The 144,179-nt window shown below is 45.3% G+C and overlaps 4 protein-coding genes across 11 annotated transcripts in view; 2 read left to right on the top strand and 2 right to left on the bottom strand.

Moving 5' to 3' along the window:
* LOC116956462 (uncharacterized) overlaps positions 1 to 5,921 on the bottom strand; it is a 22,525-nt gene extending 16,604 nt beyond the window's left edge. The window contains exons 1-2 of the mRNA XM_032978124.2: positions 5,421 to 5,921; positions 2,195 to 2,287 (exon numbers count right to left, since the gene is read on the bottom strand). Coding sequence (XP_032834015.2) covers positions 2,195 to 2,287; positions 5,421 to 5,423 — 96 coding nt within the window. The 5' untranslated portion in view covers positions 5,424 to 5,921. The remainder of the gene's footprint in view (positions 1 to 2,194; positions 2,288 to 5,420) is intronic.
* A 36,297-nt stretch (positions 5,922 to 42,218) lies between these two features.
* LOC116956433 (uncharacterized) lies at positions 42,219 to 112,478 on the top strand. Of its 5 annotated transcripts, XM_076054330.1 has the most exons (52): positions 42,221 to 42,370; positions 45,438 to 45,515; positions 53,781 to 54,021; positions 54,411 to 54,525; positions 54,719 to 54,803; positions 55,929 to 56,047; positions 56,876 to 57,110; positions 57,385 to 57,510; positions 57,924 to 58,041; positions 59,428 to 59,566; positions 60,453 to 60,563; positions 61,093 to 61,159; positions 61,570 to 61,707; positions 62,670 to 62,831; positions 63,781 to 63,875; positions 65,772 to 65,898; positions 66,875 to 67,157; positions 67,714 to 67,763; positions 68,693 to 68,796; positions 69,355 to 69,506; positions 70,435 to 70,573; positions 70,835 to 70,939; positions 72,247 to 72,423; positions 72,985 to 73,227; positions 73,454 to 73,610; positions 74,842 to 74,973; positions 76,128 to 76,269; positions 78,438 to 78,478; positions 80,440 to 85,115; positions 86,130 to 86,217; positions 89,235 to 89,491; positions 89,583 to 89,628; positions 90,695 to 90,835; positions 92,797 to 92,974; positions 94,567 to 94,745; positions 95,159 to 95,228; positions 96,863 to 96,984; positions 97,169 to 97,200; positions 98,610 to 98,772; positions 99,500 to 99,534; positions 99,941 to 100,063; positions 101,743 to 101,835; positions 102,714 to 102,842; positions 103,188 to 103,283; positions 103,767 to 103,895; positions 104,242 to 104,337; positions 105,400 to 105,528; positions 105,871 to 105,963; positions 107,098 to 107,229; positions 108,089 to 108,128; positions 109,949 to 110,072; positions 110,517 to 112,478. In XM_076054330.1, exons 1-52 carry the CDS (start codon positions 42,307 to 42,309, stop codon positions 110,791 to 110,793), a joined length of 11,193 nt encoding a protein of 3,730 aa, XP_075910445.1. In that variant the 5' UTR covers positions 42,221 to 42,306; the 3' UTR covers positions 110,794 to 112,478. The 5 variants fall into 5 exon arrangements, with proteins under 5 accessions (XP_075910447.1, XP_032833933.2, XP_075910446.1 ...); XM_032978033.2 differs by lacking the exons at positions 42,221 to 42,370; positions 45,438 to 45,515 and adding an exon at positions 46,866 to 47,183; XM_076054331.1 differs by lacking the exons at positions 103,188 to 103,283; positions 103,767 to 103,895 and having other exon boundaries at positions 42,220 to 42,370.
* A 4,361-nt stretch (positions 112,479 to 116,839) lies between these two features.
* LOC116956468 (tetraspanin-4-like) lies at positions 116,840 to 139,302 on the bottom strand. 2 transcript variants are annotated; one of them, XM_076054335.1, is made up of 9 exons: positions 139,195 to 139,276; positions 138,637 to 138,715; positions 130,288 to 130,392; positions 129,241 to 129,432; positions 128,325 to 128,399; positions 125,299 to 125,400; positions 124,617 to 124,748; positions 123,797 to 123,880; positions 116,840 to 123,149 (listed from the first exon to the last, which is right to left on the bottom strand). In XM_076054335.1, the coding sequence occupies exons 3-9, from the start codon at positions 130,348 to 130,350 to the stop codon at positions 123,081 to 123,083; spliced, it is 717 nt and encodes a 238-aa protein (XP_075910450.1). In that variant the 5' UTR covers positions 130,351 to 130,392; positions 138,637 to 138,715; positions 139,195 to 139,276; the 3' UTR covers positions 116,840 to 123,080. The 2 variants fall into 2 exon arrangements, with proteins under 2 accessions (XP_075910450.1, XP_032834022.1); XM_032978131.2 differs by lacking the exon at positions 138,637 to 138,715 and having other exon boundaries at positions 139,195 to 139,302.
* A 2,634-nt stretch (positions 139,303 to 141,936) lies between these two features.
* LOC116956449 (interferon regulatory factor 5-like) overlaps positions 141,937 to 144,179 on the top strand; it is a 19,343-nt gene continuing 17,100 nt past the window's right edge. The window contains exon 1 of one of the 3 annotated variants that reach the window (XM_032978093.2): positions 141,937 to 142,130. The gene's annotated coding sequence lies outside the window, so the exon portion shown is untranslated. Of the gene's footprint in view, positions 142,131 to 142,801; positions 144,037 to 144,179 lie in introns of those variants that run through there. The other 2 variants (XM_032978094.2, XM_076054334.1) reach the window with 2 other exon arrangements.

Consider the following 144,179-nt stretch of genomic DNA (forward strand, 5'->3'; position numbering starts at 1 on the left):
AGTTACTACTTCAGCCCACCGGTGTGTTGGAGAGTAAATTCACAACACTTACAATTTGAGTATGACGCTTCGCTGGTAATTACATCCAGCATCATCGGGCGATTTGCCAAAATAGTGAAGCAATCCACATGCTTACGGTCTTAAAAAGAGCAAGATGACGTTATCACTGGACCCATCAGGTGCAGGGAGCAGAGTTTCCTCTCTAAGGAAAAGAGTTGGAAGATGTATCTATATATATAAAAGGGAAATTTGTGAATATGTGTGTCTGTTCGAAATGTTTAGCATACTTCCCGATAGGCAACAAACTTGAAATTTGACATGTGGGTAGCTTCCAGACAGTACACAATGGAAAAAGTATAAAAATAGAAACAATAAAATAATAAAATATATATAAAACAATAAAATTCTCACAAACAGTGTTACAGTCGAAACGTCGTGAGAATTGTATTGTTTAATATATATTTTATTATTTTATTGTTTCCCTTCAACGTGACTTTACCGAAAGAACCAAGAATATGATTCAATGCAGTCACGAAAGCTTTAAATCAAAATTTATAAAAATAGACTTTTATATCTTTGGGGGGGGGGGGGGCGCAATAATGGATATATTTTGCACGGCAAATGAGTGGTGACGTCACATCTGTGATGTCACCCGCATGCGGAGGCGTCACGCAGTGTGCCTGCTGGCGTCACGCAGTGTGCCTGCTGACGTCACGCACCCCCCCCCAACCCTCCGCGTCGGTCGTGATGAACGCTGCACTTCCCATCGTTTTCATGCAGGGGGCGCGTAGGTTTGAACGACGGAGACGCACGGACAGACGATCTGCAGAACGAGGCGATTCGGTGTTGATTCGCAGAATCGATTACCAGATTTGACTTGGCCCCCACCGACACGACTTTGCCATTTGTTCTGCGATGATGACGACAATTTCCCATTCTCCCCGCATACACTGTCACTATCAACATGTCGCACGTTACAGACGTTCCATTACGTTGGTACGCGCACTACTTTATATACAACTCTATGACGAATCAACGGAGCATCGGGTGCTTGCGGGAATGCGTCGTTCGTGTGCGAATTTTGTGACTTTCCTGGCCGAAGGCGGCAAATGCTTTTGTGATGGTGCGCCGCAGGGCCCCCGTACAACGAGTTACTTAATAATACGTTTCCAGGAACGCACTAAGCCTGTAGCTGTCAGAGCGGTTACAATTCTTTGTATTTGTATCAATTTCAATAGATTCTCGAATTAGTCTCGGTCAGTAATAATTCCTTTTACACAACACTTCAACGTTATCAAAATCAATTGAGTGTCCTTGTTGGCAAGCATGTTCTGCAACTGCCCACAGTTCTTTTTTCTTCTTTTGGTTCTTTCGGTAAAGTCACGTAGAATGAGAATAAAATAATACAATAAAACAATAAAATTCTCACGACGTTTCGGCCACATCACAAGTGGCCTTCTTCAGGTGGTAGGAACAAACCTGTCGGGACGACAGAGCTACAATGATTACCGAAAGAACCAAAGAAGATGAATCCTTGCAGTCACGAAAGCTTTAAATCGAAATTTGCCCACAGTTGTGTTTGAGAGTATTTCATATTCGTTTGGTGTTCTGTTCAAGCACTTCCCCTGTTTTGCTTGTGACTGCCTCTTCCTACCTCAGCAATCCACCAATCCTTTGCCTCACCACCCATGAGCACCTTTGCTCCCCACATGTCACCGCCACTTTGAACAGCCCCATGAGAGGTGGGTTTTTTTACATGGATGCTTTAGTCTCTGGCCAATTCATCTCATCAGATCTCAGAAGCCAAGCACGTTTGAGCCTGGATAGTGCTCACGGTGGGTGGCCAGCAAGTTGTCATAAGTAGCTGTGAGGTTGTGTTAATTGATTAACTATTCGGCACTGCACAATGCAGCAAAATCCATTTTTACAGTCATACATCTATGGTCCCACGTACTCTGTGGTGTGCTCCACGCTTCGCAAACACGCGCTGACAAGCGTGGTGATGCATGGCCAAATAACCCTTGGGAGCGTGGGAGAGAGGCCCTCATCGAGCAGCGAACTGACAAGGTGCCGTACATGCACATATTTACAGAGACACCGCATGAACACAAATCCTAGTGTATTGTGTAACGCTGTATTCACAATCGACAACATTGGCGTGAGGGTCTGTCGGGCTGTTGAAACAGTTTCGCACCTTGGATCTCGTCTTGTCTTTGGCGGCTTTCTTCACGGGATCCCGTTCGCTCGGAAGAGGGCTGTCCCAGGGGCTACTGTCCTCTCCGCTGTCCTGTCGTGTGAGACCGCGTGTCCTTCATTATTTCAGCACGGCACCCACCTCTCAGATACTTCCAAGTTCAAGTTTACGGGTTTCCTTCGCTCTACGCAGGGGTTTGGTTTGTGCGATGTCGCGCTGTCTATGCGGTTAACATAATGTGACCCAGACAATTTGCTATATTATGCGGTTTAAATTCACCCAGAGGCAGCATTGTGTGTGTACTGTGTGCTCTACTCGTAGGGCAGCTGTCTTGTGCGGTGCATTGTGGGTTGGGTAACTGCAGCCGATGCAACGCGATTTCGCTTTGTGCGCCCTTTTTTTGGAACGCATCTACCGCATAAACCGAGGGAAACCTGCGCTTTGTTTCGGGTCACCAAGAAGACAAATCAAAACAAATACAGCGATGAGGTCAATAGAAATGAGAACGAAAACAATGACAGCACATGAGGGATCGAAAATATAAATACATGTTAAACCAAAGTTAAACAGTAGGTTGTTAAAATATTACTTTGCAATACCTGTAACCGCATGATGGAAACTGGTAAAAGCGGTTACCAGTTTGTTAAATGTATAGTAATGTCTAGAATAATAAACGTGCAACTTTGACAGTATTTAAAGGAGAAACGAAGGCAAGTGACATGGTGAAAATGGTAAGCAAACTGGACATTTGACCTAGACCTTGCCAGTTCGATGTTATCTCCTGTCGTGGCAGTAGCAGAAAAATAAATGTCAACAAATGTGACTGACAGCTCAAGTACGCGTTTACGATTGACATGAGACAGAAGGACCACAATTCACTTCTTCAGCAAATGCTGATTGTTTTTTTTTGCATATGCACCAAGGCTGTGTGCTTTTTTTTACACATTTTTGCCTGTTGGTTGCATAACATTTTCTAAGTCTATGAGTACGGCATAAATGTGATGATGGTGCTTTGAGTGACACCACGTGTTTAAGCAAAAATACAAATTAACCTGAACTTTAAACTTGCAGTGGCCATGGTACAGGAGTCTCCAGAAAACAATCAAGAAACGTATTGAGTGCGATGCAGCAAAACTATCACTAACTTTTTTTTTATAGCCAACATTACGAATTAGTTTTGACGCTTCGCTTTGAAACTGCAACACGCATCTTGAGGTCAGAGACCAGGAAGTTAGAATAACCATGGTAGCTGATCCCAGCAAAACTGTACAATTGTGTACATTATTCGGTGCTGTTGTATGGGTTATTAAATGACACACTTATCTTGCACTTGCCAACAGGAAAGCCACCATAATTTGCCTAACAGGCCACACTCAAATCACCCGAGCTAGCTCAGCAACTTTTGTTCCACCACCCGATTTCTTAACGTTCTGCTGAAAAGGCCGACGAATGCTTGCTGTGCACTTGTTTTATAACTTCATTTACATGGAGAGAAAATAAAACCCCATTCAATGATGCAATACGATGCACTAGTTTGTGGCATAATGAATACGATTGCCTGATAAGGGTAAATACTTTGTATGAGCGATTAATCATTTTAAGGAAAATTTTGACCGTCTAGGATACAAAGCCTGTGGTCATGTTTGTTTTATTTATTGACACTGATCCAGGGGCGAACTATTAACTTGCAGCACCAGTTACAAATTCAAAACAATCGGGGTCATTGTAGAGAATATAAATAACCAAACATAAAGGCAGACAGAATAAATCTCCTTCATAAATCTGTCCCTCCACATAATGTATGATTTCCCCGTCAATTACAAGGCCTTCTGCTACGTAATTTGAGCTACATTAGTTGGTTCATTGCACGCAAAACTCGGGATGAGTTTCGACGCACGGTGTCTCATCAGCAGTCAGGCTTGCTTGAACCAATAATTCTGGCCAACTTCCACTTAATCTTGATTTGAAGCTTTCGTGACTGCAGGAATCCATACTCTTTGGTCCTTTCGGTAAAGTCACGTAGTTAGAAATAAAATAAAACAAATCACGACGTTTCGATGGCAACAAAAGCGGTCGACATCATCATATTTGCCTGATGTCACGTAGGTATTTATTTTATTTTGTAACTACGTGACTTTACCGAAAGAACCAAAGAGTATGTAACTTCCACTTACAATTTGTATTCATTCCAGAGCATTGTCTCCAAAATTAATGTCCTTAAAAATAGCTATCCTTTGTAAAATGTAACAACGTTGCAGTTCTGCAATTACACGGAGTAAGGGCCTCTACCAGAGGGAGTCCTCCAAATGATATCTTGTTCAACTCGTTCACGATGGCCAGGCGTCTTTGGGCGTACCCACACTTTACCCCACCACACAGGACCTGCTTGCTGATCGACTGCGGTGGTGTACACAATTCTACTGCTGGCCAGCGTGGGAAGATACTCTCTTCTGCCAGCAGTGGCGTAAGCAAGCAGTTTCAGAGCTGCGCCTTTACAATATCACCTGTTAACGTCACCACGAGAGAACCCCAACCAGTGAATCGCCATCTGCTGCGCGAGGGACAGCTTTCACGTAGCTGAACGTCAACGACAGCGTGCGTACGTGCCAGTCAATTAACTTGGTTTGTATTTATAACGTTTGCAACAAGACAGAACGTGACCAAATAAACCCCCTGTGTATGCGCCAAGCAGAGTGCGAGACTGGATCGGGTGAACGCCAGTCACGAGCGACAGGTGTAGTGTAGGTGTTGTGGGGAGTGCAGCTAAATCCACTGCTGCCCTGTACCCACATCATCCCCGCACTGACCAGCGTGGTGAAGTATGGTCAATAATGATCGCGACTCGGGTCACGCACAGCGTGGGGGAAGGGCCCCTAGTCCAGCAGTGGTTGTGACAAGACAGACTTTACGGACAGTATGCACATGTAACAACATTACCTGACATTGTTCATTGTTAAAGGGTTACGTTACATACAGCGGTAAAGGGATTGTTAACGTTACGCTGCGCTAAATGTAAACCACGGGGCATTGCATTTCATAGCCAACACGCGCGCGAGCACGAAATCCCCTCAATTCTATTGGTCTGGACCCCATTTAAAGGACTTCGGCCGGCCAATCAGCGCGCGAGTAAGCGAGCGCCGCGCCAACGTGAACTGCGAAATCTAAAGTAACGGTCGCCAGAGGCTCGCGCGGTTCGATTTAAAACGAGAGTGTAAAATTCGCGTACCATTGGTGAGACAGCGACACTCGACGCAGCAGGCAAACACACACAAGAAGGGGGGTGGAATCTCTACCGCTCTGCGTAAATTTCACCCTTAAATCGCCCCCGGACTTTTGCGAATCAATTTAATAACTCCCCAAGGCGATGCTGGACTCCTCCAAGCCGTTACCACGGCGACGCCGGAGACGGCCGTGCGCGGTGACGTAGCGACTGAGGGGGGGCGGGAGGAAGTGCGTGCGCGATGACGTCGCGAGACGGGTTGGTGTCTGCGCGAGCTGTGCGTCGTGACGTCGCTCGCGGGCGGACGCGTCATCACGTTCGCGGCGAGGCCCAGAGTGAATTGTACTACAGTGGGGTCGATGGTGGTGCTTGCGACAATTTAAACTCAGCACGTTACGTTCGCCAATAACAGCACCGTGTGTCGTGGGCTTAAAGGAAAGACATGTACAATAGGCGACGTGTAGGGCAATGTCTCCCCATTCGTAGCAGATCCCTTGTGAACGTGACTGACGCTCTTCGGAGAAGGGCCATGACCCGAAACGTCGCCTATTATTTACCTTTCCTTCTACGACACGAGGGAATAGAAAGCTGCGGTAGCGATGCATTAGTTAATTATCACCATCGGTCATGGTCAATCCACTGCTGGATTAAGATGTTAACTACCTCGCCTGGTGTGCAGGAGGTCGTGGGTTCAATCCCGACCCTGACGCCTGTTGTATACTTGGAGTTTGAGTCTCTTTCATCATCATCATGATCACCGCGGTGGCTAGGAGATGTTAACTACCTCGCCTGGTATACAGGAGGTCGTGGGTTCAATCCCGACCCTGACGACGCCTGCTGCTGCTGCTGTATATTTGGAGTTGGCGTGTGTCTCTCATCATCACGGTGGCTATGAGATGTTAACTACCTCGCCTGGTACGCAGGAGGTCGTGGGTTCAATCCCGACCCTGACGACGCCTGCTGCTGCTGCTGTATATTTGGAGTTTGTGTGTCTCTCTCTCTCATCATCATCACGGTGGCTAGGAGATGTTAACTACCTCGCCTGGTCTACAGGAGGTCGTGGGTTCAATCCCGACCCTGACGACGCCTGCTGCTGCTGTATATTTGGAGTTGGCGTGTGTCTCTCTCCCCGTGGTCGCGTGGATTTTTTTTTATCTCCGGGTCCACTGGTTTTTACCTCCACATTTAGAATCAACATCACGCGTTTAGATTATTTGACTACTGATATAAATTTCCACACTGATGGTGATGATAAGCCCACTTCGTTAAGCTATCATTTGTGATAGCCAGGTCGCTTCTAAAAAAATAGAAACATAGTTCAGTGCGCCCTACCCCTCAAATATTTTCAAGGAACGAAACAGGAGGATTTCTCCACAAATCTGGCTGTCGCCTGATGAAGCTGGTTGTAATTTACTGGTGAAACGTCGTACTCAGATTTGAAATGTTGTGGCTTTGCTCTCCAACAAACCAGTGTAGTGCTGTACTCAATGAATTGGCCACGTTCTGTTTACGTGACAAGCCATACTAGTTGGCTGTGTCGGGGGATTTAACGACACATTTACGCGATCAAACCCCAAAAATTCCTCTTATGGATGCTATTGGTCGCGAAAGCCTACGTGTTAAACCAAAATAAAAAAAATATATAGTGAAGGGAGCCCAGGCCAGTTTGGATATCGCAGTTACAACTGGGGTGCGATTGGTCGGTTTATGATTTTATTTTGACCCATTATTCATGGAAACCCAAACATATCCTGCCTCCCGAAGGCGCGAAACCCCCCAAACAAGCCTAAGGTTTTGGTGGAGGCTTTCGTTCAGCAGTGAATAGATCATGGCTCATGATGAAATACTCTTGACGAACATGTAGGACTAAATTGTTTATGTCAACTGATAAAATGAGTCGCATATTAAGAAAGAATTGGGTTTCACCTGGTTCAGTCGAACATCTGTAAAACACGTTCCTTCGGAGTGGGCAGGTAGAAACTTTGTTGGACAGCGCATTCGTGCGATCCGTGTTGGAAATTAGTGCCGAAACTCTAATTATGCGGATGGAATTCCGGATATGCACGACAGACACACAGACAAATAATCCCTGGTGGGCAGTGTGGAACCTGTTGTTCCTACCTGTAATAAAAGAGCTTTATAGCTCCGGATTCCTCCAGTTTGAAGACACATTCAATTATGGACATTGCTATTAGCTCCGGACATCAAAATGGTTTGAACTAGCTGGCAGGCCAAACCATTAAGTGAGCCTTAAGTTTGTGTGACAGATACATGCATCCTAATATCAGCTTATAACAGCTGCATAATTTTTCTATTTCTTGGTTCTTTCGGTAAAGTTACGTAGGAGGGAAACAATAAAATAATAAAAATGTAAAACAATTAAATTCTCACGACGTTTCGACTGCAACACAAGCAATCATCATCAGGTGTGAAACCCACAGCAAGAAAATAAAAAAAGTTGAAAAATAACTTTTTTCAAAATTTATTTTTGTGGTTTTCACACCTGATGATGATTGCTTGTGTTGCAGTCGAAACATCGTGAGAATTTTATTGTTTTATATTATTATTATTTTATTGTTTCCCTTCTACGTGACTTTACCAAAAGAACCAAGAATATGAATCCTTGCAGTCACGAAAGCTTTAAATAAAAATTTAGCTGCATCATTGTCGCAATTTGACGCAACAATCTGTTTTGTCTATTACATTGTATATATTTAAAAAATAATCAGGAATTACCAAGGCAAAGTTGTGCTGCTCACAAACAATCAGGAAGGCACGAGTCCCATCCATATGCCTCGCGCGAATGTCAAGCAAACACCGCCCCAGTACAACATGGAAACACACCGTGTCAACAACCCATACAGTTTACCTGTATTCTTGTAGAGGGAAATTGAGTTTTCATACGGCGTGCATCCGTTTCAATACGGGCAACAACAAAAATCATACGGCCAAAAAAAATGTGTTTAACCCTTCATAATTTTCTGTGTTTATTGGTTTTACATTTACAACATGAGTGTGTGCATCCACATATCAAGCAAACAGCAGCATGAGCATGCAAGATCATAGAGAGCATGATAAGTCGCATCATTGACACCAATTGTTAAAATTAATACGTAAAACAGTTTTGTTTAGTAAAAATATTTTGTCTACCTGTTCGTGTTTCTCTCTTGCGATGGGACCTTGTAGGATGAACGTTAAGGGCACGGGGTGACCAATAAGGTCTGAATTAGTCTGTAATAAGGTAGGGCACTGGGGTTGATAGGTATGTGCAACGTTGGGCCAACCCTGGCATATTTTACTGGGACATTACCTGCACAATTATTCTCAGCCTCACCTGTACATGCCCATGCGGTGATCACATGACATTCATGCAAAGGATATGGATGGGAATCTGTGCCTTCCTACTGATTGCTGAGCAGCACACCTCTCTCTGTGTTGCTAAATTACTTAAATATATGTTTACAGTCTGCGGCGTATTTTCCAGTTACGTTGTTGGGGTTTCCCGTAATTTAAAGAACGTTTTGGATTGAAAGACAAACAAAACGTATTATGGTGGCAAACCTCAAACTTTTTTTTTGTTTACAGATGTAGGCACTGGCGCTGGTAATGTTTTTGGAAATATATTTAGAGATTGCTTTAGGGGTGGTTGTAGTCTTCATGAAAACGTCGGCCATTTCCTTGCACACACGTTGGGGCAGACTAATATTTACCAGACATAGTTTCCTGGCTCTCTTAAAAGCGGACTTTATACGACATGTCTCAAGCCTCAATGGCCTGTTGTCCGGCTGGTAAAGCCCATTTTCATTCAATCATGCATATGACACAGAAATAAGCCAAACATCTTTTCTTTAGAACTGCTTTATGTGTTTAGGTTGTTGTCCTCCCCCCACACCTCCGATTAGCACGGCTGTATGGTTGTATTTTGAACTTCTTTCGCACCGTACGTAGCCAACCGTGCTAACCGGAGGTGCGCGTTGGCTACGTACGGTGCGAAAGCAGTTCAACATACAAACGCAAGAAGCAGGGAATAGCGAAATTGCCACTCAAGAGTCAGCGCCAGTGAAGCTCCACAGAGGCTCGGCCCATCTTAGCTTATATAACTTTATGTAGCGCCTTATCCCGAGGCGCTTTATAACAATTAGAGATCTATACATAAGATGGTAGTATGAACAGTAGTGGTGTAGTTATGGTTACAGCAGAATAGCTGGGGGAGTTTAAGGAGGGGTAGGGATCGGGGTAGCGATTGGGGTTGGGATAAGCCCGGTTGGTCATAGCTCTTAAGTGCGGGCAGGAGTAGCAGTGGCAGGATGGGCTAGGGGAGACGAGATGGGGTTTCCGGAGAAACGGAAGCAGGCGAGTGAAGATGATTGTTTTCACGTGAATAAATCTTCGATTGTCTTCTTTACAGCAACAACAACAACCCGTTTTAAAACGATCAGTATCAAGCTTTGTCCGACAGCCACAGAATCGGAATTGTTCCGAACACACAAACACAGACACACATAGACAACAACAACAAGCGGTGATGTCACCACGACGCTTGTGCCAGGCCATGTGCACCTTGAGGCCACGTGAAGTGTCGAATGCCCGCTGGCAGGAGGTCACGGGGCAGACCCAGGTGCCAGGGGTCGACTGACTGAGATGACTGGCTGATGCATCACCTGTACCCCCTACTATGCCAACGCGAGAATGCAAGAAACGCACACAAGCCCTTCCTGGCGTCTTAAATATCTGCTCAACCGCCGGGTGTGTTCGTGCGTATCCACGCGCCTAGAGATTATCGCATTGCGTCATTGCCTTTTTTGTTCAAAAAGGCTTAGCGTACCGTGGACGCGTGATCTGCAGGGCTCAAACTACAGGGTACGGGATTGCGTTTCTTCTGCCAAGGGATATGACTCGCATCATGCGAATGGTCGGTGTCAAGAAATGTCACGCCCACGTGGACATATCTATATATATAAAAGGGACATTTGTGAATGTGTGCCTGTTCGAAATGTCTAGCATACTTCTCGACATGCAACAAACTTGAAATTTGGCATGTGGGTAGCTTCCAGACTGTACACAATGCAAAACGTATACAAATAGACGTTTATTTGGGGGGGGGGGGCGCAATAATGGATATATTTTGCACGCAAGTGAGCGGTGACGTCACATCTGTGATGTCACCCGCATGCGGCAGCGTCACGCAGTGTGCCTGCTGACGTCACGCATCCCCCCCCCCCCACCTTTCGTATTAATCCAAGACAAGAATCCTAGTCCCGGGCGAAGCTGGGTAGTAAAGCTCGTATATTTATACACCGACGATGGATTCGATGGCGCGCGCGACTTTAAAAGCTGGGGTGGTGGCAGCTACGCACGTGGCTGTCTGTAATTTAATTCAACGCTGTGGAAGCGGCAGCGAGGGTTGGTGGATTGTCGCACACAAAGGGTTTGCAAAACTCCCCGTCCCGTGGGCGTCGAGGAGGAGGAGGCCCCCGTCACCTGGTTCTGGCAGGAGAAGACGGCGTAGCAAACAATGTGGGGTCCACCCGCTCCTGTTTGTATGGGATAGAGTGTTTCCCCCTCGCATGTGTCATATTTTTCTGGGTGTTCCCATTTCCTCTCGTGAAAAATCGTGGATAATCGGTGAGTCTCTTGGCCATTTGATGCCCAGGGTGTTTACACGCCGTATTCCGAGTCTGAATTTCTCTCCCGTGGGCAAGGCGACATTAAAGTTGATACTGCTTCCTTTAAATACACAGCAGCGCACAAGCCGTAGTGGGCCCAGTACTGACTCAGTCGCCAGCAGTTGCGTAGATTTAAGATACAGTATGGCTGTAGGAGAACTCTTATCCATGAGAAATTCACGGATCCTGTCTGTAATCTAGTAGATAAAACTCAGTTGTAAACAGCGCCATTCACACAAGGCCTCACAGCGATTCACAACACAATTCCATTAAAAAAAAACACCTTAATGTTAAAACTGAGAGGCAAACAACCCTACACAAACGCATACCTGTCAACCCCTTATCAGTGCTTACTTAATTACAGATCAATTCAGACCTTATTGGTCACCCCTGCCCTTATAAAACTCAACATTCATCTTACAAAATCCCATCACAAGGGAGAAACACAAACAAATAGACAATCACCACGATTACACTCACCACTAGTACACTCACAACTACATGCCTGTCCACCCATTATCAGTGCCCTACCTTATTACAGATAAATTCAGACCTTATTGGTCACCCCATGCCCTTATAAATCTCAACGTTCATTCTACAAAGTCTCATCACATGGGAGAAACACAGATAGACAAAAATATGGTACATTTTTTGCCCGCATGGAAACGGCTGTACACCGTCTGGATTTCAAAACTAAATTTCCCTGGACAAGAATACGGGTGAACCGTATAGGTTGACAGCTACGCAGGCAGATATGCAAGACGAGCCCTAAAAACCTCGTTTGACGGTGCGCCCCGAACGGTCTGAGGCAAGACATTCGACTAGTGAGGCGCCTGACTACTGAACGCTCTGTTATCATCGATTGAACACAGATTTTATCCTTATGGCGGTACCCCGGGGTACCAAATTATACAGATTGGCCAAGGGAATTACATATTTTATTTCTGGGACACTATTTTTTCCAGGGGTGCACCTAACTCCGCGACTGGAGTACCAATCAATCCGAAATCAGTGCGACACTCCGCGATGTCGAAACGCCAAACAGCATAAAAAAACCCATGACCGAAAAATTATACTTTTAATAGCGCATCGTTTACAGCTCATCGAGATCAGTCGATTGCCGCATCGCCGACCATCAACAGATGAAAAATTACTGCATCATGGACATTATGCGAGAGCTGGGGTACTATGGTACCCCGGGGTACCGCCATAAGGGTCATTTGTCCTTGACAAACAATCAGGTGCCCAGATGTGGTGGACACTTAGCGCACACGCCGTTGAGTATATACGCGGGTGTGCCGGCAGGGCGGAGGAACTGAGGTAAGGGTCATGGTAGACCTCATGGGGAGGTCCCTAGAACCCTCTGGAGGGTTCTAGAAGGGAGGCGCGGCTAGGGCGGAGCCAAGCCGCGCCGAGGGGAATAAAAGGAGCAGAGAGCAAGAGCTCCGGGCTGCCGGTTCGTGGAGTGGACTCGTCTCGTCTCGTCACTCCCGTCGTCACCACCTTCGTCGCCACCGCCTTCGCCCAATCATTGCGCGGCCGGGCAGTTGTTGGCTGTCCCGGTCGACGCCATCGTTGCAACGCAGACAGGGTCGTGTCTGGGCCGGGTCGTGCGGCAATGTGGTAGTGAGAGAGAGGGGGCCAGAGTTGGTGGTGTGAATGTAACAACAATAAAAGGGGAGGACGGTGCCTCCTGCAACTACCTCGTCTCCGACTGAGTGTGTGTGCGACGCACGCCACCCGCACACACGCACAAGCCTCGAGCAGAAGGAAGAAGAAACCACTCGCTAGTGACAACGCTTTCTTGACCAATGTTATTATCGACACAAAATGAATACCTTCATCTGTATGATTCAAACACCTCTAGGGTACTTCCCGACAAGGTAGAAAGCTGAAATTTTGGTACATAGGTAGCTTTCACGAGACAAACAGGAAAAATCATAAAATCTGAAATTTGTCATTTTAAGGCCTCCAAATCTCGATTTTAAGTGCCCCATAAACATGTTTGTACCTGGTGTCATTTAGAAATCGTTCAAAATATATTGCGGGCTTTTTCGTTTGATAGAGCGTCAAACAGCAAATTAAATTAAAGCGAGATGCATTCTTCTATCTGTTATTGTTCTTGAGATAATTCGGATTTAAGCGGTTTTGAACGAAAAAAAATCTTTCTATGACGTTAAAATCTGAATAATTCGAAAGCAGTAAAAGATAGGAGAGCTTCCCCTCAGAGAGTATTAACTTAATTATTTTTTGTTCTTTCTAATAAAAAAGAGCGGAATCTTTACATTGAGTGGTTTCCGGTGGGTACGTCTTTAAATAAAAGAAGTTGAATCAAGTCGTCAACAATCGTCGTGTTTTCTTTGCAGAAAAATACACTTTTGGAGTAGTTGTTAGAGTCTGATCATAGATGCAAATTATATTTTTAAAAATCACATCAGGTTAATTATTACATTTATTAAAAACGTTTGCCTGGTGAAGACAGGCTTCGTGAACTAGTTCGTTATAAAGTTATTGGGTTTTATTTAGCTTAGAGCACAGCGAGGCTGTGTCGCCCTGCCAATGAGGGCCCAGGAAAAAAATGAATACACTGACTGAAGCTGATTGCGGCGCATGCCACTCACTGTTTTTCTTTTCGGTTGGGGCTATTTTTGCTTGAGTCGGAAATGCTGGAAGCACAAGTGTGAAAAGGTCAAAAGGCTTGGGACATGCCGACTGTGAGCTGCAACGTTTGTGTTGTTTATTTGTTGAGCTATCTCTATGAACGTGGAGGAACAGTGAGCGACTACTCATATGTCCGTACGTGTCTCTCCCCCAAAAGGAACTTTGCTTAGAACAGTTTCAGAAGTGGACGCGTGTGACATTCGGAAAATCTCTCCCGGATTGAGGACACGTAAAACACACACAAGGTGTGAAGCCGTTGATCTTTCCGTCGTGATTGAGACTATGGCCGAGGTTATGTTTGGGGTTGAGGTGATTCGTGGACTCACAATGCAATCCGCAGCAACTTCCCCAAGTGTAATTAATTGTTGACTTATCTCTCGCCGAGCTATCCACTTCGTTAGGCCATCCATGGTTCGACTAATCAACGACCCCATCCCACTGCTCGGCTGGTCGCATAACACGAAAATGGTTGAGAAAACGAAACGTCTCGCCTGCGTTCGCGCGTGTGCCGCTGGACGGGAGGTGACACGCGTGGCTTGGTGACGTCATCGGCATCATCGCCCGCGTCACGCTGGGGGTGGTGGCTTGTGAGGGGTTTCCCGCCTTCGCGGAGGTGGGGTGTGTGGTGAGCGGCCGCCGTGTTTGCATACCTCCTGGATTTGAGAATTTTATTTTTTAAACGTGATTGTCTATTTTTCCCCCAGCATTCTACTTCACGTATCGTCCCTTGTAATCCCCGTGTAACGTGCCACCATTGCCGCACCTCATGGACAGGTCGTCTTTGAAACAGAGCTGAGAGGCCACAATCCATGTATGTTGAACTTCTTTCGCACCGTACATAGCCAACCGTGCTAATCGGAGGTGCGGGTAAAGAATAACAAACTAAACACAAGAAGCACTTCGAATGCAATGAGTTTTCAATTCAGAATTAAAAGTGCGCTCCAGTGGCTTCGTAATATCGGAAGCAAGAGCGTTCCAGACGGCCGCAGAAGCGCATTTGCCATCTTTAAGTTTCCACGTGGCGGTAAGCCACTTCGTTGAGCTATCATTTGTGAGAGCTAGGTCTCTTCTGACAAAGAGCTACATAGCTCAGTGGGCCCTTTCCTGGTAAAAGAAAAAAATATAGTTTAGTTTTAATAGTTTTTAAACTATAGATAATATTGATTTGAAGCTTTCGTGACTGCAGGAATCCATACTCTTTGGTTCTTTGGGTAAAGTCACGTAGGTATAAAATAAAATAAATACCTACGTGACTTTACCGAAATAACCAAATAATATAGATAGTATATATGTTTCCCCATTGTATAGAATTGTCTATGTTTATGTTTGAGTATGAATGTGGCGATGATGGCGCATTTGTGGTATTAAGGTGGCACACGTGTTGAAACAATATTACAATTGACGAGACTATAATGCTTGTGTGACTGACAAGCCTGTGCATTACCGGTTGTAACAATTGCAGCGAGCAAATAGGTCTATGGCAAGTTTACATTGAGTGCACTTTAGTTGAAGAATCCTTAATCGCGTGAGTTATTTACTTACCTGCTTTCAACTCTGTGCAGCGCTTTGCGACCTCTGGGTGAAACGCACTTTATGAGTGGTGCGATTATTAAGGACATCTTTACGTCCACCAGAAGTGCAGCAAACCAAAACCAAAAGCCACAACAAAAATGCCGTGTACAATCATACATTTACGGGAAACGATAATCGTCATATTGTGAAATTTCATATTGTAAGAAGAATCATATTATGACAACCGGTTATCCGTATTGCTATCTGATGGCCCAGTGGTAGCACAAGTGGCTCTCAATCATAAAGGTTCCGAGTTCAAATTGTGGTTGGTGGATAACTAACTCCATCATCCCTTCCACGGTCGATAAAGAATCATTTTGTGGGGAAGTCAACAGTAATTGTCCTATGGATACACTCGCCCCCACCATAGGAATGTCCACCATCCACTCTGCAGGGCTCTGAATGGGTGATGACCGCTGATGCCTCAATGCACATTTGAGCAACAAATCGCTTTGTGACTTTTTATTTAACAATGTCGGCGAATGCTTGAGTTGAGGTACAGGTGACATGGGCGGTATTAGGGCAGCTTCCTTGACATGCGTCTATTCTCAAATGCTCGCTCTACTGGCACTGATGCAATGTAAATGATTTACTATCATCTGCCAAGTTTTTTTTTTATTCTGCTTCAAATTTTTATGAAGTGTTGGTGGTGGCTCTGCAACGTGGAAAGTACCTCACTGATAAACTACTTGGTGGTGCCGTTGCTGCTGCCGCTGCTGCTGCTTGCGTTGGCACTGGTGCGCAACAACATCTCAACACGTGCTCTGAAGAAGGGCCATTGTCTGAAACGTCGCCAATTACATTTTTTTTAAAACAACGTAGGCCAAAGTGTTGCTTACTCATGTGGTTGCCCACATTGACGGGCGTGCCTTATCAGCCGCATCTCCAATGCACACATACCGCAAACGCTTGGTGAAATTATTCACAATACCTTCCCTTCGGTTGCCCAACACTTGGCCAGCAGATGTCCATCAGTCAGCAGTCCGAGGTGGCATTGTCGAGATTTGCGATTTGGCATCAAAATTTGCATGGCATTGCTGCACGCGTCCTATGATCGGCGTGCACGTAGGAACACCCAGTGACCACAGGTTGACGGCTGTCGCAGGTGAGTGCGTCGCAGATAAGATTGCTTAACAAGTCCTTTTGTTGGGTCTGCTGCACCTTATATATTAAAAAGTGAATAATAATAAATACCGATTTAAAGCTTTCGTGACTGCAGGGATTCATCTTCTTGGTTCTTTCGGTAAAGTCACGTAGGCAGTCCCAGCGAATGGACTGCGGTCTGAAAGTCACCCTAAAATACAATCAATCAAGAACCGAAATGGTTTATCACGTCTTTCCAATGATTACTAAGCCATGATCCATCTTCTCGGTTGAAATTGTCTCTGTTTGTGTATATGTAGATGGCCTCATGAACGAATCTCTCATGGTAGCAGGATGGCTTCAAGAGAAACTCCGTCTTGGAGAAGTCAATGTCATGTGAGCCCACTGAATTATAACAGTGATCTGCCACGGCTGAGGTGCTCGTCCTACCGTGTTTCAAGTCTGCTTTATGTTCACGGATGCGGTCCGAGTATAGTTGTAACGCAACACAGGACAGAGCAGCGCATCGTGGCTGCTTCTCTCTCTCTCCCCCCTCCTCCGTTCCGAGCATAGATGAACTCGTCCGTCTGAACAAAGCTCGTCGCTTTCCGTGGTGCTAACGTTGAGGAAAAAAGAAACCGCCACTTTTTTCGGGATAGAATTGTAATGTATAATGACTTATTTTTAGTAGCTCAGCTGTATGGAGAGTATATTGAGTTTATTGATAATATTGATGTAGTTTATATATATTTATCAGTTTACTATATGGTATTCATTATATAGTGTAGTGTATACCCAGTTACTTTATGTTAATAGCTCAGCTTATTGGATAATATATTGAGTGCATTGATTATATTGATGTATCTTCTTTGGTTCTTTCGGTAAAGTCACGTAGAATGAGTATAAAATAAAAGCTCTGTCGTCCCGACAGTTCTGTTCTTTCACCTGAAGAAGGCTGCTTGTGTTGTGGCTGAAACGTCGTGAGAATTTTATTGTGTTATTTTATTTTATCATTTTATTATTTTATTCTCATTCTACGTGACTTTACCGAAAGAACCAAAGAAGATGAATCCTTGCAGTCACGAAAGCTTTAAATCGAAATATATTGATGTAGTTTATATTTAGTTATTTCACATCGGTTTATTGTATGATAGTTGGGTAGTTGCAGTTATTTAGCGTCAATATACTAAATGCCTCTGTTGATATGTAAACTCTGACTTAAACATAGCTACTTCCGTGACCAGTTACATGCTAATCCCTCACACTAACATCATGCTAATCCCCCAGTTACATTCTAATTTCTGACTTTAACACCCTGCTAATCTCTCACATTAACACAGCTACTTCAATGCTAAATTCTTCTGTTGATATGTAAACTCCTTTGTCAAGGCGCTCTGCTCCTCCCACCCAGCTTAAAATATGCTGCCACTCCAGCGCTGTCCTCCAGACAGTCACGTCCCTTCACCTGATGAAGGCCGCTTGTGTTGTGGCCGAAACGTCGTGATTTTTTGTTATTTTATTTTCACCTACGTGACTTTACTCAATAGAACCAAAGAGTATATGCTGCCAAGCTTGGCAATGTTCATTGGAGCGCTGTCTTTCCGACAGTTCTGTTTCTTCACCTGAGGAAGTCTACTTGTGTTGTGGCCGAAACGTCGTGAGAATTTTATTTTATTCTGTTTAATTTTTATTATTTTATTATTTCCCTTCTACGTGACTTTACCGAAAGAACCAAGAAGAAGAATAAATACATCGTCATTAAAACCAACAAAATCATTTCTGATTCAACCACATTAATTGATCAAACCAAACAGTTCTCGTTGAAACCTTCCACGGCCAGGCCACCAAGATTATATGGCCTTCCAAAGATACATAGAGAAGATACACCCCTTCGTCCCATTGTCTCTACTATCAACTCCCCCACCTACAAACTGGCTCGTTTTTTGTCTGAAATCCTGCGCCCTTTTACTGGAAAACCACCTCTGCGGTACTAAACTCTACTCACCTGGTATCGACAATCAAGGGTATTTCCCTGTCCCCAGACTACCTGCTTGTCAGTTTTTACGTGGTTTCATTATTCACCAAAGTTCCTGTACCTGACACCATCGCAATCATTGAAGACTTGGTTCATCAAGCCGGGGGCCCGCGTCCCCCACACCTACGTGACCCACCCCTCCACCCCTCCACCCATCACCCATCAACAACTCCGTTGAGTGTCGCGCACCAAGTTTCCCGCAACACGCGGCTGCTGCGTTTAGCATGCTCCTCATGGGGCAGCAGGATGGGGTAGCTTGAGTCGCGACACGTCCCGTACAACGAACGTCTCCCTTATTCGACACGTAGGAAAGGCTTTCGCGACCAATATCCATAATAATGTAGGGGTTTTTTTGGGTGGGATTAGATCGCGTTAAATATATAGATGTGTGTCGTTAAACCCGCCACCACGCGACACAGCCGATTCATAAGGTTTGTCACGTAAACAGAACATGCTAATTCGTCGCTAGTACAGCTGCCGGTGAGTTGGAGAGCAAATCCACAACGCTTAAAATCTGAGTAAATGTGGATTTGCTCTCCAACACACCGGCGTGCTGTACTAGTAATGAATTGGCACGTTCTGTTTACGTGACAGCCCTTACTAATTGGCTGTGTCGGATGGTGGCGGGTTTAACGACACATTTATATTCATGCGATCTAACTAAAAAAAACTGTATTATGATCTCCCTTATTGTCCACATGCCAGAGTAAGGGACGCCAACACCGCGCGAAGGGCATTTTATCGCTCACACCCTCCAAGTGAGTCGATGAATTGTCACGATTTCGGAGGTCGCAAAATTTAGATTCAACTGTTTCACATTTTTGTTGTTGTAATTGTAGTTTTTATTCACTGCTTCGTTTGTTATTGCTTCTCATGTGATCCTAAATGAGAAAATGTCCACCAAATTAATTACTGGAAATTCCACATTCCCGCGATGGAGCCGGTTTCCTCATTCGGGACAGCCACTGGCTGGTGCCATGGTCTGCCGAGGTGTGATAGTTCATATGTACGTACGCATGTACAGTATGTTGAACTTCTTTCACACCGTACGTAGCCAACTGTGCTAATCGGAGGCGTGCGATTCCGGCGGCCGACCTGGTTAATACCGCGGTGTGTCTATGAACCGCTGGAATCCTTCGCACCGCCGCCTCCTTCACAGTGCACGTTAAGGATCAGAACATTTATTTATACTCGAGGATTCCGATGAGCTGTGTCTACGGGGAGGTTTTAAGTTTGTTTTCTCTCTCTCTCTGTGTGTGTCTCTGTGTTGTCTCTCTCTGCTTGTGTGTCTGTCTGTGTGTGTGTCTCCCAGTCTGTGTTTTTGTCTTTCTCTTAAATTTAGTTCTACCTGATGACGACTGCTTGTGTTGCAATCGAAACGGCGTATTATATTATTTAATTCATTTTTTTCTACGCGACTTTACCGAAAGAAACAAAGAGTCATTCCTGCAGTCACGAAAGCTTCAAATCAAGTTTGTGAAGCTCTTTTTTCACAGATTTCCAGTCGAGCTACCGCGACGTCAACTGCCAGGGCAGTTCATGTTGTGTGCAGGCGGCAGGTTCTCCACGCTTACCAAACTGGAACACAAATGACACCGCAAATACCACCTCAGTTGGGATTTAAACACAACAACAACAACAACCGCCATTCGCCACAAAGCGGCGGTGAAGTCACCGCGGCGCTTGTGCCAGGTGATGTGCACGTTAAGGCCACACACACACAGACACACAGCAGCGATCATCGCCCCCAATCCTGGCAGACAGATCCTCCCAGGTAAGTCTCGCAGATGAGACTCATCCTGGTCTCTTGAGTTCCCCCCACCAGGGAAATGTGAAATTTCCAGTGATTCAATTGGTGTCGATTTAAAAAAAATAATTCTCTGAACAACAACAATCACAACAAAAATCAGCACAGAAGAGTCTAAGCTTCCAAATCATCATCATCATATATAGTCATCATCGCCACCCCGCACAATCTTGCAATCCAACATGCCACCAAGCTCCCGCACGCCATCTCGTGCCTCCCTCCTTTGGCTGCAACAGCGCCGCAAGTCTCGACCTATCCGTCATCGCCCCTTCCAGCAAACGCGTTCCTTGCCCAAGCCGACTTGCTTTCCCGAGCTATCGAAATCCAGCAAAACTCGTCCGCGCTCTAAAAACAACACGGCGTTCCTGCCACCGTCTCTCAATGCAAATCCACGCGTGCATGCCGATGATGATGTTGTTTCTGCCCCATGACGCACTGCAGGAAACTGTGCACGCGACTCAACGTAACAGTGATCATAGGAACTTTGACGGAATTTTCACAATAAACGACATAAACATGTAACACCAAGTCCTAGAGCCATAGCTGGCTGCATGAGTTACTCCACAACAACAGGAGCATCAGTCGGAGTATCAAATTTTTCAATGCACCTTTAAGATCAGCACGCTAAATCAAAATACAGATAATACTTTGCAGCGTCATCCGGAGCGAAACATTTTATTTTATTTTACGCCAATGAAGGCCGGCACGGCACACGAGGGGGTGGGTGGCCAGAACCACGCCCGACCGCCTTTGTCTCCCCAAGTGGCGATGTTTACACACCTCATCAGGTACTCATTTGAGGCCGAGTCGACCTAGGGAAGGCCCACGACCGGTTCAGATAAATCGTCACCGGTGTTAGGTGGCCGTGAGCGGGAATCCAACTCGGGTAGATGGGTTCGTAGTACAGCATAGCGCTCACCGCTGATCCGCACATGAACACTCTTGACGTGTCGCTGATCTGCACATGAACACTCTTGATGTGTGGCTGATCTGCACATGAACATTCTTGATGTGTCGCTGACCTGCACATGCACACTCTTGACGTGTCGCTGATTTGCACATGAACACTTGATGTGTCGCTGACCTGCACATGAACACTCTTGACGTGTCACTGATCTGCACATGAACACCCTTGACGTATCACTGATCTGCACATGAACACTCTTGACGTGTCACTGATCTGCACATGAACACTTGATGTGTCGCTGGCCTGCACATGAACACTCTTGATGTGTCGCTGATCTGCACATGAACACTCTTGATGTGCCGCCGATGCGCACATGAACACTTTTTGGCGTGTCACTGATCTACACATGAACACTCTTGATGTGTAGCTGACCTGCACATGAACACTCTTGATGTGTCGCTGATCTACACATGAACACTCTTGATGTGTCGCTGATCTACACATGAACACTCTTGATGTGTCGCTGACCTGCACATGAACACTCTTGACGTGTCACTGATCTGCACATGAACACTCTTGACGTGTCGCTGATCTGCACATGAACACTTGATGTGTCGCTGACCTGCACATGAACACTTGATGTGTCGCTGACCTGCACATGAACACTCTTGATGTGTCGCTGATCTACACATGAACACTCTTGATGTGTCGCTGATCTACACATGAACACTCTTGATGTGTCGCTGACCTGCACATGAACACTCTTGACGTGTCGCTGATCTGCACATGAACACTCTTGACGTGTCACTGATCTGCACATGAACACTCTTGATGTGTCGCTGGCCTGCATATGAACACTTGATGTGTCGCTGATCTGCACATTAACACCCTTGATGTGTCGCTGATGCGCACATGAACACTCTTGACGTGTCGCTGATCTGCACATGAACACTCTTGATGTGTCGTTGATGCGCACATGAACACTCTTGATGTGTCGCTGATCTGCACATGAACACCCTTGATGTGTTGCTGATCTGCACATGAACACTCTTGATGTGTCGCTGACCTGCACATGAACACTCTTGATATGTCGCTGACCTGCACATGAACACTCTTGACGTGTCGCTAATATGCACATGAACACTCGTGATGTGTCGCTGACCTGCACATGAACACTCTTGATGTGTCACTGACCTGCACATGCACACTCTTGATGTGTCACTGACCTGCACATGCACACTCTTGATGTGTCACTGACCTGCACATGCACACTGTTGATGTGTCGCTGACCTGCACATGAACACTCTTAATGTGTCGCTGATCTGCACATGAACACTCTTGACGTGCCGCTGATCTGCACATAAACACTCTTGATGTGTGGCTGATCTGCACATGAACACTCTTGATGTGTGGCCGATCTGCACATGAACACTCTTGATGTGTCGCTGATTTGCACATGAACACTCTTGATGTGTCGCTGACCTGCACATGAACACTCTTGACGTGTCACTGATCTGCACATGAACACTCTTGATGTGCCGCTGACCTGCACATGAACACTCTTGACGTGTCGCTGATCTGTACATGAACACTCTAGACGTGTCGCTGATCCGCACATGAACACTCTTGATGTGTCGCTGATCTGCACATGAACACTCTTGATGTGTCGCTGATCTGCACATGAACACTCATGACGTGTAGCTGATCTGCACATGAACACTCTTGACGTGTCGCTGATCTGCACATGAACACTCTTGATGTGTCGCTGATCCGCACATGAACACTCTTGATGTATCGCTGATTCGCACATAAACACTCTTGACGTGTCACTGATCTGCACATGGACACTCTTGATGTGTCGCTGATCTCCACATGCACACTCTTGATGTGTCGCTGACCTGCACATGGACATCTTGACGTGTCGCTGATCTGCACGTGCACACTCTTGACGTGTTGCTGATCTGCACATGAACACTCTTGATGTGTGGCTGATCTGCACATGAACACTCTTGACGTGTTGCTGATCTGCACATGAACACTCTTGACGTGTCGCTGATCTGCACATGAACACTTGATGTGTCGCTGACCTGCACATGAACACTTGATGTGTCGCTGGCCTGCACATGAACACTCTTGATGTGTCGCTGATCTACACATGAACACTCTTGATGTGTCGCTGATCTACACATGAACACTCTTGATGTGTCACTGACCTGCACATGAACACTCTTGACGTGTCACTGATCTGCACATGAACACTCTTGACGTGTCACTGATCTGCACATGAACACTCTTGATGTGTCGCTGGCCTGCATATGAACACTTGATGTGTCGCTGATCTGCACATTAACACCCTTGATGTGTCGCTGATGCGCACATAAACACTCTTGACGTGTCGCTGATCTGCACATGAACACTCTTGATGTGTCGTTGATGCGCACATGAACACTCTTGATGTGTCGCTGATCTGCACATGAACACCCTTGATGTGTTGCTGATCTGCACATGAACACTCTTGATGTGTCGCTGACCTGCACATGAACACTCTTGATATGTCGCTGACCTGCACATGAACACTCTTGACGTGTCGCTAATATGCACATGAACACTCTTGATGTGTCGCTGACCTGCACATGAACACTCTTGATGTGTCACTGACCTGCACATGCACACTCTTGATGTGTCACTGACCTGCACATGCACACTCTTGATGTGTCACTGACCTGCACATGCACACTGTTGATGTGTCGCTGACCTGCACATGAACACTCTTAATGTGTCGCTGATCTGCACATGAACACTCTTGACGTGTCGCTGATCTGCACATAAACACTCTTGATGTGTGGCTGATCTGCACATGAACACTCTTGATGTGTGGCCGATCTGCACATGAACACTCTTGATGTGTCGCTGATTTGCACATGAACACTCTTGATGTGTCGCTGACCTGCACATGAACACTCTTGACGTGTCACTGATCTGCACATGAACACTCTTGATGTGCCGCTGACCTGCACATAAACACTCTTGACGTGTCGCTGATCTGCACATGCACACTCTAGACGTGTCGCTGATCAGCACATGAACACTCTTGATGTGTCGCTGATCTGCACATGAACACTCTTGATGTGTCGCTGATCTGCACATGAACACTCTTGACGTGTAGCTGATCTGCACATGAACACTCTTGACGTGTCGCTGATCTGCACATGAACACTCTTGATGTGTCGCTGATCCGCACATGAACACTCTTGATGTATCGCTGATTCGCACATAAACACTCTTGACGTGTCACTGATCTGCACATGGACACTCTTGATGTGTCGCTGATCTCCACATGCACACTCTTGATGTGTCGCTGACCTGCACATGGACATCTTGACGTGTCGCGGATCTGCACATGCACACTCTTGACGTGTTGCTGATCTGCACATGAACACTCTTGATGTGTGGCTGATCTGCACATGAACACTCTTGACGTGTTGCTGATCTGCACATGAACACTCTCGATGTGTGGCTGATCTGCACATGAACACTCTTGACGTGTCGCTGATCTGCACATGAACACTCTTGACGTGTCGCTGATCTGCACATGAACACTCTTGATGTGTCGCTGATCTGCACATGAACACTCTTGATGTGTCGCTGACCTGCACATGAACACTCTTGACGTGTCGCTGATCTGCACATAAACACTCTTGACGTGTCGCTGATCTGCACATGAACACTCTTGATGTCTCTTCTCCAGTTCACTCCCCTCCGACAGGTACCTGACAGTTGTCTGGTGAACTTGTTGTCGTTATGTGACTTTCGTGATATATTTTTTATCGTAAATATCTTGAGCGCCTACTTTGCATATATCCGAGTATGATGGGCGCCCACATTGATGTTTGTCGTCGTCACTGATTTGCCAATAGCTACGGTCATATCATATACAAAATGTGGGCGCCACGGTGGCTAGGAGATGTTAACTACCTCGCCTGGTATATAGGAGGTCCTGGGATAGAACCCGACCCTAATGCCTGCTGCTGCTGCTGCTGTATATGTGGAGTCTGCGTGTCTCTCTCTCATCATCATCACGGTGGCTAGGAGATGTTAACTAACTCGCCTGGTCTACAGGAGGTCGTGGGATAAAACCCGACCCTAATGCCTGCTGCTACTGTATATGTGGAGTCTGCGTGTCTCTCTCTCATCATCATCACGGTGGCTAGGAGATGTTAACTAACTCGCCTGGTATACAGAAGGTCGTGGGATAGAACCCGACCCTGATGCCTGCTGCTGCTGTATATGTGGAGTCTGCGTCTCTCTCTCTCTCTCCCCCCATGGTCGCGTCGATTTTTATCTGGGCTTTCTGCATATTTCCCTTCATCTTGAGAAACATTCTTTTAGAGTATGTGGCTGATATAGATTTCCATACTACAAGCCACTTTGTTGAGCTATCATTTGTGGCCAGGTCACTTCTGAAAAAGAGCTGCTATATCGCTTAGTGGGTCTTACCTTGTAAAATAAAAAAAACACTTTAGGAGTTTTTATAGTCTGGCCCAAAAGTCAGGGCGCATAGGATTGTTATTTCTATTTTTTATTTTAACACATCATATAGGTTTGTTTAGTTTATTTTAAATGTGCAAACTGACGTCCATTAATATTAATTCAAATAAGAATTCTCTTTTGAAATTAATTTAGGACGGTTTTTTTCGTCTTAAGATTACAGGTGCAATTCTTTGAACGTTCGTCAATCATCTTTTGTCTCAATTCTTGCCGGGTTCTTCGTGGATTTTTGTGAAACGACGGATTTGAGGTGAAGAAGAAGAAAGAGAAGAAGAAGAAAAAGAAATATAAATAATGATAATAATAGCTACAATAATGACAATGGTTTGATGTCAGTGTTAAATTAAATGAAATAACCCCGCTTGTCCTGGACTTTTTGGGAGCACGGTACAACGGAGCGGTGCCACTGCCCGGGGTGGTGGCACGTGACCTCGCTTAACACACACGTGGGGGGGGGCGGGGGGTCGCGGTCCGAGCCCCCCGCTGGGGGTCGCGGTCCGAGCCCCCCGCTCGGAGTCGAGGTTTAAACCCCAGCGGCCGTCCGCCCTTAAAACTACTGCCAGTTTGCAATAACCGCACTGAAACTCCTCGGCTTCAACTCGCAGCAGCTCGACGTTAAAGATCGGTGGCTGACGTCATTGGCATGACCGAGGCCATCGTGTGCCCGGTGTGAAGAGTCTGAAAGTTTCCACTAAATTCATAGTTTGAGATTATATGTGCACACACACATAGCGGCACTCATTGTCCCCACTACTAGCAGACTGATGTCCCCAGGATCACTGTTCCAAATGAGACTTCTCTATCATGGTCTCTCAAGTGCTCACCGGCTTACACAAAATAAAAACTTGAAACAATGCACGCGCGTTATGAATGCTTTTTTTACTTCCTTCACGCCGTACGTAGCCAACCGTGGCTAAGCGAAGGTGCAGGGGAAGGACAACAAACTATATGGGTCTCTGTGTGAGTCTATGGGTCTCTGTGTGAGTCTATGGATTTCTGTGAGTCTATGGGTCTCTGTGCGAGTCTATGGGTCTCTGTGTGAGTCTATGGATTTCTGTGAGTCTATGGGTCTCTGTGCGAGTCTATGGGTCTCTGTGTGAGTCTGTGGGTCTCTGTGAGTCTACGGGTCTCTGTGCGAGTCTATGGGTCTCTGTGAGTCTACGGGTCTCTGTGTGAGTCTTTGGGTTTTTGTATGAGTCTATGGGTCTCTGTGTGAGTCTATGGGTCTTTGCGTGAGTCTATGGGTCTCTGTGTGAGTCTATGGGTCTCTGTGAGTCTACGGGTCTCTGTGTGAGTCTATGGGTCTCTGTGAGTCTACGGGTCTATGTGTGAGTCTATGTGTCTCTGTGTGAGTCTATAGGTCTCTGTGTGAGTCTATGTATATATGTAGAACTTCTTTCGCACCGAACGTAACCAACCGTGCTCATCGGAGGTGCGGGGGAAGGACAACTAACTGGACACAAACAGCAGTTATAAAGAAATTAGTTTTCAATGTAGATGATTTAAAAGTGCATACGCTACAGTGGTTTCCTAATGTCGGAAGGGGGGGGGGGGTTCCAGACGGCCGCAGAAGCGCATCTGAAAGCGCGCGACGCGGTGACCGTCTTTGTTGGGTAAACTGAAAGAGTAGCTATGCAGTCGAGTGAAATGCCTTTCAAATTGATTTCCCTTCCGTTGGCACGGTACTACCTCGGGCACAAACTGCGGTAGCACACCACAGGACATGCTTAACGCAAGGCGCACACTTTGCTCGAACTATATAATTGGGAAAGTTTAAACCGTGTGCGCTTCTAATTCGCTGTCACGAATGCCGTGGCGAATGAACAGTCGTACGCTGTTGTTTACAAAGTCAAAGGCAACAAGATTGATCGAGAAAAAAAACAGAAGGCAGTCATCACCGAAGTGTGGGCCGAGATCGAAAGTAAAGAGACAGGCAAGAACCGGTTGGGGGGAAGCGCTGTTGTGAAACTAAACTTGATGTAAGGGGCGCTGCGGTGCCTCGCCCGGTAAACAGGAGGTCGTGGGTTCGATCCCGATCCTGACGACGCCTGCTGTATATGTGGCGTCTGCGTGTCTCTCTCTCTCTCTCTCATCATCATCACGGTGGCCATGAGATATTAACTACCTCGCCTGGTATACAGGAGGTCGTGGGTTCGATCCAGACCCTGACGATGCCTGCTGCTGCTGTATATGTGGCGTCTGCGTGTCTCTCTCTCTCTCATCATCATCACGGTGGCTTGAGATGTTAACTACCTCGCCTGGTATACAGGAGGTCGTGGGTTCGATCCCGATCCTGACGACGCCTGCTGCATATGTGGCCTCTGCGTGTCTCTCTCTCTCTCTCATCATCATCACGGTGGCTATGAGATATTAACTACCTCGCCTGGTATACAGGAGGTCGTGGGTTCGATCCAGACCCTGACGATGCCTGCTGCTGCTGTATATGTGGCGTCTGCGTGTCTCTCTCTCTCTCATCATCATCACGGTGGCTATGAGATATTAACTACCTCGCCTGGTATACAGGAGGTCGTGGGTTCGATCCCGACCCTGACGACGCCTGCTGTATATGTGGCGTCTGCGTGTCTCTTTCTCTCATCATCATCATCATCACGGTGGCTATGAGATGTTAACTACCTCGCCTGGTGTCGTGGGTTTGATCCCGACCCTGACGCCTGCTAGTTGGAGTTTCCGTGTCTCTCTCTCTCCACGTGGTCCCGTGGATTTTTCTCCGGGTCCTCCGGCTTTTCCATCCGCAATTAGAAATATGTTTCGAGTATTTGGCTGCAATAAGCGTCTACATGATACACCACTTCGTTGGGTTATCATTTCTGATAGCCAGGTCGTTTCTGAAAAAAAGTTGTATAGCTCACTGGGCCTTACTTGGTAAAATAATTTTTTTGTGTATTTTGACTTAAATGTAGATTTATTTATTGTATTTATTTTCTATCTACGTGACTTTACCGAAAGAAGCAAGAATACATTTGCTCGTACATTTTTTTGTAAACATTGTAGGTATTTTTTTGCAATTAAAAGCAGCAATACCACTGTGCCGATAGATTCTATTCATGATGACAATGATGATGACAGCAGCAATGAGTTGTTGATGAACTGGATGGCAATGTTGAGGTACTAATGAGATGACGATGGCGCGTTGAGTGGCAGATTTGTGCCAGAAAGGCGTCACGAGTGGGTAAGCAAAACTAAAAACGTGCCTTGACTTTGACGTGCTGCTGGTCACGATAAACGTGGGCTTCGGCCAACCATGCTAACCTCCGTTGAGCACGGTTGGCTACGGGGGGTGGTGGGTGGACAGGCCGCAGACATGGCAACGTGGAACTTCCACCGCTGGCTCAGGCCCACGCGATGAAACGACACACACGTGTGTGTGTGCGTGTGTCTGCGTGTGTGTGCGTGTGTCTGCGTGTGTTGTGCGTGTGTCTGCGTGTGTTGTGCGTGTGTCTGCGTGTGTGTGCGTGTGTCTGCGTGTGTGTGCGCGCGGTGGTGTAGCGTTTAGCGCTACGCTGCGCAATGAACCTGGCTACCTGAGTTCAATTCCCACTCACGGCCAACAACACCCAGTGACGATTATTTGAACCGCTCCTGGGCCTCCCCCTAGGTCGGCTCAGTCTCAAATGAGTAGCTGGTGCGGTCTGCAGTAAACATCGTCACTCGGGCGTGTTGCTGGCCTCCCACCCCCTGGTGTGCCGTGCCGGCCTTCCTAGGTGCTCCTCGCTCACAGCACTTGCCCCAGCAGTCTGTTAAGGCCACACGGGGGATCTTTGACTTCGTGGTTTCGCAGCTCGCGTGAATATTCGCGACTCTTTCGGCTCTATTTGTTGTTTACTCAATCCCTTGTTTGCCCTTGCCAAAGGTGGACAATGCATCGGATGGTGTTGACGAGAGGATTGCCCCACACCACCCTCCCCCTGTTTGCGTGTCGCGCGCACTGCTATTCAGTGGCCTGAAATCAAATGTATCGCTCCGGATGACCGCTGCAAAGTATGATCTTGAGTTTTTGTTATAGTGTGCTGATCTTTAAAGGTGCATTGAAAAATGTTGATACTGCTACTGGTACTCCTGCTGTTATGGAGTGACTCGTGCAGCCAGCTATCTCTGCAAAGTTTGGTCATACATGTTATGTATATCGTTTATTGTTAAATTTGAATCACAGTTCCTATGATCACTGTTACATTGATTTTACAGCTTTATTTTGGTGATTTCGAAAACGTTTTGGTTAGCCATATTCGTTTGTTGTAGTACAGAGTTAGACTGATAACTTTAATCTACGTTGTCTTATGGTTGTTATTGTTTGACTTGCATCCCACTGGGATTTTTGCACACAGCGTTGATATTCGGTGCTTTCTCTGGAAGACGTTGCCGGTTTTTCTTGGATTTTTCTGTTTTTGCGCGTCGTCACTTTAAGATGTTTCTTGTTCACGTTCTTGTTTGTTGCGGTTGCACCCGATTCAAGAGCCGAATGGCTCACAGGGCTATACCAAATAAATGAACTGATCTGAACTTGGGGCACCCCCCCCCCCCAGACTCCTTGCACTACTCGCAAGAGACATCGAGGCTGGGCTGCCCCCCCCCCCCCATACGGCCTTTTGTCCGTCGACGATGAGCGAATGGGGGGGAGGATTTCGAAATCGCTCTGACTAAACTTGAACACACCAAAGCGACAGGAATCGACCCTGAAAGGCACCGATGGAAGGAATTGAGGAAGAGAACTAATTCTATTAAGTACACAAACACACCACACACACGCTATCTCTCTCTCTCTCTGTTATCCCCATTACGTTGAATTGTCCGGCGCAAACACGCGTTGCATTGTCAGGCGTAGCTACGTGTGAGTGGCAAGCCCGAACCCTGCTTGCTTTGGCACAGTCGGTTGGAATTATCAGAATGGCTTTTCTCAGTGCGGGGATGAACCTAGTGCACGGTCTGTAGCACATGTTGTTACAAAGGGGCCCAGCATAAAAATAAAAACACAAATATTAAACACACACATTTGTTTTACTTGCACAGTAAAGTAATTGTATTTTTTTCATTTGCTATACAGCCCAGATAAATACGACAAATCGCTAACCTTAAACACCCGGTCGTTCATGAAAGTTGAAGGCGGTATAGTACTATAGTAATAGAGCAAGTGGAGAGTCACCGAACCGGAATTGATAGCTTGAAAGCATTTAGCGCGGGGCCCTGAAAGTGCGGGGCCCGTAGCTACTACAACGCATGTAGTAGCTACTACTACACGTGTAGTAGTAGCTACTGCGTGTGTAGCTACTGCATGTGTAGTAGCTACCGCATGTGTAGATACTACATATGTAGATACTACTGGAAGACTTCGTAGTAGCTACTGCATATGCAGCTACTGCATATGTAGATACTGCATGTTTATTATGCAGTATCTACATAAATTATGTAGATACATACATATTATGTAGATACTGCATATTATGTAGATACTGCATATTATGTAGATACTGCATATGTAGCTGCTACGCGTGTTGTAGCTGATACGCGTGTAGTAGCTGCTACACATGTCTAGTAGCTACTACACATGTGTAGTAGCTACTATTGCTCCGAGGATAATTCGCCACTGGCTCTGTCCCACCTCTGTAAAGAGCCACCCCACTTCGATGCCTTTGGGCGCACGGCTGGTCTCGAATCGACGAACGCAAAGTGTGCAACGGGGGGGGGAGAGGGGGGGGGTGCGGTGGTTCGACTCATCGCATCAGCGTCATCCCAACTAACAATCCCCGCCTTGTCAATAATGAGCAACAACTCCGCGAAGAGCCGCCCATTGTCGAACGCAAGCTACGCTCCACCACACCGCAAACGCCGCGTGACGGATTGGACGCACGCGCCGCACTGCGTTAGGATGAACGCCCTCGCTGATCGTGACCCCCGTGGGGCACATCATGGGAGTACGCGTGTTCCTGGGGGTACGCGCGACATCTGCGGGGGGGGGGGGGGTGGGCAGAGGGGGGGGGGGGGTACGTGGTGGGCACATCGGGCACGGTCGAGCGAAGGTTGCTGAGTTCCAGCGCTACCCTGGGTGTGTGTCTGTGTGTGTCTGTGTGTGTGTGTGTCTGCGGTGTCAAGATCGGCCTCTGTGGAGGAGGCTCGTGAAGGATGCTACTGGGCAGTTGGAGGCAGTCGCCCTCCAACAACAACGGAGGGCGGAGGAGCGACGCTCACAACAACGAGCGGAGCGCCGGGTGGCTAAATCACAGCAAGTTGGCACAGTAGGGTGTACAGGTGGTGCATCGGCCACTCATCTCGGTCATCCCAGTCAGTCGACCCGTGGCACCTGCTGGGTCTGCCCCGTGACCTTCTGCCAGTAGGCGTTCGACACTTCACGTGGCCTCAACGTGCACCTAGCCTGGCACAAGCGTCGTTGTGACGTCACCGCCACTTAGTCGAGAATGGCGGTTGTTGTGTGTGCCTGTGTGTGTGCTCGCTAACAGCACTTGCCAATACAATCTGTTAAGGCTACACGGGGGATCTTCGTCTTTGTGTGTATGTGCACTCGAGCGCATTGCACTACGAACCCAGTGACCCGAGTTCGATTCTCGCTCACGGTCACCAACACCGGTTCAGGGGCCTCCCCTACGTCGACTCAGACTCAAATAAGTACCGGTGAGGTGTGTAAACATTGACGCGAGGGAGACAAAGGCGGCCGGGCGTGGTGCTGGCCACCCACTCCCTCGCGTGGCGTGCCGGCCTTAATAGGTGCTCGCTAACAGCACTTGCCCCAACGGTCTGTTCATGATTCCCCGGGGGATCTTTGTCTTTGTACATGCATGTGTGCGTGTACGTGTGGAGGGAAAACATTTGAAATTTGGTGGGGATCAGAAGTCACGGGGACCTGTCGAGTAGGTATGGGGTCTTGGAAGAATATTCATTCAATGGTTAGCGTCCTCACTTTAAAGTTCTCAAATTGACTTGCATGACATTGTCTATGTGTTCGATATGAACCTGTACCAAACGTGTGTGCATATCTATATCGCTTGCAGAAATGGGATAAATAAAAATTCGATATATTGCGATCAATTAACATTGTCTCGTGTAATTTTCGATAGAAATCATGCAAAGAATTTGAACTGCAAAATGTAGATTCCCAGCGACAATTTTACGGGCAGCAGGGTGGCGGAGTGGCTCACAGCAAAGTCGAGCCTGGGTTAGATTCCCGACTCAGACGCTTTGCTGTGTGGAGTGTGTGTGTTCTCTCGGCGTCGCGAGTTCGATTCCCGCTCTACGGCCAACGCCAGTTACGATTATCTGAAACGGTCCTGGGCCTCCCCCTAGGTCGACTAAGCCTCAAATGAGTACCTGGTGCAATGAGTAAACATCGCCACTAGGGAGACAAAGACGGCCGGGCGAGGTGTTGGCCACCCAACCCCCTCGTGTGCTGTACCGGCCTTCAATAGGTGCTCGCTAACAGCACTTGCCCCAACAGTCTATTAAGGCTACACGGCGGATCTTTGCCTCTCCACTCCCCACCCCCCTGTTCTGCAGTGTGTGAGCTGGTGATAATGTGCGTGAGTGAGATGGTGTGTGGAGTTTGAATATTCTGCGCCTTAATTTGCATGGCGTGTCCGCGTGTGCTCCGGTTTCCTTCCGGAGCAAAACAAATAATAATAATAAGAGAAAACTCCGTACCACGTAATTGCTATTGGACAAAACATTTCCCCCAATGCTGAAAGATTACACTGCAAATTCCTTAATTGGGATTGCACAACAGCGGCAATGGCAACTTGGCCCCCCTAATGCGAAACCTGACCCTCCTGAAAGAGAGTCTTCAGACTCAGCGAGGCTTGCAATGGTAAAATGCATCATCATCATCATTCTTCTTAATATTATTATTTCAAAGTGCATACACTAGAACACATGAAGGCAATGTCCCCTGTTGTACGTTAAATTAGCATAATTCCACTCTTTGTCAATCCATTATTGGATGAAGGCCTCCTCGAACTGTGTCGGTCATGCACACTGTTTTACCATTAAACTAAACTATTAAACTATATTTTATTTTACCAGGTAAGGCCCGCTGAGATGCGTAGCTCTTTTCCAGACGTGACCCGGCTATCACAAATGATAGCCCAACGAAGTGGCTTATCACGTGGAAATTTATAGCAGCCAAATAGGAATAAACACGTGATGTTGATTCTAAATGTGGAGGGAAAAACCGGAGGACCCGGAGAAAAATCCACGCAACCACGGATGGAGAGAGAGAGACACGCAAACAACAAATATACCGCAGCAGGCGTCAGGGTCGGGATCGAACCCACGACCTCCTGTATACCAGACGAGGTAGTTAACATCTCCTAGCCACCGTGATGATGATGATGAGAGATGCAAACTCCAAATATCCAGCAGGCGTCAGGGTCGGGATCGAACCCACGACATCCTGTATACCAGACGAGGTAGTTAACATCTCCTAGCCACCGTGATGATGATGAGAGATGCAAACTCCAAATATCCAGCAGGCGTCAGGGTCTGGATCGAACCCACGACCTCCTGCCTACCAGGCGAGGTCGCCAACATCTCACCACCGCGGTGCCCCACCATACTTCACCGCGCTGAAAATTGCGAGTCGGAGAAAACCGTCATCATTTACTTCCAGACCCCTTCCCGTCCCCGGAGCTGGACGTTTAACAAATCGGACTCTGCTCTTGATTGTCCTAAGTGGGAAAGTGGAGGAGGAGGGGGTGGTAGTTGCTAGCCTTGGGTTGTCACTGCTAGGTTCAAGCTGCGGGGTCACCGAGGTGCCAAGCGAGTTTTTGGATATCGCGATGCGCGCCCCACCCCCCTGTCTGCGGGTCAGAGGCTAACCACCAGAGTGTCCGGTGTCTCTCACCTAATCCGTGCCCTTGTGAACCACGCCGCATCGCTCGCTGGTTTTTAGAAGGGGGGCAGTTCGTGTTACATTTTCTTTGTCAACAATCTTCAAACCGTTTTTAAAACGATTATTATTTTTTACTTACCCAAAGCACCTTACTTAACCCGAGTTGGATATTCCACATTCCGATAGCGACAGCCTGAGCCTCTCTATCCCACAAGGCAACCAGTGGTTGGCACTCCCCCGCCCCCACAACGTGGTGCATACACTACTCGTTTTATTGACCCTGGATGGGGATAGGCTGAGTCACCTTGAGCAGTGATCTTACGATCGTGCAGTTGCAGTAACGAGTTCCTTCTCATGATTTGCATGTTGGCTACAAAAACAGCATGCCACGACCGCGGCTTAGCCCTGAGATGCGTCTCGGTGCCTGAGAAACAATAGATTGTGAAATTGATTCATGGCGAGCGGTGCTTACGCAACATAATCCGGCATCGTGACGGATGGAACGGATGTGAAATTCTGTTCCCTCGGGGCGTCGAGGATGGCATCGTAATCCTGGCTGACCAGGGTATGTCAGTGCAGCAAAGTGCGGACGAATATCACCTATCCCTTCTGTATGGAATAGAGCGTTGCCCCCTTGCATGCGCGGGGTTTCTCCGGGTGCTGCGTTTTCCTTCCACTTGAATAAACGATCATTATTAATTGGCCTGAAAACAACCTTCATATTTAGAGGACCGTGGAGCTGGACAATTTTTGGTAGCGCCGGTTCCTCGCCGCTTGGCTGCTGCTGCTGCTGCTGCTGCCTTACCGCTCGCTCGTCTCAGGTGCCTCCTGGCGCCTCTCAGTCGTCCTCTCTCTCTCTCGTGGAGAGGGAGCGAATATCGTAACAAGATGTTCAATGTTTTGTATATGTTTCATGCAAGAGCCTGGGGCATATATACCAGAGGCCTCCATCTGGGGCCGTCCGTACGGGAGGTGAGTGGAGGGAGTGTGTGTGCCCACCCCCCCCTCGACCCTTTCAAACTTAATCTAAGGTCTCAATCATTGCACGTAAAGTGCTCGCCACAAAAGAACCACGAAACCTCGCTGCTCATCTCGTCAAAGAGGATAAACCACTATCGCGCGACACTCGGCTCACCGCATCGGCGCGCGGCGCTTTCAGATGCGCTTCCGCGGCCCTCTGGAACTCTCTTCCTTCCGGTATTAGGAAGAAAATGGAGCATCTAGATTGAAAACTCATTTCTTAAAAAAAAGACCTGCTTTTTGTTGTAGTTTAGTTTATTGTCCTTCCGCCGCACCTCCGATCGGCACGGTTGGCTATGTACGGCGCGAAAGAAGTCCAACGTGCATACGCACATTTAGCGGAATGCGTTGTGTCACCCAGGGGTGGGGGTTGCTGAGAAATGTTTGCATCGTGAGTGGTCCGCGGGCCAAAAAAATGTTTGAGAAACCCCGGCCTGACGAGCTGTTCCAGTAACTCCGCGTTTCGACAAGGACGATTTATCCCGCACACGGGGAAATTATTTGTGCAATGTAGCCACATAATGCGGGTCAATGGTTATCATTCATCGCGATGTCATTGCATTGCAATTCACACCCGCGGTGGGCACATCGCAATGCGTTCTTTCGCGCCTACACGAGGTGGATTTTCAAGGCCCGGCGACTCGGCTGTAGAGCGAGCTCCCATCTCGATGGGTAAATACTAATCGGAATGAGAATTTGTATTTCGACTGCAGGAATCCGATGAGCTGCGACGCTCTTTTTCACAGATGTCCAATACAGGCGGGTCATCAAGTTACAACAACAACAACAAAAACGGTGGGAGTGCGAAATAGAGTAAACGGTAAGCAAGTCACTAAATATAAATAAGAAAGAAATATATTCATCGCATACGTCCTATTTATCAAGATTGGGGAAGGCATCAAAAACAGCACCACAACAAGTCCCAGACCACACCAAGATAACACCACACAGCAGTAGTCCCTCAATAAGACGGCCACATTAATGTGGGGGCAGGGGCGGAGCCACAGGGGGGGCTGGGGGGGCATAGCCCCCCCTGAAATTTTGGGAAGTCGGTAATCGGGATAACCGGATATCCAGCTGCTGCAAAATGCTTCAGGCTGCCACCTTGTGCTGCGCTGCAGGCTGCCACCTTGTGTGCTGCCCTGCAGGCTGCCACCTTGTGCTGCCACCCTGTGCTGCCCTGCTGGCTGCCACCCTGTGCTGCCCTGCTGGCTGCCACCTTGTGCTGCCCTGCAGGCTGCCACCTCGTGCTGCCCTGCAGGCTGCCACCTCGTGCTGCCCTGCAGGCTGCCACCTCGTGCTGCCCTGCAGGTTGCCACCTTGTGTGCTGCCCTGCTGGCTGCCACCTCGTGCTGCCCTGCTGGCTGCCACCTTGTGCTGCCCTGCAGGCTGCCACCTCGTGCTGCCCTGCAGGCTGCCACCTCGTGCTGCCCTGCAGGCTGCCACCTCGTGCTGCCCTGCAGGTTGCCACCTTGTGTGCTGCCCTGCAGGCTACCACCTCGTGCTGCCCTGCAGGCTACCACCTTGTGCTGCCCTGCAGGCTGCCACCTCGTGCTGCCCTGCAGGCTGCCACCTCGTGCTGCCCTGCAGGTTGCCACCTTGTGTGCTGCCCTGCAGGCTACCACCTCGTGCTGCCCTGCTGGCTGCCACCTTGTGTGCTGCCCTGCAGGCTGCCACCTCGTGCTGCCCTGCAGGCTGCCACCTTGTGTGCTGCCCTGCAGGCTGCCACCTCGTGCTGCCCTGCAGGCTGCCACCTCGTGCTGCCCTGCAGGCTGCCACCTTGTGCTGCTCTGCAGGTTGCCACCTTGTGTGATGCCCTGCAGGCTGCTTGAGCGGCAGCCTTTCGAACTTATCGAACTTATTAGCCACATCAGCGGCTCCGACCTATTAATAAACTCCGCGTTCAAATCCAATAAAATTTGTTTTCTACATTTGTGGCGCCCATTGGAAAACATAAACACACTGAGATATCTCAGAATATTGACGTCAGCCCCCCCAAAAGTCAAAATCCTGGCTCCGCCCCTGCGCGGGGGTAAGGATCAGAGTTGCAAACTCACATTTTGCAAATACGACTGCTGTATCCATCGCTAATTTTCCACTTCAGGATATATAATTGTGAGAGGAACTGTACAGGTGAGCACAGATTAAAGAACAACGCGATGCACTTCGCTTGCAGAGTTGGTCTTCGCAAACGCTAAGCAGCACATCAAACCCGATTAATCATCAGTAGAATGTTGTGACGTACACGCTCCGCCACCCAACACAGCCAATTAATAAAGTGGTCGCGTGAACAAACGTGCTAAAGTAGTGCTGCTTCAGCAGCATCGCCGCCGGTGCGCTGGGGAGAGCGATCCGCACGCGTTTAACGATGGGGTATGACGTTTCGCTGATAGTTACCGCCAGCATCATCAGGCAGTTCACCCGAATTGTGAAAGAAACATCCTCGTCGGGGGTCGACTCGGCCATCGTCTCACTGTGGACAATTAAAATGATCACCGCTAGGTGGGCAAGTCAACAGTGGTTGCCCTACGGATAGACTCGCCCCCGTCATAAGAATGCGGAATTTTGACCATTTTGGCTCTGCAGGGTTGTAAGCGTGAGATGAGCACCGGTGGCTCAATGCTCACTTGAGAAGCAAATCAAGGTGACCATGCGACAGCAAGCGAGATTAATTTACTACGTGGGCCTTCGCGACCAATGTTGCAATTCATAATTCGTTTATTTTGTGTTGGGTCGTGAAGGTATGAGCAATTGATGTATGTTAACTATAACCCTCCACCACCCAACAGAGCCAATCAAATCAAGTTGTCACGTCGTGAGAAAATGTGCCAAGTTATTTGTTTTTTTTTCGGCAAATCTAAACATTGAAGATAATTTTAATCAGTGTCAACAAATATAGTTTGCAAGCAAGATCATATGTCCCGGACCACCAGCTCGCTTCTGACGGGTAGCTCCGACGCTGCGGGCTGTTACAACACGTGCCATCCGAGTGTACGATGATGCATACTTTGACAGTGACGGTGACCAGATGTTATCTCCCTCGCCTGGTATACAGGAGGTCGTGGGTTCGATCCCAACCTTGACGCCTGCATGTATGTTTGGAGTTTGCATGTCTCTCGCGTGGATTTTTCTCTGGGTCCTCCGGTTTTCCCCTCCACATTAAGAATCAACGTCACATGCTTACAGTTTTTGGCTGCTATACATTTCCACGTGATGATAAGCCACTTCGTTGTTGAGCTACCATTTGTGATAGCCAGGACGCTTCTGAAAAAGAGCTACATAGCTCAGTGGTCCTTACCGGGTAAAAATAAAAAATAGTTTAGAGTTTAGTTTTAGTCAAAGTGTCAGTGGGCACGAACCTCATCATCATCTTCACCGACCCTTGCCTCCAGAGCGCTGAACCAAAGGTGCATACACAACCACTGCACCCACCCATCCATCCTCCTGTGTGCCGTGCCAGCCTCAGCAGATACCAGCTAAAGAATAATAGTGATCATTTAAAATTCTAAAGCGCCACCACACAAGTCCTCGCTCGTTCTCTGAGAGAAAGAGAGAGAGGAAGACTCAGAGGCGCGAGGATGGACGGCATATGAGCGGGAAAGGCAGCAGCCACATTGTGAGCTGGTGCAAAATCCCCCCACAAAGCTACGCGATCCTCTATATATTAACTATTTTCCATTCAGATGACGTAGTATACATAGGTGTACGCCAACAGGTTTTTTTCCATGATTACGTTCCGATTATGTACACGTACGTGACGTACACGTACGTCATTGGAACGGAATCAGACGAAAAATTAAAATAATATCACTTTATCTGTACATCTTCAGGTTGGAAGACGTACCGAGACTCCCATAAGGCCATGCGGGAGGGCGTGTGGCACAGTTTGGCGCCAGCTACCGTAGAGTGCGGTCTAGTTGCTACGGTTCTCTGTGGTGAGTAAAATGTCTTTAAAAATTGCGGTGCTACGCCTCTCTAATAAAATTTACAATCACCGCTTGCGGGTTCCGAGATTCAACGGTGAACGGGACCCACCCTGCAACTTGTTGGATGCATGGTCTTGGACGCGCATCCCATAAACTATTCAGGCTCAGACCTGCTTGGCTTCCGAGATCTGTAGAAATTTGGTCATTGGCTTAGGAAATAATCAAGGTCTCTAAGCATTAAATTAATTAAGAATCCATTCACAAACATACCTTACACATCAACGTGTCCCATACGCGATTAGCCAAGGTCTGCAAGGGTTTTGACTTTGGAGGAAGTTGGAGGAAGGCTACTTGTGTTGTGGCCGAAACGTCGTGAGAATTTGATTGTTATTATTATTTTTATTATTTTATCTCCATTCTACGTGACTTTACCGAAAGAACCCAGAAGATGAATCCCTGCAGTCACGAAAGCTTTAAATTAAAAATTATGTGTTTATTGTCGTTGCTAAACAGTTCTAACCCAGTAAACATGGATCCGATGGGACAACGTTGGTCCAACAGTTCCAACCACGTGCCAACATTGGCATATTTACTGAGAAAGGGCGAATATTTAAAGCAGTCGTCCAGCTGTCGCATCGGTAATAACAAGGGAGTTGAACCTAACTGAAAACCATAACCGATAATCAGAAAATAACCATTTGTTAAAGTGTTCGAACCGTCCACTCAAGATCCGAACTGAATTTAAATGTTATACCCAGAAACTAAAAACCATTCCACCAGATTTGGGTGAATAATTTTTCGAGGCATGCTTAGAGTCATGTCTCATCTGTCAACAGTTGTCTTATCAACTGTGGCCGCACATCATGCATGATCCTTTCCTCATCCGAATACCAGGAGTGCACTTTGCAGCAGTCGCTCAATGAAGAGCGCCTTTAACCTTTGGATGCACACAATAGTAGGAAAAACACAAAAGAAAGATGTGATTATTGTTCGCACTTCGACAAGCTAATGGCCTGCAATGAGCGGAATTGGGGACTGCACATATATGGTTTCCGGAGGCCACCTTACTTGCAGTGGGCATCGGTGACTATACCCAGCCGATGAGTCCTGATTTATTTGGGCCACTCGTTCCTGCGTTTTACCCATTTTTAGAAATCTCCCGCCACGAAGTTCGGGCCAGAGGTTGTTGAGGGTTGTCTTCCACTTCGGTGGGGGCGCGAGCTCGAGGAAATCACATCTCCTGGGAGCCGCCGCCGCCGCGGCAGCGGAAGCAGCAGGAGGAGGCCGACGTCGCTGGTGCAGACGTTGAGAAGCGGCTGAGCTCATCGTTTAGGACTCGGGGTGGGGGTGGTGGGATGAACCGACTTGGCCGCATAGGTTGGACCCCGCGTCCCGTGCTTGTTGAGTTTCGCCCGTCGTGGAGGCTCAGGATCTTCGCCAGCTTCAGCATCTGGCCTTGTAATCGCAGATGACACGTTGGTAAATACAGCGCCGGGCTTTAACAACCTTCTCTGGAATCCCAGCGTTGATGTTTTTTTTTTACTGTGATGGACAATACTTGATCGCAACGGGTGCTGTGTTGTATTGAGGCTTTGGGCACTGTAAACTACGCAACTAAACAACTTTCATTTTACCAGGTAAAGCCCACTGAGCTATATAGCTCTTTTTCAGAAGCGACCTGGCCACAAATGATAGCGTAATGAAGTGGCTTATCACGTGGAAATTTACATCAGCCAAATACTCTAAACGCGGATGTGGGTTCTAAATGGTGGAGGGAAAACCCGGAGGACCCAGAAAAAAATCCACTCGACCACGGTGAGAGAGAGAGAGAGACGCAAACTCCAAATATACAGCAGCAGGCGTCAGGGTTGGGATTGAACCCACGACCTCCTGTAAACCAGGCGACGTAGTTAACATCTCCTAGTCACCGTGATGATGAGAAAGACACGCAAACTCCAAATATACAGCAGCAGGCGTCAGTATCGGGATCGAACCCACGACCTCCTTCACACCAGGAGAGGGAGTTAACATCTCCTAGCCACCGTGGCGCCCCCTATTCGCTGGAGGGTTTGGCACTCGGGCAGTTTGAAGGCCGTACACAGCAGTGATGTCGGCCGGCGGCATTCCAGGGTCATGGCCTGGTTTCCCCAGTTTCGGTCGGGCAACAACGGCAGTGGCAGACAAGGAATGGGACGCATCCAAGAGCACGCACACTGAGAAGACGGAGCACTGAGATCATTTCATGTGCAGGTGCACATGGGTCGATGGTCACATCGCAGGATGAGAGGTAGTGTCGGCTTGGGGAAGCCTTCAGCCAGTGCCATCGCTGTTGCTGCTGATGTTGATGATTTCGTAGTGTATTGCCAGAACTGCGGCAAACCCTCGTGCTTTGCGAGAGGTGGCTGCCCGAATTAAACCGAGTGATGGCGAATGCAAATTCCGATGTGCTCAATATTCATGACACTGCAATAATGCTTCAATGAGGCAGGGCCGATCGCAAAATCCGGAATGTTCTTGCTCACCAGGTTTGCTCACGCACTGCTCATTCAGGAAGGATCAGGGGGTCCCAAAAAAAATCTCAAATTTCTCACCTTGGCCGTGCACACCCCCACCCCAAGGCCCCCACCACCTCCCACCGCGAGCTTTGCCACCCCCTCACCACCACCTCCACCCACTCCTTCCTCCTTACCCAAACCAACGCACCTTTTTACCTGCTGCGCAAAGACTGCGTTTTAACGAAGGTGCGTGGGTATAAATAGGGCACGCCTGGCACAGGGTTTATTCGCCTCTCCGGTGTTCAACATCGCTGGCGAAGCATGGCAGGTCACTCGATGCTGGCCCTTCTGTGGCTCAGCCAGTTTTACGTGTTCGCGTTGGTTGGTAAGTGTGCACATGCGTATGTGTATGTATATGTGTGTATGTGCGCACACGTGTGTGTGTGTGCACGTGTACACGTATGTGGAGGAGCGGTGACGCAGCGGTTAGCGCGCTACGAACCCGGCAATTCTCGCTCACGGTCAACACCAGTGACGATTATCTGATCCGGTTCTGGGCCTCCCCTAGGTCGGCTCAGCATCAAATTTGTACAGTATCCATTGGAGTGCGTAAACATCGCCACTTGGGAGACAAAGGCGGCCGGGCGTGGTGCTGGCCACCCACCCCCTCGTGTGCCGTGCCGGCCTTCATAGGTGCTCGCTAACAGCACTTGCCCCAACAGGCTGTTAAGGCTACACGGGGGATCTTTGTCTTTGTACATGCATGTGCGCATGTACGTGTGGAGGGAAAACATTTGAAGTTTGGTGGGGATCAGAAGTCACGGTGACCTGTCGAGTAGGTAAGGGGTCTTGGAAGAATATTCATTCAGGGGATAGCGTCCTCACTTTAAAGTTCTCAAATTAACTTGCATGACATTGTCTATGTGTTCAATATGAACCTGTACCAAATGTGTGTGCATATCTATATCGCTTGCAGAAATGGGATGAAATACAAATTAGATATACTGCGATCAATTAACCTTGTCTCGTGTAATTTTCGATACAAATCATGCAAAGAATTTGAACTGCAAAATGTAGATTCCCAGCGACAATTTAACAATCGAATTAAAGTGCGTATTTTAATTACATTTAAGTTATACTGCCCATCTCTCGTCACGTGGCAGACGTTATGCACAACAAAGCACATTTGATCAAATTCCACGTTGAATGGTGAATTGGAGCAAGGTCATACCTGGGGGAAATTTAAGACATTGGCGATTGAATACATGGGCCCTGCATTGTTACTGCGTTTGGTAGCCATCAGCTGAGCGATGATGATGGTGAAGATCGTGATAATGATGCTGATGATAAGGCGGTGAAGGCAAGGCGGTGAGGATAGGGTGGTGAAGGTAGGGTGGTGAGAGTTGGGCGGTGAGCGTTGGGGGGTGAGCGTTGAGGGGCGAGGGTAGGGCGGTGAGGGTAGGGCGGTGAGGGTAAGACGGTGAGGGTATGGCGTTGAGGGTAGGGCGGTGTGGGTTTGGGGTGAGGATAGGGTGGTGAGGGTAGGGCGGTGAGGGTATGGCGGTGAGGGTAAGGCGGTGAGGGTTGGGCGGTGAGGATAGGGCGGTGAGGGTATGGCGGTGAAGGCAGGGCGGTGAGGGTAAGGCGGTGAGGGTAAGGCGGTGAGGGTAAGGCGGTGAGGATAAGGCGGTGAGGATAGGGCGGTGAGGATAGAGCGGTGAGGATAGAGCGGTGAGGATAGAGCAGTGAGGGGAGCTCGTTCGCCACTAGTTTCAGAGGTTCACGATTCGAATCGAGTGGCCGCCTCGACTCATAGCGTATTAGCCGTAAAATTACTACGCCAGTCCACTTCGCTCATGGTGGACGTTAAAGATCCCCTGACGTCATTCACGGGAGTGGACCATTTTGTGCCACCGGTGTAAGTCATGGTCCACCTTCACCAAATTTTTAATATGACCAACAAATCACTGCATTGTAATTATTGCCCCTACTGTGAAACACTTGGCAGTCGAAAGAGTCGTAAGATTCAGCGGGCCTCTCCTGGGTAAATAAGCATATATACAAAAAACAATCATAGTAATATTATTTCAAGTGAACTTGACTCTGTTGATGAGACACTGGCTGTCAAGGCTTGTATTGAACTAATGCTGCTGATGATAAGGTCGTGCAGAGCAGATGGGTTGTGAAGAAAATACTTTTACTTTGTATGCGGGGAGACAAACATGGGAAGGAGGCATCATTTACGTTAACCATAATTACGCTCAATATTTTTTTGCCTAAAAAGAATAAATAACTTACAACCCTTTTCAATCTACTGATGGACGAGGGGCCTTCCCTGCGCTGTGTCAGTCATCAGGGATGTTTGACCATATTTCACCACGCTGGTAAGTGCGGGTTTGTGAAAATGGTACACAGGACTGGTTCGAATATCACTCGCCGCTGATGCTGGCCGTGGAGGAGAAAGTAATATTGTATGAGTGCGCGCGTGTTTTCTCCACAAAATTTGCAGGAATCACTATGTAATCGCTACCCCCCCCCCCCAAAAAAAAAACAATATTGCACCATCCAAAAGTTCCTAGCCCCGCAGTAGCAGAGGCGGTGGGGGTGGGGGGAGATGGAACTTAGTGCCGGGCACTGAATTGTCAACAGCTACTCAGCTACTCCAGCTGTGCATAAAACCGAGTTTTGGCGACACGGTGGTGTGATGTTGACTCCCTCGCCTGGTATGCAGGAAGTCGTGCGTTCGATCCTGACCCTGACGCCTGTATATTTTGAATCTGCGTGTGTCTCTCTCCCCGTGGTCACGTGGATTCTTTTCCCTCCTGGTCCTCCGGTTTTTCCCTCCACAATTAAAAACACGCATTTTGAGTATTGTGTCTGCTATAAATTTCCACATAGGCCACGAACCCGCAATTTTAACCTGTCAGTGACAACCCAAGGCTCGCAACTACCCCCCTCCACTTCCCACTTCGGAAAGTCAAGAGCAGAGTTCGATTTCTTAAATGTCCAGCTCCGGAGACGGGAAGGGGTGTGGAAGTAAATGATGACAGTTTTCCCCGACCCGCAATTTTCAGCGCGGTGAAGTATGGTGGGTGCCGCGGTAGCGAGATGTTGACTACCTCGCCTGGTACACAGGAGGTCGTGGGTTCGATCCCGACCCTGACGCCCCTGCTGTATATTTGGAGTTTGTGTGTCTCTCTCTCCATGGTCGCATGGTCCTCCGTTTTTTCCCTCCACAATTATAAACATGCCTTTTGAGTATTTGGCTGCTATACATTTCCACGTGATAAGCCACTTCGTTGAGCTCTCATTTGTTATAGCCCGGTCGCTTCTGAAAAAAAGCTACACAGCTCAGCGGGTCTTACGTGGTAAAATAAATAAAAACTGTTTATAGTTTATACATATATATCAATCGCTAACCACCCCCACTCCCCGCTTGTTCCACTGCTTAGGTGAAGCGTCTGTGATGGATGACCTGTACACGACCATTCAACCTTCAACCGGAATCTACGACGATTTCGACCATGGAGGTAAATGCAGTATGTGATAGTATTTGACAAAGGGTGGCAGTGTGGTGATGGTCACTAATGTAGGTGAATCCGGGACGCGACATTTCAGCAAACATGCCCAACCGTTGGCCCAATGTGGTTGTAGAAACGCGCGTTTAGAGTATGTGGCTGCTATACATTTCCGCACAATAGCAACTTCGTTGAGCTAGCATTTGTGGTCAGGTCGCTTCTGAAAAAGAGCGACTACATAGCTCAGCAGGCCTAACCTGGTAAAAGAAAAAATGAATAAACAGTCTGCCTCAGAGCATGTTTTCTCACCTGATGACGGACGCTTGTGTTGCGCCCGAAACGTCGTGATTTATTTTATTTTATACCTACGTGACTTTATCGAAAGAACCACATAGTATGGATTCCTGCAGTCACGAAAGCTTCAAATCAAGATAAAAAAAATGTAAATAGTTGACAACTTGACTTAAAGCTTTCGTGACTGCAGGAATTCATATTCTTGGGTCTTTCGGTAAAGTCACGTAGATAGGTTGTTATTTTCTTTGAGCCTATCTACGTGACTTTACCGAAAGACCCAAGAATATAGTTGACAACTGAAGGTAGCAACTGCCAACTCAACTTAATAATTGCAACTGCCAACTCATCTTGACAGTCGCAACTGCCACCTCAACGTGACAGTAGCAACTGCCACCTCAACGTGACAGTAGCAACTGCCACCTCAACGTGACAGTAGCAACTGCCACCTCAACGTGACAGTAGCAACTGCCACCTCAACGTAACAGTAGCAACTGCCACCTCAACATGACAGTAGCAACTGCCACCTCAACGTGACAGTCGCAACTGCCACCTCCACGTGACAGTAGCAACTGCCACCTCAACGTGACAGTAGCAACTGCCACCTCAACGTGACAGTAGCAACTGCCACCTCAACGTGACAGCAGCAACTGCCACCTCAACGTGACAGTAGCAACTGCCAACTCGACTTGACAGTCGCAACTGCCACCTCAACGTGACAGTCGCAACTGCCACCTCAACGTGACAGTCGCAACTGCCACCTCAACGTGACAGTAGCAACTGCCACCTCCACGTCACAGTAGCAACTGCCAACTCGACTTGACAGTAGCAACTGCCAACTCGACTTGACAGTCGCAACTGCCACCTCAACGTGACAGTCGCAACTGCCAACTCGACTTGACAGTCGCAACTGCCACCTCCACGTGACAGTCGCAACTGCCACCTCAACGTGACAGTCGCAACTGCCACCTCAACGTGACAGCCGCAACTGCCACTTCAACGTGACAGTCGCAACTGCCACCTCAACGTGACAGTAGCAACTGCCACCTCAACGTGACAGTAGCAACTGCCAACTCATCTTGACAGTAGCAACTGCCACCTCAACGTGACAGTAGCAACTGCCACCTCAACGTGACAGTAGCAACTGCCACCTCCACGTGACAGTCGCAACTGCCACCCTGTGTGGCGATGTCAGGAGGCGCCGCATCGACCCAGGTTGTTAAGCAAATCGCCACAGTCCCCACGGCGTGCGAGCCCGCGTCGTGTCTATAAGTAAATCGCCACAGTCCCCACGTCTCGCGGGCATCGTCTCGATATGTAAATGAGCCCTCAAGTCGGCGTCCCGCGCTTTAGTTTGCCTCAGGGAATTAATATTACAGTTAAGCTGAGGTAATTGCCTGCGTGCTATATGTATTAATGCAATGTTAATGTAATATATGCAATGCACATACGATTATACATATATCATTTGTAACGAATACAGCAGCTATGTTTTTTGCATGTTTACGTAAAGTGTGAACAAAATACTATGCAACATAATGTAACGCTGTGGTTGTCACGTAATAATACTGTAGGCAATGCCATGTATGTAATGCTGAGGTAAAATACCATCTAATGTAATATCAGTATGTTGTGTAATTTAGTGTATTGTTTTATATACGTACTAGTTCACGAAGCCTATCTTCCCCAGGCAAAAGTATTCAATACATATAATTAACCTGATATGCATTTTTTTTACATTTTTTATCTACGATCAGACACTAACTCAGGGGTGGGCAAATTTTTTGACTCGCAGGCCACAATGGGTTCTAAAATTTGACAGGGGCCGGGCCAGGAACAGATGGATGGAGTGTTTGTGTGAACTAAATATATGTGACGTGTAAAAAATCATTACATGAAAGGATTTGGCCTTTAACAGGTAGCAAAGCATTTATTTGCAAGGCAATTTAACAAATTGCACGAACATGAACAATACAAAAACATGTCGTAACGCGACTTATCAAAGATCATGGAAACATCTGAGGCCTGGCTTTGTTGGCGTTCATGACGCTGAATGTCTGCTCACACACATAAGTCGATCCAAACAAAGTCAGCATCTTCTGTGCAGTCCTCCGGAGGTTTGGAAAACGTGGCTCTGTTAAGTGAAGCATAAAAGTCATTCAGTTTAGCGGAGTTGAACTTCTACCTTTAGGACGGAGTCCAGACTGAAGATCTATCAGTTCCAACTGCAGCTCCTGTGGTGCTGTTTCAGAGTCTTGTGACAGGGGACAGGACACCAGCTGAAGTGACTGTTCAATGGTTGCAAAATCAGAGAACCTACGGGCAGAATTCTCCGTGCAGGTCCTAAAGTGATTTGCTGTATATATTTTTTTCGCGTTTTGCGGTGCCTCTTCCTGCATGGCAAGTGTGTGGGGGAAATGAGCGAAAGATCTGTTCGCAATTTTGTCTGGAGAGCAAAGTGACCTTGGATTTGAAAGCTTTCACATGTTTGTACGTGTCGTGAACAAACTGATCTTTTTTTCCTGCAGTTTCACATTCTGCTCATTCATGTGTGAAAATGTCCACAGCAAACGCAAAGTCGCTAAGCCAGTTCTTGTCGCTTAGCTCAGGGAATTCGTCAGATTTCCCCATCAACTCTAAAAATGCGATGATGTCCTCTTTCAGCTCCCACACTCGTTGTAACACTTTCCCCAAACTTAACCAGTGGACACGAGAGTGGTACAGCAAGTCCTGATGATCCGCATCAGTTTCCTCCAGGAACGTAATTAACTGACGGTGCTGAAGTCCCCTTGCTCGTATAAAGTTAACAAGTTTTTACGGCCGGATTCACGACATGGTTAAGCTGCAATACAGACTTACACAGGGATTCCTGATGGATGATGCAGTGAATTAAAATAAGATCCCGGTCAGGGTTTTCCTCTTTCACTTTATTCTGGATTCTTTTCAGCAGCCCAACATTTTTTTCCAGTTAAATTTGGCGATCCATCCGCTGTGACATTGACAAGTTTACTCCAAGGTAGCTTCATTCTTTCGATGACAGCAGACACCTGGTTATACAAGCCCTCTCCCCGCGTTGTTCCTTTCAGGGACTCCATGGTCAAAAACTCCTCTGTTATCGCAAAACTGTCGTCAATGCCTCGGATAAAAATGAGGAGCTGAGCAGTGTCTTTTACGTCCGTACTATCATCCAGTGCTAGTGAATGTAACTCAAAGGAATCAGACTTTTTGTTTAATTGGCTGGCTATATTTTCATCAATCAGTTCCACACGGCGAGTCACAGTCCTGCGTGATAAACTGACTTTTTCAAATTTGCTTTTGATCTCCGGACATAAGATGTCTGCTGTCTTTACCATGCATTCTTTTACAAACTCTCCTTCGGAGAAAGGCTTGCTAGCCTTTGCTATTTCGAATGCCACCAAAAAACTTGCCTTGGTAGTTGACCCTTGAATCGCAGTTTGTCGGTGAAAAAAATGTTGCTGAGTCTGTAAATTAGCCGCCAACCTCTGAGCCATAGCCGCCCGTTCTTGCGTTGTCTGCTTGCTAGCGTAGTTAGCATGCTTCGTAGCAAAGTGACGGCTGATGTTGTACTCCTTGAAAACTGCGACAGTTTCTCGGCATATCAGGCGTACAGCCTTCGATTGGACTTCAATAAAAAAGTATTTTGTTGTCCACTCCGTGTTAAACACTCGGCACTCATTATGAGACCTCCTTTGCCAGAAACAAGATATACGAATAGGTTTTACCCTTTTAACTGGCACAAAAACTGACACTTTTATTCAAGGCATCATGTTTGCAATAACCACAACACAAGCAGTCAAAATGCAAACAAAAAAGACAACTCTGATAATAATATGCACTGTCCTTGAATTTGATTGGTCCACACCCGAGACAGCTTTTCTTAGAGCCTAGTCTCCATTGGTGTTGGACCAGAAGACGCCAAAAGGCGTACAACTCAAAAACAGCGCACTATCAGAAGGACAGTGCATATTATTATCATAGTTGTCTTTTTTGTTTGCATTTTGACTGCTTGTGTTGTGGTTATTGCAAACATGATGCCTTGAATAAAGGTGTCAGTTTTTGTGCCAGTTAAAAGGGTAAAACCTATTCCTATATCTTGTTTCTGGCAAAAGAGGTCTCATAATGTAAATGCTCACCCCGAGCCCTCAATACTCTGATAGTGCGCTGTTTTTGAGTTGTACGCCTTTTGGCGTCTTCTGGTCCAACACCAATGGAGACTAGGCTCTAAGAAAAGCTGTCTCGGGTGTGGACCAATCAAATTCAAGGACAGTGCATATTATCAGAGTTGTCTTTTTTGTTTGCATTTTGACTGTGTTGTGGTTATTGCAAACATGATGCCTTGAATAAAGGTGTCAGTTTTTGTGCCAGTTAAAAGGGTAAAACCTATTCCTACACTCGGCACTCATTGTCCACTTTTCGTTTCCTTGATCCGCTCATTTTACAGAAGGGCTCACAGGGCAAAGCGAAAAAGTGAAGGGAGCACCGTATCTAACTCAGCAATGTAAACAAACCCTGAAAATGGCGCTGATGGCCCACAATGCATTGCGAGATCATGTGCCCTTTCGAGCCCTATACACCACACTCCCGGTCAAAGTGCGCCATCTAATGGGGAAATGGGGGCATTACATGAGAAATGTAAAATTTAATTTAATTATAATATTTGAACAAGTTCGGCGGGCCGGATTAAAAAGCTCCAATGGGCCGTATATGGCCCGGGGGCCGTACTTTGCCCATGTATGCACTAACTACAAAATTTGTATTCACAAAAAAAGACAAACATTTACTTGATTCTAGTTCTTACATTTAAATAAGTATCCATCGGAAACCGCTCAATTTAAATATTCCGTTTTTTTATTATAAAGAACAAACATTTATTAACTTAACACTCTATGAGGGGAAGCTCTCTTTATCGTTTACCGTTTATGAATTATTCATATTTGAACACCATAAAATACGTATTTTGTTTCGTTCACCCCGCTTGAATCCGAAATATCTCAAACTAAATATAGAAGAATGCTTCTCGCTTTAATTGTATTTGCTGTTTAACGCTCTATCCAATGAAAAAAACCCCGCAATATATATTTAAGATTCATACTCTTTGGTTTTATTCAGTAAAGTCACGTAGATAAAATCAAACAAAATAAAATAAAACAATTAAATCACGACGGTTTGGAGGCAACACAAGCTTCGTTCAGGTGGAATAGTCAACCCAGAATATCCGTGTCAGGAGCACAGTTCAGAGACGACTGGGATTATATACAGGTTAAGGCGGGGGGGGGGGAGTCAGTAAGGGGGCGTGGGTGGGTGGGAGGGCTGGGTTAAGCAGCCCTTTGATAGACTGCTGGGGCAACAACCACTTCGCACTGCACGAGAGTGGGTAAAACCCACCTTTTGTTATGCTGCGTGGGGGGTCGGGGGGAGGGAGAGATGTTGCATGTGTACATCTCCATTTTTTGAAAGCGGCGGCAAACGGCTGTTTAATTATAAGGTAGTTAAAGTTTGATATACAACTACTAAGAAAAGGAAATGGCTGTACCAAAAAATTGAAAGGCATCTAGCGTTTGACTTGATTTAAAACATCTTTCCAGTGATTGCTCAATTTGAAACCATCCTCTCGGTTGAAGTTGTGTGTGTTTGTAAATCTCTGATGGCCTCGTGGACAAATATCTGATAATAACCGGTAGGTTTGCAGAGCAGCTTGGTATCGGAGAAAACAATATCATGATCACCCACAGCGTTGTAACAATGATCAGCCATGGCAGAATAATTCGTTCTGCCGTGTTTCAAATCTAATTAGTGCTCGCGAATTCGGTCAGAGATATGTCGCTTCATCTCCCCGATATAACAGTCCCCGCAGGTACAACTCAATTTGTAAACACCGGGGTACTGTAAGTCAGGAATAACATCCTTTACTGACGGGATCAGATCACGGATTTTGTGCACTGTGTTGAACCGGACCTGGATCTTGTGTTTGTTTAGAATTTTGCAAATCGTTTTAGTAACGTCTGCTATGTATGGTAACGTGATGATTTTGATCAGAGTGTCTAGTGGTTGTTTCGGTATGGTGGGAGAAATAGCTTGGCGGATGGTAGGTCAGAATAACCGTTCGTCTTGAGGGCCAGATGTACATGTTTTAATTTACTGGTCAGGTGGTGTTTGTCAAAAACACCACCTGACCAGTTTGTCAAAAACACCACCTGACCAGTGACTGACATAACATGGAGAACATTCTTTCAGGAGTACATTTTAAAAAGGGCTTTACATTTTCCTATTCTTGGTTCTTTCGGTAAAGTCACGTAGAAGGGAAATAATAAAAATAAAACATAATACAATTATCACGACGTTTCGGCCACAACGCAAGCAGCCGTCAGGTGAAGGACAGAGCTGTAGGAAAGACAGCGTCCTAATGAACACTGGCTAAGCTTGGCAGCGTATTTTAAGCTGGGTGGGAGGAGGAGAGCGCCTTGACATTGTAATGTTTATATTACTGTCTGCTACTATCCATCGAAACAGCTTGAATTAGGCAAATATACTGACAATACTAGTTTTTTCTTAACGTAAATCCACTTAAAAATAACACGGAAACTATTTAAAGTAGATACCATCAAAATACCATAAGCGTTTTCACTCTTCCCCCCCCCCCCCCCCCCCGATAACTTGTTCTGCCAGTTGGTAATTGTATGAGTCTACGTTGCTATACAACTCGAGTATCTTTGCACAGAAAACACTTCCTCAAGGCTGCACACACGATGAGCTAGGGGGCTGCATGTGGGCATGCATTGATTGCCCTCTTGTGATGCGGAGTTTCGCAACAACAACCAAAAAATCCGCACCTTTTCCGCTGACCGCCTCTGTGAGCCATCAGTTACGCAAGCAGAAATATCTTGCTCTCCTAAACTAAACTTTTATTTTCCTAGGTAAAGCCGACTGAGCTATACGCTGGATACTTTTTAAAATTGTCTGAAAATGTAATAAACGTATATAGCAATATATGGCTAAATATATGTACAGCTATATACGTGATGGTTGTATGTATGTTGAACTTCTTTTGAACCGTACGTAGCCAACTGTGCTAATCGAAGGTTGCCCTCAGTTTAAGATTCCTTGCTGGGTTTTCCCCACTGTTCATGGGCACAATGTTTATGTTGAATGCAAATGTAACTTGAAACGGCTCCGATGGAAATGCTGATACCACTATCTTATTCGGAATCTTGACTAGCTTACACAGTCATTGCTTTACAAAGATCTAAAAATAGTTTTTAGAGCTTTCATTAAATCTCGCAATGCAAATAATTGATACATGGTTAAAATTCTCGCTGAGCAACAGTGAAATAACTGACTTTATTGGTGGCTCAGCGGTAGAGCGGAGTCCCTTGCAATCGGAAGGTTGTGGGTTGATTCAGCTCATCATCCCAACTCAAATCGATAAATAAAATGAAGTACCACTTTGTGGGGAAGTCATCAGTGGTTATCCTATGGATGGACTTTCCCTTGCCATAGGAATGTATAATTTCCACAACCGGATCTGTGCTGTAAACAGGAGATGAGCATAAACACATTGTAAACATTTATAACATTTCTCCTTAATGAGAGTGTGTAATGTTACCACATGCTTAGCATACGGTGGACTGATGCGTCCAAGGACACGGGTTCACCGATCACATCAGCATACCAGGTACGCTGCTAGTGCTGACCCTTCTGCCCCCTCTCACTGAGTCCAGCTTCTAGATGTATTTTTATATATTTTTCCGCAGAGAGTATTGTTGCTTGTTGCACCAAATTCCTTACATTCAGGATCGGAAATAAGTAGAATTAGGTCAAAATCCCGATTTAATTATGGTACTTGAGATTCCACTTTAATACGCGGTGACTGAAGCCCATATTCAAATCCAGGCACTGAGCAGTGCCGACTTAATGTCTGTGATACCCCGTTGTCAACACTTCTGGGTTTGGCCGTTTTACCCACAGATGGCACCACTATATGCAGCGTGTGGGGAACCAGCCACCTTCTCACATTCGACCATGCTTCCATGGACCTGCCGCTGTCCTCATGTGCTCTGAACCTGGTGTCCATCACCGATTCCCCGTCATTGTCCTTGAGCTTCCAGAGAAGCGCTTTGGACAGAATGAGTGTGGAGAATGTGGTGGTGACCATGGAGGGCATATCCTTGTCCCTGACGAGAGAGGGCCAAAGCATTAGCGGACAGAGGTAAGTGGTACTTATTTTGTTCTTCGTTGTTTTGCGTTCTTCCCCACGGGGTGATTCTGCCTGTGGCAGTCACAACAGTGATGGATCACAGTATATTTCCCAAACCCTCCTGCTTTCATTCACTGTTTTATTGGTGTTGCAATGCAGTCACATTTAGATGCTATATAAATCCAAATTATATTCTATAGAGACCCACAGACTCGCAAAGAGACCCGCAGATTCTCAGAGACCATCGACTCAATAAATATGCCCACTGTTTCTGTTCAACGTTTTGAGATCCAGTCCCATATAGACGCTATATATATCCAAATTGTATTGTCATGTAGATATTGCATTGTAACACTGACCGCCCATCTAAGACATATGGCCGTGTCACTTGTTTCTTCCAGGGTGCAGCTGCCATACAAAGACCACAGCATCCAGATTGAGATGGTGGGATCCTATATCAAGTGCTCCTCCATCATGGGCTTCTCTCTGCTGTGGGACCAGAACAATGCCATCACGGTGAGTAGCGTTGAGACTGAATCGTGTGGGGCGAGGGTATCCATCTTTGACTTGATGGCATGATGCCTCTCTTGATCAGAAGAGTTTCAAAAGGGTGTGACGCCAGTGCTAGGATTGTGATTTTCTTGGTAATTAAAATGTACCTTGCATGAATAATGTACGATTATTAAACTGTGTTTTTCTTTCTCTGTAGGTTAAACTTGACCCCAAATTCAACACCAAAACTACCGGGCTGTGTGGAGATTTTAACGGCATTGCAGATGATTTCTATTTGAATGGTGAGAGCCGGTGTCAAGTGAATTAAAATGTTTAGTTTTATATATAGTGTCCTATATGCTGGACATGTCATAATGCTGTACATCGCATCTCATGTCAATCATTTGAAAGGGGAACCCCACTGCCAGATTTGCCTCCCAGTAAATTCAATTGAGTAGTTTGTGGGTAATTTTCGAACTTAGCAAATTTGAACCATGATGCCGGTACACAACGGCCTAGTCTTGTGAATGACGACACGGGATGCTTAACGTCCATTGTGAATCCGATGTCGCATAGTATTTATATGATTAATGCACCCGCAGTCTTAATCAGGGCAGCTGCTGGATTATAACCGTGTACTTCTGCAGCAAGTGGTGAACACCTTACCGCTAAGTAATGTCAACCACCTCAGTTTTATTTTCTTCCTTTGACCTGTATTTGGGACACATTCACACTGGTAAAGACTTGCACGAGATAATTACATTTGAACCGTAATGATGTGGCTGTATTGCTAAGTGAGCTCAGAGTTCCGAGCAGTTAGCACTACAGTTATCCTGGGTTCAAATTTAGGTTTCATCCAGCCATGATTAAACGAGGTTCTGTAGTGAGTTGATCGTGTGAGCCCAGTATACATTGAACTATAAACTGTGATGGTTTAATTCGTTTTTTTTCAATCTATGTTGGATCATTCCAACTTTAACAATTAAACATCTTAGTTTTATTGACATGTGACGAGCCTACTCTGAGACTCCTTCCCTCCCTTGGCTGCTACACCTCTGTGATTCTTCACCACTGGACATCATTTCTAACGAGATGTCCTGTCCAAGCCAGTTACTTTTGTTAACAGACATTACCTTTTAACTTCTCTAATACATAACCTTTTCCTGTTTTTCAGTGTAATTCCAAGCATACAATGCATACATCTTCTTTGCACATTCTTCATTTTTTGTATTTTCTTTGTCAATGTTCATGTTTCTAATTCATCAGTTTAAGGGAGAATAAACGTTTTAATTTCGTGCGCTCCGTTGTTAAGTCTTTTATCGGAGTGGTTATGAGGAAATGTGTGATCACAAGTGTTTCTGATGGGGAATGCTACCCCTGGCTTCCAGTATCAGGTGCTAACTTTTACCGTTTGTGATGTGCTGCAGGTGTTCTGCGTTCAGAGAGTGATTACACGCTGATGAATAAGCTAAACAGCTTGGAAATGTGTTCCCAAGAGCCGCAGGAAACTAACTCATATTTGTCAAGCGAATACTGTCTGAACAAGGTATATGCTGAACTCTGTTTACCCAGGCTCTAGCGATTGACTCGCAGCCACAATAAGCAATGAGATCCTGCCTTCAAATCACAGCTACCCGTCCAAGATTAAACTTGAGTTTTGTACGAAGTGCGTTTTATGGTCTCAGACTTTCATTTGTAACATTCTAAGAGGGAGCTCTGCCACAGCACATAATCGAATACTTTGGATATTCAATAATTAATTTACAGCCCTCTGTCAATCTACTGCTGGATGAAGGCCATGTCTATCGTGGAGCATGTTTGACATTGCTTTACCACGCTGATCAGTACATGCTGGTAACGTGGTGAGGGCCCGAGGACCATTTCAAATAACATTTGGCAGTTATGTTGGCCATGGCTGGGAATCAAACTCAGCTTAGTTTATAGCGGAATAGATGATACACTGTTCTATCGCTCCACCCATAAACAAGTAAGAAAACGAATGTGCATTCATGGATTCTCTAACCCTTTCCAATTTGCGTTTGTCCTTGGAATGTTTTAATCAGTGATGATAGTATAATTTCAATCCACACAACGAGATAACATGTGTAATGTCATAAGATGATGTCACGTAATGAATCGTGGGGAACCGATGCGCGTGCATTGTGTGTGACATCACCTTGGCCGACAAGGCTTATTCATTTAGCACTGGTTTTTGTTGCCATGTTATTGTGAATTTTCCATTACCGATTGAGAGATGGACAGAGCTAAATCACGAACCCTTTAATCCTCAGTTGGAAATTGTTAAAATAATAGAAATAAGATTGCTAATCTAAACATTTAAGAAAATAACACGCCTCTCTTTCTCATGTTCCAGACACAACACATTGAGCACCTATTTGAAGACGAGCTTCTTTCCTGCGTCAGTGTCATGGACCATCAACTGAAGTCCTTGCTGGTTAATATTTTGTGGTCGGACATTTGCCGTTTGGACTGCAACGGCACTGCTGGGCTCTACCCTTGTGATGGTTGTGCGACGATCGCCGAGTTTTCTCGACGATGCACGCAGGCTAATGAATCGCCGGGCACGTGGCGTTCTCCAGAATTCTGCGGTGAGATGGGGAGAATGGTGCTGTGGTGTGGGGTTAAATGCTATTGTGGTGTACAGGTAAGATGGCAGAGAGCAGTGGTGCAGTACAGAGTAAGATCAGGAGAGAGCGGTGTTGCATTGTGCGGTCAGATCGGGTCGGGAGAGACCGGTGGTGTGGAGTGTGTTGGTGAGATGGGAGATAAAGGTGCTCGCTAACAGCTCTTGCAATTACGGTCTATAGGGCCACCCGGAGAATCTTTACCTTTTGTGCGTGTAACTGACTCCTTCTCACTCAGGTGTGACGTGCCCGAGAGGTCAGGTGCACAGGGAGTGTGGATCGGTGTGCAAAGACACCTGCTCAAACCCCTCCGCCTCTGTCAACTGCCCAAGCACCTGTGTGGATGGCTGCTTCTGCCCTGAAGGTATAAACAGTGAATCAATAGACGTAATTTTCTATTCTTTACCGAGCATTGAGGGTTCTATGTTGGGGGGCCTGCAGGGAACATGCCCCCGAAGGTACAGCAATGCATCCCATATTGTGTCCCCCTCTATTCAGAAGCAGCTCCTTGAGATGACTGAAGAGAGCATTCACGTTCATGTCAAAGAAGTCCTAACGGCCAGTGCCACTTCATATCTATTCTGAAAATTCCCCGCATATTACTCATCGTACTACTGGTAGACTAGTGCCCCAGGTCACTTGCAAATAAGACTATCTTGGTCCAAGTACAATCAACTTTAATATATTGATCTTCTATCTCTCGCTCTCCAACCTTTGCATATGGATAAACTAGATTTCTCTACTTACCATTTCTCTTGTGGTGTTTGGGAACTGCAGGGACGGTGTGGGACGATGTGAGTGGGTCGGGCTGCATCCCTCAAAGCAATTGTGGGTGCAACCAACTGGGCCAATCCTATGCCAGTGGAGAATCGCTCATCACAGGCTGCAAAAACTGGTGAGACACAATAGCTTAGTATCAGGGATGCTGCAATGTTATTTTTCATGATATGATTTGATGTCATTGTTAATGATTTGACGATTTATCATAGGATTCCCATATTGCAGCAACCCTACCTATTGGTACAGTGGTTCACAAAATGTGGTTCGCAAATTGTAGTTTGCAAGTCACATACCAAATATTCATAATACTTGTGTGTACTCTACACATAAATAAGTCTAAGTGTGTACTATATGTCATTGTTTGTACCCATGTATTATGCACCCATTTGGAGTCAGGCTGGCAGTAGATGCGTATGTGCATGTATCCATGTACCAATGTATCTACAGTATTTTGTATAGTGACTCTTCAGGTTTCTATTGATATGCCAATTTAAAAACTACAGCAAAAAATGTTATTTTCTACAGGTGTAAAGTGCAGTTTCAGACTCTTATCAACTCTATATCTATGGCCTCTCAACGTGCTATGTAGATGGGCCAATACCAAAACCTCACCTATTATATACATTTCCTTTTAACGCCATAATTTTATTGACAAATGTATTGAGTTTTTTAGTATTTGCAGTAGCATCACAATAATTATCTTAACCCGTGTATGTTTACCACAAAATTAAATACTCCCGAGTACAAACACACGTTGGGACGCACACCTATAGGCTGCAAAATGCAAGGCATCCGATCACGCAATAAAAACCACAAACTTGTCAAGCTCAGCTCAAGTGCGGTTGCATGCACTCTCTTAATCTCGTGGATAGGGAAGTCTGCGTGGAATCACAAGGCAGCAATGTCCAGGGGTGTCGCCTTCTTGAAATGAAGCAAGAATTGGTCAATAACGCCTATGGCCAAAGCACCCGGAACTCGCCCGATCTCATCAGATCTCGGAAGCTAAGCGGGGTTTAGCTTCGACGACCACCACGCACCACTGGCAACGCAGTCTCACCAAATAATTAGTTTAGTGTTTCTGTGTGCATTTTTTTTACGTATGAACTTTGTAATGCCGTTCAACACAAGTAGTTTTGGGGGCTTATATTAAAAATAAATGTATTTGTTATAGATCAGATTATACATTTCTTAAAATAGTTTTGGAACCACTGGATTATTAAGTGACACTTTCTCTAACCATGTGGCATAAAGGTGACTGCTGGTGCTATTTTACCAGATAACAGCACATAGGGTACCGCACTGTGGTTTTACCACATGCCCTGCTCGTGGTGATCTTGTGCTCTCTCACTGAGTCTGGCTTCGAGAGGTTTTATTGTCCAGGCCGTGTTTGAATGCAAGCTGGTGAATAGGTTTGAGGGGCGAAGCCCCATTTATCCCTCACCACCTGCCACATGTGGGTTTTGCATTTCTAATCATTGTGCCACCGGCTTTGCCGACTCAGCACTTGCGAGCAGGGTCAGTGGAATTGCGACAGCCGGCCCTGCTATGGGACGTGCAAGATCCTGGGCGGCTCCTATTTCTCGACCTTCGACAGCAAGACGTACAGATTCCACGGGGACTGCTTCTACACCCTCACAACGGTACCGAAACTGCATTTGTAATGCATTGGCGCATGTGGCAGCATAAGCTTGGGATGTAACGAATTTCACCCTCTTCTCCACGATCTAATGAATCATTATGATCCAGTGTCACAACTCGATCTGCAAATCCAATATCGCATATGCCATTGAGGTCATTGTATATTACCTGCTATGACACGGCTCAGAAAACATAACTTATGAAGAAAATATAACTAAAAAACTGCACAAAGATGCATGGAGAGGGTGCATTCTTGGAATTACATTTAGAGATTGAAACATTAACCACACGGTTTAGAGAACTTACGCAAGTTAGAGACGTAATTTTAACTGAAGAAAGGTAAGAGGGCAGGATACGTCACTAGAACGATGGCCAGTGTGGCCGAGACGAACAAAGGAGATAAATGATTCGGTGATGATACATTGGAAGTGGTGCAAAAGCACAATTAACAAAATAAAACTCAACACTGTGGCCTAATAACAAAAGGTGACATTTTGGGCAATGGCCCATGTGGGGAGAGGTGCTATGAAGAATGGGCATTGCCAGGAATGTAACTTCTTTTTATAAATGAGAGAGCACTCCCAACAGGATATCAACTGCGGAGAGATGGATCAATAAAATCTTCTCGTGTACAGGAGTTAAATGGATTATGTAGCAATACTAGGGATGGTGACAGCTTGGTTCCATATTGGTGCATATGCATATAAATGTTCATTACATTCCTATGAGTATATACAATGTTGTATAATTGTAATGTATTTTTTTTTCTAAAGATAGTTATTGAGAAAGAAAATGAGAGGCATAACATCATGGGCATCCGTCATATATGTACAGCTTTTCCAATTCAGTGACCTCTAAGCTTCTGCTCTGTGACCTCAATATTTTTAGGACTGCGCTGGCAACAAGTTCTCCGTACTGGGAGAGTTAACCAAGTGCGAGGGGCGAGATTCTAAGACGTGTCTGAATAGTGTTATCTTCTACATCGATGGCATAAGAACGGTGAGTGTGTGTGTACATGAACACCCAGATGCGCGTGATTGAGTGTGTGTGCGTTTGCATGCATTCTAAGAATACAAGCCGCCTTAATCCAAGGGGAGGGCATGAGCAGAGAGAGACAGTTTACGGCATAGATATCTTGAGCTAATGAGCAAATCTCTGGTTTCACTGATGACCAGTGACTGCACACACTTAAATATCATGGGAAACTTGTGTTTTCATTTGAACACTTTCCAGAGCATATAAAAATGATGTTCATAATCTGGATGAAGAGGCTTTTAAAAGGTGTTCAAACCTAGTTATGTGATGTAATCTTCCATGGCTGTTCTCTGACACAAGCAATGTAACTCAGAAGAAAAATAAAGACCCAAAAAGTGAAATAGAGAAATCACTGGGTTGAACACAGTGCATTTTGAATCAGTTTTAAAAGCAACGAATACATAATAAAATACTGTTGATTCCTATATTATTAGTGACAACCCTTATATAAACATTGCTTTTCAATAACTACAAGCGATTATTATTGTTTCAGGTTGTGTTCAAGGCATCAGGGGATGTCCTCGTGCATGAGAATAAGGTGCCTCTTCCATTCGTGTCGGGTAAGTCTTGTGATTGACAGTTTTTGCAATCCATTTTACACCTGCCCTCTTAAATCAACCATTTACCAGCCACAAAACTCAACACATTACAAATACTAAAAACATTGATATAAAAGTGTTTTGACAAGTATAAGTCGCTGCTTTGTGAATGTATATAAACTACGTCATATTAAGTATTTCTGCAATTACACAAATGAACTATTCCATGATAGTTAATCTACAATCATTGTTTAGATCATTTACTCAGGCAGCATGAATTTGTCTTTAAATATGTGTTAAATGCCTAAGCTTCATAACTAAACACTGATCATCACTGCTTGTTTTGCAGATGGTCCAGCTTATGATGTGAATGTTTGTGTGCATTCATGACAGCTTGGCATGCACTGTTGGTCTCACTGTCTTTCTTTCAGCATCCGTGACCATCGTGCAAGAGTCGTCCTTCTACCTCCGTGCGGAAACAAACTTTGGCTTGCGCCTGCGAGTTCAGCTAAAGCCCCTGATGCAGCTGTACATTACCGCGGCCACCGCGTATCACAACAAAACGTGTGGTATGTATGTCTCAAACTCCGTTCCTCCGTATGCTAATTTGATGTTTTCTTCAGTGTAAAAAAACATGTTCTCAGTATCAGTTTTTAGGAGATTCGGGTTGTAATGTCAAAGTGCGTTTTAGCGCCACTCTATAAATAATGATGACAACATTGTTTGTGATGATTGCTCATTCATCACATGATTGCCACGTGCTGCCCTTGGCTGCCCTCATTTGTGCCACCCCAACTCAGATTGGTTGCCGTTTCAGTTATTGTTCCAACACGTTCAACCTAGCGAATTAAGCTTGGCACTAACATTACAATTCCGTGACATCACTAAAAGTGAGGCCTAAGTAGCTGTTTCATCCCGTTACATTGAGTTGAGTGATCTAGTGTGAACCCACTGCAGGAATTACTATTTGGTTATTTCGGTAAAGTCACGTCGAAAGAATATCAAATAAATAATAGAATACAACGTTTTGATTGCAACACAAGCAACCATCATCAGGTATGAATGAATGAGAAAACAAACCTAGTAAACTTATACATGTAATGCAATGCACCACAGATAGTCGGCTAACACAACAGTTCACACTTTACCTGGTTGATTACGTTCTTCCAAAGATTGCTAAATTTAAAGTTAACCGTTGGACAAATGTGAGTTCACATCCCTGGTCAGGGTTCAATCAGCTCAACGTTATCCATATGGGGATGATGAAACCAAAAGCAGCACTGCACAGGAATGCAACTGTTGTCATATGGATGGAATGGCCCATGCCATAGAATTGTGGAATTACCAACCACAGGCTGAGGGCCAACAACAGTATGGCCCTGTGTTCATGAAAACGGTTTCATCACAGCTGGTACCCGCATTTGAACTTAAGACTTTGCAGTGTTGGCTTCGTGCTCCGACGCTCCGACACACGATCATTATGAAACCCCCCAAACCACCTCTTACATTACATCTTGTGACAATTTAACAGGGCTGTGCGGAAATTTCAACGAAGTAACCGGTGACGACTTCACGCATTCCGGCATCGTGGACGCGACAGCGGCGACCTTCTGTAACGTGTGGAAGGCTCAGGCGACGTGCCCGGACCGCGAAGAGGTCACCATGGACCCGTGCTCGGTGTACATCACCAACAGTGAGATGCCTCATGGCGACACAGCTCACGGCACATGTGTGACCGATCAATGCCACGCTGTCATATTCACTTCACTGCTGGATGCGGGCTTCCTCACGCCGTACGTATCATTGTGGGAGGTATTTGACTATTTTTAAACACACTGGTTAGTGGAAGTTGGAGGGATTTAGATGTGGGAGTATATAAGTATATTATGACAATGTATTTTGCTGTACTGCCCTCTGCTGCCCATTGCATAATCCCACAGCTTATTTCACGCCTTATGCATCGTAGTTGTTTATCCAAGCACTACCCAGACTCAACTCTGATCAACTTTCGAGATCTGTAGAAATCAGGCACATTCTTGGTGATTTGATCATTGGCTGTTCGCAAAATAAGAATGGATTTCAACATGGAGCTCTCAAAGAAAGGAGTCCATCACCCATCAAAGAGAAAAGCTTGTTTAATGTGACACAATTATTTCGAACATCACTTCAATTTCCTTTTATTCACATATGCATGTAAATACAACAAATATAGAAGTGTTCCCATAACTGTAAACATCTAACATTTTGGAAAAAGTTTTTACATTTTTTTATATAGTCATTGGCGACTGGGTTGAGTTCATTAACCTGCTGCATTTAAGAACCTGGCATATGGACGGCTGACTGAAGCCCTGATTTGAACTCAGTGACGCTGACTCAATGGCTCTCTCCCTAAACCACCTGGTTCCCTCACACACTTAGCAATTTCTAGAGGACAGCGCATAGCCTTGCACTTGCTATACTGCCATCTCCTGGCCACCTTGCAACTGAGCAAGTGTTTAAACTTCAATATGGGATTTCACCAGCTCTTGCCTCCATAGCTATGGATTGCACATGTGGACCTCCATGCCCAGTTAACGTTTCGGGCAGTGGCCCGACAGCTCAAAGGCTACACTGTCTGAGCTTGTGTGTTTCTTATCTTTCAGATGAATACGCCAAAGCACATTGTGGCCTTCTGATGGATAACGACGGTCCATTCTCTACCTGCCACAGTGTGGTTTCTGCAGATGAATATTACACGGTACGCTCCACATTTGCATGATGATTAAAAATATATTTACAGGCAGTCCCCAGGTTACGGAAGGGTTAGGTTCCTGAGAATTATCCGTAACCCGAATTTTCCATATGTCGGAAACTGAACAATTTTCCACAAAAATCAAGATAAAATCCCATAGCTGGAAATAATTGTGCCTCCCCTACCATTTTCTCTCAGCACCATATCGCGCTGTTGTCCGTTTTCTATCGCTCCCTGTATCCTATCGCTGTACATACACTCTGCACTTCCTATGATTATTTCATTGCATCGATTATCTACCCTACAACTACCCATTATTAAACTAATGGAACATATACTGTATCCAATTGTTGATTTTAATATTAATTGTTAACAGAAAGCAGTCACTTCCGAACGCTTACCGTGCATTCGGCTAGGTCTAGACCACATACACACACACATACACGCACACATACACACACAAATACACGCAGATACACAGTACATACTCTACAGAAAACAAACAATTACTTAATGCTACAAAAGAAAAATAATTATGTAACACTACAAAAAATTCCATTTATCTTAATCCTAGTGAAGCTCAGGCTCGGTGAAGGTGGCGCTTTGGAGGAGCGACGTGTATTAATCCGTAACCACAACCGCACCTCGCTGCACTATTTGTACTTATGTAACTAACGCAAACATTTCCGCATATTACATTTTTTTACATGATTTATGAGAGCATTTCCGTAAAGTTGAATTTACGTAAGTCTGGTTTTACGTAACCCGGGGACTCCCTGTATTTTCGTCTTTTTCCCCAATGATATCCTGATTGTGCGAGCAGTGTCATGTCGTGAGATGAATAATCCATTGGGAATGACTCGTTCTGTGTTAGAAAACAGTGCGTGGAATTAGACATCACAGAAGTACCTTTGAGATCCCTTCAGGTGACCTCTGGTCCACAAAGTAGGAGCAGCACTTTTCCACTTGCCCCAACCAAACACCAACAAACAGAGCGCACTGTTTCCTATGGGGTTTATCATGCATGTATGTACGTACGTATGATGAACTTATTTCGCACATTACGTAGCCAACTGTGCTAGATATGGGCCTCACCATGCCGTATGGGTCATGGGGGTTATTTAGACATATGTGACCACGTGGGTCAGTGTGGGTTGGTGAAAGCAGAGAGTATGGACGGGAAAGCATAGAAGTAGAGTACAACAATGGGTTTTCCTGCAAATCCTTCTGCTGTTCACCGCGTAGCCCCAGATCCAATATCAAAACCTGTTTGTACATGCCAGTCACCTATTAAAGTACTATTCAGGCTCAAACCTGCTTAGCTTTTTAGATATTAGGTAGATATTAACGCACCTAGTATCAGCCACTGGTAAGTCCCCTCATTTCCATGTCCTCCTGTACCACATACACCCATCTCTTGTAACCTTTTCCGCTCCCAATTGGCTCCGTCTTTCCAGCCAAGTCAAAAGCGGATTTCCTACTTTCCACAATGTGGGTTTATTGTCTGGAGAAGAATGATGGGCTACTGCTAGTGATGGCCACATACTTGACACCCTCTCATTAGATACAAATGGTACTTATGATGAGATCAAATATCCATATTTTTGTCTGTCTATTTGTCCACATTTGTTTATCTAATTGTCCATTGATCTGTTTTTGTTTGTCTCACCGTCTGTGCATCCATTTGTGTATCTGTCCATTTCTTCATCTGTCTGTCTTGATCTGCCCATTCGATCATCTATCCTTCTGTGCCTCCTTCTCTCTTTGCCCATTCGTCCATTTATAATTCCGTCTGTCCATCCGTCCATCTGTCAATTTGTCCATCCATCCATCTCTCTATCTCAATGCCTGTTTGTCCATCCTGTCTGGCTGCCTGCACACCACCCCCCACCACCTGTGCAGCGCTGCAAGTACGATACGTGCAGCTGCTCATATCCAGAGCCGTGCCTGTGCGCTGCACTCTCGGCATATGCGTACGCTTGCTCTGCTCATGGTGTCGTCCTCGTCGGCTGGAGGAGCGACATCTGCAGTAAGCACAGCCGCGCGGGCGACGCCAGGGCAGTGAGTCTAGAGATGGGCGAAATGTAAATGACATGTAATTTAAATATGTAATGTAATTACATTTTTAGTTTGTCATTGGGTACCTAAATTGCACAGCTCATAACGTTTGTCAATTTATATGTAAGTTATACAGGAACCAGTTATTGGTAATTTATATCTAAATTATATTTCCTCGAGTAATTTGTAATTTGAATGCATTTTTCCGATCACTGCGTTAATCATAGCATCGAAATCGCATGCCAGAAATCGTCAAGTGTGCCACCAAAGTGGGTTAGAGTTACATTACTTTAGTGGAGTCATATTCGAACGATTGTCAGTGATGTTAGTGATGGAATCACAGTGATGTCACTGGAGTGCTATGTTTCCATGTCTGATTCTGTAACTTTAAAGGCCTTTTTTCTCATAAATGAAAACTTGTATCGGACAGCCCAGGACACGTAACCTATGTACTGTATGTATCTCTACCATAAGTCAGGGGTGGGGAACGTCCGGCCCGCGGGCTGTATAGGGCCCCCGAATCATTTGGTCTGGCCCTGCCAAGGCAACCGCAGGCGGGACTCGAAATTCAATAAATCTAGGAGCAAACCTAGAAAAGCAGTTGCGGGTAGCAACATCGTCAATACCAGCTAACATCCCACGCCTCACCAAAGAAAAGCATTTCCAGCCATTGCATTAGGGGTGAGTGAATTAAATGTTTGACCAAATATAACAGGCTCATTTTTAAGTTGATAATTTTGTATGGCCCGCGAATGATGTTATAAATATCCAAATGGCCCTTGGCAGAAAAAAGGTTCCCTACCCCTGCCATAAGTACTATTAGGAGGGCTCTATCTTCCATACCTTCACACAACTCAATATACACACCTCCCTCAATTCACGCACCCTCCTTTGCTACTCACTCCCGCCTCACTTCTCTCTCTGTCATCACCGTGAACCGACCACAGGCCTCGACGCCGAGAACTGCCCCGTCAGCCACGAGTTCAGCTACGCGGCGCCCGAGTGTGGCTCCGCGTCGTGCCGCACGTCCCGCGAAGTGTGTCGGGCGGTTCGCCCCCCGCCGTTCGAGCTGCCATCCCCTTCCCCCGTGGAGGGCTGCGTGTGCGGCGCGGGGCTGTACGACGACGAGCACGGCGTGTGTGTGCTCAAGAGCGATTGCCCCTGCTACTCGGAGATGAGCGGGGACCTGATCCGGGCAGGGGTGACCGTTGATCTGCACGACACGCAGTGGTATGAACCAGCGTTGTGCCAGCGTGTGCATTCCACACTCGTGCTGGGCGACATTGGCCGCGGTGGTTTTTTACGTCAACTTTGTCTTGTGCGACCTCGACCACTCAATTAGCCGATGCCAGGACCACTCTTGTCCCAGAGCAGCGGTCTGGGTCGGGTTAATTTATTTGGCGTTTTAAGTGCCTGACGGCTGAAACGCACGCGACTCCACACACACGCACTTTATTAGTTGCAGAGCAATAGTTTTACTTTTTAGCCGAGTCAAGTGTCTTGGGCACGTTATTAAATAAAATGGTTTATTTTAACACGACTTCCGACATGCCTTTCATGGTCGTGCTAAAAACATGACGCCATCACCAATTCACACCCCCAACAGAAGGAGTTTGTCATTGCTGGATTTTTATTAAGAAGTCAGGAGAAATGTCAGGTTTTTTGCACAAAAGCTGTCATGTATTTATATAACTATAATGTTGATGATGATGATTAATGTTATATTTGATAAGACCAAGGATGTCTACTCACGCAATGCATTTTTGCTTCATTGTTTGCCCCCTAGTCTGTGCACGGGTGGGGAACTTCACTGCTTTGGACTTTCCCCCATATCTGGTGAGCTACTCTTGTCGTTGCTATTATTGTCCTACTTAAGACACTGCACAAACAACATCTGTATTTATTTTATAGAGGGAGACAGTCAGCCATAGGCAAAAGTTAAAAGGAAGATCTTCAGCCTGGACTGGAAGAGGGGTAGGGAGTAGCACTTTTAATGACATTCATGAGCACAACATTATAAATTAATTTATAAATATGTTTTGCAGTAGAACCACGCGGAGATGAGGAATATTATAAGGGCTATTGCAGTTTATTAAACACTTTCACACTCGGCATCCCACACTCACACTAGTGTAGGTGCACTCTGTCTCGGTCCTTCACCCAGACACTAAGTAACTGTTAAGAGCCTACCCCGGCTATCCCTTTTGGCTTTCTCACTCGTCTGCCCGGAGCGGGGGATCAGCCAACACCGCTCCGTGACGAGGAGAGAGACCCTCTTCCAGCCGCTCCTTACCCTGGCCCCCAATGACGACCTTGCCCCCGTCACGGGGTCCCCCCAGCTCAGCACCACCCACCTTCTCGCAAGTGCCATCCTAAAGCCCCTTACGTAACCAGTAGTTACGTCATCCTTGGCCCCACATGACTCTCAACCCGTTCGCACCTCCTTCCGCTCACCCCCTCATCGGATACCTACAATACTCCTGTACACATATATATCAGATTTATAGTACGCTGACATTTTGGGCACTTGCCACATTTGTATCTGTTCTGCCAATGGTGGTTAACTTCATAATAATCAATATTTGTTTTTGGATTTGGTCAAGTAGTTGATTTATGACAAGATTGTGGCTTTACTCAAAAACAAATATGGATCATTGTATTGACTACAAAAATCTATGTTTTGAGTTAACTTCACAATAGGTCACGACCTTATTATCTATAAATCTGGATATTTAAAGAACCCGTGTTTGTGTGTGTGTGTGCAGGGAACACATGTGAAGGCCTGATGACTTACCACAACTGCAGTGACGGATCGAGTGAAGGCAGTGCTGCTTGTCAAAGAACCTGTGCTAATCCACATTCAATATGCGTAAGTGTCCGTTGAAAGTGCAACCAACCCTACAGTCAAATAAAGGCCTCTTATAGCCATCAGTAGTAACAATACATCTGGAGGGAAATACGAAACAATGCTGTGGTGAAACATAGTACCGCACAAATTCAGGTTTAAGCTGGTGCTAGTTGACCCAGAACATGGCCTGGGTGTGTCGCGACGATATATTAATTATTGAAGCAGAACTACTGACCTCAGGCTAAATTCAGCAGCACTTTGTCTTACGATGGTTTATGCCATCGTGATGCTCTTGGTCCGTAGTCCTTGGTCACCATATCTATCAGGAGCAGTGGGACAGAGAAGGGCATTGTCCCAGAGAAGGGCATTGTCTCATGATAAAGAAAGTACGAGTCAAACCCCACTACCAAAACTAGTCGGGAAAAGCGAGTGTGAATATAATAGCTGTTTAAGTTTTTGGGTTGCGTCTTCATTGAAACTGATGATCATCATGATGATAACAATGATCACAATGACAACAGTGCGTTGCGCTGGAGAAGGCTCGACCGACACCTGTGTGGCACCCTCCCGTGCGTGCAGTATAGCCCGGGCTGCGTCTCGGGCTGCGTGTGCCCCGGTGGGTTGATTGTGGATCACAACGGCAACTGCGTGAGTGAGGAGCAATGCACCTGCGAGCACAACGGGCGGCACTACGACCCCGGAGACACCATTACTCAGCTGTGCAACAAATGGTGAGCGTTCCGCAGTCGCCCTTCTCCAATGTGCATCTTTGTGCTCCCCCCCTCCCCCCACAGCAGCAATATCTGGGACTGGTAGTTGTGTGGGCAGTAGAAACAGGGAATACATTGGCCAAGGTCGATGTCACCTTGCATGACCTCGACGTTCAAACGATGCCGACCTTGACTACCCACTCGACCGACGCCAGGACCGCACTTTGTCACACAGCAGTGGTCGGCGTCGGTGTAGGTCATTAGTGTCACATCTCAATTATGGAGTAGCGAAACCGGGAATATAAATTTTATAGAGAGCGGCAGTTACTCAGAGGAAAAAAATAGGTTTGGAGCCTGCATTTGTACAGGGGTGTGGAGCCGACAGCACGGACGGTTGAAGTACAAAGATCCATAGTATGAGGGCACAGCAAAACATTTGCAACAGGCCCTGAAGATTTTTATCAATACTAGACCAGATTTTTGTCCGTTCACAGACTTTTCTTGAGTTGTGCTTTCCCTTCAGTGGTCCTTTTCCCTGCTTTGGATTTCAGTAGATACAATATGAAGGGGCGCTGCTTATTTTTCCTAATAAAGTGTTTTGTGTGAAGATTAGGGGTTAATGTTAGAGTTTAGGGGTTAGGGCTAGGTTGAGGGATTAAGGTTTAGGCTGAGAGTTTAGAGGTTCAGCTTTGCGTTTAGGGATCACGGTTTCGGGGTCAGGGGTTAGGATTCTTTATTTAGGGGTGAGGGGTTACGTTATATTGTTATTGGTTAGGGTTTCAGGATTTGGGTTTAGAGGTTATTACTAGAGACCATTATGGTTAGAAACAGTAGTGCTTTAGACTGCTTTCCTTGCTCCTCATGTATGGTCGCAATCATCTTGGCCTAGCATAAAAGGCGGTGGTGATCTCTCACCATGCTACGATCGCGCGTGGGTTGTTTCGTGCAGCACGTGCATGAACGCACGATGGAGCTGCACGTCCGAGGTCTGCCAGGGCCTGTGCTTCGTGTATGGAGAGGGCCACCACACGACCTTCGACGGGAAGCAGTATGTCTTCGACGGGTCCTGCCAGTACATCCTGAGCCAGGTGTGCTCTCAATATATTTTAGTCATATGCAAATTAAGCCACTGCACCCTGCATGCATTTGATGGTAGGGAAGCTTTGCCGTGGTGGGTCGTGAGGACTGGAGTTGAGAAACACTCACATAGACGCTCATCACGGCCTCTTATCAATATACCACCTGTGTGTGTATTTCGTGAGTATATCTGCGTGGCTTCTATCTGTCATCCATGGTATATTTGTTGCTTAACCCTACGCTCTGTAACCACTTTGTTGTTTTTACTGCAGGATTCCTGTGGAAACAGCAGTGGCTCATTCCGAATCACCACTGAGAATGAGCCATGTGGAACCACAGGCACCACCTGCTCCAAGAAAGTTCACTTTTACGCCGGGGTAAGAGTAGAATTTAAATATTTAAATTTCTGTAATTGAATATATTTTCACATATATTGACTTTACCGAAAGACCGAAAGAATATGAATTCCTGCAGCCACGAAAGCTTCAAGTCAAGATAATTGATTATAATCAATTACTTGGTTCATCATTGCATTCTTAGTCATTGGTATATCTGTTGTACTTCTTCGCACTTTACGTAACCAACCGTGACAGCCTATTTGTATTGCCTGTCAATTTGTATTGGCTGCCACTTTTGTTCTATCGTGTTCATTCCATTAACCTCAAGGTAACGACTACTAAGTGGCTAATCTGCGTGTATGTATATTTGTGGATCTAGATTGTTCCACCAACTTGAGTGAAGGAGCTGTCCTTTGAAAGCTCATGTGGTTTACGTGAATGAGGTCAAACTTACAAAAACAGCTTTACTTTTGATCGGATAATTTTATTTATCTGCGCCAGTAATGCATATCTGGCTTACCATTTACAATATCGCAATTCATGAAACAAGTTTGCAGCCCTGATTCAAAATCATACAACGTGTAGGCATAAGCCTTTGTGAAGGGGTGAGGGTCATGTGAGTTGATCCGTAGCATGGGCAGACCTCTTTTTTTGAGAATTCTTGCCTTGCCAAGAAAAGCAGACAAATTATCTACATCTGAATAGCATGTGCTCATTGGTGGGCATGCTATGCTCAAGTAAAATGTCAATTCATGATTATGCCAATTATTACCCACATCTTTAAAGTATCATCAATTTATGCAAAAATCTTGGAACTTGCCAGGAGATTAATATATAAATTTGTATGCTCAACAAAACTGATGGGGTCTGGTTGCTTAAAGGTCAGAGCACTGCGCTGGCACTGCTGAAATCCTGCGTTTTAAAATGGGCAGTCGCCTCTGATAAAACTGGGTTCTGAAGAGTAGCGAGTTGATGTTTTCTGCCCATTCAAGATATAACTGCACGAAAAAACCTCTTCACATGAAATTATATTTTGCGCTTCCATTGACTACATTACAGGTCTGAGAATTACAAAAATATCAGTTTGATTGCCATGCAACAAACATTACTCCCAGTGACAGAGCAGGTGGGAATTGCTGCCCCCTGCCATGTGGAATAGAGCTCACCCGAATGGCTCTCAGAGGTAACTGCTATATCCTTCCTTCGGCTGTTCTTTGACATGGTGGGTCCTACTGGTCTTCAAAGTTCCAAATTAAATATTAATCTCATAGCACAAAGCCGCGATGGCCTAACTGGCCGTTTAACCACAGAAACTCAACCGCACTGCTCATGCTGTGTCCTCAAAGGCTGACGAGCTGGTGTTGACGGACGGCACCGTAAAGGGGAGTTCGCTGGATTTTCCGGGGTCGCCATTCCACGTACGCCGCATGGGCATCTACACTGTGGTGGAGACGTCGCTCGGGGTCACGATCATCTGGGATGGTCACACGGCCGTGTCCGTCCACGTGAACCCACAGCTCAAGGTACAGGAGAGATCGGTCACTTGGAATGGCTTTAGCCGCAATTTGGGGAGTCACTGGCCACAGAGACGACCGTGTGTCACTCAGGGTGCTAACTCCACATCACAGAAGTTGTGCCGGTACCACTAAAATCCTGGGTTCGTTTCCTAGGCCTGAGTGTCTCTTACTTAATGTCAGACACACTCAGCAAATATCACTGAGGTATTAAGCTGGACTTGAACAGAAACAGGGAGTTGACAGCACGGATGGCTGAAGAAAGGGACTTCTAACCGCGCAGGTAACATAGAAGAATGAGCGACATCCCACTGAAGGAAAGTTGTCTGGGAGTTTTGACAGAAAGACTAGGTTGCTGGTGCAGCATAGTGCATGGAGGGAAGTAAAGTAAAATGAGTAGAGCTTGGTAGGAGAGTGCATGGAGGGCAGTAAAGTGAGACGGGAGCCAAGAGACAGGCAGGCTTTAGTCCATAGAGGATCTTGAAGATCTGGGATTGGGAGCCAGTGGAGGGATCTGGAGGATTGGAGGTGAGCACTGTGCGAGCGTGATCCCTGTGAATTTCCCCACAGGGCCGCGTGTGTGGCCTTTGCGGAGACTACGACGGCAAGGTGGCCAACGATTTTGTGACGCGCACGGGCTCGGTGGCAGCGAGCGCTCCCGAGTTCGCCGCTGGCTGGAAGGAGTCCGGCTCTGGGTGCCCTGACCTTTCGCGAGTGTCTGACCCGTGCACCATAAACCACCATCGTGAGAGCTGGGCACACAAGCAGTGCTCTGTACTCAAGGATGGGGTGTTCAAGCAGTGTCACAACATGGTACGTGTGTGTGTGTGTGTCTGCGTGTGCGCACACATTTGTGCACATGCGTTTGTGTGCACAATCGCATTTGTTGCGCGTGTGATGCGTTTGTGTGTGCATGTTCATTTAATTCTGCGTGCGCGTGTGCATTTGTGTGTGTGGTCACACGTTGGTGTTTGTGTGTGTTTGCCTTTGTGCATGTTCACATTCGTATTCACGTGTTTTTTTGTGCGTTTATGTTCAGGTCGAGTACCTGCCCTACTACGCTGCGTGCGTGCGCGACTCTTGCGGTTGTGACACTGGCGGCGACTGCCACTGCCTGTGCACGGCGTTAGCATCGTACGCACAAGCGTGCGGCTCGGCGGGCGTGTGCCTGCGCTGGAGGACACCGGACCTGTGCCGTGAGTAGCCACCACACCCAGCGGCTCTGACACAGAAGAGTACAAATAGAGGTGTCGAGGTGGCTCTGCGGAGCTGATCGAAAGTCAGAGTTCAGAATACCAATCCAACGCCAGGTATCGGCCGACCAACTGGAGCTGAATCAGATTCCCACGTCGCCAGTTGGTGGTATCAGGATGTTCACTAAGAACTATGCAAAAACAACCATCACATACATTTTTTTTAATGTATTACTTAATTACAAGTTCACTACCTGACAAAGCTCAAAGCAGTTTTGAGCGAAATCAGGTATGTTGATGTTACATTCAGTCATAAAAAGTCTTAAGCCACCGGGGAGGAGCATTATTTATCTGAATTTTTTCAATACATTGTTGGCACGTATGGAGAGGTGCATGCTTGAAATTAAACTGAGAGACAGAAAGAAGAACACATGGATTGGAGAACCAAACGCAAGTTAGGGACAATATTGACTGCCAATTAATGTAAGTGGGCTTGAGCAGAACATAATAATAGGGTTTTCCCCCTTTTTTCTGGCAACAAATCTGAAACCTTTTACAAGGAATCATGTGTGCATTAACCACAATACTTGTGGTCAAAATACAAATAAAATACACTGATAATATATGCATTGTCCTTGAAACTGATTGGTCAACACCAGGGATGGCTTTCTTTTGAGCCTCGACCCAATTGGTGCTAGATCATGTACATGTGTGTGTGTACTTGCACGTGTTTACCTACATCTGTATGAAGGTGTATGTGAATGCATTGTCATACATATGTGTATGTGTGCAGCGAGTGGTACTGCAGTGGTCAACGCACTGCATTACGATCATTGGAAACCCGAGTTAGATTCCTACTCATGGCCAATATCAGTGATGATTATCTGAACTGGTCATGAGCCTCCTTTAAATCGACTTAGTCTTAAATGATTACATGGTAAGGTGTGTAACATTGGCATTAGGGAGGCACAGGCGATTGGGCGTAGTCCTTATCACACCACCCCCTTGAGTACCATGTTGGCTTGCATAGGTACTGTATATGGGCATTTTTGGTCTTTGTACATATATGTCTTCAGGTGTATGTGTGTTCATTGACGTACGTTTGTGTTCACATGTAGGTGTGTTTATTCACTTACGTATTTGTGTGTTCCCATTTCTTGGTGTTTCTTCATTTATGTGTATGTGTTTAATCACTCGTGTGTTTGTCTGTACATGTGCAATTTATCCTTCACAGCGCTTGGCTGTGACTTGTACAACAAGGATGAGGGTCAGTGCGAGTGGCATTACCGGGAGTGTGGCCGGGGCTGCCAGCGCTCCTGCACCAACAGGAATGCCATCTGTACCGCTAACCTGCCCCCGCTGGAAGGTGAAGCCACTTCTTGGGTTCCCGTGAAACCACATTTATTGATCGCAGATGCCTCTCCTCATGTGGACGGTTTGGCATGTGCCATGTTTTAGATAAAACCCTTCAGTACTTCCGCATTTCCACGAGCCACATAACTCAAGCGCGAATTCGAGTTGCCGTCCCGGCGGCGCGTTTCTGGATTTTTTTTTGTCAATTCAAATTGGCCACCAATTTGGGCTGCCACCCAAATATTGCGGGTGGGTCTTGCTTCACAGGCTGGCTTGCATTCCCTATGTTAGAATTCAAATGGAGAAGAAAGATATAACCAAGTATGTTATATTAACAGAAACATTTAATCTATTTTAAATTTTACATTAATTAATTTGTCATCAACGTGGTTTTGACCTTTGACTCGCAATTATATCTGGGAAAGTCTTACTCAGAAGCATGTCTAGGAAAGACTTGCTTAGCTCACGTGGTAACTCAAGTAACTTGGAAAGTCATGGAAATTCAATTTTTAAAAAGTTAAACTTTAGTTATCTTTCATATTGTGGCCTGCACAGAAGTAAAAAAAATATCATTGAGTTGGCTGTCCCATGGAAATACATATTCGCGTTCCTCTGACATTGTGAGCATAATGTGGGGCAAAAAAACGTTTTTATATGTCAGAACATAGTAAATTGACTATTTAAAAAATATTCAATCCAAAAATCGGTGGAAATCAATTTTCAACTAACCCTCAGACCAGGCACTGCTCCAGAAATGCAGCCATTTAAACAGTGTTTTCACCATTGACTCGATATCAGAGAATGTTGTCTCTCTGGTCTGGTTCTTGATCAAATTGAGTCAATGTCTCTGTCGTCAACCACACAGTAAATCGAATTTTGAATCGGGTTCTAATCATGCAGCATGTTTGCTCCCATGTGACCATGTGATGACACCATATGTGTAAATACTTGATTTAAAAGTGCATTCTCGTTCCTGTAATTTTTATCATCTGATTTGTGTAGTCTGTTTCATTTAGTGTGCTAACCGTAACACCGCAACAGCATTTATTTTTCATGGGAAATCCGTAAAATGTTCGAACGATCGAAACTCATTCACACGAATCAATGTATTGTGAGCGATCTTAATAACCGATTGTAATGTGCACCGTGACCTCCCCACCTCTGCAGGCTGCTACCCGACCTGCCCGAGTGATCGGCCGTTCCTGAATGAGAGTAGCATGACCTGCGTGGAGCGTTGCGACTGCGTCTCTAACGGAACCACCTACAAGGTTAACGACAGGATTCCAAGCAATGACCCGTGCGAAATCTGGTGAGCCCGCAGTTCACACACAGCGCTTGCAGCTGGCCTTTTTTCGTGTGTGTGGTGGCGCATGCCTGTGTGATCCAGCACTTTGCCAAGAGATGACGATACAGCTATTGGGTTCAACTGTTGTAAATGGTGGAGCAGATGAGCAGTGCCGGGGCCGATAAGCCAATTAACTGGTCAAAGGAACGTATTTTCATAATTTGGAACTTATTCACATAAACTGCATATCATAAACTTTCAAAAGGAATTGCATTCATTGATAAAAGGAGGTATTATCTTGACATACAGACATGGAAAATGCGGGAAGTACCCAGCGATGCTCGGTTTTTAAAAATATTTCAAAACTACTCTTAAAAATCTAATAGCGGTGCATACTGACTGTGGTGGTACTTGCTATGATTACAGCAGTGCATACTGACTGGTGGTACCTGCTATCACTACAGTAGTACATGCTGACTCTTTAGCAGTATTTATCGACTCTATAGCACAAAGTACTCACCTGACAGATTGGCGTGGTGAGGCGTAGTCCCGTGCAGAGCCTCCGGCCTCGCCTAGATTGTCAAGCCGGCTGAGGTGGCACCTTGGCAGGCTGGGGCTGGGCTGCTACCCCTGACCCCCCGCACCCAGCCACGATCTCCCCGGCCGCTCTGCAGTAATATCTATGGCCTATAGTGGTAGCATCGAGCGACTGCATAGTAGTAATAACTGCACGCATCGGGGTGGGGGGGGGACATCACACTGAAGAATTTACGTCAGCGTTTAGTGTATCTCACTCCTACTGAAGGCGTGCGACTTGGCATGGGCCGTCCCCCCCACCAAAGGCGCGTGAGTTGGTATGGTCGCGTGCGCGTCATAAATAAATAAATAACCGCACCAAAAAAACGCACATGCTCGATATTTAAACAAATTTAAAGTTGATTGATGTGGAAAAGGAATATCGCTTGCTCACCGCGGCGCTTACGACTTGGTACTTGCCTATTTTTTTTTACGTAAACCCCGCCGTTGGAGAGGCAAATCGTTCGCAAGCGTGCGAACAGACACAAACCCACAAACAAACCCACAAACAGACAATTTTTGACTTTTATATATATAGATTGTGAACATTTTTGCTTCTGGGAGGAAATCAGAATTATTTCAAAGATACATTTATACGACAGATTTTTTCACAATTTTTTTTATGAATCTGATATAACTGAAAATTAGGCCTAGATATGAAATATCTCATGATGCAAATATTTTTCTTTTGGATTGACCTGAAAATGTGACATCACAGGAGGATAGAGCACTTCCATATCATTGCTTTCGTACTTTTCCAGTAAAAAGTGTCGGAAAAGTAAAATCTGAAATTGCGGCAAAAAATCCGACATCTTAAACATTTAAACATCCCTAAACCATACAAAATAAATAAGGCCTTCCCACGTAAAATAGTATGTAATTTTTGCACATCCCATCAGCTGCACGGCCTTCTGGTAGTGCATCTTATCAGCAGCATTGGTCCAATGCAAACAAACTGGTCTGGTTTTTATATTGATTGTCTCATTGGCAGTCAGGCTTGTTTGAACCAATAAGAGTGTAGTGCCCGATTTTATAGGCAAGGACCCTTTCCACACTCGCAACGAATACAGCTTAGCTGATTATTATGTACTACTATTACTTGTTTTTATTTGACCAGGTAAGGCCCACTGAACTACATAGCTCTTTCCAGAAGCATCCTGGCCACATATAGTTCAACTGAGTGGCTTTCATTATGTGGAAAATTATAGCCAGCAAATACGCTAAACGCATGTTTCTAAATGTGGAGAGAAAAACTGGAAGACCCAGAGTAAAATCCATGTGATCATGGGGGGAATATGCAAACTCGAAATATACAGGCTTCAGTGTCGGGATCGAACCCACGACCTCCTGTGATCAATCAATATGTGATCAATCAAACGGCATGTCACAGCATTTGACTTGATAACACATTTATACCCATAATAATTCATAATATTAATAATAAAGGTTTTTGGGTTAGATCGCGTTATTTATGAATGTGTCGTAACCCTCCACCACCCTGACATTTATACCCCTCAAAATGAGCCTGAGGGAGGTGGCAGAGTTGTGTTTGCATTTGCTCTCAGTCCCGTTTGTCGCATATACGTTATTAACATGGTTCTGTGTTTGCCCTTCAGTTCTTGTACAATCGACGACATTTCCTGCACAATTATTCCAGGTAAGCACAATCGAACATTCCACCATAGAATGATCCCCAAGGTGGTAAATATACACGTAAATTTTTCAAGCCACTCCCCACAGCATGCAGATTGTGGTTATTGTGTGACCATACTTCACCACACTGGTCAGCACAGCTTAGTGAAGGTGGGGTGCATAGATGTAGTAGCAGGATCAAGATTCAGAGCTGATTCCATCCAGTGCATTTCATCCCTTGCTTTCCTCCATAATGAAATCCCGAATTATTTGTTTTATTTAGCAGATTTTTTAAGGCAAATCAGAGTATTCCCTGTTTTATTAATGGCACATATGTACACTGTAATTATGAAAATTTAAAAACAAACAAAAATATGAAATTCACCCTGATGAAATGCTGGAGGTAGGGTTATGGTTAGGGTCAGGATCAGTAGGAAGGCTTTTTCTCGTGGAATGTTTGAATAGTTGGTTATGGTTCGGCTTGGTGGTTAGTTTTCTTGTTAGGGTCAGTAGGATGGTTAGTACTGTACTAGTGCCTGGTGGGATAGTTGGTTGGGGTTAGAGGTAGGGCTAGCATTTCGTTGGCTTGTGTTCTTTGCTCCTAGACTACTTGACTCTTTTCTTCATAACATATTACCTATTTAATTTTTGCTTGCTTTTTATTTGTCTGGTTTTTACATTACCCTTTTTGACATTTCAAACGTTTCAACTTTCTTGTTAGATCATTTGTTGAGATGTAGAGATGGAATTTAGATGGCACCATTTTTTTAAGTTTGAAAGTCAGCTGGTAGGCCTATCCATGATTTATTTTACGAATTGTAGCATGGAAGTTTAGCTCTGTTTTTGAATTTGCGCAGCCAGTCAGGCCGTTGTGGATTATGATTTATTAGGCTTATCAAAGTTTATTTTAGGTCCATAAAGGTCAAAGTGAAGGTTCCAGACTTAGGGAGGGGCAAGGCCATTGATAGATTTAAATGCGAGGGGAAGGATCTTGTTGTCCACACGCTTGTAATAGGAAGCCGGTGAAGCGAGTCCAGGACTGGAGTGATGGGAGCAAAATATTTAATTTGGTAAAGCATCCAGTCCATGTCATTTTAGACCATCTGTAGTTTATTGAGATACGCTGCAAGAAATCTAGCCTTGATGTGACAAAAGCATGGACCAGGGTTTCAGCAGCAGGAGCAGGGGTGAGGTATGGGCAGGCAATCTTGTGGAGGTGGAAAATGTAGTCTTTGTAACTGAGCAGTTGTGGGGAAGGAAGCTCAGCACAGGTTCCAGAAGGATGCCAAAGTTGCGGACAATGGGGATGAGGGTCTAGCAAATGCTGACGAGAATCAAAAATAATAGCTCCTGTTTTTCTGACATTTAACTAAAATAATTTCGAGCTCATTAAATAATCTAAATTAGATAAACAGTCCAACAGAACTTCTATAGCTCTGAAATCAATGCTGGAGGCAGAATGGTGAAGTTTGATGTCATCAACCCACATGTGAAATCACGTAGGTATAAAATAAAATAAATCACGACGTTTCGGGCACAACACAAGCGTCCATCATCAGGTCAGAAAGCATGGTCTGCTGCTGAGGCAGACTGTTTTAAAAGGTTTGAAATGGGTGTTGCTCAAGGGTCATAAAGAAGTGGCCGGGGCTAGTGATGTTAATGTGAGAAATTAGCGTGTAACTGTAAGATAGGAGAGCGGCCTCCTCGACGAGGGGATGGAAGTGGCGATGTTAATGTGAGAGATTAGCATGATGCTAATGTGAGAAATCATCATGTAACTGTTACATGCTAATTTCCCACATTAACATCATGCTAATCCCTCACATTAACATAGCTACTTCCATCCCCTCGTCTAGGAGGCCGCTCTCCTAGCTTAGTTTTACATGCTAATTTCTCACATTAACATCACGCTAGCATGCATTTCAATGCATTGTTTAAGAAAAGGGTTTAATCTAATAACGGGGTTGTTTTATTTTTGTTATATAGGGTGTCCACAATCCACGACCATTATTACTCCAACAACCACAGAATCAACAACTACAACCTCATCCTCAACAGCTCCTCCAACAACCATCTCAACAACCAGCGAGTCAACAACAAGACCACCATCCACATCCGCTTCTACACTCACCACCGAATCAACAACTACACCCCCACCCACAACAGCACCTCCATCTACCACATCAATAACCGAATCAACAACTACACCCCCACCCACAACAGCACCTCCATCTACCACCTCAATAATCACCGAATCAACAACTACACCCCCACCCACAACAGCACCTCCATCAACAACCTCAATAACCACCGAATCAACAACTACACCCCCACCCACAACAGCACCTCCATCAACAACCTCAATAACCACCGAATCAACAACTACACCCCCACCCACAACAGCACTTCCATCAACAACCTCAATAACCGAATCAACAACTACACCCCCACCCACAACAGCACCTCCATCAACAACCTCAATAACCACCGAATCAACAACTACACCCCCACCCACAACAGCACCTCCATCAACAACCTCAATAACCGAATCAACAACTACACCCCCACCCACAACAGCACCTCCATCTACCACCTCAATAATCACCGAGTCAACAACTACACCCCCACCCACAACAGCACCTCCATCTACCACCTCAATAACCGAATCAACAACTACACCCCCACCCACAACACCACCTCCATCTGCCACCTCAATAACCACGGAATCAACAACTATGCCCCCATCCACAACACATGGATGCATCTGGACATCATGGAAGAGCATTGACTACCCCAATGATAATAATCCATCGAATGACAATGAGACATATGCTCACTACCAGGAGAAGACAGGACATGCCATCTGTGAGATCGGTGTTCCCATCTTAATAGATTGTCGGGCAAGAGGTTATGAAAAAGCAAATTTTGCAGACACGGGGAATGGCGTCACGTGTGATGTCAAAGAAGGGCTCCTGTGCTTGGAAGAATTGCAGGATTGGTCCGGTCAATGTAAAGACTATGAGATCCGAGTGTGCTGTCCTGGTGAAGGAAACACCTCAACAATTACCACTCCAACAGCTATACCATCCACAACAGCACCTCCATCTAGCACCTCAATAACCACCGAATCAACAACTACACCCCCACCCACAACAGCACCTCCATCTACCACCTCAATAACCACCGAATCAACAACTACACCCCCACCCACAACAGCACCTCCATCTACCAACTCAATAACCGAATCAACAACTACACCCCCACCCACAACAGCACCTCCATCTACCACCTCAATACTCACCGAATCAACAGCTACACCCCCACCCACAACAGCACCTCCATCTACCACCTCAATAACCGAATCAACAACTACACCCCCATCCACAACAGCACCTCCATCTACTACCTCAACAATCACCGAATCAACAACTACACCCCCACCCACAACAGCACCTCCATCTACCACCTCAATAACCGAATCAACAACTACACCCCCACCCACAACAGCACCTCCATCTACCACCTCAATAACCACCGAATCAACAACTACACCCCCACCCACAACAGCACCTCCATCAACAACCTCAATAACCACCGAATCAACTACACCCCCACCCACAACAGCACCTCCATCTACCAACTCAATAACCGAATCAACAACTACACCCCCATCTACAACAGCACCTCCATCAACAACCTCAATAACCACCGAATCAACAACTACACCCCCACCCACAACAGCACCTCCATCAACAACCTCAATAACCGAATCAACAACTACACCCCCACCCACAACAGCACCTCCATCTACCACCTCAATAATCACCGAGTCAACAACTACACCCCCACCCACAACAGCACCTCCATCTACCACCTCAATAACCGAATCAACAACTACACCCCCACCCACAACACCACCTCCATCTACCACCTCAATAACCACGGAATCAACAACTATGCCCCCATCCACAACACGTGGATGCATCTGGACATCATGGAAGAGCATTGACTACCCCAATGATAATAATCCATCGAATGACAATGAGACATATGCTCACTACCAGGAGAAGACAGGACATGCCATCTGTGAGATCGGTGTTCCCATCTTAATAGATTGTCGGGCAAGAGGTTATGAAAAAGCAAATTTTGCAGACACGGGGAATGGCGTCATGTGTGATGTCAAAGAAGGGCTCCTGTGCTTGGAAGAATTGCAGGATTGGTCCGGTCAATGTAAAGACTATGAGATCCGAGTGTGCTGTCCTGGTGAAGGAAACACCTCAACAATTACCACTCCAACAGCTATACCATCCACAACAGCACCTCCATCTAGCACCTCAATAACCACCGAATCAACAACTACACCCCCACCCACAACAGCACCTCCATCTACCACCTCAATAACCACCGAATCAACAACTACACCCCCACCCACAACAGCACCTCCATCTACCAACTCAATAACCGAATCAACAACTACACCCCCACCCACAACAGCACCTCCATCTACCACCTCAATACTCACCGAATCAACAGCTACACCCCCACCCACAACAGCACCTCCATCTACCACCTCAATAACCGAATCAACAACTACACCCCCATCCACAACAGCACCTCCATCTACTACCTCAACAATCACCGAATCAACAACTACACCCCCACCCACAACAGCACCTCCATCTACCACCTCAATAACCGAATCAACAACTACACCCCCACCCACAACAGCACCTCCATCTACCACCTCAATAACCACCGAATCAACAACTACACCCCCACCCACAACAGCACCTCCATCAACAACCTCAATAACCACCGAATCAGCTACACCCCCACCCACAACAGCACCTCCATCTACCAACTCAATAACCGAATCAACAACTACACCCCCATCTACAACAGCACTTCCATCAACAACCTCAATTACCACCGAATCAACAACTACACCCCCACCCACAACAGCACCTCCATCTACCACCTCAATAACCACCGAATCAACAACTACACCCCCACCCACAACAGCACCTCCATCAACAACCTCAATAACCACCGAATCAACAACTACACCCCCACCCACAACAGCACCTCCATCTACCACCTCAATACTCACCGAATCAACAGCTACACCCCCACCCACAACAGCACCTCCATCTACTACCTCAATAATCACCGAATCAACAACTACACCCCCACTCACAACAGCACCTCCATCTACCACCTCAATAACCACCGAATCAACAACTACACCCCCACCCACAACAGCACCTCCATCTACCAACTCAATAACCGAATCCACAACTACACCCCCACCCACAACAGCACCTCCATCAACAACCGAATCAACAACTACACCCCCACCCACAACAGCACCTCCATCTACCACCTCAATAACCACCGAATCAACAACTACACCCCCACCCACAACAGCACCTCCATCTACCACCTCATTAACCACCGAATCAACAGCTACACCCCCACCCACAACAGCACCTCCATCTACCACCTCAATAACCACCGAATCAACAACTACACCCTCATCCACAACAGCACCTCCATCTACCACCTCAATACTCACCGAATCAACAACTACACCCCCATCCACAACAGCACCTCCATCTACTACCTCAATAATCACCGAATCAACAACTATACCCCCACCCACAACAGCACCTCCATCTACCAACTCAATAACCGAATCAACAACTACACCCCCACCCACAACAGCACCTCCATCTACCACCTCAATAACCACCGAATCAACAGCTACACCCCCACCCACAACAGCACCTCCATCTTCTACCTCAATAATCACCGAATCAACAACTACACCCCCACCCACAACAGCACCTCCATCTACCACCTCAATAACCACCGAATCAACAGCTACACCCCCAACCACAACAGCACCTCCATCTTCTACCTCAATAATCACCGAATCAACAACTACACCCCCACCCACAACAGCACCTCCATCTACCACCTCAATAACCACCGAATCAACAACTACACCCCCACCCACAACAGCACCTGCATCTACCACCTCAATAACCACTGAATCAACAGCTACACCCCCACCCACAACAGCACCTCCATCTACCACAATAACCACCGAATCAACAACTACAACATGTGTGTGGTCCGAATGGTTCAATTCTGATATCCCCAACTTAAGAAATGAAGGTGACAATGAGACATTGGCACACATCAGGGAGAGTGGTTTGGACATATGCCCTATGGGCTATCCTGTGAAAATTACGTGCCAGGTGGTGGGTACTCCACATTTAACCTTCCCCTATTTTGTACAAAATGTCACTTGTGATGTCTCCACTGGACTTCTCTGCCTCAATAAGGATAATGCCCCATTGTGCAAAGACTATCAGATTCGAGTATGCTGTTATCCGATAATCACTACACCCTTCACAATGTCATCAACAACCATACAATCAACTGAATCTCCATCAACAACTGTAACATTCCAGCCTTCAAGCAAATCTTCAGCAACCACTTCAATAACTTACAAACCAACAACTGAGACAACAACCGTGACACTGCCAACCACAACAGTAACATCCATTTCAACAAAAAAGCCAACAAAATCGTCAAGCACAACGCCATCAAAATCTACAATCAACACGTCTACACAAACTCCCACCTGCCTTCCAGTAAGTACTGAACCAAATAAATAATGTTTTTATTCTGAACAGCATACTATCGCCGCTATTTCAACAGCTCAACGTTTTTGGCTATTCAGATAAGAGGTATTCTAAATTGTTTTTCGAAATTGATTAAAGGTTTTTCACGTAATCAATATTTTACGTTTGTAAGGCGCATTTCATCCTTAGATCCCATAGTTTAGCAAATTTTAGTCTCAAGGTTATATGATAGGGGCGCAACTATAGGGGGTATGCAGCGTATGCGATGCGTAGGGGGCCAGTTGGCCACAAGGGAGTCTCAAATCAACAGATAAGAAAACATGTAAGAATCTTTTTTATTGCATTAAAAATTACCTGCACTCTACCATGGACCAAGCCCAATTAACGCATCTGGCTATCATGAATCGATCATAAAGTTGCGCGATCCACACCCTTTAAGGAAATCCTAGACCGATGGGCCAGCATGAAAGCGAGACGCACGATAACTTATTTGTGATTATTGACTGCCTTCTACACAATACACGGTGCAACTGAATTAATATATAGTTATAGCCTTCATATTACTGTATACAGGTTAAAAACATCCGTATCTATGAGTAAAAGTGAGTCGGGAGAATGGAGGGGCCCACATTCGTATCTTGCATAGCCCCCTCGTTGAAATAGGTCGTACCCCTGATGATAGTCTTCCTTCATCCACAGACTCCATTAAAATTATATGGCACTCTATCTCGTGTATTTCGAGATATATAAATACGAAATTAAGTTGTATGACCCTTGAGCTACCCAGCCACTTCCAAGTAGCATGTTTTGAGATATCGTATTTTCATTTCGCTCGCATAACCGTTTACAAAACCATTCCAGATGTGATTTGCCACTAGTGTTAGCCGTGACAAGTTCCACATGTTTATAGTGTATTGCGCTGTCCATTATACCATTAATATGCGGTTGCATTTGTATGGTTTGTAAACGTAAATGCATGTAATTGTATGTATATATTGCATGTCATCTTGTATTTTCTAACAGTGCAAAACCCCAGTCAAGCCAGTATGTGAAAACAAGGCTCTACCACAACTTGTCAAGAAAGGATGCTGTGAAGAATACGAGTGCCCATGTGAGTTTGTAGAGCACATTCAGATGGCCTTCACATTTTAATCTGGGGTTTTCAACACCCCACTGAGCTTTGCCAATTATTATTTTTTCTATCTACGTGAATTTACCGAAAGAACCAGAGAGTATGGATTCCTGCAGTCACGAAAGCTTCAAATCAAGATTGAATTATTGTTTTACGACATGCTCTTGTTCTATTGTAGGTGTACATGATGGCTGTGAGAGCAGTTGTGGGGGCTGATGCCCCCCCCACTCCCCATTAGGTGGAGGCTGATCTCCCTCTCACCACGAGCGGGGGGGGGGGGGCGCCACGTCTAATTGGTGGGGGCTAATGCCCCCCTCTCCACGAGCGGGGGGGGGGGCACGTCTAATTGGTGGGGGCTGATGCCCCCCTCACCCTCCACGCGCAAGGGGGGGTGTGACATTTGCCTCCCCCACCCCCGTCCCCTCCGCGTTTGTGTCGCTCGGTGTTCCCCGCGCCCCCGCCCGGGTGACCGCCCCCCCCCTCCCGTACCAGGGACCGCTCTGACCGACATAGCTAGCGGCTGGCCGACACCTCCTAGGGGTTGATTACGCGCGCGCCCGCCCCCCACTCGCGCGTCCTAACCGAGCGGATTACGTAATAGTATGTGACTCGCCGCTGTTTGGCGTTAATTAATTATTTCCACTAAGCCGTTGTGTTAACAAGGCGAAAGGCCACGGGGGTTACTGATTAACTGGCAGCCACCGACGCTCTGGAGCGGTACGGATATTAATGAATTAATCGGCGCTCGCGCGGTACCCACCCACTCTGCGCGATACCCGCGCGTGTCTCGCCGTTAATACTGCGGTTCTGGCATGTACACGCGCTGGCGCGGGCAACCGTTTATATTTTAATATGCGCGCGCGTCATACACACACACAGATTTATAGTCACCCACACACCGTCGTGCGCCGATCGCTGTCCCACCGCTCTTCACACACACACATGCACCACGCGACAAACATCAGTCTGTGCTAAGGGTTTATTCCCGGAGCGAATAGGGGACCCCTGTTTATGGCCCCCTCCAGCCAGCACCGTTCGGGCAGCGCCTAACCTTCTATCACCTAGCTGTCGCAGAGTGCGTCTATCCTCCAAGCTGTCTGCGAGCTGGGCTGAATTGCCCCCCCCCCCCCGTACTTACTCACCTTTCCAGCTGCACGATGGGGGTTGGGGAAGATGCCCGCCTCGGAGACTTTGCCTGGCCAATCGTTTTTAGCTGCACCCTGCAGGCGTCCCACGGACGCTGAGGGCGGCTGGTATTCTCTCCCACTCCAGAAGAACTCTCATCCAATTTGCCCTCCTTCCCCCCTTATGTTCCCAAAGCCCGTTAACCCCCGGGTCATATCACGTCATCCTGCGCGTCCAATCGAATCCTCGTCGCGGCCGTTTTGAGCGCTCTAGTCGTTCATCCTCCCCCTGTCCATCGTCTCTGTACCTGCGTTCCCTGCCGCTGACTCACCGATAATCCCCTCGGGCCCTCTCTCTTAAATCCTTCTATATGCCTAGGGGCTTTTCCCTCCCACCCCACTGTTTACACTGCCGCAGGGTGCTTGCCTTGGGGTACTATCCCCCGTGCTGTGTATGCTTCATCGCGGCCGGCCTGTAAAGCTCTATGCCCCCTTTTAGGGGGGGGGGGGGCGCCATGTAATTCGGTCTGGGGGGCTCAGCCAATTTCCTGGTCCGGGGAAACCGTGGAACGTCTCTGTTAATGGGGTCCTCGGGTTAAAACCCATCGTACCAGGTGATCCCTCCTCGAGACCATATGGGGGTGCATGTGAGTGTTTAGTGGGGCGTGCGTGCGTTCGTGGGGGGGGGAGGGTGCAAGGAGAGGGTAGCGCCGGCCGAGCTGCTCCGCTGCGGTGGCACCACACAGTCAACTGCCAGGAGATGACAGCACAGCATTAGTTGCAGTCTACCTATAGATTTTGTCCGCTCTCAGGATAGTGTCTGTGGATTGAATCCATCTGTGCGGAGCTTTCAGTGTTGTCCCCTCGTATGCGTGGGGATTTCTCCGGGTACACCAGGTTCCTCCCACTAAAACATGTAAGTGCAGAACGCTTCTAAAAATAACCGTTACGACTCTTGAGACAATTAAAGTAGAGGTTTTAGGAGACTAAAGCCAAACATTTTACTGTTCAGTTTTCCAGGTTCTTTCATAAGTGTGATATTAAAGTTAGTGTAAAACCCACTACTACTTCTATGAAGTGTTCACAAAAGTCTAAGGCTTTTGGCATCCGATTAGCAGTATAAGGCAACTTGTGTCAGTTCCCAGCATGTTCTGCGCTCCTAGCCACCATATTATTTATCACCCTAGAGTAGGCTTGCTTTTATTCGGCTGCCATGTGCACAAACAGCCAATCAGAGCCAGCACATCAATAATGACATTAGTTGCACTCTCATTTTGGAGACTTGACACAAATGTTGGTCATTGAGAAGCTTTATGAAAGAAAAATGACAAGTGTTTTTTTATGCTAATGGGTTATTTTATTTTACCAGTTAAGATCTACAGGGCACACACCTGGACTCTAGTTAAACAACAACAAGGTTGCAGGTTTGCCAACAGGTTGGACTCAATTGAAAATATAAGGTTTGATAATTAAACCATCGGATAACAGTTGTAATTTACAAAGTGAAAACATTGAAATTGAGTTGGGCAGGACACCGAACTGGATTATCAAATTACTGATAGGAAACAAATGGCCAATGGAGGGAAAAAGAAACAGAGAAAGGCAAAAAATGTCATGGCGGGATGAGATCGGACAATTTTGAGCACGCAGGATGGAGGTGGTAAGAGAGTGTGAAGAGTGGAAGACAGTGGTGGGGGTGTGGGGGGGGGTCCTTTTCCATGTAGTGGGATGCTAAGGGTTAATGCATAAATAATGCATCTTTGTGTATAGCAGGATGTATGTAGGGCTGCTTGATTGTCATGCTCTATTTTACGTGTGTGTGTGTGTCCCCACTTTCTCCCCCCTCCCACCCTACCCCCACTCTTAATGCAGGTTTTTGCAAAGGATGGGGAGATCCTCACTTTTTGACGTTTGGCAGCAATAAATATGACTTCCAGGGGGTGTGCCAGTATGTTCTGGTGCAGCAGATCAATGGTTTTGGGATAGACTGGAATTTTCACTTCAAAGTACTTATCGACACGTATGGTTGTGGGGCCAGAGATGGAGTTTCGTGTCCCCAGAACTTGATCATTTCCTACGAGCAGTACGAAATTCGACTGGAGCGGACAGACAACACAACCAACGTAAAGGTATGGGGTAAACATAAATTGACAATTCATGCAATAAATGTGTGAGTTAGACCTCCAGGAAATGATGGTTTGGGATTGTTTTGTTTTCCAGGTATTATTGAATGGGATAACTACTCAAACTCCCTACAAAATTCCAGGTGAGTTGCTCTGATTTCTATTTGCTTCAATGCTGTACTTTATTTGACGTCTTTTCTTTTTGTTAGAATGGTGACCCAAGTCACTCTTGCAAATGCGAGTTACCATCTGATTAAACAAATAAACTTGACCTTGAATATGAACTACTTCTGGGGAAAATATTTAGGCCTGAATACCGAACGACTTAGTTTCATAAGTTAAGACTTGAAAATAACTGTGATTCAATAAGATAGGTTTGGACAAATACACCTCGTCAATTTGGGAGAGAATTTAGGGGTGGTACCACTGTTCGAGTTCAATATTACAGCAGCAGCCTCCATGGCTGCTCAATTCCCACGGTGCAAGCTGCAGTCATACTGCCAGCTGATTGGCTGGGTGCATTGGGAGTAATGACATAATCCTCAGCAACCACTGCTGCGTCCTTAGGCTTGCAATTTCTCTCGGACCTGCATATTTATTTAAAATTACGTTTTAACCTAAATCAGTTACAATCGCTGTGCTGATACAGAACGGATCTTCCTTGCAAACTAGCTGGGTAACTGGCTAAATGAGACTTTGATTAATCCATTAATTGAATCGCAGCCTGCTGGATTGTTGAAGCATTTTCTTCTACTCCGACCCAAGATCGCAGTGATCTGGTGCATGGTGGTCGCCCATCCAAGCACTATCCAGGCCCAATCCTTCGTAGGTTCTGAGGTCTGATAGGGTCGGGCTCATTCCTGGTGATTTGGTTATAGGCTAATACTGTGCATTGTACCTGCTGAAAACATTTTACTCACGGAGTACCATAATTATAGGGGAAATTACTCGATGACCCCAACCTTGTCTGGAGTGCTTATATCGACTTTGAAGGTGGATTTGAAAGAAAAGTAATGTTCTGCATTTCCCAATATTGTATACTTGCTGATAACCTTCCTAAACAAGCAGGCTTGCTTTAAGAAGTCTAATGAATTATATTAGTACCATTAATATCTGTTACAACAATGTATTATTCCATAGATAGCAATATGCATTTGAGACAAAAATGTGTGCAGATTGTTTCGTGACGAACCTGTACCATTTGTGAAGGTAATTTCTCCATCGATTACACTGGAATCACCTTGACTGTGAACTTCGAGAAGATTAACTCGAGGATAACCTTTGATGGCCAATTGTTCTTCATTGTGCTGTCACACAAAATCTTTGGGAACAAGACGGAGGGGCAATGTGGTGAGTGGCCATTTCACGTTGCTGCAAATGCGGAGAGTGCTTTCTTCAACAAATTCCACTTAGCATACAATGCAATGTATTTATATAGCATTTAAATGCTACCATATCTCTAGACGCTGTACAGAAATCATTTGGTATAATATAGAGAGAGAGGGAGTCATTTTCATAGTTTGAGGTCCCAATTGTTATGTATTCATATTTATTTATACTGTCTCGTTCATATTATCTTCGTGATATATGTTATTATTGTATTGTTTCCCTTCAACGTGACTTTACCGAAAGAACCAAGAATATGAATCACTGCAGTCACGAAAGCTTTAAATCAAAATATAATGTGCATAGTTCATATGTAGCAGATTCATCGCGCAATTTGATTCTTTGGTGGGTTAGGGTTTATATATCGAACCCACCCTTCACCTGTTGGCCCTGCCTTCCAACAATTTCAGTCACATTTGATGAACACTGATTCCACTCATGGCTTTCCAACAACCAGACTAAATACATTTTTTCTCTTCTGTTTAGTTTAATTTAGTTACATTTTCTCAGTGCCATCTGTGCTTCAGGTTGTTGCTGAATGTGGCACATTATAAATCTTGGATTTATAGATTGACCAAACACTCACCACAGCAAAAGGTGAAACGCAATAGCCATTAACTGTTAAAAAGTCCTAGGCGTGAGGCAACTCCATTTACTTCCCAAAATGAAGAATGAGCTTAAGCAGTTGGTTTCAAACTGGTGGGGTCACGTGGCCCTGGGGGAGGGCGCAGGCTGCGCAAGGGATACCGTGCAGGAACATTTTTTGGATGTGTGCGGGGAACGTCAACGCAACAAAACGCACTCCTACACAACAGAAAACGAGTGCCTTCTGAACACAAAACACACTGATACACAACATAAAACTAATTCCTGAGTAGTACAAAAAATACGAGTACACAACATGAAACACATGCCTTTATAACACTACATTGGCGCGGACGTGTGATCGGTCTGTTTTGTAGCCTGAGTAACTTTAGTTGTGTTTGGTAACTTATGTGGGCAGCGGGGCACGGGGTCCAATCAACGTAATTGGGGGGCCTCCATAACAAAATCTCGGGGAAGACGCTTTAGGGCATGCGGCTCACTTTTCCATTGGTTGACCCTACCAACCAGGCTCCTTTATTCACCTTGTGAATTCACCTTGTGAATTCACCTTGTGAATGGAAGAGCTCTAAAGCTTCTTCCCCTAGATTTTGTTATGGATGGAACCTAGTTGTGAATGGAGGAGGAGGCTGAGTGGTTGGCCACAGGCCTCACAGCTGCATTAAATGGACCGTTAATGTTGACACTTGGGGATATGAATGGAGCTCACTTGTGGGCTTTGCCAGATAGGACCCCTGGGAAGGGAGTTCATTTGCGTGTGCTCCGACACTTGTATATATGTAGAACTTCTTTCGCACCGTACATAGGCATCCGTGCTAATCGGAGGTGCGGGAGAGGACAACAAACTAAACACAAAAAGCAGTTCTAAAGAAATGAAAATTTAATCTAGATATTTTGAATCGGCTAAAGAGGTCAATGCAGCGATGTCCATTGCTTGGAAGACACTTCAGGAAGAAGGCTTCATTGCAGGGATATAGATATTCAGTGTATTTGGCTGCTATACGTTTTCACATGATGAGCCACTTCGTTGAGCTGTCATTTGTGGCCAGGTCGCTTCTGAAAAAAGAGCGATATACCTCAGTGGGCCTTTCCTGGTAAAATAAAAATAGTCTATTTTTAGTTTATAAACGTTTATTGGCTGCTGGATTCAGGGCATTAAATAGGAAGTGTATTATGTATATTACAATTATATGATTTAAAAAAAATGTCAACATCTGTTATATTTTGGGGTAATAGACCATTTGGTTTAACCGTTTGTTAAATACTTTAAATTGTATGTGAATTGAAGATTCCTGACACGAATGGGTTGTTTGACGTTTCAGGGAAGTGCAGCAACGTCCCATCAAACGATTGTCGCTTGCCAAGCGGTGTCCCAGTTTCCTGTGCAGTCATGGCAGGCGCCTGGAATACGACCACGTGTAGATACCCCGTACCAACAACAGAAACACCAATCACAACAACACCTTGCCCATCCCAGCCCTGCGACATCCTCAAGAGCAGGTGTGTGTACATATATATTGTCTTAATTGCTGAGTCAAAGCACACACGATTATGATTGCAGTAATATATAATGCATTGTGAGGGCGCTCCACAAGAAGCTCACATCGTTGATATTTTTGACCAGGTAAGAACCCATTGAGACCAGGGACACAATTCATGACAAGTTTTCCAATGGAGAAAATCTTGTACAATTCATGAGCTCGACAGAGTGCAATTCCGGCCTCCAGAGTGGGTGGGGCACAAGCCCACTCTGTTTTTACCAATTATGTATCAATGGTGGGGCAATCTGCACGATGATAAATGAGATTATGATTATTAATGTGATGATGATGATGCTGCTAATCTGTCAACTGCTTGCATATATAAGGCCATATTGGCATAGACAAATTTCATTTTATTAACTTAGTGGCAACATTGTTTTGTATAATGAAAATAAAAATGAACCAAGTACTGAGCCTTCGATAATTCATTTGTAAATTACAGAAAAGAGAAGACTGACAAATTTTCTAATTTTACTCAATGAGTTCTTTGTTTGAGCTTTATTTGCGAACCAGCCTGCTGCTTAATTGCTGATGCCACAGTTTTTCAATATGGGGGAAAATTACGATGGTTCAATGTGTCAGAGCACTTTAAAACACGTGAACATATTTTATTCTTATCCATAAAAGGATAGTTATTGTTTTAAACTGTCCGAATGGCTGTTTTGGTACAGTGTCTTCATCTGAAACCCGATAGCTTTAAATGTAAGAGAGTCAGTTTAACACGTAGGCTTTCGCGACTAATGTCATCCATAATACAGGTTTTTTGGGTTAGATCGCGTAAATATATAAATGTGTCGTTAAACTCGCCACCACCCGACACAGCCAATTAGTAAGATTTGTCACGTAAACAACATGCCAATTCGTTACCAGTACAGCACACCGGTGTGTTGGAGAGCAAAGCCACAACATTTACAATCTGAGTATGACGTTTCGCCAGCAAGTTGTAATTATGGGTTTAACGACACATTTATATATTTACGCGATCGAACCCAAAAAACCTGTATTATGGATGTAAGAGAGTATTTTCCACCAAATAAGGAACAAATTGTAGTTTTACTAAAACTATTTTTAGGAATGATACGTGTGTAACATGTAAAGGGTGCTTTCTTGACAGCAAGAAGCACAAGTGTGACCAAAGTATAGGTCCTCCCATCATGCCTGGAATGTCACATGACATCACCATACTAGGTGCACAATCCCTACAGTCTTGTAATAGACCTACATCTCAAATATGTCAAATATATATTTCGTGTGTATTACATATTCTGACCCTCGTTGCCAGCCTGCACACTTAGAATTGATTTAGTTTATTCAGTGTTTTGACAATATATGCAAATAGTACATTGGCACCTGTGTACGAGTTTCACCTTTCATAGGGATCACAATCATCACATAATCAGTCTGACCATGCTGCCTATAGTTCTGCATGGTTCTTGATTCACTCTTATTTCAAGTGCCTTAATAGGTGCTTGCTGACAGCACCCGCCACAACACTTACCCCAGCAGCCTACCCGAGGATAAACTTATGGATTTATGCCTTTGCGTATGCAGTTTGTTCGCTGATTGCAACAAAATGTTGTCCCCGGACATCTATTATGATTCCTGCGTCTTTGACAAGTGCGCACAAAAGACGAAGAATGCTGCATGTGCCAGTATCAAGGCCTACTCCAAGGAATGTGAAAAACTAGGCTTCTGCATTCCATGGAGGGAAAACACAAATGGGATATGCAGTAAGTACCTTGCCTCTTTCTTCTAGTGAAGTGTTTTTTTTTCTGTACATTTAAAAGTAAAAAGATCCAGCCATTCTCCATCCAACAAATGGATGTCATGCATAAGGATTTTGTGACTGTACTTCACCACCCTAGTTAGTCAGGGTTAGTGAAGAGAAGGTAGGACTGGTTTTGGCTGGGAATCAAACTCGGCTCGCCGTGTTAATAATGCAGTGTCCTTTGCTACCTCTGCACACCGAAGGAGGAACATTTACTGGGTGGTAAATACAGGTCACCAACTCGCACTCACTCGTGTGGGGAAGTATAATGGGTGTGGTGAAGCTATATCAGCTATAAATATCTACATATCTTTAGTACGTCACGATTGTGTGTTGTTACAGTGCACTGTAATATTCTGTATTTTTTGTTTACAGATATCACTTGTCCAGAAGGAAAAGTTTACCATCAATGCAGTACAACCTTTGATAAAAGCTGCAATTTGAAGTAAGATATATAACAATATTAATGTGTGAATTTTAATGATATCGGGATTTAAGTACCGTATTCTTGCTCTTTGAAGTCAAAATAAAACAGGGAGATAGACACATCAGTCTCATGGGGTCTCTACATAAATGGTGTGCTGTTTTCATGGTTACTACCAACCGGTTTTCTTGGGCCCAAGAACAACTAAGGAACTCAGTCAGGGCCCTGCCTCTGGTTCCTATCACTGTGTGAGCCACTAGTGTTTGTGGGCTCAGCCACACAACTGCTCCCTACCCACCCTACCTAATCACGGCAGGTGGAAATATTCCTTATGGGGTGGGGGGGGGCTGAAATATATTTTCATTAAATGTTTTAATGACTTAAATGTGTTTTCAAAGTTTCTGTTCAAAAACAAGAGAGCACAATTTTGTCAGCTGGGCGACCCGGGGCTGCGGCTATATAAGTGGCCTGTAATCCTTCCCGTGGGCCTCGAGGAGGCACTTATACCCTGGCTCGCCAGGACAAGGCGACACAGCATAATGTGGGACTCCCATCTGTTCCATTTGTATAGGATAGCGCGTCGGCCCCTTCGCACCCGTGTTTTCTGTGGGTGCTACAGTTTCCTCCGACGTGTAAATAATCACATAATTACTCGATAAAATCTTCATATTTAGACGACTGCAGAGCTTGGGAAATTGTTGGTGCCGGCCTCACCGCTTGGCTGCCTTCCCACTTGTCTGTGGTTCGTCCCTCCGAGTTGTTGTCTCTCTCTTTGTGGAGTGAGCAACAACTGTGCACGTTTCAAGTAAAAGATGTTTTAGATAATGAACAGAGCATTAGAAGACTGACACGCAAGGACACCAGTTCACCAATTGCTACCACGTGCTCTGCTATCGCCAATAAACTGCAACTTGGATCACTACCTGTGAGATCTTCACTCAAAACTGATCTAGAGGAGTTGTACACCCCTAGCTGCCACTGCTATTCAGAATGGCCTGAAATCAAATGTATCATTCCGGATAACTGCTGCAAAGTATGATCTTGAGTTTTGATTATAGTGTGCTGATCTTTAAAGGTGTATTGATTTTTTTTATTCTGCTACTGATACTCCTGCTGTTATGGAGTGACTCATGCAGCCAGCTATCGCTGCAAAGTTTGGTCATACATGTTATGTATATCGTGTATTGTTAAATTTGAATCACAGTTCCTATGATCACTGTTACATTGTTTTTATAGCTTTATTTTGGTGATTTTGAAAACGTTTTAGTTTAGCCATGTTTGTTTGTAGTAGTACAGAGTTAGCCTGATAACTTTAATCTACATTGTCTTATGGTTGTTATTGTTTGACTTGCATCCCACTGGGATTTTTGGACACAGCGTTGAAATACGGTGTTTTTTCTGGAAGACTTTGCTGTTTTTTCCAGGATTTTTCTGTTGCGTGTAGTCACATTAAGATGTTTCTTGTTCATGTTTTTGTTTTGTTGCGGTTGCACCCGAGTCGAGAGCCGCATGGCTCACAGGGTTATACCTAATAAATGAAACTGAAAACTGAAAACCTTGATGCAGACAATACTGTATTAACTATTACTAGCAGTATCATATGAAAGATAAGGGTAGTTTCCTAACTGCTGTATTCTTCAATGAACTATTCGCAGAGACATCCCAGACATCAACATCAGCAACAGAACATATGAGGGATGCTTCTGCCCAGAAGGAGAGTTCCTCTTCACCTCTACAGACCCCTCAATGAATGAGTCTTTTTGCGTATCAGACTGCGGTACGTAGACAGTGCCTCTACCTCAACACGTGACATACGCAGGCTGCTGAATTTCCAGTGTTTAATGTTTAATATATTGTGATTATATGGTGTTAGGATAATTATGGTGATAAGGGTGAGGTAAATGGCAGTGCCATGAGAATTGTAAAAAAATGTTTAATCAACTGCTGAATTTGTATTTCAGGCTGTGCTGGACCCAATGGTGAACGTAAAAAGGTAAAACTTGGGTCACTCGACGCTACACGTGTCACTGAATCTGTATACACAGTTGCCAGTCGAGAGTAATTCAATGAGGGAGTGAGTGGAGTAAATTATGACCTTCTCAAAATGGGCTAAAAAGGCGAAATTTTTGTCTTTGCTCAAAATAAAAACATTCCAAAATTTCCTATTGGAACAGGGAGACATTTTTAAAGTATTTTTTTTTTTACCATAGACTATGAATGATTGCATCTGGAGGTTTTTAAGAGTGCTGAATACAATCTAATTTTGAAATCTGTAACACGAATTTTTTTGTTTTTCAATCTAGGTCACCAGATCCTGTCTAAACCAGATCTGGTTTCGTTCATTCTTTAATTCTGCTGATAACTACTCTGCCCATCACAGTGATCTCTCTGATGAGTTGCTTACTGCTGTCAATAAGGAGAAGCATGCAGTGGCCTAAGTTTGTGTTTAAGGCGTTTACAAATCACCACCAATACTATCTAGGCAAAGGCCTCCCCCATATTCTGCTCTTCCTTGCTTTCCTTGTTTGTTCCTGTCCAGGAGTGGCCTCTGAACGCTCTTAATTTGATCCGACAATCTCTTTCTCTCCAACAAACCCCCATGAATTAAGACTACCTCAAAATTATTGCATCATGTTCCAAAAATAAATACCAAATTTGGAAAAGCTTCCTTCAGTCGTGACACTCCTTACACGTGGAACAACATTGCAGCTGATTTAAAATTGAAAAACATTTATTTTCAGTTTTTAAAGATCTGTTAGATTCACTGGAAGCAGTGGCACAGTCATCTATGTACCGCGCTACGAACCCATGGCTAACATCAGTGGCAAATGATATCAGAACTGGTTCAGGGCATGCCATTTTAACCACCTGATGAAGTATGGGTAAAGAACCCCCATGACTCGTACCAATTGGAGAGGCCTTAATTCATCAGTGGATTGACAAAGCGTCTGTGAAATCTAAAATTGTATTCACTACTCTGATTATAGTGTGTTTGAGCTATACCTCACTTATGTATAACTGTGTTTAAATGTTAAATTGTATTCAATCTCCCTTATGATTTAGTTTGTGTTGCTTTGGTCCTACGTTGCATATATATGCTCCGGTGTTCTCTATTAACAAAGATCTCCCTTGAAAAAGAGACTATTGGTCTCAATGGGTTCTCACGAGCTGTTATATAAAGATCACTTGACATCAAATGTAATTGATAAATAAAAGTGGAGGCTACACCACCGTGGTCAGTTCAGTGTTGTGGTGACATTCGACTCTATTGGTGGCCCTGAGCCTGTGGTGAAAATTCCATATTGCGATGAAAAAGGGGCCATCCTCCTCTCAGAAAGACGACTGTTAAATTGGGACACAGGCGCAACTCACGCTTCCCCTTCCACCTCTCTCCCCCCACAGCTAAACGAAGTGTGGGACAGCGGCTGCAACGTTTGCGAGTGTAACGCCGGGACGCGCTCCGTGGTTTGCAAACCACGTGCGTGCCCGCTCTTGGGGCACAATAATTGCAATGAGTCCGGCTGGGCGATCAGAAACCCCAACGACGCCTGCTGCCCCGAGTGCAGTAAGTGCGTGCGTGCTTGTGTGTGGTGACGTGGCCGAGCGGCAGCGCGTTTGCTGCTTGTTGCAGAGCTTTGTGGTTTGAGCCCTGCGGCTGCCCTGATTAATACTCTGGGTATATTAATCAAAAATACAAACTGTTTGCGTTACAGTGAGCATTAAAGATCTCATGACTATTCGAAAAAGAGTAGGCCATGTGTGCCAATGTCTTGGTCCAAATGTGATAAATTACTGTATTTGGAAATTATTTCATTGGGAAGACGAATAGCAACATTGCCACTTAATGGCACACCAATACACACTTGCAGGCCAGTTCTCCATTCACCTTGTGCCAAGCAGGGACAGCTGCCATTGGGGGTCCCCTGCCGCAAGGCGCCTTGAGATGTACCGCATGAAGGCGCAGTATAAATATTAAATGAAGATACATATACGCGTGCACACACACACGCTTGCGTACGTGTGCGTGCATGCTTGTATGTGTGTGTACTTATCTTTGTACAATGTGCTGCAGATAATTATGTTCACATAAGCATGAAATAAAATCAGTGGAGAGATGCCATAGATAACAGGGTGGATTTTCCGTGGGGGGCTGAAGTCTTCTCTAACCCTGCCAGTATGCCAAGTGGGGAGCAATATTGATCCTGCCTATGCAAGTGTGTGATTTGTTTTAACTTCCTTAAGTAAAATCTGCATCTCATTGTTTAAATTTGTGTTTTATTTGCTTGTTTCAGTGCGCGTGTGCCTTTACAATGGAATAAGATACCCGGTAAGAGTTGCCACTACCTTCATTGACGATCTGCCTGTGTATGACAGTGTGTGTCTTTTGCCGTGCCCGACCTTAATATATCCTTGCGAACAGCACTTGCCCTAACAAGCTATATCGAAGATATTTTTACAGAAAAATAGTCTGATTAAAACTGCGTGTATTTACGAAAAAAGAGTGCGCCGTTAATGGCTGTAGATGCCATGATATCTTTTGAAAGAGTAGGCTATTGTGTGTCAACGTCGTGGTCCAAATTTGCCAAAGTTGAAAAATGATCCAAAAATTACAATGGGGGTTAAACATAGCAAGTACCCCCCCCCCCCCTCCCATGGGCAGACCACAAATTTTGGGAAATTGTTGGTGGCGGTTTCTGGCTGCCTTACAAATATTGTCTGCGGTTTTTCCATAGGTCAGCACCCAAGTGCCTTCGATGGATTGCTCCACTTGTGAGTGCACGAATGAGATCGATGATGCAACAAAGTTTAACAAGATCACGTGCGAGAAGATAATCTGTAATCAGACTTGTCAAACGGTAAGATCAACCGCACACCCGTTTCACTCTGACTGCATGCATCCTCCTGGATTTTCTCCACACTGGAATAAAATAAGAGTAAAGAATTGGCCAAATATCCCCATGAAGGACCAACCCTATTGTAGCCTGACCTTGTTTAAAGGGACGGCATATACGAACTCAGGGTGGGAAATGTCACAGACATTGAGAATATTACATTCTCACAGCAGACTCTCTCAATCCCTATTCTTCTTCACCGGTAGACTCTCTCAATATCTTATCTCTCTGGTTGGGCAGCGCATTGTGTTCATATCCCTCAACTTAAATCTTGGATGGAAGTTATCTCATATCATCATCACCCCACTCTGGGGGTGATAAAATAGGTACAACTATGTGGGTAGTTGGGAAGCCAACAGTGATTGTCCTACTAAATGACTTGGCCCTGCCATAGGAATGTAGAATATGCGCCATTGGCTCAGAGCTGTAAACAATAAATGGTGTCCCACCATGATATGTCATTGGCTTTTTAAACTTATGCAATTTATATAAACACACGTTAACAAAATTACAACTTCTTTGGTTCTTTCGGTAAAGTCACGTAGAATGAGAATAAAATAATAAATTGATAAAATAAAATAACACAATAATATTATTGATAAAATAAAATAACACAATAATATTATTGTGTTATTTTATTTTATCAATTTATTATTTTATTCTCATTCTACGTGACTTTACCGAAAGAACCAAAGAAGATGAATCATTGCAGTCACGAAAGCTTTAAATCGAAAAATTACAACTATACATAAAACATGAATGGCATACAGTACTATGAAGGTATTTTGTTGGAAATGTTATTTATACAGTGGTCATAAAAGTATCATCAATTATAAAGTCATTGTAGTTAGACTGCAGTTTGAACTGCATGGTTGAAATGTTATAAGCAAATTCCTTCTTTGCTTACATTTTATTTATTGTGTTAAAATGCTTGAGCGATATTCAAAATCACAGAATGCCATGGTGGACACGTGGAGGTTAGATGGATGAGACTCAAAGAATATCATCTACACAATACCAAGTGTGTGTATTGTATGTGTTGTTTCAAACTGGGGTGTTAAAAGTTTTGGTGATGAATTCTGTCTTTTAACTGTGTGTATATACATATATGCAAAAATCCCAGTATTTCATCAATAACCATGATCTATCCACTGTTGGATGAAGGCTTCCAAGCCATTGTCATCCCTCAGCCCTGCAATAACACAATCTATCTTGCACACGAGCTGAACTCATTGCTCCATCTCTCTCGTTGACATCCTCTCTGTGGTTAATCTTGATCACCAGTCATCATACCTTCTCTCGACGTGTCCTGGCGAAGCCCAATTATGTTTGTTATGTTGTCTGGATTATATATGCCCTGACCTAAATGTTACTGTTTCTGTCCATGAGTTGTAATTTCAATGCTCATTGGGATTATTCATAGTAATCATTGCCCACTACTCCAAAACGTGGCAGTCTTGAAAGAGAATGTCTTGAGACTGGGTAAACAAGCATAACCATAAATATTAATGTTAATTTTATTTTTCAATATCCATGTTTGTGAGAAACATGTTATAGAAGGTAACAACCCTAATTAAACAAAATTCGCCACGAGGAGAAATCTTGATGCCTTTAATTTTGTTTCTCTGTCCCAAATCCTGCAGGGATATGAGTACGTGGACCAACAGGGGGCGTGCTGTGAGTGCAGGAAGACAAACTGTACCTTTAACATGTCTGGAAGAGTAATCTTGATACAGGTAAAGTGTCTACACGATACTTAGTGCAGACTCGATACTCACCGTGTAATAGCAGTGCCTAAATACCATGTATACATACACACAAACTCGTTAGAGGTGGCTGAGTGACGTAATATAACCGTGGGTTCTCTGACCTAAGTGTTCCCCCTTTCTGTCTGTCAGGATCATTCCAAGCACGCATTTCTCTATGCGTCTTTGCACAATTTTCAGCTGGGATTTATTCAGATTTCGACTATCTGTGATTAAACCAAATAATGAAGAGTAATGATGCCAACACGTTTACTAATTACTGATCGGTAACCCACGTTATATCATGTATGTGTGTATGTATGTAAAGGAGTGTTACATACCGAGTGGAAGTGGTCTGTTCATAAAGATCACCCCTAATGGTGGAAAATGCGAACATCTGCAATTCTACAATATTGTTTTACTTGGTTTGTTATTTTACAAGTGAGCAAGCATGGGCATAGTTAAAGTTGTTAATCATGACGTGATTTGTGTTGATGTAGCCTGGAGAGCCTGTCCAAGACCCTCAAAACAACTGCACCACTCTGCATTGTGCGCACTTTTGGCATCATCAGGTCCAACACCATGTGAGACTAGGCTCTAAGGAAAGCTGTCTCGGGTGTGGACCAATCAATTTCAAGTACAGTGCCAATACATTATCAGAGTTATGTTTTTGTTTGCATTCCGACCGCAGGTATTGTGGTCAATGCAAACATGACTCCTTGTAAAAAAGGTGTCAGTTTTGTTGCCAGATAAAAGGGTAAAAAACGAATTATTCTATGATATTGTTTTACTTGGTTTGTTATTTTCCAAGTGAGCAAGCATGGGCATAGTTAAAGTTGTTAATCATGACGTGATTTGTGTTGATGTAGCCTGGAGAGACTGTGCAAGACCCTCAAAACAACTGCACCACTCTGCATTGTGAATCTACCATTGGAGGGCCAAATGAGAGGACACAAATCGTTCAGTGCCAGTACAAGTTTCCTGAAGATTGCCCACCGGTAACAACACACAGCAGTGCTTCATGGACACCGTGTTAAGAAGTGTGTTGTGGGGAGGTGGCTGGGTGACTCAGAGATCAGAGCAAATGAGCTGACACTGTCATTAAACCAAGTTGATGATCTGAGCCCAGTCACTGCAAAAAAAACATCGTATTGAATTTGGCAATGCACCTCATTTAAGATTTTGTTGTATCTTGTTTGTCAATATCCATGTTTCTGATCAATGTGTCATAGCAGGTTGCATAACTCGTTATCATATAATATAACCATTCAGTTGATACAAAATTAATAACTACGAGTGATCTCCAAGCCCTGACACTTGTTTCTGTGTTCCAAAACCTGCAGGGTTATGAGTACATTCACAGAGAGGGGAAGTGCTGTGGAGAATGTGTGAAGTCAAAGTGTGTCTTTAACATGTCTGGAATAGTCACCGTACTGAAGGTAATGTGTGTACACAGCACTTGGTGCGTACTTGGTATTTATACTGTTATTCCCAGTGTCTATATGCAGTATATATGTGCACAGAGTAGAAATGGCTGTGTGGCTCATTGGGTAAACCAAGTTCTGAGTTTTAGAGTTGAAGTTTTCAGTTCAGTAACTAACGGCTGCACAAAAATAGCACGACATTAAATTCGGTTTTCACTTAATTTGAATTAATTGCAGCTCTTGAGATGTAAAAATATCTGTTTGACTGTATTGCGATGAACATTACTCTCAGTGGCAAATAATCGCTTATGTATTTATGAAACGTGGCACATAACACTATGGGAGTCTTTAGTTCACCCTGTTCACTGCTTGCATGCATTGAAAATTCCATGATAATTTCTAGAACATATATTTTTAATACGTCTTGTTAGTTTTCAAATGAGAAAACATGGGCGTAGTTACTGTTATTAATCATGACATGTGTTTGTGTTGATATAGCCTGGAGAGATTGTGCAAGACCCTCAAAATAACTGCACGACTCTACATTGTGAATCTACCTCTGAAGAGCTAATTGAGAGGACACAAAGTGTTCAGTGCCAGTACAACAAGCGTGACGATTGCCAACTGGTAACAACACACAGCAGCGCTTTAAGGACACCGTGTTAAGAAGTGTGTTGTGGGGAGGTGGCACTGTTGAAAACCTGGGTTCCAAATCCGGGTTTCAGGTGCCTGTCATTAAACCGCGTTGATGGTCTGAGTCCAGTCAACAGTGACTGCAAAAAAAGGCGTATTTAATTTGGCAATGCACCTCAATTAAGCGTTTGTATTTTGTTTGTCAATATCCATGTTTCTGAGCAATATATCATAGGTTACGTAACTCGTTATATAATGTAACCATTCAGTTGATAAAAAAGTAATAACTACGAGTGATCTCCAAGCCCTGACACTTGTTTCTGTGTTCCAAAACCTGCAGGGTTATGAGTACATTCACAGAGAGGGGGAGTGCTGTGGAGAATGTGTGAAGACAAAGTGTGTCTTTAACATGTCTGGAATAGTCACCGTACTGGAGGTAATGTGTCTTCACAGCACCTGGTGCTGACTTGGTATTTATACTGTTATTCCCAGTGTCTAAAGGAGGTATATATACAATAGACTGTCGATTATGCACGCTAATGACGGGGAGGACAGCCTTGGATAATTTAAAATCACGGATAATCCAAAAATATAAATTTTCCGCGGATCTCCATGCCAAAAAAACCGAATATACGATCAACCGATCGATGCACGTGCTCAGTGAAAACATTCCTGCTGCTCCCGCGCAAAAGACTCCGCCCACTAAGTGGGTCCCAGAGCCACACCAATCAAAATCAATCAAACTCCGCCACTGTTGTAAAGATATGCAACTCCTGTGCTGGAGAGGTGATCACATGGATTTCTGATTAACCGGAGCACATATTTGTTCGATTTAAACACGTTACTTGTAATAAATATTTCCAAGAATAACAATGTGTATAACTATTTTTAGATAATTAATTTCGGCTCAAGGGAAAATCCATGAGTTATTAATTCACGTCAAAATTTCAGGTGCGCGGCTAATCCGCCAATCGGATAAACCGCACGCGGATAAAGGAGTCTATTGTATATGCACAAAGTAGAGATGGCTGTGTGGCTCATTGGGTAAATATAACTGTGTGAGTGTACGAGACACTGAGCCACCACCAACTGAAAGGCTGGATTTGAATTCAGGCAGCCACCTTTTATTAAACCAGAATTATAGAGTTGATGTTTTCAGCCCAATAACCAACAGCTGCACAAAAAGATCACGACATTAAATTCGTTTTTTCACTTCATTTGGATTAATCACGGCTCTGAGATGTAAAAATATCGGTTTGACTGTCATGCGATGAACATTACTCTCAGTGGTAAATTATCACTTAGATATTTATGAAACAGGACACGAAACACTTTCTGGGAGTCTTTTGTTCACCCTGTTCACCGGTTGCCTTAATTGAAAATGCCAAGATCATAATTTATAGAACATGTTTTTTTACATAAGTCTTGTTATTTTTCAAGTGAGAAAACATGGGCGTAGTTACTGTTATTGATCTTCACATGTTTTGCGTTTATGCAGCCTGGAAGGACTGCGCAAGACCCTCGAAACAGCTGCCTGACTCTACATTGTGACTCTAGCATTGGAGGGCCAATTGAGAGGACACAAACCGTTCAGTGCCAGTACAACAATCCTAAAGATTGCCAACCGGTAACAACACACAGCAGCGCTTCAAGAACACCGTGTTAAAAAGTGTGTTGTGGGGAGGTGGCTGGGTGACTCAGAGATCAGAGCGATGAGCTGACACTGTCATTAAACCAAGTTGATGGTCTGAGCCCAGTCACTGCAAAAAAAAACATCGTATTGAATTTGGCAATGCACCTCATTTAAGATTTTGTTGTATCTTTGTCAATATCCATGTTTCTGATCAATATGCCATAGCAGGTTGCATAACTCGTTATCATATATTATAACCATTCAGTTGATACAAAATTAATAACTACGAGTGATCTCCAAGCCCTGACACTTGTTTCTGTGTTCCAAAACCTGCAGGGTTATGAGTATCACAGAGAGCGGGAGTGCTGTGGAGAATGTGTGAAGACAAAGTGTGTCTTTAACATGTCTGGAATAGTCACCGTACTGAAGGTAATGTGTGTACACAGCATTCGGGCAAACTTTGCATTTCAACTGTAATTACCAGTGTCTATATGAAAAACATATACACGCGTAGTAGAGTTGGCTGAGTGGCTCAATGAACTAACACAAATGTGTTGAGCATCAGACACACTGAGCCTGGTATTGTCCGGATTTCAACCCCCTGCATTTAAACCAGGTTTTCAAAGTGTAGCAAGTAGATGATGTCAACAAGTTCAGGAACAACGACTTGAAAACACGCCACATTACATCCCCTGTCCCCAACTAACCATGGTCACCCGTCATCAATCCGTTAATCTCATTTCCATCTCCGTGTATTCCACGCGTCATCACCAACACCTCATTTTACACATGTATTCCATCCACTCATCTCGTTTCATCTCGCCAACCATCTTGTACCACAGTTCACTGTACAGCGCCTCGGTTAAGGTGCTCTAGAAATTGCTGATAAGACGACAAGATAATATCTGCTTTCCGCTTCAATTCAGCTCATTTCCAACTCTGACTACACCATTTTTGGGCTTGGGTTTCCACGTGAGGTCTCACCCACGGTGGATGAGAGGCAATTGCAGTGACTTAAGAAAACTGATTTTTTTACAGAGGCATTTCTCAAACAGCCTACTACGAGAGGAGTTTCGAATGAAATGCTTACTACGAGAGGAGTTTCGAATGAAAATGTGTTCGTGTCCCGTGATGTCGATTGCACTCACAATCACAGGAGGTTGTGAGTTCAAAATGTCCGAACCAAGCCGTGTTTTACTGTGGTGGGAAGTCAACAGTGATTATTCCTGCATAATAAAACTGGCCCCCACCATTGGAATGTGAAATTTCCACAATTAGCTTTGGGTCACCGATGGAGATAACCACCACTCAATTTATACATAGATAAAGGTGACTTTTAAAATTATTTAAAGCACTTAAGACGAAGTCATTCAGGGTAAAGAATCGATTTAGTGTTCATGAAATTCAGTTTTTAAACACCGGCCGGGAGTCTTTTGTTCACTTGTTGCCTTTTTAACTTCAAATTTCTAGATCATATTTGTACGCAAGTCTTGTAGTTTTCTAAATGAGCAAACGTGGGCGTAGTTACTGCTATTAATCATGACATGTTTTGTGTTGATGTAGCCTGGAGAGACTGTGCAAGACCCTCAAAACAACTGCACGACTCTGCATTGTGAATCTACCATTGGAGGGCTAAGTGAGAAGACACAAACCGTTGAGTGCTCCCCGAATTTCAACCCTGACGACTGCCTGCCGGTAACAGCACACAGCAGCACTTTAAGGACACCGTGTTAAGAACCGTGCTGTGGGGAGGTGGCCTAGTGGCTCAAGAGGTCAGAGCGATGAGCTGGCACTGCCGAGAACCTGACTTTGAATCCGGCCTTGTGATTAAACCGGCATCTCAAGTGCAGTGAATTGATGGGCTCAGCCCAGTCGTCGATCACCACGCAAAAATATCAACGCGTTAACGTTCTGCAAAATCCTGCTCTGAGAATGAAAAATGTAGCTTGGGCTGCCAATGTGACGAACATGACAGCGAGGTAGCTGGGAAAGTGCTGCCTCCTGCTGTGTGAATCAGAGGTCACTGTTACGTGATCTCCGAGGTTGCTCTGTAATATCCACTTTTATGGGCCGTTCTCGAACACTTAGAGATCAGAGGGCATACTTAGTCTCATAACGTACCTGTGTATTTTAATAAAATCAAGTTCCCTCCACATTTGGGCCAGGATAAGCAGAATATGGAAACTAAGGTTTAGGGTTCCTCCTGATACTTGTCCGAATGGGTTCCTTAAACATGATTAGACTGACACACCAGAATCTGATTGGGTCTGTAAACGAGGATAAAGATTTTTATATATATGCCGCTTAAATGCACCAACATATCAAAGTACATTACATCACAATGATTCCAATCTCCAGAAGACGCAGCACTGGCCTGCAAGTGGACATTAGTTGGTCAGTGGGGGGCGATGTTGCTAATGGTGTCTGGTGGGATATTTGTGCATTTGGTTTATGCCTATTATAACGCATCAATAGAATATATATGTTCGACTGTCAAGTGCTGTTAATAAAAGTGTGCTGAAAATATATGCAATGTGATTTTTTTCTCGTTTAGGGAACGATCAAGCTGGATGAAGCAAATTGCTGTAAAACCTGTAAGTGATCAGAAGTAAATGACTCTTGTAAAAATCAACGAGAGATTATTTTATAATGCGTGTTCTTAATAAACCCACCAATAGAGCAAATGGCTCACAATTGCGATGGTTGCGAGTTCCAATCAACAATGATTGCTCTATGGATACTTGCCCCTGTAACAGGAATGTGGAATCTCCACCACTGCCTCAGGGCTGTACACACGAGATGAGCACCACCCACATTCTCTTTTGAGCAGGAAATCATTTTGACTTTTTGGACTATTGCTCCTCATTGAACCAATTCAATGGGCATTTCACGGTCTCACCCCCCTACGAAGTTTATACAAAAATTGTCATTATTGTGAGTCATATTTCAATTTACCGGTACATGTTATTTCTGAGTATATCATTTGGATGAATTGTAAATCAATTCTTAAACACACAACATAGTGCATTTGTCATACCAGAATTCCGTTTGAGGCATTTGTGAACTGTAATACATCAGATTATCATGGTTGGCTACGTACGGTGCGAAAGAAGTTCAACATACGCACATGCGTTACCCCTGATCAAATCACCCAGAAAGCACCGGGTCTCATCAGATTTCGGAAGCTAAGCAAGATTGAGCCTTGGTAGTACTTGGATAAGTGGCCAGCATGCATAACAGGCGTTATAGATGCACGGCAAGGCTACGTTGCGGGCAGTGCAACGTGATTAGTTGCCACTCCTGAGTTGAGCATTACTCCATAGTTCCATTTCCATTTATTTGGTATAGCCCTGTGAGCCATTCGGCTCTTGAATCGGGTGCAACCGCAACAAACAAAAAACAAAAACATGAACAAGAAAACATCTTAAAGTGATTATGTGACTGTGCAAACAGAAAATCCAGGACAAAAACATCAAAATATTCCTGAAATAGCACCGTACACCAACGCTGTGTGCAAAAATCCCAGTGGGATGCAAGTCAAACAACAACAACCACAAGACAACTAAGATTTAGGCCATCAGTCTAACTCCGTTCTACAATAAACAAAAACATGGCCAAACCAAAAAAAACTTTTGAAATCACCAAAATAAAAGCCATAAATGCAATGTAACAGTGATCATAGGGACTGTGACCGAATTTTTAACAATAAACTACATAAATAAATTATAACACCAAACCCTAGAGCCATATTTTAGGCCACTGAATAGCAGTGGCAGCTAGGGGTGTACAACTCCTCTAGAGCAGTTTTGAGTGAAGATCTCATAGGTAGTGATTCAAGTTGCAGTTTATTGGCAATAGCATTCCAGACCCTGGGGGCATCAATAGCAAAGGCCCTTCCTCCGGTTTTTGTACGGCAATAGGGAATGTGAAGCTGATAAATGAGCGAAGACCTGAGGTCAAATTTGTTCTTTGAAACAGAGAGGAGATCCAGTAAGTAGTCTGCGGATTTTTTTGTAAGTACATCGTGAATAAATAAGATCTGGTGCACAAGCCGTCGAACATTAATAGATGTTAAGTTTGACCCAATGTAGAGATCACAGTGGTGAGTCACGGAGGCTGTGAGTTGTGAAGCAACCTCGGAGACCCTGTCATGTAGTCATTCTCTGCCAGTATCAGAGCCCCAACTCCACACCTCATTCTCCTGCATCTCAACAATGACTATCCTGTTAAGGACCTGGCTCTTGCCTCAGGAATGCGGAAGGGCTTTCACCCACACATAGCAATCAGGGCAAACAGTGCAAATTGCTCATGTTTCACTGTATTATCAACAAAAAATCCCAGTGGTGTTCATATTATATTTTATTGTGCCATATTTCAATAGTTTGATTTGTGTTCATATTTTTTCTGTCCTCAGGTGAACGGCCGCAAGGCAATTGCCGACGGTTCAACTCGTCCAAGTACATCTTCTACGGCGCGTGCAGAAGTGTGGAACCCGTGGAGGTGGTGTCTTGTGAAGGCGCCTGTCCCACCTACTCCATGTACGTTCGGAGTCTCTGTTTGAGCAAATACTGTTGAATATTTATGTTGTAAAGGGATTTGAATGGCAATGGACCGAGTTGAAAACTGTGCGTGTTTTAGTTTGGAAAAGCCTTTTGATGGTGTGTGGGGGAAAAAGATTGGTGATGTGAATGATGGATTGCACTACGCTACAGCTACAATCCCATAGACCCACAGAGACCTATAGACTCCCATAAGAGACCCATAGACTACCATAGAGACCTACACTTTACAAATTGATGCGAGTCATGGACCGCACCTTACTGCAGTCACAGTTATGCTTATTGATAACTCGAGGAGGAGGCAGCCGCAGCTCCCATCCGTAGTTAGAACACGGCTAAGCTGAGTCCGGTATCTTTGTAGCAAGAAGCTATATGTAGCGAACCGTGAAATAACAGTGAGCTCGGTGACTCCGGTGCGTCCAGGTACTCGGAGCAAGCAAACGACATCAACCACACGTGCAAGTGCTGCCGAGACGTGAAGACTCGCCCACGGAGCACAAGCTTCCTCTGCTCCAATGGAACGCGGATCGATACCGCGTACACCTTCATCGAGGAGTGCGGCTGTAAGGCGTTCGCCTGCAATCGCAGCACGCGCAGCATCGCTGACGACTTGACCCTGGTAGGTGACGTGGGCCTCGATTACTCGCACAGGAACCGCCTGGTGCGCAAGAGAGCGCTGAGGGTGCAGGCGAATCCGTGAGTCGGGGCTAGGGAGACGTGAGGGCGGTCGTGAGCGGGTGCAGTAGTGATCGGGGGATTATCAGTTAACCGCGATAGACTGGTGGGGAAGCCTGTGTTCAGATAAGCACAAGGGAGGAATTATAAAATGTTACTTAAAATTAACTAGCAGCGTCGTGTTACATGAAGCTTTTTTTTGTTTTGTTCAGACCATCCTGGCCAGAATGACCCAATGGCTAACATTCATAATGAACAGCCCTTTATGTCAATCCACTGATGAATGAGGGAATTCAAATGCTGTGCGGGTCATGGCAATTACCGCATTTGAAGGTGGGGACACAGGAGTTCAGTACTAAAATTGATTTTGGTGCACTGCCCTCTGCTACCTACCAAGTAACTCCACAGCAGCTGACAACAACAATCTGCCGCTGTGCACGGTGATCATCCAATAATTGTCCAGGCTCAAATTTGCTTAGCTTCCAAGTTCTGACTAGATCAAGGGCATTCCGGATGATATTGTCATAGGCCGAATTGATAATACAAGCGAGGTCATGTAGTGCCTGCCACAACAAGCCAACCCAAGGTATCAATCAACCTTCAGTTTAAAAGGGGATCAATAACCATTTAAAACTATGACTCGCTCGTCGCCCTCAACATCGTCACCAACACCACGTGTTCGCAGTGCACATCACCAGGATGTCGTCGTTTGGCCCGGGCATTGCTTTGCCGTCATCCATGGGGAGGAAACGGTGATGTCATCGAAGTTCAGAGGTTTTATGTCAAAGGGTAGGTGTGATGGGGGATGTCCTCGCATGTCGGATGTGCTGCATGGGCAGATCAGGAAACACCGAGCAAAAGACGTAACGAAGATGGGTGAAAGGGGTCAGGACGAATAATAGGCTAGACACCGGTATTTTAACATCGTCAATTACCAAATAACTACTGCGTATGTGCGGTTCACGTAATTGCAGATAATTGACAGTCTGCTGCATCGGAATAGATTGGAAAAATATCTGGGTGGAAATGTTTAGAGAAGTGCAAGATGTGGTAAAGTGATTATACCACTGGGTTGGACAACCCTACTGAGCTAAGCCATAATTTTAAAAGCACAACAATGACTTCTACAAGGTGAATATAATTAAGTGGAATATTGGGTTTTTTGTCTTACTGTTATGATACTTGCATTAAGCTTATGACACTTGCATCAAATCATGTGTGAGCATTGTTGTAACACATGAAACAAATATGTAAACGGTCCGTTCATATCACATGTAAGCTGTTGGAGCAGACAAAACCATACAATCAATGCAGAATAAAGAAGATTGTAAAAACTTGACGGTTATAAAATGAAATCGTGACCCTGAACAGTGACTGACATTTATGTGGAATGAATTGTTAATTGCCTGAGAGTTTCAGATGGGTACATTGTGTGTGTTGAGTGCTCTTTAAAATCCAAAGTAACCTGTGGGATTGCATAGAAGATAAAGGTATGAGATGCAGGTATGACCTGAACTGCAAGCAGCATGTGGATGTATGTGACACAACTTGCCCGGATTTAATGTATATATTTTTTATTAACTTCCTTTATACACACTGAAAAAAAATCAACAAACCATGTTCACAATTTAAGTGGGGGTTTTCTGTTAAACGGGTTAAAATCTGACTTTTGTATCTCACCAAGACGAATAAACAATATGAGCATCTGAATTTGGTTTCCTAGTTGTTTTGTACCATGCACAACATTTTAAACGTGTGGAACAAAGCGCATTCATGCAAATCAAGAGCTTCATTTTAAATGTTGTTCACGAGCTTCTGATCGTCATGGCAGTACCCCGGGGTACCAAATATTACTAAATGGCCGAGGCAATTAAATACTTTATTTCGGGGACACTATTTTTTCCAAGGGTGTTACTTAACTCCGCGACTGGGGTACCAATCAATCCGAAATCAGTGCCACACTCTGCGATATCGAAACGCCAAACGTTAGCAGAAAAAATCCGTAATCGAAAAATTCAACTTTGAATAGCGCATCGTGTACAGCTCGTCGAGATGAGTCGATTGCCGCATCGCCCACCATCAACAGACTAAAAATTACTGCGTCACGGACATTGTGCGAGAGCCGGGGTTCTATGGTACCCTGTGGTACCGCCATGAGGTTCATTTACAGAATCATCATGGCCTCGGTCTGAAGCCCATGAATAGATCGAAGCTGTTAAAATAATTTCTGGTCCATGGCCGGAGACCAGGGGCAAAAGCGCTTCAGTGACAATTTCCATTCGTTTGTCAATTTAAAGCATTAAAGGTTAATGGAGAAAAATATTCGATTCAAATAATTTGTCCAGGTCTCATTTAGACGAGGTCTCATTTACATCTGGCGGTGTTATTTATATAAACTGGAGGTGTGATGCATGTAGCGTCGCACGAAAATCTCCCTTTGTAGCGTTGGCGAGAGAGGAAATAAACCACTCGAGCCCCTTATAGTAGCTCAGTGTCGGGTTTGTTAATGTCCTCCCTTGAGCAAACTGTCATGGGAATTTTATCATCCATGGTGAAGCGGACAGCAAGTACTAAGGGGCCGTCCATAAATGACGTCACGCGATTTTGGACGATTTTTGACCCCCCCCCCCCCGTTCGTCACACGGCGTCACAAAAAGTCAGACCCCCCCCCCCCTCAAAGATGATGTCACAAAGCTCTGCCCCCCCCTCAAAATAAAACGCGCTTCAAATCGCTTTAAACTATTGTCATTGTAGTGCGTATTTAATGTGGCGTTGCACTCTGAGGTTGTAGGAGAAAACATTTATCAAAAAGTCTATTTAATGAAGTAGAACGTGTTGTCTATATTTATTTAAAGTTGCGCATTTTGATGTGACGTCACATTTCTCAAACCCCCCCCACCTCGTCACACGTCACAAATGTCTGACACCCCCCCCCAGGTGCATGACGTCATTTATGGACGGCCCCTAATTACGGTTCGTCTAAAATAATCTGCCTGTGCCGACATGCACTACAGGCAATAATGTATTGAACGTTTATTTATGTTTCTGCAAGATTTAAAATTTCTAATCACCCGGTTGTTTTTGCCGACCCAGATCATGCTTGCAAAATGAGACGATCGTAGTCTCGTGCTGGTTAAACAAACTTGAGCTCACTCACCATCTCAATCATTTACCCACTCAGCCACCACCATCTCACACAGTAATTCACTCCATCATTCACTCACTCACCCATTCCCTCACCCACTCATTCACCCACCCACTAACTTTTGTGCTTGAGACTATTCTGGTAACTTGAGTTCTCATCTGGTTAAAATTGAATTCAACAGGTTCCGTTACTCACTCCCATGGAAGTTTGGGGTTTTGGATAACCGTGAGGAAATGGGTCCTCGATAGGGCTCCGTTGGATATGTACAACCTTTTTAATAATCAATACGTAATTAATATTAGATTTATAATTGTTAATTACAAGTGCCATTAAGTTGCTCTCGTTTATCCTCCATGTATGTTGAGCTCATTAAAACAGACCGTTCGTTCCTTTCAGCAGAGTCATGTGGTCTAGGAAGGGAGGCTTTCATTCTCACGCCCAGAAATAAATCAATAAGTGAAATCGCACCTGGGACCTTCGCGAGAAAAAAAGGCCCTTTGTCCGAAATTAGTTGAAATGTTTGTCCTTGCAAGAAGTAGCCTACACCATACCTGGATATAGCATCCGGCCTACCAGTCTAAAGACTAAGGTTCTACATCGTCCCATGGTCTGGTTGCATTAACGGGAGTTAATATTTACGAGTGAAAATTGTCATTTAATATTTAACTGAACGTTCTCAAATCAGTCTATGCGAAAGGCATGGCTCCCAGGGGCTACCTCACGCACGCAGAAGACCCACTGGTAATTGTTCTGATGTATCGCTGGTAGAATTTTCTTGATATTGTTCGGTCTGTTGCGAGATGCACAGACTTTGTTTTTCCAGAGAATTGTCTGGTTTTGCCGATATTTTCCTATACTGTTAAGTATTTGGAGAGTAAACTCTTTCGTTCTAACGCCAGTGCGTTTCCATATTTTAAGGCTATATAATTGAGTTTGCATGTTTTACTGTAGTCGCTGTGGGTTGGTTTTGATATATCTGTTAAGAAGTGCAACATATACGTGGACCTATATTGTTGGGTATTGCACACAAGTGCATACAATTTTAGTCTTTAATTTGCGAGTCTAATACGAGGCATACCGAGTCTATCACCTGAGTGGGTGGTGGAGAAGCCTTGCTACCTGACGCCGGGGACAACGCGAAGGGTCTGGCAGCTGCAGTGACGGGCATCTGCCGTTGCGCCAGCCAGCCCGGGCACGGCCAGCGGTCGACTGTGAGCCTTGTCAGCGATTGGGGCTACCGGTGCAGGACACGCTGGAGGAGCGTGGACCTGCAATCCTCGCTCAAGTCCTTGGGACAGTGCATGCAGATGCGTGGCTAGCTGCAGAGGCTGCTGCCCTTAACCTCACCTGTGCGAAGGGAGGTGATGTTTGGTGCTCGCTCACGGAGTGAGCATCTAGCGGTTGGTTGCCTGGTAACATCGCATCTAATTGTAACATCACTTAATCACATCATTATTAAGGGGGGTAATTACACTTTAGAGGACGTATACGTTAGTTGATTATACACCGAGACATTGAGATTTTTCTTTATCATATATTGGTTGGTACGGTTGCGTCCGTCGATTGCGTATTTTTCATGTATACTGCAGAAGAATAATGATGCAGAGTTGACGTGATTGTGACACCAGTTGATGCTTTGATCTATTAAATACTCAGCGTTGTAGTGTACAGAGTGGTCTATTTCTGTTTCACGAGTGGTATTGCTTGACAAAACCTGCACTGCTGGACGGATCTATGAACCTGGTGACCATTGTGGAAAAGGTCTTACAATTGATGTAAGAAAACCCCTAGACACGAGCTTGCGAGAATTAATTAAATGAAATAATAGATTAAGACCCTCCACATACAACAGCTCCGGTCGGCTGCCAGTAGCTAGTACATGATGTGAAGAGACGGTATTCACATCTGCTTCTCAGCGTTCACATTCAGTAGGAAAGGCAGATCCCCACAAAGTACAGATGGAGGTAGGGCAGCCATGCGGAGAACGTGTTCTCGGTATGACCTGATGGAATTCGGAGAGGGAGTTCATAGTAATATCTGGTGCTTTCCTAATATGAATGAGATCATTTGTGATGGATTTTTTTAATGTATATACCGAATATAGAATACACAAATGCTGTGCTTTTTACACACGTTTGTATATTTGAAACTCGCGGTTTTTCAGCCCGTACTATAGATGAGGTTTTCTTGTCACAGATTTCAGTATTAGATGTTGCTATGGGTGTTCTGAAGCTTTCTTTAAGTACAAATTCATGGATTTGTTTAATCTTTTAGTGTCTTATTTGCTGTGTAAAAGCGTCCGTGTGCTATCTTGTATTATATGTATTGCCCAATTGCGTCAGAACACTGCAAAACAATTTTCATAAATGATTTTAAAAAATCAATCACGCCTGCGGAGCAAAGGCCAATAGTGCCAAGCAGCCAGCAGCAAACTGCACGATAACAGTTCTCATAAATGAGCTCACGCGTTTCTTGAAATGACACGAGCGTGGAAAAAAGAGACTGATGATGATGGCAGGATGGAATTCCCAAGTGGAGCAGTGCGAGTGGCATATCATAGAAATAGATGTGTTGTGAACTTCAGCGTGGTTGTTGAATGATGCAGCTGCTAGGAAATCCCATCACATGTACGATCCAATGGATGCATCGTGACCAACAAATCATTACAGTACATGCCTACTGAGTGTGCAATGTTGTGTTTACAGGCAGCAAGCAACGGCGTTTATTCAGGATTCCGGCTCGGCTGGAATGAACGTCACCATATTCTTGGCTCTTTCAGTAAAGTCACGTAGATAGGTTCAAAGAAAATAATCGAAAATAACAGAAAGACCGATCTACCACGTGACTTTACCGAAAGACCCAAGAATATGAATTCCTGCAGTCACGAAAGCTTTAAGTCAAGAACGTCACCATGTTCAACGCGTGCTTTGTTCAACATTTTACTTCAACAAACATGCAAACTCCAACTCACGCCACTCTCTGGCCTCAAGGGAGCATAAATACTGCAATCCCATCGCACGCACGGTCGCGTCTCGATGCCAAGCGTCAACGTCACACAACATGCACGTCTCTTGACACGTCTCGGTGAAGAGGACGACACAACCCTGCCGGGAAACGTCTCTTGAAGATACACACCGAGGCTGCGTGGCCCGTTGCCGGTCTAAACACAAGTTTCAAAGGTTACGTGAAAAAGAAATTACTGTAAATGGATCAGTGCTTTGATGTATTCAGATGCATTGGGAGTGCCGTCGAATTTACTTGAGTGTCCTAATGATGAACTTGAACCGTTAATTTAAATCCACTTTTCTTTCTGGATTCGAAGCTTTCGTGACTGCAGGAATTACTCTTTGGTTCTTTCGGTAAAGTCACGTAGAAAATAAAACAATAATAGAATACAATTATTATTTTATTTTCTACGTGACTTTACCGAAAGAACCAAAGAGTAGTTACTTTGTGAACACAACTTGAAGCGCACGCCACAGCCCGAGTACGCATTGTTGTTATGGGGGTCGTGACATTCTCAAAACCCCCCTTTTACCGAGTCCAACAGCGAGATGTCACCCCCACTGGTCATGAACAGCGCACTTTAGATTATATTGAAATTCGGTCTTGTAACAGCCCTCCGTCAACCCACTGCTGAATACAGCTCTGGGAGAGAATTTGAATGTTTTTGTTTACATTGTCCCTTATAAGCACCGAGCTACTGGAACTTAACATCAAAGTATTTTTTAAGTGTCTCCCTGATGAAATAAGCGCGACACGGCAACCATCTTCTTCTTCCACGCATTTGCCCCACTGATGCGGGGTCCGCTGTCTTTGCCAACGTTCTCCGCACCGCCCTGTCCTGCGCCATCTCTCTTTCTGCTCCTCGGGCCACCACTGTCCGATCGCACCGCATCGTTCCACCTCTTCCTCCGCCTTCCTCTTGATCTCTTTCCTTCCACTTGCATCGCTTGCACCTTCTGACCCACGTCATTGCCCTGTCGTCTCTCCACACGGGCATTCATCTCCATTGCGTGCAGGGTAGTCCCCGACTTACGATGGAGATGTGTTACGACGACCCCATCGTAAGTCGAAAATATCGTAAGTCGAAAATGGCCTAGCCTACCCAGGAGAATTAAAGAATGGTGGTAATTTAGCAAAACAAAGCAATTTACAGTACCGTACTGTTAAACTATATACTGTATTTATTAATTACAATACTGTATTGCACAGTAACATTTAAAGTAACAAAAACAAGGTAAAGTCTTAGCCTACCTATATGAACTTCAATTTCATAGAAAGTTTTTTTTCAGGAAACAATCCTATCTGCTATAAAAACTTTTAACATGCATTGAATCGTATCGTGGTAACCCTAAAATGAAATCGCTAAAGCTATGTATCATACATGCATTGAACGTATCGTAACGTATCATATTCTACTGTACTCATCAAGATTCTGTCCGTCGTCTGCATACTTGAACGATGTTAAGGTTGTTGATGGCTACATTAGCTTAGTTGTCGGAAGAGGATGGCGATGATAAAGTTACAGTATCGTACCTCGTAATGCTGCTACGTTTGCCTGCCGCGCGAAATTTAAAATATTTAACAATTTTGTCATATCGCTATCGCCATCGTAAGATTTAAATATCGTAAGTCGGACCATCGTAAGTCGGGGACTACCTGTATTTGTTAAACTTCTTTTGCACCAAACGCAGCCAACAGTGCTAATCGGAGGTGCGGTGAAAATTCCACATGCTTATGGCAGAGCCAGTCTATTTAAAGGACAATGACCATTCTTTAATGAAATGTTAATGACCAAAGGGGCGAGATATTTTGGCTTTGTGCTTGTTCATCACTACCAACACAAACGCTTAACACTGCAACGAATAATCCAGTTTAAATATAGTAAACAATACCCCTGTTGATTAAAGCAGAGAAACCAGAACTAACATTTTTCAAATAACAAAAACATACAGCAGTTCGTGAAGTCTTAGCGTTGGTAATGTGCTGACATAGCTAATACCCGAAGCCTACGTCTAAATCTAATTGCTACACTGGCAGTTTTTTCTTACTCGGGTTATAACTTTAAACAATGCGCAAAACGTCCCATTGATTCTTCTCTTTAAATCCTCTTTAATAAACGTGTTCAGTTTACAGCTTGCTAAACACTTCATCGCAGGAGTTACCGACGAAACGACGTTTGCGCCTGGACCCAGGTAAACGCATTCAGCGTAAACATGTCAACCATGACCCGTGCCAAAACAACAAGCTCCAGAAACGAGCGCCCGCATGCCCACCCGCCCCCTCCAGGTGCGCGACCATTTTTCAGAGCTGGTACGCGGAGGTGGCGATGGCGACGGGCGTTCCGACTCGGGAGAAGAGACTCAATAGCAAATACCAAGAACAAACACTGCATTGGAGAAGTGTTGCGGCAGTATATTCAGGCGCTGCTTGCAAGAACTGCCGTGAACGCGACTCGGATTATTTTTTTTTAAACAGCCGTGGGTGGCCCTGAAAATCCGGTCTGCAGCTTAAAAAAATCCTTCATATTCCGGGTTTAACACAAATATTATTTCACGGGTTTGTAAACAAGGTTTTGGACCCGGACGTCTCTCATTTGAGTCCGTCCTGCCCAGGTAAGATCCGCTTTGACGGCTCTACGTGTAAACGGCTTTGATGCTTCGATTGAATTGTGGCGACATTAAGTACTTTGAAGCGGATGGTTTGAAACACCACCTCCTAAAAACAAACAAAACCAACGAATTTAAAATGGGTATCAAGTCACACGAGCGGATTAACGTGTTTTTCTTTCTCTCTCCACTAGTCCCAAACACCCTGCCACTGCTTTCCCCACGTGGTCAACGCTTTCACATCTATCCATCGGCAGATTCAAAGCGCCGTGTCGGACATGCATTTGACGGGAAAGGCGGCGGGCGGGCACAGTCGCGTGGGCGAGAGGCTGCAGGGATTGATGATGGAGATGGATAGAAAAAAACACACACTCGTCCAACAGAGGTCCCAAACAGCAGGCACGCAACCATCCACTTTGCATCCCTTTGTGGTTTGGCCCACGCCATCCACGGGTGCCGTTCCCTCCGTGAGCCAAGACGTGGCGCCTGCATCGTGCACTCACACGCACGGCCCATTCGTCCATCCACTGCTGGATAAGGGCCTCCACATGCTGTGTGGGATATGGGGGTTATTTCACCGTACTTCACGCACACTGGTCAGTGAGAACTGGCGAAGGCGGGGAGGGTTTTAAGTGAAATGGATTTTATGCACTGACCACAATATTGCCATGCAGCAGCCTCTAACAACCTGTTTTGCATGGTGGTGGCCCATCCAAGCATTATCCAGGCTCACATCTGCTTGGCTTCTGATATCTGACGAGAGATGGGGCGCATTCTGGGTGATTTGACTGTAGGCAGATGTAACATTTCCCAATACAATTAGCAAATATCCTCAAGAATGATGCCGTTCGTGCTACATGACAAACCACGGGCTCGAGAATGGATTGTAATTGGTGAATCGGTGACTCGCCTACTACACACTTGCCTGCGTTCAAATCAATTCCTAAATAAAAACGCCAAAATGTTTTACAAAGTCAAGAGGCCATCACCGGCCTTGGCACCGATGTATCCTTCCACCTCCATCGCTTCCTTCTGCCAGAGCGGCTGTTAAATTGCTTCAGCGCCGTGAGTGCCTTCAAGCAGAGCTATCTAAACACACCAGTCTATTTTTAAATACGTGAATAAATAATTAAAATGTAAAGTACGCACATTCCACTGGAACAGTGGCCAAAGTAAAAATATCTGCTTTCCAAGATTCAGCAGGTACTGCAGATCAGGGGACATTTGCCTACCTTTCGTTAGAAAAAAATCAATAAAAGCACTGGGATTCTGGACCTTAAGGTAGACTCTAACTTGGCACGGCAAACTCAGTGCGACATATTCTTGGTGCTTTCGGTAAAATAACGTAGAAGGGAAATACAAAAATAAAACAATTAAATTCTCACGACGTTTCGATTGCAACACAAGCAATCATCAGGTGTGAAAGCCACAGCACGAACATTTTCACACCTGATGATGATTGCTTGTGTTGCAATCGAAACGTCGTGAGAATTTTATTGTTTTATTTTTTTATTTCCCTTCTACGTGCCTTTACCGAAAGAACCAAGAACATGAATCCCTGCAGTCACGAAAGCTATAAAACGAAACTCAGTGCGACATGTTTTTTAAAATAAAATTACGTAAAAAAAGCTACTTTAACTCGATTCATTGGCGTTTTGGCGTTCATAACATACTTAACTTACAACTCCCATAATAATGTAACTAACATCTGGCTGGGTTGCTAGCTGTTAAGATACAATTTGAAGATAATTGTAAGCAAAATAAAAGTGAACTTGAAACTAATATCTGGCAAACCAGCAGCAATATATCTTTTTAACAGAGGTGGGACTGCTGATGAGACCCAGAAGGTTCAAACCAGTCCAGAGTGTTCCTACTTAGACCAATGCTTGTGTAAAGCAATGATCTGGGCTCATAGATGGATGCTCGTTATGTTATCTAATGATGCTACGACTGCAAAATAAAAGTTAGATATTTGGCAATATTTGAACAAATAACCTAATGCGCTAACTATAATAGATATATATAAAACAGAAATGTAATACAGGAACTCCTCCATTTACGTTGCTCGTATATGCGTCGTCTCACTATACCGTCACCAACGGATTAGGGAACACGATTCGACTCAAAATGCATCGATCCGCTCGCAACGTTCTGTTGAAAAAGTTAAAAGAACGCGGCGGTTTGAGCGGCGTACCCGACGACGAATTCCGCCACCTCTAGCAGGCCCTCAAAGCCTCCGTGCTTACGGCGTCGCCAAACTAACCTATTTACTTAACCAGGTAAGGCCGTGCCGAGCTCTACCATGTCTCGTTGTTCAGAAGCGACCTGGCCATCACAAATGATAGCTCAGCGAAGTGGCATATCACGTGGAAATGTATAGCAGCCAAATACCCTACATCGGAGTTCTTCATTGCAAGACCCACGGGGGCCACTGTTGGGGCCTTCAGTGCGCCACCGGACGTGCGGCTCCACCGGCAATACACAAATGGTAAAAACACCCCTCCCACATCATCATCATCGTGCTGCTGTCAAACCCCCAATGGTTTCAAATGTGTGGCCACCCTCACGTTGACGACATCTTATTGGTGAAAGTGGCCACCCCCTCTGAACATTTGTGAACAACACTGGTTTAAATGCTGTGTATGTTGCACTTCTTTTGCACACTGAGATCTCCACCACTATCTCTGCTTGAGTACTCTGTATGAATTTACGTTATTTATTTAAGCTTGTTATATTTATCGGGGGTATATTTTGTTATCTTTTTTTGGTGCCGATTTTATATTTTTTTCCCTGCAAACTTTGACTGAAAATCTTCCCCCAGGAACGTATCCTGAAGTTTTACCATTCAGTCAACGTTAACGTAGGTTCCAATTTACGTCGTTTCGTCAAACGCCGCTTCCGCCAGGGACACATCTCCAACGTAAACAGAGGCCTTCCTTTACTCTTCAAAATAAGTAGCTTTAACAGCTTAATTAACTAGTGGGCACAAACTAAGGGCCTCATTTGAATGCCATGGGAAGAAAACGTCTGCAGTCGAGGGGAAGGCATTCCATAACGCTGTCAGAAGGAGGTGAACGGCGGCGGATGCACGTCGTTCAACACACGTAACACACACGCACTCAAAAAACAAAGATCCCCCGTATAGCGTTAACAGACTGTTGGTGCAAGTGCTGTTAGCGAGCACCTATGAAGGCCAACATGGCACACAAGGAGGTGGGTTAGCCAGCACCACGCCCGGCCGCCTTTGTCTCCCTAGTGGTGATGTTTACACACCGCACCAGATACTCATATTAGGCTGAGTCGACATAGGGGACGAGGCCCAGGACCAGTTCAGATAATCGTCACTGGTGTTGGCCGTGAGCGGTAATCGATCTCTGGTCGCCGGGTTCGTAGCGCAGCGCGCTAAACGTTGCACTACCGGCTCGCCACACACACACATACATGCTCACACATGTACTCAAGACAAGTAAACACACACGCACACGCGCGCACACACGCGCGCACACACACGCGCACACACACGCGCACACACACGCGGACACCAGCTGGACTCCATCACTCGTAGTCTTTCTCCTCGGCTCGAAGGTGACAGAACATTGTCATGGAAAACACCATGCCCAGGATCTGTGTGCAAGAGACGAGAGAGTGCAACCACGTTGTTGTAACAGCAATGCCGGCACGGGGAAAACCTCACGCTCTTCGCACCGACCGTGTGAACGTGAGTACCATGACCCCCCATCCGACTCCTGCCTGATAAGATTTCCATCCTCTCCTCTCACTCTACCACAGAATAGCAACCTCGAACCACAACCGACCAAAGTCAATCCACCAAGATTCACTTCTCCCACCGATTACAAACAATCGCTAAACATTTAGCCTCGATGTAACATTCTTTTGCATTATTCCCTCGTGTGACGGTGTTTTATTTTTTATTTGTTTTTTCCGATCGACTCACTCCGTTGCTGCAACTTACTTTGTAATACTTTTGTCACTTGTAATTTCGGTTACTCGGGTCACCCTTCCAAATGAGACTCCTATCCTGGTCTCTTGAGTTCTCAACTGGCTCAACAAACATGAAGTTTGAAACTACCGTTTCAGCTCACCAGCAAGCATTCCCCCCCACCCCTCCCCCTCCGGACGAGGATTTTGTGAAGAGTTTACGTTTGAAATTAAGACGTTGCCTGCATTGCTACCAACACAATTGTGTATAAGAAACCCATAATAAAAATAACAATAAAAAACACTTGTTTATTGCACAGCTGTGGATTTACCTGAATGGTCGCGATTCCGAGGCAAAAGATTCCAACGTAGGCGAGATTGTCTTTGATCCACGACTTCAACTTTTCATAACAGCCCTGGAAATAAAAATATATTTGAAAGGTCAAGGTCAAAAGGTCACCGTGGCCGATGCCACCACACCAAGCCATTGCTTGCCTCCGCCAAATCTCTCAAATGCTCTCTGGGATATCATATTTCACAATAATTTGGTATATTTATATTTTCCATATTTTATTGTCTTGTTTTTGTACTTTGCTGTACTCCAGGTTCAAATTAAATTTACTTCAACGTCATTCAACTGCCAGTTCGCTCAACTTAAGCCTGCCATTGGCCTTTTTAATCGTTACACTCTACCATGCGTACAAAGATCAAATTGGTGACAGGAAAATTCCAACTCAACAAAAATACGAGCATATAGACTGGAAAAGCCATACGTTTCAAACAAGACAGAAACGTGTACAATGCAGTTGTGCAGTTTGCAACAACAACAAAAATCCATCTGCATTTCCTGAAGATCTGTGATCCTCTTGGCTTAGAGGTCACCATCAAAATGTGACAAAACCGGTCAACATTCCGGGCGTCACTGCACCACGGTTGCAGTCAAATCGCCGGTTTTCAGGAAATGCCGATGGATTGTTTTGCATGCGCACGACAGCGGCGTGCTTTTTTTTGTCACGCATTTCCACGTTTGTTTTAAACTAACGCGCACCAACGTACGAGTCACCTGCGCGCGCCTCGTTCTAACACGGTGTACCGGCGGCAGCGTCGACGGCACGGCTTGGCTTCCGCTGGCCCCCTAAGCGACTGGCTCACCGGTCTGGCGTAGGCAGAGCTTGGCACGGAACCGCAGCCACTGGCAGGGTCCCGGCAACACGAGTCCGGCACGCGGCGCTCACCGAACACAGCGAACCAGTCGGTGTGGTTGTGCACACCGCAGCAGCCAACCTGCGGGCAGACGGGCGGGCGGGCGGGCAGAGGGATGGGTGGGACGGCACGCACGCGATATAACCGTCGCATCCAATGCGGTGGTGACGGAGGGGGAAAAGCACGGACGGCATCTATATGAGGGCTAAATAAAATAAACAAAGGCGGCGTTGTTTCCATGCACTGCAGAGTCACGCGAGTCAGGCAGCTCCCTCGCAGAAACACTTGCGCCAACAAAATGAAATGTCAAATTCCAAATGAATATGTTCCCACCTACGACATTTCCGATCGTAGCGCGCTTGGCGGTGTATTTTCGCTCAGCCCCCCACGCCCCCCCCCCCCCCCCCCCCCAATTTTGACGGAAGGAAAGTAGGGCCCACCCGGTGCAAAGCGAGAGCCCGACCCGGACAATTTGGAATCAACAAACAATACGGAAATATGGAAAACGCGAGTTCTTTAGCTCGTTCCGAGCCAAGGCGGCTGTTGCGAACGGCGTCTGCCGGGCGTCACCGCTCTGCCCTCGGGAATGGCTGCGCGCTTGTAAAATGAGCATAGCGTGATGGCAGCTGACCTCGGAGTGCAGGGTGTTCCACGCGTTGGTGAGACCCACGTTGCCTTCGGTGCCGTACAGGTGAAGGCCCTGCCTCAGGTCGTCCTGGGCCCAGTCCTCTATCTGTGTGTAGCAGGGGCGGTGGAAGCGGTAGTGTAGCGGTTAGTGCGCCGCACTCTGAACCCGGTGACCCGGGTTCGATTCCTGCTCACGGCCAACACCAGTGAAGATTATCTGAACCGGTCCTGGGCCTCTCCTATAGGTCGACTCAGCCTCAAATGAGTACCTGGTGTGTAAACATTTCCACTCGGGAGACAAAGGCGGGCGGGCATGGTGTTGGACACCCACCCCCTCGTGTGCCGTGCGGGCCTTCATAACAGCATTTTCCCCAACAGTCTGTCCAGGCTATACGGGGGGATCTTTGTGTCTTTGTGTAGTCGTGTTTTATTTTGGTCATGGTCTTAGTCTAGTCAACTAAAACGGTCAACAATTTTGTCGGGGAGTTCTCTCCCTACACGAAGACCGAAGCCCGGGCTGAAGACTAGCCAGGACCCTGGACCAGCCTTCCAGCCCTTCTGAGGGCTAAGGCTCGGCATACCCAGTGGTCAGGACCCACCGGGCCAGCGGTGGGTCAGATAGCCTCCCCTAGGTCCCAGCCGGAGGACTCTAGAATAGCGGTACACGTGTAAGTCCTGCCAAGATAGGAGGCTGTACCTCCTTAGGTATCAAGGAGACCTGTGTGTAGGTTACGCTGAGTCCGGAGGCTGTACCTCCTTAGGGTATCGGGTGAGGGGACCGGATACCCCTCTGTGTGTGTTAAGGATTGTATGAGGAAAGAATAACAATAAAAAAGTGTGCCTCCTAAGAAATTTACTCGTCTTTATAAACACTACAGACACACAGGTGTGTAGTAGACACACAGGTGTATAGTAGACACACAGGTGTATAGTAGACACACAGGTGTGTAGTAGGCACACAGGTGTATAGGAGGCACACAGGTGTAGTAGACACACAGGTGTGTAGTAGACACACAGGTGTATAGGAGACACACAGGTGTAGTAGACACACAGGTGTGTAGTAGACACACAGGTGTATAGTAGACACACAGGTGTATAGTAGACACACAGGTGTATAGTATGCACACAGGTGTAGTAGACACACAGGTGTGTAGTAGACACACAGGTGTGTAGTAAGCACACAGGTGTAGTAGTAGACACACAGGTGTATAGGAGGCACACAGGTGTAGTAGACACACAGGTGTATAGTAGACACACAGGTGTGTAGTAGACACACAGTTGTGTAGTAGACACACAGGTGTATAGTAGGCACACAGGTGAGTAGTAGGCACACAGGTGTATAGTAGACACACAGGTGTGTAGTAGACACACAGGTGTATAGTAGGCACACAGGTGTGTAGTAGACACACAGGTGTGTAGTAGGCACACAGGTGTGTAGTAGACACACAGGTGTGTAGTAGGCACACAGGTGTATAGTAGACACACAGGTGTGTAGTAGACACACAGGTGTGTAGTAGACACACAGGTGTATAGTAGGCACACAGGTGTAGTAGTAGACACACAGGTGTGTAGTAGACACACAGGTGTAGTAGTAGACACACAGGTGTGTAGTTGGCACACAGATGTGGTCGGCATTGCGGGCAGTAGAGGGCAGTGCATGCAGCAAAATCCATTGTAGTTCTGCACTCCTTCCACTGACCAGCATGGTGAAGTATACTCTTTGGATCTTTCGGTAAAGTCACGTAGGTATAAAATAAAATAAATCACGACGTTTCGGGCGCAACACAAGCATCCGTCATCAGGTGGGAAAGCGTGGTCTACTGCTGAGGCAGACTGTTTTTTTTTTTAAACAGTCTGCCTCAGCAGCAGACCACGCTTTCCCACTTGTGTTGCGCCCGAAACGTCGTGATTTATTTTATTTTTATACCTACGTGACTTTACCGAAAGAACCAAAGAGTATGGATTCCTGCAGTCACGAAAGCTTCAAATCAAGATGGTGAAGTATAGCCAAATATCCCTCATGACCCGCAAGCTGTGGGGAGGCCCGCAGCCAGCAATGGACTGCCTAATGGGCTACGCATGTACCAAATCCTATATGCATGTAAGAATTTGCCCACCTTAATTCATTTGTCACAATTTGGGGTTGTAATTTAATAGATGTATTATTTTATTATTTCTATTCTTGGGTGGATAATCTTTAGTGGCTGCGCGGGGTACAGGCAGACAATGACGTACAACATGTACAGCCCCTTGTGTCAATCCACTGCTGGATGAATGCCTCATCACACAGTTATGACGGGAGTTGTTTGCCCGTACTTCACCGTGAAGGTCGTTGCGGGTTAGCGCACAGTGCTATGAACCTGCTGGCCCGAGTTTCAAGTTAAAGTTTATTTTATTTAACAGAGTGTAAGCGAGAGAGACCAAGAGCGTCTCAATTTCCTGAGTGACCCTGGGCATTAGCTTGCATGAAGGAGGGCTATGATTGCTGCTGCGTGAATATAATCCCATCCGATTAATTTGCGGTGTCATCTTAAAAGTCTGGTGAATTTTGAGCCCAAGTTTGATTTCTAGTGATGGCTAACATCAGTGATGAAATCTACACTGGCCCTGAGCCTCCGTCCATCAACCAGCATGGTGAAGTAATGTCAAACAACCCCCATGACTGACATGGCACATGACTGACATGGCACATGTCAGTCATGTCCAGCAGAGGAGCGACAAAAAACGTATTTACTCTTCAATAATACGACACTGAAAATGATGAATCAAAACATTTGTCCTTAATCAGCCAACCTTTCAGCGTGACTCCTAACCCCCCCTCAGAAACGCCCTGGCAACAAATATTTAAAATGGCTTTGTCTATTTAGTTATTTTCAAACGTCTTTCTCACTTCTTCCTTCCTTGAGTTGATGTAAATTTTTACCGCCTTTTCATGCGTAGCGCCCTGAGTCACAATTGTTTAAGGGGGCGGTATATAAATAAAAATGTATTATTCAGAATCTTCCCTTCCGTTCAGCACCCGACGCTCACCTTTCCCTGGTACACGAAGAACAGAACTCCTCCCACAAACTCGGCCAGGAACACGACGAGCAGGAGCACGAAAAACTAGAGAGGGGAGGGAAGAGAAGACGAGAGGGCGATTTTCTCTCCGCACTTAACCAGAGGGTAAGTCATAATCGTACGTGACCCAGAGGGAAAGTCATAATCGCACCTCACCCAGAGGGCAAGTCATAATCGTACGTGCCCAGCGCTTGCTGGCTCCCCAATCCTGAGATGCAAGGGGATCCAATCCCATTTTCCACCGCCTGTTATTGAACCGGGGTTTTAAGTGTACAGTGGTGATTTATTGAAACTGAAAATATTTTAATTTACCAGGTAAAGCCGCACCTACGATTTCCCGCACCTTGGCCAGGTGCAGGGCTAATGATGCATTATATTGCGAGCGACGTCAGTCAGTACACTGTGAGGACGCGGCGTGTTTAGTTTGTTGTCCTTCCCCCGCACCTCCACTCGGCACAGTTAGCTACGTACGGTGTGAAAGAAGTTCAACATACATACAAAGCCCACTGAGCTATTAGCTCTGTTTCAGAAGCGCCCTGGCCACAAATGATAGCTCAACGAAGTGGCTTATCACGTGGAAATGTAAAGCAGCCAAATACCCTGAACGCATGTTTCTAAATGTGGAGGGAGACCCCAGAGAAAAATCCACACGACCACGGGGCGAGAGAACACGCACATTCCAAATATACAGCAGGCGTCAGTCGGAATCAAACCCATGACCTCCTGCATACCAGGCGAGCGAGTTAACATCTCCTAGCCACCGCGGCGCCCCCGCCTAGAAGGGACCGCAGAGGTTAGTAGCTCTGTGGCATCTGCTCCTATTGGTCATTCTCGAGCGCGAAGTCGCCGCCGGGTAAGCGAGGGCGGCGAGAACGCGTGACCGTACGGTGAGCAGGAGGCACGGATTCTCCTTGATGGCGCCCAGGCAGCCCAGGAAGCCCAGCAGCATGGCGGCGGCGCCCAGCGCAATCAGCAGGTTGGCGGCCGACAGCAGCGGCAGGTTGGGAGACACGGCCGCCACGCCGCCCTGCGTGATGGACAGCCAGATGCCGACTCCCAGCACGCCGCAGCCACCAAGCTGCAACGGGGGGGAAGGCACGGAGGTGGGAGAGAGGGTGGGTTCAAGTTTCAAGTGTGTTTAGTGTTGCCAGGTGAGAACTCAAAGAGGCCAGGCATGAGTCTCGTTTGGATAGCCTCCAGAGTGACCTGGGGCATTCGTCTGCCAGCAGAGGGCGATTGATTGCTGTTTATTATCCCAACCGAGTAGTTAATTTTCAAAGTCGGACGCCGACCCCAGCGCACAATGGCCTAGTCTCGCGTAGTGACGTTAGGGGATCTTTGTCATCCGCTGTGAGTGAAGCAAGATGGCGAGTTGCGCTGATGTGGTAATTACGCTACCGGCAGTGATAACCGAGGCGGCCGCTGGATTCCAACCGTGAGCCCCTGGAACGAACGGCGAACCGCGCCGGCGCCCGGCCACAGAGTCACCGTGAATGGGTCAGTGGGTGACCAGTTGGGTGTAGGTGGGCGAGTTCGCGGTGGGTAAATTAACGAGTTAGCATGTTGCAAGTGACGCAGTGAGGTTGTGAGTAGTTGAGTGGGTCAATTAGTGAGTGAGCTGGTATGTAGTTAAGCGAGTGGGTGAGTTGAAGACTTTGTGTGAGTAATATAAGTGAGTCAGTGAGTAGTTCAGTTGGTGAGTTAGGAAGTGAGTAGACAAGTGGGTGGTTTAGTAAGTTAGTAAATAAGTGAGCTCGTGAGATGCTCAGTGAGTGGATAAGTTGGTAAGTAGGTCAGTAATGAGCTAGTGGCCGAATTACTTGACTGAGTAGTTGAATCGGCAAGTCAGTGAGTACATGAGTGTGTTTGTGAGTAGGTAATCCAATCGATGGGCTGGTAAATGAGCAAGCTGCTGAGTGAGGAGGGTACTCACCCAGAAGACCAGGTTGAAGACGAACAGCAGGTACTTGAGGCAGTAGTGGCAAGCCCTCCCCATGCCGGCGGTTGTGTTCCTGATAGACGATGCGAACTGCTGAGCCTTAAGCAACAAAACACAATCGGGTGACTCTTTTTACAAAGTCAACATCGTGCTACATATTACTGTTATCACCGTTATTACTGCATGTACCATAAGCTTCAGCATTATAAATGGGTACACCCACAGTTTGTTGATCAGGACATTGAGGTGTCGAATTTCTTTTGCACCGTACGTAGCCAACTGTGCTAATCGGATGTGCGGGGGAAGTGTGGGTAATCTCAAGTCTTCCGAGACATCAATTGGAGGAGTAGGTCAACAACCTCTAGCTATAGACTTCCCCCTCCTGGAGGTCCTTCGACCAGCAGTGACGCGAGCCAAGAAATTACGGGGCTGCACTTTCACCTCTTTATTATTTTCACCTGACTTACGTCTCTAAAATTACTCATTCAGTTTCATCGGCCGAGCAGACACCTTTCAGAATCAGAATCTTTATTTAGCCTGGAGGAATCCGATGACCTATGAGGATCTTTTTCACAGATGTCCAGTAGGTCACAGATGTCTAGTAAGACATCAATTCCTTGCCTGGCTCCCCTGCCAGGCTCCCTGGACTGGGCATCCCGGTAAGAGGGGTTGAGCCAAGGGCTCGGGTCTCCTTGACTTCCGGCGCTGTAAATCCACTGCTAGATAAGGGCCTGCCAACGCCACGTCGGTTATGATGATCGCTTGATCATACTTCACCGCGCTGCACCAGCTCAGTTACCACTCGCCAAGCAGCGTTAGCCGCGGTTTGTGAACCGTACTCAAGTGTCGCTGGTTTCGTAGCGGAGAGTTCTAATCAATGCTCCACCACTACATCCTAGCCATTCAACATATGAGAAGTTCTACAAAAGTTGGGTGTGGCGAAGTGGTACCCATTCACTTCGAGACCAACGCTCCCAGCCCACCGGAGTCACCGGATGATGATGATGTGGGCACGCACAGCGGCCTGTTCTGACGTTCGGATCATGTGGAACCTGAGCCATGGCCATTCTAAAATTATTCATACCCCAGTATATGGCAAGGCACACACACCCACACATACCGAGGGTCCAAAGTGCTGTGTCGGCTGTATGTACAGTGAGGGAAAAAAGTATTTGATCCTCTGCTGATTTTGTACGTTTGCCCACTGACAAAGAAATGATCAGAATATAATTTTAATGGTAGGTTTATCTGAACAGTGAGAGACAGAATAACAACAAAAAAATCCAGAAAAACGCATGTCAAAAATGTTATAAATTGATTTGCATTTTAATGAGGGAAATAAGTATTTGACCCCTCTGCAAAACATGACTTAGTACTTGGTGGCAAAACCCTTGTTGGCAATCACAGAGGTCAGACGTTTCTTGTAGTTGGCCACCAGGTTTGCACACATCTCAGGAGGGATTTTGTCCCACTCCTCTTTGCAGACCTTCTCCAAGTCATTAAGGTTTCGAGGCTGACGTTTGGCAACTCGAACCTTCACCTTCCTCCACATATTTTCTATGGGATTAAGGTCTGGAGACTGGCTAGGCCACTCCAGGACCTTCATGTGCTTATTCTTGAGCCACTCCTTTGTTGCCTTGGCCGTGTGTTTTCGGTTATTGTCATGCTGGAATACCCATCCACGACCCATTTTCAATGCCCTGGCTGAGGGAAGGAGGTTCTCACCCAAGATTTGACGGTACATGGCCCCGTCCATCGCCCCTTTGATGAGGTGAAGTTGTCCTGTCCCCTTAACAGAAAAACACCCCCAAAGCATAATGTTTCCACCTCCATGTTTGACGGTGGGGATGGTGTTCTTGGGGTCATAGGCAGCATTCCTCCTCCAAATACGGCAAGTTGAGTTGATGCCAAAGAGCTCCATTTTGGTCTCATCTGACCACAACACTTTCACCCCGTTGTCCTCTGATTCATTCAGATGTTCACTGGCAAACTTCAGACGGGCATGTATATGTGCTTTCTTGAGCAGAGTGACATTGCGGATGCTGCAGGATTTCAGTCCTTCACGGCGTAGTGTCTTACCAATTGTTTTCTTGGTGACTATGGTCCCAGCTGCCTTGAGATCATTGACAAGATCCTCCCGTGTAGTTCTGGGCTGATTCCTCACCGTTCTCATGATCATTGCAACTCCACGAGGTGAGATCTTGCATGGAGCCCCAGGCTGAGGGAGATTGACAGTTCTTTTGTGTTTCTTCCATTTGCAAATAATCGCACCAACTGTTGTCACCTTCTCATCAAGCTGCTTGGCAATGGTCTTGTAGCCCATTTCAGCCTTGTGTAGGTCTACAATCTTGTCCCTGACATTCTTGGAGAGTTCTTTGGTCTTGGCCATGGTGGAGAGTTTGGAATCTGATAGATTGCTTCTGTGGACAGGTGTCTTTTATACAGGTAACAAGCTGAGATTAGGAGCACTCCCTTTAAGAGTGTGCTCCTAATCTCAGCTCGTTACCTGTATAAAAGACACCTGGGAGCCAGACATCTTTCTGATTGAAAGGGAGTCAAATACTTATTTCCCTCATTAAAATGCAAATCAATTTATAACATTTTTGACATGCGTTTTTACGGATTTTGTTGTTATTCTGTCTCTCACTGTTCAAATAAACCTACCATTAAAATTATAGACTGATCATTTCTTTGTCAGTGGGCAAACGTACAAAATCAGCAGGGGATCAAATACTTTTTTCCCTCACTGTATGTATGTATGCAATGCACTCGACTTAAGCCTGCCACAAGTATTTCTACTCATACTCTTTGGTTCTTTCGGTAAAGTCACGTAGGTATAAAATTAAATAAATCATGACGCTTGTGTTGCGCCCGAAACGTCGTGATTAATTTTATTTTCTACCTACGTGACTTTACCGAAAGAACCAAAGAGTATGGATTCCTGCAGTCACGAAAGCTCCAAAGCAAGCTTATTTCTACTCATTACAATCTATATTATGCACATCTTGTCAGTTATTCAAAATTAAATAAGTAAAGAACAAAACAACAAAATATTGATGTCATAAAAATGTTGAAAAAACATTTCACAAAGCTTGGATTGAATGGCTAATAGCTGTCTATTTGACTTAATTGCTATTTTAAACATATTTTATCAGGAAATAAAATATAAGGAAAATTAAATGAGCAACGATAATCAAATTACGTACATCTCACTCTACAATTATCGTGGATCCTATAACTTACTGCGTTTCAAAGTATCGCCTTTCTTTGCAGAGAGCCAAGTGCAGCACTTGTATAAACATGCGTGGGAGTTTGTCCCAGGCAGGGTGCAGTCTTGAAAGTAAAGAGGGGTAAGGAAGCAGGAAGCTTCCGTGAAGTCTGAATGGCGGTTACATCACACAGGACTTTCTCATGTTCAGGAGGAGGGCCGATGGGGATGGTGGTGGGACCGTGCGGATTCCATGAGTGAAGGCGTGGGTGTCAGGCAGGACGCCGCAGTTGTGCGATGTTAACTACCTCGCATCGTATGCAGGAGGTTGTGGGTTCAATCTCGACCCTGACGCCTGTACATTTGGAGTTTGCATGTTCTCCCCGTGGGTCGCATGGATTTTTCTCAGGACCCTCCGGGTTTTCCCTCCACAATTAGTAACGTGCGTTTAAAGTATTTGGCTGCTATACATTTCCACATGATAAGCCACTTCGTTGGACTACCATTTGTGGCCAGGGTGCTTCTGAAAAACAGTTAATGTATATAGCTCAGTGAGCATTACCTGGTAAAATAAAAAGTTGAGTTTAGTTTAAGCAGAGTCTGAAGGGGGAGGCTTTATGTAGCGATTCGTCCAATAAAATCAGACTTACTCTAGGAAAACACATGCATCGCAATGTGAAAAATAAGAATAAGTTTTACCCTTTCTGGAAATAAAACAGGTGTTAAGATTTTGATTTAAAGCTTTCGTGACTGCAGTAATTCATATGCTTAGCTCTTTCGGTAAAGTCACGTTGAAGGGAAACAATAAAATAATAAAATATATATAACAATAAAAATTCTCACGTTTCGACCATAACACAAACGGTCATCATCAGGCGCTAACGTTTTTTAAAAATAAATAAATAAACACGACGTTTAAAAATAAATAAATGCAAACCGCCACTTCTTTCAAATGTTTCTTGCCGTTGGTTTTCACACCTGATGATGCCCGTTTGTGTTATGGTCGAAACGTCGTGAGAATTTTTGTTTTATATATATTTTATTATTTTATTGTTTCCCTTCAACGTGACTTTACCGAAAGAGCTAAGAATATAGGTGTTAAGATGTTCAAACACCAAAAATATACCTTTTGAAAGGCGAATAACACTGTTCGCCTTTTGGCGTTGTTCTCTGATCTGACACTGGTGAGACTAGGCCATGAAGATGGCTGCTGTCTGGTGTAGGCCAATCCGTTGCAAATACAATATTATCAGAGGATGTTTGTTTGCATGTTCACCACAAGTGCCGTGTGTGGTTAATGCAGTAAACTTAATTCCTTGCAAAATGTTTCTATTTGGAGTTTGAACATCTTAACACCTGTTTTATTGTTGGAAAGGGTCAAACCTATTTGTTTCTGTTTCACACTTGAACACGGTTGCTTGTGTTGCGATCGAAACGTTGTGATCTTTTATTTTTTTTCTACCTATGTGACTTTACCGAAATAACCAAAGAGTATGGATTCCTGCAGTCAAGAAAGCTTCAAATAAAGATTGAAACCTATTCTTATTTGTCATACTTTGACACTGACAAAAAAAAGGCCCATGGCATGCATCGCAATGTGTACCACCGTCAGCCATGGTTAATCCACTGCAGGATTAAGGCCTCCCTAAGAAAGCGCCACCTCTACTGATTCTGCCATACGACAATCCACCTAGTCCGTGCACACTGATTTCATCGTTCCGTCTCCCTCCGTGCTAGTCCTCTTGGACGCGTCCTATTTTCTGGTAGCCACAAAAAGTGTTCGATTGCATTTTCTATTTTTGAATCAACGTTGTCATTGCTTTGTGAGCAATTATATTGCAATTGTGCCATAAGTTACGTTTCATGAGATACAATGTCAATATCTTTCATAGCCAGTAGTGCATAATTCTAGATTTAAAGCTTTCGTGACTGCTAGGATCCATACTCTTTGGTTCTATTGGGTAAAGTCACGTAGGTGAAAATAAAATCACAAAAAATCACGACCGAAACGTCGTGATTTTTTGTTATTTTATTATCACCTACGTGACTTTACCCAATAGAACCAAAGAGTATAGTAGTGCATAACTTTGTATGATCAAGAGCTTAAGTGTTTACTGTTGCTCCACACGGTTCGTGTTGCATTCACCGTAATACCCTTGATCGTGTTTGTGTCTCTGTGGTGTTGTCCCTGGTTCGTGTTGTGTTCACCTTGTATTTTTGTATTTATGTAAGTTGAACTTCTTTTGCATCATATGTGGCCAACCGTGCTATTTGGAGGTGTTTGTGTTGTGTATCTGTGCTGTGCCTTGTACTATATTTGATGTTAAAGTGGTTTGCAATGGTGTGTTTTTTAAGGCTATTTGCATGAATGACGCTTTATGACATAAATTAGTATTTTCAAACAAGGCTGGAAGATGTGATGTAACTGCATGATTTCAACATGCTGCCTCTTCCCCAACACGAGGGGTCACATCTTTTAATGGCCTGCAAAGTGTCCATCCCATGTCAAACTAACTGAACATTTTAATTATCAAGAGCTGGAATATTGTGAAATAAACTACTTTAATACGATGGGGGGTTGCTGTTTAGTCATTGAATCGCTCGGGAAGCGGGCGAATTGTGTCACGTGCCTTGAATTCAGAGAGACTTTCCTGTGAAATTAGACATGATCCATCGCGACAAAAGCGCTTTCGGCTGCGTGGAAACAGTTTTTAACGTGGTGGAAATAGCACCCACGATGTTTTCCGTGAGAAGTGAAACTCTGAAATTACTTATTGTTATTTTTGCACGTGCCCAAACATGACACCAAGACTCGGGGCGTGCGACCAACGGGGACACATGGGTCGACTTTTGGGCCACGTTTAACTTTTCTATTGAACAGAAAAAACCCCAGCCCTTCCTCGTGAGCTCTGACGAAAGGCAATCCTGTGAATACAATGAAAATAAATGTTCTCATTGTGAAAGCACGAGCGTATGAAAAAAACGTTATGGTCGTGCTTTCACAGTGCCAACTGCCATAATTCGTCACGACATGATATAATATCCACTCTCATAATACTGTAGGTAGAATTAGTGCCAAACGTAGAAGGAAAAGGCTGAACATAACAGAGGACTTGATGCAGGTGGTAATGCGAAGGAAACTAAGCTTGTTTTGGCCGCACAAATGCAGGATGGAGAACGAGAGTTAAATACAAACTGCAATGATGGGAATAATGGAGGGAACTGGCAGAAGAGGAAAGAGCATGTAGAGAATGGCTGGATGACATGAGAGATTGGTGCCAGAGAGATGTGCATAAACTCAGCATGTTGTGGCACAGGATAGAGGAAAGTGGAAACAAGTGACAAACATCTTCTTTGGTTCTTTCGGTAAAGTCACGTAGAATGAGAATAAAATAATAAATTGACAAAATAAAATTACACAATAATATTCTAACGACGTTTCGGCCACAACACAAGCGGCCTTCATCAGGTGAAGGGACGAGACTGTCTGGTAGGACAGCGCTGGAGTGGACAGTCTCGTCCCTTCACCTGATGAAGGCCGCTTGTGTTGTGGCCGAAACGTCGTGAGAATATTATTGTGTTATTTTATTTTATCAATTTATTATTTTATTCTCATTCTACGTGACTTTACCAAAAGAACCAAAGAAGATGAATCAGTGCAGTCACGAAAGCTTTAAATCGAAAGTGACAAACATTGCATTGGACACCGACGGGCTTTCTGCCCATGGAGTTTTGTTGATGATAAAATAGAAAATAAATTGGTGATTAATAGGGATTGAAGGCAATAATGTAGTACTTTGCTAGAAAGCTAGATCATCATTATCACAAATATCAAGTCAGCCTGTGGACCCATACGTCTCTATGTCAAGGGAGACCTGGAATATTGTATAATGGCATAATGGCTGTTGTGATCACGACGGTGATTATTTATTGCCCAAAAGATTACAAACACAGTGGCTGTATTGACACTGATTTTATAATGGTGTTGGTAGTCTCATTGCCTATGACTAAGACTGCAGTCGATTGATAGCTCTCCGATACGTTTAAGGTGCCCGAATTGTGATAAAATGACCAATGGACATCACAGGTGCGATCAGCAATGACCAATGGACATCACAGGTGCGATCAGATGATATCAACAGCGGTTGTGGCACTGATTAGTAATGGTGATGATTCAAATTGTGCTGTTAATTGCCAGATGTTTATCGGATCCATATAGGGTCCTCGTCTAAAAGAAGAGGGTCCTTGTCTATAAATATCTGGAAGTTCGCCAGGAACGGTTTAAGGCTCAATGTAAAAACCGGTCCAGAGTTTTGCTTGTACAGCAGCATTAAAGCAATGCGATCTTGATTTGAAGCTTTCGTGACTGCAGGAATCCATACTCTTTGGTTCTTTCGGTAAAGTCACGTAGGTAGAAAAAACTAAATAAATCACGACGTTTCGATTGCAACACAAGCAACCATCATCAGGTGGGAAAACCACAGCAATATTTTTTTTTGCTTAAGTGGGAGAGAGATGCCGTGGTAAGAGGTTATATAAGCCCACCTAATGATGATTGCTTGTGTTCCAATCGAAACGTCGTGATTTATTTTATGTTATACCTACGTGACTTTACAGCAATGCGGCTGAAATGAATGTACTGGGTCCCTTTAGGGCATGTGGCTTATGGGATGTGTAGAAAAACACTTATTTTTTACGTGGCGGGCAAGATACGGAAAACAGGCGTGTAGTGTGAAGATTATTTACGTTGTTACACAATACCAAAATGACATCAGCGGTTGTGACAATGCTCAGTGATGATGGTGATTATCGAATTATGCTGAAGGTATTGATATTGGCCATGACTGATGGCCTTTTATCATTAACAGCATCTTGATGGCATTATTATCGGTAGTTGTGCCAATGATCGGCACTGATAGGGCACAAATGGAATGAACTTTTACCTGAGCAATCATAACCAATGTATGAGCAAAAAACATCAAGAATAACGATGCCAGAGCCAAAGCTAAATCCCAAATTACTCATCATTGTTTACGATGCGCACTGATGACTCACAATTAAGCGTTTAATCCACACCTTACATGGTAGAATAAAAAAGTTTGTATTTTTTATGTATGTTTAAGTGATGTGTTTACCTTGCTTATACTTGTGACTCCTGTCGTGTTTTTATTATTGTTTGTTGTAACGTTCTGACTCAGTGCCCCGACTGAACATCTGTAAAAAAAGAGCTTGGTAGCTCATCGGATTCCTTCCTGCGGTATATGAATATTTATTGATTCTGATTGACACCGCGACGTTACCCCGCTCATCTACATCGCCGGCCTTGAAACCAGCGGTGGACATTCCACGTTACCATGACGAGGACGCCCGTCAATGCTGTCCGTACCTGCACCGAAGATTCATCGCCCTTTTGAGGTAAAACAATAATTGTTTACGCGCCGATACGGCACTCCGGCGTGCAAACAAAACAGCACGCATGTGAACACAATTGAGACTTACAATGGGTTTTAAAAGTGCAAAATGTGATAAAACATCCACAGTGGTTGACGGTGTAGCAGAGCCGATGAGGCGAATGCACGCACGATTTTAATCGGCAACAAACATTTCTAGTGGGCGCTAACAGCAGCCTGTCGTGGTAAACTCCGCGGTATTTACATGGGAAAGGTGATGAGAGAGAATGTAAAATAAATTACCAGTTGCCGCACTACTTCTTAATGTTCATAAACGCGATCTTCAACAACAACAGCCCGGCTCGTCTCCGTCCACAATCCGTACATCGGATAGGCATGCGCCGACCTCGGATTGGCTCAGAGTGAAGGGCACGCGCGCGGATTGGCCAATAGCGGGAGGGGGTTCTGCCTGTAAGTTGTACGAAATATAAAAGTATTTGCAAGTGCGTTTATATTGGGCCGTACCACAAATATAGGTAGAATGTGCTTATAGTTATTTGTTATTGTTCTTGTGTTTATAACAAATACGTTTAATAACGTGAATTATGATATTAAACTTAGGATTAAATTGTTAAAATAAAAGAAAAAATATATCTATTTGGAAAAAGAGTAAGAAAACGGTGGAATTAAATTAACCTTCAATTGTTATGTGACCCCTTCTGATGTGTTCGAATGGTAAAGTCCAAACAATGATGTCACTGACTTGAGATTTGTCTAAAAAAAATTGGAGGCGAAGTAAAATCATTACGACTATTCCACGGAAACACGTTTAGTTTCGAAAATAATTTTCCCACGCTCGCCTCTCTCCACCCATCGGTATTATTATTTAGATTATTTAGCTACAATACATTTCCACAAAAAAAACACTTAGTTTAGCTATTATTTGTGGTCAGGTCGCTTCTGAAAAATAAGATCAAAACCTCAGTGGTCTTTAACTGCAAAAAAACCACAATAGTTTAGTTTTATTTGTGTTAAGGTATGTGTAACCTTTCCTATAATTTGCCCTCCTATCCTGTTTGTTTGTATTGTTGTAACGCTCTGACCCCGTGCTGGACATCTGTGAAAAGAGCTTTATAGCTCATCGGATTTCTCCATAATAAAATACAAATATAAAACAATAAATTTCTCACGACGTTCCGCCACTTTTTTCAAATTTTATTGCTGTGTGGTTTTCACACCCGATGATGATTGCTTTTGTTGCAGTCGAAACGTCGTGAGAATTTTATTGTTTTATATTTTTATGATTTTATTGTTTCCCTTCTACGTGGTGACTTTACCGAAAGAACCAAGAATATGAATCCCTGCGGTCACGAAAGCTTTAAAACAAGAAGCAGTCTTAAAGAAGTGAGTCTTCGACTCGTGTGGACTTTGCCCGTTCTCATCCCTCTGCACTACTGCTCATCCCCTACACCAGCGGCTCTTAACCTGAAGGTGGGGGGGGGCGCGCGCGCACCCACTGGGGGGTGGGGGGGGGCGCGCGCGCACCCTCTGGGGGGGGGGCGCGCACCCACTGGGGGGGGGCGCACCCACGGGGGGGGGGGGCGCACCCACTGGGGGGGGGGCGCGACATGGCCAGATTTTTTTAGAAGGCAAATAATCGAAAACACAAATTAAGCACGGCAACGTAAGTGACACCTTTCTTTGTTTAATCAAACCTACGTAGTAATTAACATTTAAAATAAACTATGATTGAGAACCAAAGTGGCGCACAGCTGCGGTGAGGGTAATGCAGGAACGAATAATCCTGCCCGAGTCAGCTAACTCACTTTTATAAATCGTCTCCGGTCACTATAATTTGCACCGAAAATGTATGGGTATATTTTTTATCCTAAAACGTTAGCTCTATTCGCACGGTTGGCTACGTACGGTGCGAAAGAAGTTCAATATACAGTACACACAGTAGTGCCATCCGTCAATTTGCCAGTGCAAGTTGTTGCTGGGCCCGCTTGACCCTGTGGGTAGTCAGCAAAACAATAACCTTTTCAAAAAACAACTTATCAGGACCATCTGCGAGAAAGAGCTTTATAGCTCATCGGATTCCGCCAGTATAAATACAGGTAGTCCCCGACTTACGATGGTCCGATTACGATGGTCCGACTTACGATGGTCCGACTTACGATATTTCGATATTACGATGGCGATAGCGATATGACAAAATTGTAAAATATTTTTAATTTCGCGCGGCAGGCAAACGCAGCAGCGTACGAGGTACGCGACTGTAACTTTATAATCGCCATCATCTTCCGACAACTAAGTTAATGTAGCCATCAACAACCTAACATCGTTCAAGTATGCAGACGACGGACAGAATCTTGGTGAGTACACTAGAATATGATACGTTACGATACGTTCAATGCATGCATGATACGTAGCTTTAGCGGTTTAATTTTAGGGTTACCACGATACGACACGTACGTTCAATGCATGTTAAAAGTTTTTTTATAGCAGATAGGATTGTTTCCTGAAAAAAAACTTTCTATGAAATTGCAGTTCATATAGGTAGGCTAAGACTTTACCTTGTTTTTGTTACTTTAAATATTACTGTGCAATACAGTATTGTAATTAATCAATACATACAGTATATAGTTTATACAGTACGGTACTGTCAACTGCTCTGTTTTGCTAAATTATCACCATTCTTTAAGACTCCTTGGGTAGGCTAGGCCATTTTCGACTTACGATATTTTCGACTTACGATATTTTCGACTTACGATGGGGTCGCCGTAACGCATCTCCATCGTAAGTCGGGGACTACCTGGTATCTCATTCTGACCCCTCCTCAGCCAAAATTCAGTTGCTAGGGGTTACACCCCCCCCCCCACCTGCGAGGACGCGACCTCGCTCTCTGATTGGCTACTAGCACGGGGAGGGGGGCTGCACCCCCCTGCCCCCACCATGAGGCCGCGACCTCGCCCCCTGATTGGCTGCGACTTCTCGCGCCACGGGTTTGCTCGACCCCCACCACCGAGTCAATATGGGGCGCTGCGATTGGCTGAGCCCGAGACGTTTCCCAAAAGTGACGCACGTTTCTAAACTCACCGCGCGGAACTTCCCAGAGTTGTTATTGACGAGCCGAGCAGCGGCGGCAGCGGTGACTTGTGGTGGTATCAGCGGCCACTGGGGAGACAAAGGCGGCCGGGCGAGCTGCTTTGACGGCAGCGACACACACACACACACGGGTGAGTCGGCATGCATTGAGATTAAATTTTGATTGAAGGCTTTCGTGACTGCAGGGATTCATATTCTTGGTCATATTTTTTTTATTATTGTTTCCCTTCTACGTGACTTTACCGAAAGAACCAAGAATATGCATTGAGATTGTGTAGATTATTTTTCTCCGATACATTCACACGTGATGAGCCACTTTGATGAGCTGTAATTTGTGATCAGGTCGCTTTCTGAAAGATACGTTAATAGCTTAGTTGAGTTTTATTTGTATATGCAGTATATTTCGTCATTTGTTTTCCTTTTCCTATACTTTGCACTCCTATCGTGTTCTTTGCTTGTTATTGTTGTAACGTTCTGAACCCGTGCCCCCTACTGGACGTCTGTGCGGAGCAGAGTTTTATAGCTCCTCGGATTCCTCCTGCAGTTTAAATAAATATTCTGGTGAGCGCACTCCGTAGGCACAACCCCCCCCACCACGACCTGAATTCGTCACCAGGGCACGGCTAACGTCAGTGGCGAGTCACGATCTTGGATCTTGTCTCTCGGGTCGCGAAAACTGCCCACGATTAGTTTGGGTGCCGGTCCTCAATCCACTGCTGGATGAATGCTTCCCGACGGGTCCATGCCGTGTCGGTCGATTTGGGGGGGGGGGGGGTCATGTTTGTTTGACCATACTTCACCACGCTTGTCAGTTTCACGTTAGTGAAGGGTGCTTTGCCTATACTGCAGGGGTGGGGCACCTTTTTTCTGCCAAGGGCCATTTGGATATTTATAACATCATCATTCGCGGGCCATACAAAAGCATCAACTTAAAAAATAAGCCTGTTATATTTGGTCAAACATTGAATTCACTCGCCCCTAATGCGATGGCTGGAACTGCTTTCTCTTTGGCGAAGGCGTGGTGATGATGCTAGCTGGTATTTGACGATGTTGTTGCTACTCGCAACTGCTTTTCCAGGTTTGCTCCTAGATTTGTTGAATTTCGAGTCCCGCCTGCGGTTGCCTTGGCAGGGACAGAGACCAAATGATTCCGGGGGCCCTATACGGCCCGCGGGCCGGACGTTCCCCACCCCTGCCCTATCATCGTCATCATCACTCGCCACTTGATGTTAGCCGCTGCGGGACTGCTCCAACGACTGCCATCAAAAATGCATTCACTCATAATAAAAAAAGGTTTTTTTGGGTTAGATCGCGTTAAGTATAAATGTGATGTAACCTGCCACCACCCGACACAGCCAATCAGGAAGGGATTTGTCACGTTAACAAAACCCGCCGATTAGTTACTCGTGTAGTGTATAGTGTAGTGTATAGTGCAGTGTATAGTGTAGTGTATAGTATAGTGTATAGTGTAGTGTATAGTAGTGTAGTGTATAGTGTAGTGTACTACCTCAGCCCACCGGTGTGTGTTGGAGAGTAAATCCACGTTTACAATTTGAGAACCGTGCCGTTTCGCTCGTAATTACCACGACCAGCATCATCAGGCGATTTTCCAGAAGAGTGAAGCAGGCCACCTGCTTCCGGTGTTAAATAGAGCAAGATGACGTCAGCATTGAACCCATCAGGTGCAGAGATCAGAGGAGGAGGGGGGTTATTGTAATTATATAATAGATTATAAATAATTTAATTAGTATGTTTCCTCTGTTAAGAAGTTGTAATTATAAGATGTATTCTTCTTCCACGCGTTTGTCCCACTTATGTGGGGTCCACTGTCCTCGCCCCGCCTCTACTTCTGCCTTCCTCTCGATCTCCTCGTCTTACAATTGCAGAGTAGTAGTATGGAGACGTGACGTCATACGCGCTGTGCGGTGCGATGACGTCATGTCACCTCGGGATACTTAAGGGGGGGCCCCCCGTGACGAAAGCGGGGTCGTTGTGGGAGCCCGGGATGGAGAGTGGTTGAAGGAGACAGCAGAGGGGGTAGGGCTCTGGGAGTCTGGAGAGAAGGCGGCGGTAGTCGTGGAAGTTGCTGCTCTCCCCGGTCGGTCGGTCGGTGTTGGCTGAACCCCCGATCCGACTCGAGTGAGAGAGAGCCCAAGAGATAGCCGAGGCTAGGGACAGAC

The sequence above is a fragment of the Petromyzon marinus genome, chromosome 65 (assembly GCF_048934315.1).
Source record: "Petromyzon marinus isolate PM22_M1 ecotype Great Lakes invasive population chromosome 65, UKy_Petmar_22M1.pri1.0, whole genome shotgun sequence".
NCBI lineage: Eukaryota > Metazoa > Chordata > Hyperoartia > Petromyzontiformes > Petromyzontidae > Petromyzon > Petromyzon marinus.

Coding starts and splice junctions, on each gene's coding strand:
- LOC116956433 (XM_076054330.1), top strand. CDS start 42,307: ATGGCAGGTCACTCGATGCTGGCCCTTCTGTGGCTCAGCCAGTTTTAC. Junction 70,940..72,246: donor AAGTTCACTTTTACGCCGGG/GTAAGAGTAGAA, acceptor GTGTCCTCAAAG/GCTGACGAGCTGGTGTTGAC. Junction 105,964..107,097: donor GAATAGTCACCGTACTGAAG/GTAATGTGTGTA, acceptor GTGTTGATGTAG/CCTGGAGAGACTGTGCAAGA.
- LOC116956468 (XM_032978131.2), bottom strand. CDS start 130,350: ATGGGGAGGGCTTGCCACTACTGCCTCAAGTACCTGCTGTTCGTCTTC. Junction 125,401..128,324: donor TCTTCGTGTACCAGGGAAAG/GTGAGCGTCGGG, acceptor TGCTACACACAG/ATAGAGGACTGGGCCCAGGA. Junction 124,749..125,298: donor GGAACACCCTGCACTCCGAG/GTCAGCTGCCAT, acceptor GTCTGCCCGCAG/GTTGGCTGCTGCGGTGTGCA.